Source organism: Salvelinus namaycush, chromosome 27 (assembly GCF_016432855.1).
Source record: "Salvelinus namaycush isolate Seneca chromosome 27, SaNama_1.0, whole genome shotgun sequence".
Classification (NCBI taxonomy): domain Eukaryota; kingdom Metazoa; phylum Chordata; class Actinopteri; order Salmoniformes; family Salmonidae; genus Salvelinus; species Salvelinus namaycush.
In genome coordinates this window covers 39,561,849-39,675,341 of record NC_052333.1, presented here as the reverse complement: position 1 = coordinate 39,675,341, position 113,493 = coordinate 39,561,849, and the positions used below count along the sequence as shown (strand labels likewise).

Sequence of the window (113,493 nt, the reverse complement as noted above, 5' to 3'; positions counted from 1 at the left end):
TGCCTTAGACCACTGCGCCACTCGGGAGGCCCTGTATTGTGATTTAATGATGTGTACGAACGTTTATCTCTTTGGTATGATTGTTTTCTAACTGCAGAATCCATGCTTGCTGTACCCCACTTTCTTATGTATCTGTCTCAAAAACCTCGTCATGTGAAGAAAGCCTTTTTTTAAATTTTGCCCCGATATATTTATATTAGAGAAATAATGATTCCACAAGCTTCATTTTATTATTTTCCATTATGACTAGTCTGCTTGCTGAATTCCCATACAGTTTTTGTGCCGTTTCAAAATAAATGTGTGTAAAGGAGAACTTTACTTCTGTCCAGTCTTTAAACAGTTCTATAACGCTTATTCAGAGTATGGCATGAAATATTTAATTTAGGCAAGTTTACATTATGTACAACAATTTTATACAGAAGTACATTCCTCTGTTCATAATCTTGACACAAACAGTACTACCTTTGCAAGACACTAATCTTATACTACAGTCCTTTGGGATATAACTGTTCAAAATCCCAAATGCCACCATTGGATTCTCCCCTTTCACATGATGGTCCCATTAAGTCTGTCCTTTTAGGGTGTTTTTTTCTTCTTTTCTGGATGTACCCCCTCTAGCTCCACTATATGTTTTTAGAGGTATCTTTACTATTTATATTTGACAACTTTTACTTCACTACATTCCTAAAGAAAATGATGTACTTTTTACTCCATAGATTTTCCCTGACACCCAAAAGTACTCATTACATTTCGAATGCTTAGCAGGATAGGAAAATTGTCCAATTCATGCACTTATCAAGAGAACATCTGGTAATCCCTACTGCCTCTGATCTGACGGACTCACTAAACATGTACGTAGTTTGTAAATTATGTTGGAGTGTACCGCTGGCTATCCTTAAATAATAAAAAAGAAAATGGTGCTGTCTGGTTTGCTTAATATAAGGAATGTGAAATGATTTATACTTTTACTTTTGATACTTAAAGTATATTTAAAACCAAATACATTTAGACTTTTATTCAAGTATTATTTTACTTGGTGACTCACTTTTGAGTGATTTTCTATTAAGGCATCTTTGCTCAGGTATGTCAGTTGGGTACTTTTTCCACTACTAGATTCTAGTATTGTATATTTTGATATTCTACATTTTGTCCTTATTCCCTTACCATAGTAATGCAGGCCGACGGTGGCAGCAGCCATATAGGTAGTATCTGGAAGAAGACATAGAAAGGTAGGCGTCCAAGGATGCCTGCCCAGAGCAGAGGCTGAGAGACACTGCAGGGTTCAGGTGAGCACCTTTGAGAGAACAATACAACCACTATTTGAGCATGTATTAATTATTTTGTACAGTGCATTCAGAAAGTATTCAGACCCCTTGACCTTTTCTACATTTTGTTACACGACAGCCTTATTCTATACCCTATAATGGCAAAGCGAAAACAGGTTTTTACATTTTTGGGGGCAAATTTATAAAACAAAAAACTATACCTTATTTACATAAGTATTCAGACCCTTTGCTATGAGACTAAACATTTTGCTCAGGTGCATACTGTTTCCATTGATCATCCTTGAGATGTTCAACGTTCAAACACCATAGTGCCACAAAGCTCATCACTAAGCTAAGGACCCTGGGACTAAACACTTCCCGCAACTGGATCCTGGACTTCCTGACAGGCTGCCCCCAGGTGGTAACAACACATCTGCCACGCTGATCCTCAACACTGAGGCCCCTCAGGGGTGTGTCCTTAGTCCCCTCCTGTAATCCATGTTCACCCACGACTGCGTGGCCAACCACGACTCCAACACCATCATTAAGTTTGCTGACGACACAACAGTGGTAGGTCTGATCACCGACAACAATGAGACAACCATGTTTTTCTACGAAAGATCAAAAACCCTTAACCCTAATATTTAACCAAGTTGTCACCATCATTGTGAAGCCCTTGCTATATTTTTGCTTTGACAGTCATTTCTGAATATTATTTATTTAATGTGATTAGTGATTAATTTACACCTGTCCCTCATTTTACATCCAACCCTGCTATATGAAATATACTCAAATTTGAATATGGTGAAACTATTCCTTTTAAAATATTTTTTTTAATTAAAGAAACACTGAACATATAATACTCAATCAAATGTATTTATAAAGCCCTGCTGATGTCACAAAGTGCTGTACAGAAACCCAGCCTAAAACCCCAAACAGCAAGCAATGCAGATGTAGAAGCACGGTGGCTAGGAAAAACTCCCTAGAAAGAGAAGAACCTAGGACGAAACCTAGAGAGGAACCAGGCTATGAGGGGTGGCCAGTCCTCTTCTGGCCGTGCCGGGTGGAGATAACAGAACATGGCCAAGATGTTCAAATGTTCATAGCAGGGTCAAATAATAATAATCACAGTGGTTGTCGAGGGTGCAACAGGTCAGCACCTCAGGAGTAAATGTCAATTGGCTTTTCATAGCCGTTCATTCAGAGTATCTCTACCGCTCCTGCTGTCTCTAGAGAGTTAAAAATAGCAGGTCTGGGACAGGTAAACAGGTCAGGGTTCCATAGCCGCAGGCAGAAGATTTTAAACGAGCAGCAGCACGGCCAGGTGGACTGGGGATGGTCCTAGGACTCAGGTCCTCCGAGAGAATTAGAGAGAGCATACTTAAATTCACACAGGACACCGGATAAGACAGGAGAAATACTCCAGATATAACAGACTGACCCTAGCCCCCGACACAAACTACTGCAGCATAAATACTGGAGGCTGAGACAGGAGGGGTCGGGAGACACTGTGGCCCCATCCGACGATACCCTGGGACAGGGCCAAACAGGCAGGATATAACCCCACCCACTTTGCCAAAGCACAGCCGCCACACCACTAGAGGGATATCTTCAACCACCAACTTACCATCCTGAGAAAAGGCCAAGTATAGTCCACAAAGATCTCTGCCACGGCACAACCCAAGGGGGGGCAGACAGGAAGATTACGTCATTGACTCAACCCACTCAAGTGACGCACCGCTCCTAGGGACGGCATGGAAGAGCACCAGTAAGCCAGTGACTCAGCCCCTGTAATAGGGTTAGAGGCAGAGAATCCCAGTGGAGAGAGGGGAACCAGCCAGGCAGAGACAGCAAGGGTGGTTCGTTGCTCCAGTGCCTTTCCGTTCACACCTTCACACTCATGGGCCAGACTACACTCAATCATAGGACCTACTGAAGAGATGAGTCTTCAATAAAGACTTAAAGGTTGAGACAGAGTCTGCGTCTCTCACATGGGTCTCTCACATGCCTCCAGCTGTTTGCTTAGATATTCTAGGGACAGTAAGGAAGCCTGCGTCTTGTGATCGTAGCGTACGTGTAGCTATGTACGGCAGGACCAAATCGGAAAGATAGGAGCAAGCCCATGTAATGCTTTGTAGGTTAGCAGTAAGATCTTGAAATCAGCTCTTGCCTTAACAGGAAGCCAGTGTAGAGAGGCTAGCACTGGAGTAATATGATTAAATGTTTTGGTTCTAGTCTTTAGTTTATTTAGTGCTTTATCCGGGTAGCCGGAAAGTAGAGCATTGCAGTAGTCTAACCTAGAAGTGACAAAAGCATGGATACATTTTTATTTTTGGACAGAAAGTTTTTGATTTTTGCAATGTTACGTAGATGGAAAAAAGCTGTCGTTGAAACAGTCTTGATATGTTCGTCAAAAGAGAGATCAGGGTCCAGAGTAACGCAGAGGTCCTTCACAGTTTTATTCGAGATGACTGTACAACCATCAATATTGTCAGATTCAACAGAAGATCTCTTTGTTTCTTGGGACCTAGAACAAGCATCTCTGTTTTGTCCGAGTTTAAAAGTAGAACATTTGCAGCCACCACTTCCTTATGTCTGAAACCCAGGCTTCCAGGGGAGGGCAATTTTGGAGCTTCACCATGTTTCATCGAAATTTACAGCTGTGTGTCATCTGCATAGCAGTGAAAGTTAACATTATGTTTTTCCGAATGACATCACCAAGAGGTAAAATATATTGTGAAAACAATAGTGGTCCTAAAACGGAACCTTGAGGAACACCGAAATTTACAGTTGATTTGTCAGAGGACAAACCATCCAGAGACAAACTGATATCTTTCCGACAGATAAGATCTAAACCAGGCCAGAACTTGTCCGTGTAGACCAATTTGGGTTTCCAATCTCTCCAAAAGAATGTGGTGATCGATGGTATCAAAAACAGCACTGAGGTCTAGGAGGACGAGGACAGATGCAGATCCTGGGGCTGACGCCATTAAAAGGTCATTTACCACCCTTAGCAAGTGCAGTCTCAGTGCTATGATGGGGTCTAAAACCAGACTGAAGCGTTTCGTATACATTGTTTTTCTTCAGGAAAGCAGTGAGTTGCTGCGCAACAGCTTTTTCAAAAGATTTTGAGAGGAATGGGAGATTCGATATGGGCCGATAGTTTTTTATATTTTTATATTTTCTGGGTCAAGGTTTGGCTTTTTCAAGAGAGGCTTTATTACTGCCACTTTTAGTGCGTTTGGTACACATCGGGTGGATAGAGAGCCGTTTATTATGTTCAACATAGGAGGTCCAAGCACAGGAAGCAGGCTCTTTCAGTAGTTTAGTTGGAATAGGGTTCAGTATGCAGCTTGAAGGTTGAGAGGCCATGATTATTTTAATCAATGTGTCAAGAGATATAGTACTAAAAAACTTTAGTGTCTCCCTTGATCCTAGGTCCTGGCAGAGTTGTGCAGACTCAGGACAACTGAGCTTTGGAGGAATACGCAGATTTAAAGAGGAGTCCGTAATTTGCTTTCTAATGATCATGATCTTTTCCTCAAAGAAGTTCATGAATCTATCACTGCTGAAGTGAGAGCCATCCTCTCTTGGGGAATGCTGCTTTTTAGTTAGCTTTGTGACAGTATCAAAAATATATTTTGGATTGTTCTTATTTTCCTCAATTAAGTTGGAAAAATAGGATGATCGAGCAGCAGTGAGGGCTCTTCGATACTGCACGGTGCTGTCTTTCCAAGCTAGTTGGAAGACTTCCAGTTTGGAGTAGTGCCATTTCCGTTCCAATTTTCTGGAAGCTTGCTTCAGAGCTCGGGTATTTTCTGTATACCAGGGAGATAGTTTCTTATGACAAATGTTTTTGGTTTTTAGGGGTGCGACTGCATCTAGGGTATTGCGCAAGGTTAACTTGAGTTCCTCAGTTTGGTGGTTAACTGATTTTTGTACTCTGAAGTCCTTGGGTAAGTGGAGGGAGTCTGGAAGGGCATCTAGGAATCTTTGGGTTGTCCGAGAATTTATAGCACGACTTTTGATGATCCTTGGTTGGGGTCTGAGCAGATTATTTGTTGCGATTGCAAACGTAATAAAATGGTGGTCCGATAGTCCAGGATTATGAGGAAAAACATTAAGATCCACAACATTTATTTCATGGGACAAAACTAGGTCCAGAGTATGACAGTGGCAGTGAATAGGTCCGGAGACAAGTTGGACAAAACCCACGGAGTCGATGATGGCTCCAAAAGCCTTTTGGAGTGGGTCTGTGGACTTTTCCATGTGAATATTAAAGTCACCAAAAAATGTTATATTATCTGCCATGACTACAAGGTCCGATAGGAATTCAGGGAACCCAGTGAGGAACGCTGTATATGGCCCAGGAGGCCTGTAAACAGTAGCTATAAAAAGTGATTGAGTAAGCTGCATAGATTTCATGACTAAAAGCTCAAAAGAAGAAAGTATTTTTTTTTGTCAATTGCAATTTGCAATGTTAGCAACACCTCCGCGGGATGTGCGGGGGATATGGTCACTAGTGTAACCAGGAGGTGAGGCCTCATTTAACACAGTAAAATTCATCAGGCTTAAGTAAGCTGTTAAGTAAGCTGTAACCATGTTTCAGTCAGGCCAATCACATCAAGATTATGATCAGTGATTAGTTCATTGACTATAACTGCCTTGGAAGTGAGGGATCTAACATTAAGTAGCCCTATTTTGAGATGTGAGGTATCACAATCTATTTCAATAATGTCAGGAATGGAGAGGTCTTTATTCCAGTGAGATTGCTAAAGCGAACACCGCCATGTTCAGTTTTGCCCAACCTAGGTCGAGGCACAGTCTCAATGGGGATAGCTGAGCTGACTACACTGACTGTGCTAGCGGCAGACTCCACTAAGCTGGCAAGCTGGCTAACAGCCTGCTGCCTGGCCTGCACCCTATCTCATTGTGGAGCTAGGGGAGTTAGAGCCCAGTCTATGTTTGTAGATCAGATGAGAGCACCCCTCCAGCTAGGATGGAGTCTGTCACTCAACAGGCCAGGCTTGGTCCTGTTTGTGGGTGAGTCCCAGAAAGAGGGCCAATTATCTACAAATTCTATCTTTTGGGAGGTGGCATAAAACAGTTTCAACCAGCGATTGAGATGTGAGACTCTGCTGTAGAGCTCATCACTCCCCCTAACTGGGAGCAGTGTTGCCAATTTAGCGACTTTGTCGTTATATTTGGCGAGTATTCAGACCCCTCTAGCGACACATTTTCAAAAAAGAGACTAGTGACAAATCTAGCGACTTTTTCTGGTGTTATTGGAGACTCTGACGTGAAAGCACGTATTGTTCTTACTCTTCTCAACGAGCAGCGTATGTTGCCGTGGGCCTCACAGGCGGCCCAGTCCTCGCGCAGCTGTCCCTCCCAGCTGCAGTCAGAGGTGGCCTGCACCTAGTCTGTGTCCCATAGTGCTCTGGTCTATAGTAGTTAGAATTGGTCGGCACCACAGGTCAAAAAGTCTTTATTTTACAGTTGGTTGAAGAGGAACATTAGCTAAAGTCAGGTATTTCCAGTTTAGAATTGATTAATCCGTCACAAACTCAAGACTGCAAATGAATCGCGCATGCGGGAAGCCGCCGCTGGCTGATCCCACCCTGGTTTACATCAAATAAAATAACCTGAATTAGGTCCAGACTAGTTACCATAATTTTCTCACATTGCCATTGACAGTGTTTTTCTATTGTCTCTTTTTGGTCCATTTAGATTGTAAAAAAAATGTTATGGTTAAAAATGTTCATGTTTTACTGTGACTTGTGGGCTCCTAAGTGGACCATAAGGTTAAAAACCACCAAATTAAGAAAACTAAACTTAAAAACAAAACAAAATTATAAAACAAAATGTTTTATCAAAAACTAAGTAACTCCGCCAGAGTGTCTCTTTTTGGTCACTTTTGCCAGTCCCAAGCCCAGATAAAGGAGGAGGGTTGGAATTGTGACATAAAAAAAACAAGAATCGACAGAAGAAAGTTCATTTGTAGTTCTAAACATATTTAGGGTGTTTTTTTACTTACTTTTTGTCTCTCCCACGACGTTATTCCTCTCTCCTACAGCATCCATCACAATTACATGCACATGGCCAATTATGCAAATTAGGTGATGATGTCATTTAACGACTTCTAGTGACTTTTAGGACAGCCAATAGCTACTCTCCTTACTGAGAAGTTGGCAACACTGACTGGGAGGGGGCCATAGACAATTACTCGATGCCGACACATTTTTCTAGCTGATTTACACGCTGAAGCTATGTTGCGCAAGGGGACCTCTGACTGTTTCATCCTAACATCGTTGGTGCCAACGTGAATAACAATATCCCTTTACTCCCCAGTTTTAGCCAGCACCATCTTCAGATTAGCCTTACCGTCGGTAGCCCTGCCCCCTGGTAAACAGTGCATGATCGCTGGATGATTCGTTTTAAGTCTAATAGTGCGGGTAATGGAGTCGCCAATGACTAGGGTTTTCAATATGTCAGAGCTAATGGTGGGAGGCTTCGGCGTCTCAGACCCCGTAACGGGAGGAGTAGAGACCAGAGAAGACTCGGCCTCTGACTCGCTGCTTAACCTTGCCTAACGATTGCGTCTGAAGCTGGGCTTGCAGCAAGACTATCCTCGCCGTAAGGCGATCGTTCTCCTGTATATTATGAGTACAGCGACTGCAATTAGAAGGCATCATGTTAATGTTACTACTTAGTTTCGGCTGGTGGAGGTCCTGACGAACCACGTCCAGATAAAGCGTCCGGAGTGAAAAAGTTGAATGAAAAAAGTCGAGCGAGGGAAAAACAAAATATAAATGGTAATTAAAAAGTAAAAACCGTAAAGTTGGCAGGTAGCAAAGTAAGGTTAGCAACAAAACGCACAGCAGCACGTAAACAAGTCTACAAATACTCAAATTAGTTTAAAAGCAGGTGAGCTGGTTCTACTCTTTGCCATTTCTGGTGTTTTGTGGTGAAAAACTGAGCATGTCACACATAACAAGTCAAAACTGTTACCCATAGATGGGCTAGAAATGTTTTAACAATCACAAATATTTTGTGAAGCTTGAATTCAATTGCCCCTCCCTGTTGCACACAAGCTTCCATTCCCCCTGTCACAAGGGGATTTATGGCTAAAAACCTCAACACTGTTACATTAATGGCACTTACTATATTATTTATTTTTCTTGGTGGGAAAACGTTTTTTTTTAATGAAGTTGAACATGTGCTCTTTATGACAATGTTAAAATTAGATGATTTTTATTTACCAAGTTAACACTACACAAAATGTACTCTATTTGTGAACCGACCCCTGTACGACATCTCATTAGTGCCGGTTGCCAGCTCTATAGTTCATCAATGCAGAAAGGTGAGGGGTGTTCTTTTGTTGTTGTAATCAACAGTATCGTTAAATGGAATGAAGTGATCTATAGATTGCTCAAGATCCATATTTCTGTAAATATATGGCTCTGTATAGTTGATAGAGAACGTCATAAAGCAGTCTGTTACAAGTTCATTGCATGTCCTTTTCATTATTTTTCCAAATATTGTATGAAGTCCCACAGTACCCTTCTATCAACACCAAAGGAAATGTATCTAATATTCTGAACACCATTTCATTTATTCAGATGGTTACTTTGCTCATAAAAAGGCTAAAGAATAGATAAAACGAGTATTTCCTTCATCTGTACCACCAACTATAATCGCATCCACCCAGCCGGCACTCTCTCTGTGTAGCAATTGAGCCTGGGGACAAGGTTATGCCAACTAGAACTTGTGGGCCTTCTCTACAGCATTGTTCTTTTTGATGATTTCCAGCTTTTTATCCATTGTCTTGAACTGCAAGTCATTGGTTTCATTTATCTCAGTGCCATTGGACGAAGACCAGGTAGAGCCCAGAGCCGAGCACTGCCCCCACCATTGGGGCCACGATGGGGACCCAAAACCAGTAGTTATAGCACCTGTAGGGTGAGAGAGAGGTTAGTTAGTGCAGATTAGGGAGGTTTTTCATTGTTATGTTGCGCTCTAGACTGTGCACATAGTATGTATATTATATGTCAAATGTATTTGCACGTAAGATGTGCTGAACCTCCATGTGAGTCCCTTGATCTAATGTTGCATTATCTAAATATGTCTCACTACATCTCCATCTCACTCCCCAAAGACACTCATGTGTAATCTCTTGTGGACAGACGTACATAAATGTGTTACTTAATCGAGAGGCTGACATGAGATTTTGGTTCTGGGTTGCCGAGATTACTCACGTGAAGACCTCTACCCCATCCTGCGGTCAGAGTGAGGAGGCGTGGCCCCAGGTCCCGGGCAGGGTTGATCCCTCCCCCACAGTTTGAAGACATGGACAGGGAGATCCCCATGAGAACCACGGTGGTGAGGGGGGGCACCAGGTCAGCGGGGGCAGGCTTATTCCGCCGGTCATCCAGGGACAGGAAGCACATCATGATCATACCTGTGTCCACCATCTGAAGGAAACAACAGAAAGGTATGGATTAGCTTTTGTGAACTACAAGTTCAATTACATTTTGAAATAGGTTTTATTTCCTGAGAGGGAACTAACTGCGTGGGGAAGGAATGGTAGATACAACAAGACATAACATAGAAAACTAAAAGCATGTACAGTGTAAAGGATTAGTGATGAAGTTAGACGTGCAGATGTAGGATCTTAATTTGATCACTTCTGTTGCTGAGAATTTTCCTGAACCACAGGAAATGCAGATGAGCGTCATGATTGACATGAATTAACTGAAAACACGCAATAACACACGGTTATATTAACAGTATTGCACTTTTCATTTAGCCTACTTTTGGTCAACGAATAACCTAACCACCAATAAAACAACATGGACTGAACATTCAAATCGTGTTGCTGCAGGATAATTTTTTTGGTACAATACTGGTCAAATTAAGATCCTACATCTGTAAAATCTCCTCAAAATCTCCTTGTACAATACCCACAATCCTCAAGAACGCATTACTGTATGCACTGATTATTTTCCCTCCTACCTGGTCAAAGAAGCTGCCCCATAAAGAAAGGTAGTCGGATGGGTAGGTAGCAAAGATGGGGGCTGTTTCATTTGGGCCGTACACAGTCAGGACGCCACCGCTGTAGTCCATAATAGCATCTGGATAGATGGACTGAGAGAGGAAAACCAAGAAAGAGAGTTAGAAATATCTAAGACAACTGTCATTTCAGCAGTGTATTTATGAGGCTACCGGTAGTTGTCTTGAATTACCACTTACCAGAGACGCCCCTGGCAATGTACATGGCACTCATGACACCCACTGAGAAGGCCATATTGACAGAGAGGTACTCACCCTTGGCCCCTCGAGTCAACTTCACCTGGGCCATCGCCGCACAGCCAAACATCTGAGGGAGAGATCGAGGAAGGAGGTACGGAGTAGGGAGAGAGGAGGAAGGGTGGACGAGAAATGGGGAAGAGAGATCAAGGTCAACTTAGTAGTCACCATGCATGCTTGCCAAACGTCTTCAAAAGACACTGATAAAGGAATAACGATGGAAGACAAAAATACGGAAATTGCAACAGGGTTGGCGAGAACTAAAAGCAGCACGTAGACTTTTTGTTTTAATTGAACCTTTGTTTAACTAGGCAAGTCCCTTGCAATGGAGGAGGTGATAGAAGAGTACGTTCTAGAACATTCCGTTTTAACCCAGGGTTGCTCTGTTCAGTTCCACGTTTCTGGATCTGATTCCAACTCAAGTCTTGACCTTGTCAAAACAAATCTTTGAATGGTCAATGGATTCTTGAGGAACAGCTATTCTAGAGCATTTTGAAAATGTTCCTCAATTGTGGTGAGGTAGTTTTTGCTTCCAAGCACATTCAAACACAGAATAAACAAATTCATGAGATTTAAGAATGCATAAAACAGTAACAACCCTTGATCATTGATAACAATACGAAGACATTTTTGATGAAGTACTCACCATAAGGACGAACATAGCCACGGTCTCAGCCATTAACTCCCTAAACAGCATATTCCTCACCCTCAGCCTTCCCTTCAGTACCTCCATCCCCATCTGTCCCAAACTGTCCCAACTAAATCAATTCCCCCAATTGTTCTCTATCATATCACCCTCTTAGGTCAACGATTGTCTCCTGTCCTGGTGGTTCTGTGTTAAAGCAAAAATAATTACAACTAACTCTAGACTGGTAATCTGTGGTTAAACCGGCTGAGTATGCCTCCGTCTGTCTGCAGAGGCTCTGTTCAGATATCTCAGCTTGTCCATTCAATATGTCCCCTCTATGAACACAATAAGTAGGAGTAGGAGTTAGGCTGGGAGTAGGAGAATCTAGCAAATAGTCTGCAACTATGCTAGATAAGTTACTTGCAGTAAGACAATTGACACTACTGTAGCCAAGCACGAGGTCAGAAACAAACTGCATTTTTACATTTTTTATTTCTTAAACCAGTTGCGTCTCTGACCATATAATGGAACAGATTAGGTCAGAGGTGAGCATTTAGCTAAATGATGATAATCCTCCATCATCAATAAGATGACCATCCTATATTTTCTAAACAGACATACTAGCTTACGAGCTCTCTTGCGTCTCAAGAAATAAGTGTATGACATGAAGTACATTTTAAATTTAGAAGCCTTGGACTGTTGTTTAGCAGGCCATTAACACCACACCTACAGAAGTATCTGGCAAAAACATACATCAGATTGTGTGTCTTTTGCAAAGCAAAAATGTGGTAGCAGATGTCATCATGAAGATCACATTAAAGTTAACCCATATTACAGAGTACATGTAGCAATGCTTTTGTTGAAAACTGGTCAACACCCTTCAAAATTACTTCAGTTTGTCCTCAGGCAACAACAAAAAGGTACAAGTTACGCTTGTTTTCTGGAAATACCATTTCATTGTTATAAGAGCCTAGTTCTTTTTAATCTTACTTCATAGAAATGGCAACAAAAAAAATTGTGTGATCTACAAAAAATGCAAATGCTTCTGAGTAGTGTGACCCAAATTGAGGCAAAAGGGTTAGAGGTCCTCATGTGAGTTCTGCGTCCCATATGACACCCTATTCCCTAAATAGTGCACTACTTTTGACCAGGGCCCCCGACAGGTCGTTTTTCAACAGATTTAAACAAGCATCACAATTTTATAAAAAACACTAGGTGTAAATATATTACGCCTCTATTGTTCAGTCATAAATTCACATTGCAGAATTTGAAAAGGACTTCACAAAAATAAAATATGCATATTGACAAGTCAGAATTTTCTTATGCTTGATTTAGGTTGAGCTGTTTCTGCAAACTATTCACAAAAGGGTTATTTGACTCTTCAATTTTGTTCATAATATTTTCTACCTAGCTCTCTTAGTGGGTATTGGTCAATTAAGAATCACACTGCCATGCTACACGTTTTACTGTACAGAAATACTCAGTTTTTTTTATTCTAGCCTGAGTGCCAGTCTGTTGTAACATCATGCCAACTCCTTGTCATGCCAAGTCATTTTTGGCTTGGCAATGGAGTTGGCAAGAGCACAAACAGATCTGGGACCAAGCTTAGTTTATCCAGCCTAACTATAGTTAAGAGAGAGACAATAAACAGGCTTCATTAAATCCTTACTGAAAATATAACCCAACCCTAAACATTACTATACCACAATGCCATACAGTGAAATAATGTCTAGAAATGATTTGACATTTATTCTTCTTCCGAGCTTCCAATCAATAGGTTCACCTCCTGCCTCCAAAGAATTTTGAAAACAAGGAAAGATCATCGTGCATTTCCGAAAAGGGGTGTGTGCCACCTGGGGGGAAAAACGTGTTTTAATATACTGTTAAGTCCGTTGCACAACGTTCTGTTGGAGGTTGATAAGGCATTTTACGTATCATCACAATATACAGTTTTCCCCCATATTCAGTGATAAATACATGGCTTCCAACCTTGACCATGTAAGGTTCTCAGTGTCAAGGTATTTTCACATACAATTGTGTCAAATCATAGGTCTATGTAATTGAATATGATATACCATTTCTGCATCTGCTAAATGACATATTATGATATGATACAGTAAACGGGGCATCAGTTTGGTGACTAGAAACATAAACCCTACTGGAGGACACTGACCTGGTGGTAAGAGCGGTCCGGCTTGATCCTGTACCCCCTCGCGCCCCCCTATATAAGTCACTGTGGTTTCCTCGTTCCCCTGGCCATCTTGGACTGTGCGCCTCTCCTCAACACTCTAAACAAAACACATACAAAACAGAACATCCAAGACTGTCATGGAAACTCAATAAGGGTTCTATAACTTTGCATGGTTCTAAACAGTGGATTGAACATGGTGTGGATTGAACATGGTGTGCATCCCAAATGGCACCCTATTCCCTATGTAGTGCATTACTTTTGACCAGGGCCTATAGGGACGCAGAAATGGAGTGCCTCCATGTTGACCATCTTGGAAAATACAGGGAGCACTTTACTGTAGACCAAGATACAACATTAAAAAATAAGTATGCATATTTCTATTGTCTACCATTGCGAGGTGAACTGTATCTCTTACCCCATCAGGCTTCACCACTTTGGTGACAGTGACCGACTGGAAGTAAGAGCGCATCTTTGGCTGAGTGGAAGACCCAGCAGGTGGCGCTAGAATCTGATCGAGCCCTCCAAGGGACACTTGCGAGTCCAGATCTGAGGAGATGGTGTTTGGGAAATTGAACAAAAAACAAGACAGGTAACTGTAGAGAAGGCTGCAGAAGTCGGATATTTTCATCATCTACCTTTGTTACAGCTTCTTTATCAAACTACAGTGTTAAAAAGTTTGCTATTTGCTAATATGATGAGTGTTATACCAGAACCCAACCCTAAAGCACTTTCAAGGAGCAGGACACTAATCTGGACGCTTATAAGAAATCCCGCTATGCCCTCAAACGAACCATCAAACAGGCAAAGCGTCAATACAGGACTAAGATTGAATCCCAACACACCAGGCTCTGACACTGGTCGGATGTGGCAGGGCTTGCAAACTATTACGGACTACAAAGGTAAACCCAGCCGCGAGCTGCCCAGTGACGCGAGCCTACCAGACAGGCTAAACGCCTTTTATGCTCGCTTCGATGCAAGCAACACTGAAGCATGCATGAGAGCACCAGCTGATCCGGAGATGACACAATCTCAATCCCACTGCCCTTTTCCTACCTAGACAAAAGGAACATCTATGTGAGAATGCTGTTCATTGACTACAGCTCAGTGTTCCAACACCATAGTGCCCACAAAGCCCATCACTTAGCTAAGGACCCTGGGACTAAACACCTCCCTCTGCAACTGCATCCTGGACTTCCTGACGGGCCGCCACCCGTAAGGATGGGCAACAACACATCTGCCACGGGGGCCCCTCAGGGGTGCGTGCTTAGTCCCCTCCTGTAATCCCTGTTCACCAACGTCTGCTTGATCAAGCATGACTCCAACACCATCATTAAGTATGCTGACGACAAGGGTGTTAAGGCCTGATCACCGACAACAATGAAACAGCCTTTAGGGAGGAGGTCAGAGATCTGGCAATGTGGTGCCAGGGCAACTACCTCTCCCTCAACGTGAGCAAGACAAAGGAGATGATCATGGACTACAGGAAAAGGAGGGCTGAACACGCCCCCATTCACATCGACGGGGCTGTAGTGAAGCGGGTCGAGAGTTTCAAGTTCCTTGGTGTCCACATCACCAACGAACTATCATGGTCCAAACTAACCAAGAAAGTCATGAAGAGGGCACGACAACGCCTTTTCCCCCTCAGGAGACTGAAAAGATTTGGCATGGGTCCCCAGATCCTCAAAAAGTTCTACAGCTGCACCATCGAGAGCATCCTGACCGGTTGCATCACCGCCTGGTATGGCAACTGCTCGACACCCGACCATAAGGCTCTATAGAGGGTAGTGCATACAGCCCAGTACATCACTGGGGTCAAGCTTCCTGGCATCCAGGACCTACAGTTGAAGTCGGAAGTTTACATACTCCTGAGCCAAATACATTTAAACTCAGTTTTTCACAATTCCTGACATTTAATCCTAGTAACAATTCCCTGTTTTAGGTCAGTTAGGATCACCACTTTATTTTATGAATGTGAAATGTCAGAATAATAGTAGAGAGAATTATTTATTTCAGCTTTTATTTCTTTCATCACATTCCCAGTGGGTCAGAAGTTTACATACACTCAATTAGTATTTGGTAACATTGCCTTTAAATTGTTTAACTTGGGTCAAACGTTTTGGGTAGCCTTCCACAAGCTTCCCACAAAAAGTTAGGAGGAATAAGCCAAAATTCACCCAAACAGAGCTGGTGTAACTGAGTCAGGTTTGTAGGCCTCCTTGCGCGCACACGCTTTTTCAGTTCTGCCCACAAATGTTCTATGCGATTGAGGTCAGGGCTTTGTGATGGCCACTCCAATACCTTGACTTTGTTGTCCTTAAGCCATTTTGCTACAACTTTGGAAGTATGCTTGGGGTCATTGTCCATTTGCGACCAAGCTTTAACTCCTGACTGATGTCTTGAGATGTTGCTTCAATATATCCACATAATTTCCCCTCATGATGCAATCTATTTTGTGAAGTGCACCAGTCCCTCCCGCAGCAAAGCACCCACACAACATGATGCTGCCCCCCCCCCCGTGCTTCATGATTGGGATGGTGTAATTCGGCTTGCAAGCCTCCCCCTTCTTCCTCCAAACATAAAGATGGTCATTATGGCCAAACAGTTCTATTTTTGTTTCATCAGACCAGAGGACATTTCTCCAAAAAGTACAATCCTTGTCCCCATGTGCAGTTGCAAACCGTAGTCTGGCTTTTTTATGGCGGTTTTGGAGCAGTGGCTTCTTCCTTGCTGAGCGGCCTTTCAGGTTATGTTGATATAGCACTCGTTTTACAGTGGATATACAGTGGGGAGAACAAGTATTTGAAACACTGCCGATTTTGCAGGTTTTCCTACTTACAAAGCATGTAGAGGTCTGTAATTTTTATCATAGGTACACTTCAACTGTGAGAGACGGAATCTAAAACAAAAATCCAGAAAATCATATTGTATGATTTTTAAGTAATTCATTTGCATTTTATTTCATGACATAAGTATTTGATACTTCAGAAAAGCAGAACTTAATATTTGGTACAGAAACCTTTGTTTGCAATTACAGAGATCATACGTTTCCTGTAGTTCTTGACCAGGTTTGCACACACTGCAGCAGGGTTTTGGGCCACTCCTCCATACAGACCTTCTCCAGATCCTTCAGGTTTCGGGGCTGTCGCTGGGCAATACGGACTTTCAGCTCCCTCCAAAGATTTTCTATTGGGTTCAGGTCTGGAGACTGGCTAGGCCACTCCAGGACCTTGAGATGCTTCTTACGGAGCCACTCCTTAGTTGCCCTGGCTGTGTGTTTTGGGTCGTTGTCATGCTGGAAGACCCAGCCACGACCCATCTTCAATGCTCTTACTGAGGGAAGGAGGTTGTTGGCCAAGATCTCACGATACATGGCCCCATCCATCCTCCCCTCAATACGGTGCAGTTGTCCTGTCCCCTTTGCAGAAAAGCATCCCCAAAGAATGATGTTTCCACCTCCATGCTTCACGGTTGGGATGGTGTTCTTGGGGTTGTACTCATCCTTCTTCTTCCTCCAAACACGGCGAGTGGAGTTTAGACCAAAAAGCTCTATTTTTGTCTCATCAGACCACATGACCTTCTCCCATTCCTCCTCTGGATCATCCAGATGGTCATTGGCAAACTTCAGACAGGCCTGGACATGCGCTGGCTTGAGCAGGGGGACCTTGCGTGCGCTGCAGGATTTTAATCCATGACGGCGTAGTGTGTTACTAATGGTTTTCTTTGAGACTGTGATCCCAGCTCTCTTCAGGTCATTGACCAGGTCCTGCCGTGTAGTTCTGGGCTGATCCCTCACCTTCCTCATGATCATTGATGCCCCACGAGGTGAGATCTTGCATGGAGCCCCAGACCGAGGGTGATTGACCGTCATCTTGAACTTCTTCCATTTTCTAATAATTGCGCCAACAGTTGTTGCCTTCTCACCAAGCTGCTTGCCTATTGTCCTGTAGCCCATCCCAGCCTTGTGCAGGTCTACAATTTTATCCCTGATGTCCTTACACAGCTCTCTGGTCTTGGCCAGTGTGGAGAGGTTGGAGTCTGTTTGATTGAGTGTGTGGACAGGTGTCTTTTATACAGGTAACGAGTTCAAACAGGTGCAGTTAATACAGGTAATGAGTGAAGAACAGGAGGGCTTCTTAAAGAAAAACGAACAGGTCTGTGAGAGCCGGAATTCTTACTGGTTGGTAGGTGATCAAATACTTATGTCATGCAATAAAATGCAAATGAATTACTTAAAAATCATACAATGTGATTTTCTGGATTTTTAGATTCCGTCTCTCACAGTTGAAGTGTACCTATGATAAAAATTACAGACCTCTACATGCTTTGTAAGTAGGAAAACCTGCAAAATCGGCAGTGTTTCAAATACTTGTTCTCCCCACTGTAGATACTTTTGTACCCGTTTCCTCCAGCATCTTCACAAGGTCCTTTGCTGTTGTTCTGGGATTGATTTGCACTTTTCGCACCAAAGTACGTTCATCTCTAGGAGACAGAAAGTGTCTCCTTCCTGAGCAGTATGCTGTCTGCGTGGTCCCATGGTGTTTATACTTGCGTACTATTGTTTGTACAGATGAACGTGGTACCTTCAGACATTTGGAAATTGCTCCCAAGGATGAACCAGACTTGTGGAGGTCTACAAATTTTTTTTCTGAGGTCTTGGCTGATTTCTTTTGATTTCCCGATGATGTCAAGTAAAGAGGCACTGAGTTTGAAGGTAGGCCTTGAAGTACACCTCCAATAGGCTAATTGACATAATTTGAGTCAATCAGAAGCTTCTAAAGACATGACATAATCTGGAATTTTCCAAGTTGTTTAAAGGCACAGTCAACTTCCGTATGTAAAGTCTATGTAAACTTCTGACGCACTGGAATTGTGATAGACAGATTATTTCACTTATAATTCACTCGGTCTACAATTGTTGGAAAATGACTTGTGTCATGCACAAAGTAGATGTCCTAACCGACTTGCCAAAACTATAGTTTGTTAACAAGAAATTTGTGGAGTGGTTGAAAAATGAGTTTTAATGACTCCAAACTAAGTTTATGTAAACTTCCGACTTCAACTGTATATACTAGGTGGTGTCAGAGGAAGGTCCAAAAATTTGTCAAAGACTCCAGTCACCCAAGTCATAGACTATTTTCTCTGCTACCGCACAGCAAGCGGTACCAGAACGCCAAGTCTTGGTCCAAAAGGCTCCTTAACAGCTTCTACCCCGAAGCCGTAAGACTGCTGAACAATTAATCAAATGGACACCCGGACTATTTGCATTGACACCCACCCCTTTTGTTTTTACACTGCTGCTACTCGCAGTTCATTATCTATGCATAGTTACTTTACCCCTACCTACACGTACAAATTGCATCGACTAACCTGTAGCCTCGCACATTGACTCGGTATCGGTACCCCCTGTATATAGCCTCATTATTGGTATTTTACTGTGTTACTTTAGTTTATTTATTTATTTTCTTAACTGCATTGTTGGTTAAGGGCTTGTAAATAAGCATTTTTTATTTTAATTTCACCATTATTTAACCAGATAGGCTAGTTGAGAACAAGTTCTCATTTGCAACTGCGACCTGGCCAAGATAAAGCATCCCAATTCGACACATACAACACAGAGTTACACATGGAATAAACAAAACATACAGTCAATAATACAGTAGAAAAATAAGTCTATATACAATGTGAGCAAATAAGCTGAGATAAGGGAGGTAAAGGCAAAAAAAAGGCCATGTTGGCGAGGTAAATACAATATAGCAAGTAAAACACTGGAATGGTAGATTTTCAGTGGAAGAATGTGCAAAGTAGAAATATAAATAATGGGATGCAAAGGAGCAAAATAAATAAATAAATACAGTAGGGGAAGAGGTAGTTGTTTGGGCTAAATTATAGATGGGCTATGTACAGGTGCAGTGATCTGTGAGCTGCTCTGACAGCTGGTCCTTAAAGCTAGTGAGGGAGATAAGTGTTTCCAGCTTCAGATATTTTTGCAGTTCGTTCCAGTCATTGACAGCAGAGAACTGGAAGGAAAGACGACCAAAGGAGGAATTGGCTTTGGGGGTGACCAGTGAGATATACCTGCTGGAGTGCGTGCTACGAGTGGGTGCTGCTATGGTGACCAGTGAGCCGAGATAAGGCGGGGCTTTACCTAGCAGAGACTTGTAGATAACCTGTAGCCAGTGGGTTTGGCGACGAGTATGAAGCGAGGGCCAACCAACGAGAGCGTACAGGTCGCAATGGTGGATAGTGTATGGGGCTTTGGTGACAAAACGGGTGGCACTGTGATAGACTGCATCCAGTGTGTTGAGTAGAGTGTTGGAGGCTATTTTATAGATGACATCACCTAAGTCGAGGATCGGTAGGATGGTCAGTTTTACGAGGGTATGTTTGGCAGCATGAGTGAAGGATGCTTTGTTGCGATATAGGAAGCCGATTCTAGATTTCATTTTGGATTGGAGATGCTTAATGTGAGTCTGGAAGGAGAGTTTACAGTAACCAGACGCCTAGGTATTTGTAGTTGTCCACGTATTCTAAGTCAGAGCCGTCCAGAATAGTGATGCTGGACGGGCGAGCAGGTGCGGGCAGTGATCGGTTGAATAGCATGCATTTCGTTTTACTTGCGTTTAAGAGCAGTTGGAGGCCACGGAAGGAGAGTTGTAAATGGCATTGAAGCTCGTCTGGAGGTTAGTTAACACAGTGTCCAAAGAGGGGCCAGAAGTATACAGAATGGTGTCGTCTGCGTAGAGGTGTATCAGAGAATCACCAGTAGCAAGAGCAACATCATTGATGTATACAGAGAAGAGAGTCGGTAAGGTCAACCTGTTGTATTCGCCACACGTGACAAATAAAATTTGATTTTACAGGACCTTGCGTCTAAATCCAAATAACTTGGCCGTTTGACAATAACATGCCCATACCTCTGTCTGCTTTTGGCTCCTGCTTTTGACCCCTTTGTAGCCTTCCTCTCCAAATATCATTGAACTGGAGAAAATAAAAAATAATCAAAGGACATGATTAATGAAGAGAATAAACTGTACACAAAAAGTAACCACCTGTAGGATGTGTAGCTCATAAAATTATTATTCAGAATGTACTATATTGTAATTTGAGAATGATGACTGGGATAGATCTCTCCTATACCTTAGAAAAGGGTGCGTTGGGGAAACATGGGCCACCAGATGGAGGGTTCTTATCGACCCTGGGCTCTCCTGATGGTCCTGATGGTAGCCCAGTCGACCCGCATGGGCAGTCATTGGGGCCTTTCAACATGAAGTCCCTCAAGGAGTTTCCACTACTGGATCCTCCCCCACCTTTCTCTGACCTGTCCTGGGAAAGGGGCGCCTCAATACTGGGAACACCTGGAATGAGGGAAAGGTCACAGAGATTGATAGTGTTTAGAATATTAAAAAGTAATTGGCGTAATAGTGTTATTAGACCAGTCTATTACAGAGATGATGCTCAGTTGGTTATGGCAATTGGCAAACATTAGTGAACACATATTTCTTAGTTAAATAACTAAACCAGAAGTAACTACATGGCTCATCTATAACCATATATTTTTTAACCAGGGAATTTCATTCACACTACACAGAATCAGCATCCCCCTGTCAATATCAACTTGTTAGAGGTATGTCTGAGGGTTGTCTTGGTTTTGTGTCATACCAAAAAAAATATTGAGACCAGGCCAAGGATGACTGCTCCTACCAAACTGACCATCGTATCGCCCTAGCTGTGATAAGATTTCCATCTCTCTGAAGAACTGGCCAAACATCTCAGGCTCCTGGATCCTCACTCCGTTTGGGCCCATGCTGAACCCAAACCTCCACTGATTATCAAACAGGTCCTGCTGGCCACCACCACCCTGGGAACCATCAAAGTAGAGTCCATCCTCCTCTTCGTCATCATCATCGTCATGGGTCATGCCATCGAAGAAGGGGTCCCTGAGCAAGATTAGGAAAAGTGAGCCAGGAGAAACTTTAAAGACATGTCACTGCATCTAAGCAGCAGTGCTTGTACAAGAAAGTACCATTTAACCTACACTTCAGCCCCACCTCCTGGTCTCTGGAGCAAATGACACGTTTCAAGTTATGTCAAATCCAATACTTCTTTCGTGGTAGAAGACAAGCAAATGAAATACGTAACACTAAATACCTAGCCAAACATATAGCTAGTCAGCTATACTAGTTACAGCGGTGGTTTAATTGGCTTCAAGACACTAATTATGAAGCAAGTTATGCAACGCCATTTATGCTATCTAGTTAGCTAGTAAACCAGCCTGAAGCTAGCTGGCTTTAGGTATCTCACCTTCGGCCCTCACCACGATCATGGCCTCCTCCAGGTACCCAAAAAAATCCACGAAATAGATCAAATAAGCTCATTTGAATCAAACGTTTGATGTAAATTTAGCTACTTCATGCTGAACTACAGTCGAAGGACGATGTCAACACTGCCGTAAAGTCATAGACTTCCCTGAAGAATGACGCAATCGACGGTTTTGGAACACACCGACCAGTTTACCGTAGGGCAATAGTAATGGCGTATTTTTGTAGGCACTAACTCCATGGTTCGCTTGGACAAAGCCTATTGGGGAAATTAAGGGCTTTTTGGGATAAACGCTGAAAATAATGTGGTAAACACAGGTTTAGGATATTTTTATACGTTCTGTTCTGCGACAATCTCCATTAGCAAACGTCACTTAGTTATGCAATAAAATAAAAAAAAGCACAACGGCTTCATAATGGTCATGTTAACCGACTTCTATTATTATCTCAAACCTTATTTTCGGCGTTTATTCCAAAACCATATTCTTTCCCCATTCATCATTTTTTCGCATAGGGATGTTGAACGAACCAAAGGTAACTAATTCCCGGGTTTTAGGACTACAATCTGGCGACATATCTTTTGTTGTACCTAGATCTCCACTTCAAGAGGACCAGCGGCAGCACTGATGTGCGTGATTAGTAGTCCCCTCAAAATAATTGTGTAGCAAGTTAATTTCTTTCAGGTCAAAACTGTAATGAAACAGTCTCGAACCCTCGACCTTCTAGCCCGAAGTCCGGCGCGCTATCGACTGTGCCGCAAAAGCATGCTCGAACGGCAGTGTCGATTTCCGCGCTTATAAACCTAGGGTCGTTACAATACAATAGATTTATTTAACAAATCAGATGTGCTTTGAATTTTAAGTGCAACAGTCTAGTCTGTGAAGGAAATATCGATACACGAATTTGACTCAATGAAATTACTTGAAATGTTACCTTCTAGCTCACCAAAATGCTATTTTTTCTGGAAAAAAAAGACAAGGATGCACCATGCAGAGTTCTACAGAGAAACAATCACTGAGTTGAGTTTTATTTGATACTGCTGGTCGTCCAAACCAACTGTGTAAGAACACAGCCCTGCCCACCCCACCCCCACTTTCTTGGATGACTACAGAGCAGTGATGTCCAAACCTGTTAATGTAAGACTGTCCTTGAGGGTTCCCTTCAATCCAGGTCTTTTGAATGAGGTACTCTATTCAACCAAATGATATCAATATTGTTTTATATAGAAATTAGATAAAGGGAAACTTGCAGAATGACTGCCCCAACCAAGACCAAGACTGGGCACCACTGTGTTTAGCTGACTAAGTTGAAGAAGAAAAAAGACTGCTGTATTTACAAGCCACATGATAGAAAAATAAAGTTTCTTAAAAAAAAGACATTCACATCCAAAATGATGAAAATGTATTTTTCCTGTTATATATACTTAATATTTATATATTTTTTACAAAACAAAATAAACCACGAAACAAAAAAGGTAACAAGTGAGGATCTGAGAAAGGGAAGGGGGGAAGCCATTGAACAAACAAGGACTACAGTACTTGTTTTTTTTTTATATATGTACAAGACAAGTTAAACCATTTAAATATATTTTTTTAACGCACAGTACAAAAAGAAAATCAGACAAAAACATAGTACAATTTTGTCCATTAGTAATCATTGCTGCAGCTTTCCTAATATATTGGGGGGGATTAGAAAAATAACAACTTCAACACATAGGTAGGTAAGGGTGTGCCCCTGGCCTCTAGTACGACTCTTGCAGAATAAGCAACAATCTACAAATGTTACATTTTTAATCAGGGGTAAAGCTATTTTACAACATAGGAAACATGGGAAATCATTTTACATGGTATGAGTGTGTAACTCACTGCGTTTGGGAGTAACGAGAGGACCGGTACACACCCAAGGCCCACCAGTGTACACACAAAAACACTCCGCACATGTGCATACACACATATACATAATGGTAAAAAATACACTTCACAATTCCTCTGCCAATTTAGAAAATCCATTCTTAAAACTAAAATGTTGGACAAACTCAATGGGAAACAAAGGAAAAAGTTAATCAGTTTGGGTTTATGGTGGGAAGGTTACATTTCGCCCAAGTATAAGGGGGAGAGGGTGAGAATAGAAAACCAGCCTGTCTCCCGCCTTCAACATCTTTGTTCCTCCCATCAGTAAAAAAAAACAAAAAACATTTATATTAGAAAACAGCTCAATGTTACATACAACAGAGCGAAAGGGAGGGGGGTTGGACATGATACAAATTCCAGACACTCAATACTCTGGTCTTAATGGTCTGTTACTATAATCATTTAACTCCATCCCGCTCTTACAAGACTGCCTCTCAGCTCAGCGACACCCATGACAGGGGTGAGTACTGCCGGTGTGCTGAACAGAAAGAGTGGGGAGGGGATCTCTAAGAGAGTGGGGGTTACATGGAGACCGTTTGTGGGGAAGGATACCCCCTTTTCTGTCAGACTTTGGGACACATGGGGCCAGGTGTTAGTTGGCCCCCCAGTTGTAGCTGTTGTATGCAGACTTGTTGATCTGGGTTTTCTGTTGAAGTGAAGCATTCTGGCTGCGCTGTCCAGTGCCACTCTGTTAGGAGAGAAAATAGGAAAAGATCATAGGCAAGGTATCCAGTGCTAGCTATTTCTCTCCAAGATACAGTGTGACACATGCACCGTCACAACACACACATGCGCCGTGAAACACACACCGTACCTGTCCGTCCTGCTGCAGATGGTGGTGCAGGATCTGAGAGAGGGGCTGCTGGTGCGGTGCCAGGATGTGCATGAAGGGGGCCGGAGCGTAACCAGCCGCGGCTGGGGGGTTGATGGGACCACCACTGCCCAGGGCCGAGGGCAGGCTGAAGGAAGTTGCCGGTGTGGTTGCATGGAAACCCTGCTGCTTCTCAAAAGACTGCTGCTGGAGGGATAAACACAACAACGTTGGTTGCCCTGTCTTTACTAGTGTGCGGTTTTTACATTTGTTTGCGTACAAACATCCTTTTATACAGACACTGGTTGTAATAAACTTTCCGTATGTCTCAGAACAGATACATTTATTCCAGTGTTTGTACCACTGTAGCATCATTCTCACCTGCTGTGTCTTTGTGTAAACAGACCCTGAAATGTCTGGGACCCCCGTGTTGCTTGACGTGACCGAGACTCCTGCAGAGGAAACAAAGGGGTTCGGACATATTTACTTCACCATGTCTACAGGTCACAACCCCTGCAGGAGAGGTAGGGAAACCCCTGGGAGTCAGATCCACAGAATGGTCCGGGAGTAAGGCAGCAGTTTCCAGATAGAAAGTAAGGCAGTCAAATGTACATCACATTCTAATGACTAGTTTTCATCTATATTATTCGTAGCAGTTTATTTACCACCACAAACCGATGCTGGCACTAATACCACACTCAATGAGCTGTGTAAGGCCATAAGCAAACAAGAAAATGCTCATCCAGAAACAGTGCTGCTAGTGGCCGGGGACTTTAATGCAGGCAAACAAATCAGTTTTAACTCATTTCCACCAGCATGTCACATGTGCAACCAGAGGAAAAAAACCTCTAGACCACCTTTACTCCACACACAGACGCATACAAAGCTCTCCCTCGCCCTACATTTGGCAAATCTGACCATAGTTCTATCCTCCTGATTCCTGCTTACAAGCAAAAACTAAAGCAGGAAGCACCAGTGACTCAATTCGGAAGTGGTCAGATAACACAGATACTACGCTATAGGACTGTGTTGCTAGCAGACTGGAATATGTTCCGGGATTCATCCAATGGCATCATCAATAAGTGCATCGACGACATCGTCCCCACAGTGACCGTACATACATTTCCCAACCAGAAGCCATGAATTACAGGCAACATCCACTCCGAGCTAAAGGCTAGAGCAGCCACTTTCAAGGAGCGGGACACTAATCCGGACGCATATAAGAAATCCCACTGTGCCCTCCGACAAACAATCAGGCAAAGCATCAATACAGGACTAAGACTGAATCCTACTACACCGGCTCTGACACTCGTCAGATGTGGCAGGGCTTGAAAAATATTACGGACTACAAAGTGAAACTCAGCCACAAGCTGCCCAGTGCCTCGAAGCAAGCATGCATGAGAGCACCAGCTGTTCCGGACAACTGTGTGATCACGCTCTCGGTAGCCTATGTGACCTTTGAACAGGTCAACATTCACAAAGCCGCGGAGCCAGATGGATTACTCGGACGTGTACTCACAGAGAAACAAAAAGGCTTGTACATGATTTGCTCCTATACCATTCCTATAATGGCTTGTACATGATTTGCCCCTTTACCATTATGGCTCCTACACCACTTTTAATCAAGACAATGTTTCGAGCCGAGACGGATCGATCGTCAGGTCCCTTACTCCCAAATTGGTATACATTACACTCCATCATTATAGCTGATGTGTGGTGAGCATTCTGGCACAAAATGGTGGGTGTGCCAAATGTGTGCTATACATTGGTGGTGGAAGAGGAGTTGCCCCCCCCCCCCCCCACTATGCAAAGCTCTTTGAGCACCGGAAAAGCACCATTATAAATCCAATCAATTATATACACCTTGTATCAAAACATTCTCAGTACAAGGCTGTAAAGGAGCAATATAGCACTTTCTAGAAGATGGTCACTAGTTGCTAATCTAAAGTATTAGATGCATCAATGTAGGGGAATGAGAGCAAAAAGAGCAGTGAATGAATGATGAGATGGCGCAGAGGAAAACAAAAAGGATTTTAAAAAATCAGTTCCAGTCAGCCACGGCAAAGAAAGTCTGACTGCATCTGGTGGCGGCTACGTATTGTTCTAGCACACAACTGTCCGCCTGCACCCTCAGCGGGTCAGCAGGAACCGGAAGCATCTTGTTCAGGAGAAAAAGAGAGGCGAAGTCTGAAAACCGGAAGCTTTACATTTTTCTTTTGACCCTGCTCAGGCATTTCCTTTATGCCTGCTACGTTTGGTATTTATTAGGATCCCTATTAGCCACTGCAAAAGCATCAGCTACTCTTCCTGGGATCCACATGAAAAGATACATAGTACAGAACATTATTAGTCAAGGATTGAAATACATTTTAAACGTCACACAGCCTATATATCAGTACACACACACTTTCTTGGTCTAATAGATAGTTCAGTGCAAATTACAATACAATAAAATGGCTGTCTCTTCACAGTTCCCTTTATGCAGTAAGGTGATATTTTATTAGGTTAGTCCCCCTGTATAGCCATGATACGATTACATTTTAGGGGACACCACATGATCCCAGACCCCAAGTTTGGGAACCACTGTACTACTAACCTCTCTCCCTGCTTGCTTCAATGATTCCTCTCTCTGTATCTCCTTTGCAGCCTGACTCACTACTCTCTATAAAGAAAAGGTATTTTGTTATGAGAACTTATAGTAGTCCATCTTTTGATTTATAGCTAGCCTAATTTCAGTCAAATGCTCCTGCTGAGGTCAGGCTCCGTTCAACGTTAGAAGCTCACTTCATCTTTCTAGCCAGTTAGTTATAGATAGCTACCTGGCTAATAGCCAGAGCCCTTGAGCTACCTAGCTAGCTAGACATCTGACTGAAATATCTGCGACTATTTACCAGTTGAACACTCAGAGAGTCAGTTTTACTTTGTTTGGGACATGTCTGTTGACACGGCAGTAGTCTAGGGATGTAAAAGAAAATCCACTGCCAGCATAGTCTCTGCTAATTGCCACTGTAGGTCTGGGCTAAGGTAGTTCATTTCACCTCTCGTCCTATGTCGTGGAAACAGGCAAATCCGGGGGAGCAGGCGAACATAACGAGCATACATGACTCATTCAATGTTTCCACTCGTTCGCAAAGGTAGGCACGGTTAGAACTCCAATCAAGAAGCCTTCTGTGCGTTGATTAACGCTGGGAAAGCAATAATAAGTGGGTAAACAATAATTAACTAAATAAAAAGGTGATTAAACACTTTCACAAACAAAAAAGGTGCATAAACAGTGTTTACTCTCCACTAAATCCCTGGTTGGGTCTGGCAAAACCCATTCATAAACAATATCCTGCCAGGTAGGATTTAATCTACATTTGCCCGGCATTTTAGCTATCGATGTGACGTTTGGCGGCGCCTAAGCAGTCAGTTCTATACCTGCCTGGCTGAGTGGCAGTGTTGGTGGAATGCGCAAGCTGTAAAATGCTGTAGTCCGCCTGGAAATGAATTTGCAAGACCAATACGTTTTTCTAATACTTTTCAAATCAACGTATTTGATCATTTTCTGTTCTCCTCTCATTTTACTTCAAGTACTTTACAAGTACCAACTTCAGAAAATGTGATTTAAGGCATTCCAGTACTTGAATTTTAGAGTGCTAAATTAAAGTACCTTAAGCACTTTGTACGAACCCTGTCAACCGCACTCAGGAAATTCACTGTTCATCTACATAAAAAATCCATTCCTTTTTATCTTCTGTAGTTGAGAGAATACATTGAGTTTGAGGGAGCGTGTCACTTTGGAAACATGCTACCTTCACACCCCATAGTCTTAGTATCCCCATTTCAGAGCATGGCAGTTCAACAGGCAGGACCTCCATTTTGTCACTCGTTCCCCACCCTTGGGGTGTGTGTACATCCTGTGTCAACCGCACAGGCCAGCAAGGTACTTCTGGCACACACTGAAGCAAGCACACCATGGGTGGAAAGCTAGCAGCACAGTGTGTGAGGGGAGCATGGACCAGGGCTACTCATCAACTGTTAAATGGTTAGCAGCTACCCTCAACGCTTTAGAAATGTAAGAATTGAACATAAACAATTAGCTAGCCTCTATGGTAGCATTTCCCAAACTTGGTCCTGGAGACCCAATGAGGATCACATTTTGGTTTTTGCCCTAGCATTACGCAGCGGATTGAAATAATCAACTCATCATCAAGCTTAGAATATTTTAATCTGAAATGCTAGAGCAAAAACGTGCACCCCTTGGAGTCCCCAGGACAGTTTTTGGGCAATGCTGTCCTATGGCTAAGGTATACAATTGACAGTGTTAATTCTGAGGACATTTGACCCTTCCTACAGCACCTTGGTGCCTAATGATGAGTAGTCCTGGGGGACAGAACAGATGAGTAACAGAAGAATGGAGGCAGACAGAAGGTGACGGTTGACTGCAAAACGGGTGTCAGGGTCTTCTCTGTGGTGTTGGACGGTAAGCAGCAATGAGGGAGAGGATGGAGGTGATGACGGAGCGAGGGAGGAAGGGAGGGTTGGTGTGTGGCGGCACTCACCGACTCCAGGCCCGCTGACAGAGCTGGCTTGCTTGTTTTGAGCAGAAGCGGCGGCAGCCACGGCAGTGCCATATCCACCCTTACAGAAATCCCCACTCCCCGAAGCCTGGCCCATATCCTCATAGCCTGCAACAGTCAGACACATAGCCACAGCCCACAGCGTTAGACACACCAAGCAGGGTTAGGATGTGGGTATTGGGGCGTCAGGCAGGGGGAGGGAGGGGTGGGCGGTGGAGGCAGGAAGCAGTAGGTGGTGTGGATAATAGATGCTGTGTGACCAGGGGGATAGAGGGAGAGAGAAATAGAGGAAGACTAAAGGATAGAAGTGGATAGATGGAGCGAGAGAGAGAAAGAAACAGGTTTTAAGATGACCTCATGGGATGGAGGGTGTAGCCGGAAACCCAACTCCACTTATTGAATGAGCAGAAGCAAGCAATGATAGGCAGTAGCAACAGAACACCCACCACCTTACTGCCCCGTAATACATGTAGGAGGGCAAAGGAAATATCGATACAGTCCACTTTTCCAGTCCAAAACTACTAAAATAGAACAAATTACTGTACTAACAAAAAGATAAAGGGTAAACTAGATCTCCTTCTCCATTCAAAAGAATGGTGAGAGTTGCAGAATAATAAAACTACCATTTCCACTCCCATTTTAGACAAGTCTTCACATAAACGCAAACCCTGTAAACATTTTTATAAAATAAAGTAAAATCACGAGCCTCAAAACTAATAATCTATATTGGGCCCAGATCACTCTATTCATGGGTTGCGCGTTGTGCCACAATATTGTTTTAAACGTAAGTTTTAAGACTGATGCCCCACTGAGCTTTCTATTCAATGCATCCTCATTGGGCGCTGATGAAGATTGTCTAAAGTGCATTACTGTGGCTTGAAAACACAATGACATTTCTAAAGGCAAATAATTTGTGCAAAAACCTTGTCATCATTTAAGTTGCCAGATTGACATTCGATGCAGTAGGACGTTAGCTAGCTATGTAAGATTGAGGGGAGACCTCCAGATTTTAGCTAGCTACTTCTGACAAACTTTGCTACCTAATAACTGTTAAACTGTTAAATACATGGACAGAGAAAGTGGTATTCCACATACAGCAACCGTTATTGGACGAGCAGGAAAAGCAAAAGGAAAACACCAGAACTGGTACAACTTGCAGTACTCTGAACCAGCTACACTTTCTGGTACAACAGGGTCAGCTGACCTGTCACTTGTAGATAATATCAGAATTGAACCAATAGAAAATCGAGAAAAACAGAATGACATTCAAAATGATGATGTACTTGAAACAAAGGACGTGTCATTTGACTCAGCTAAGCTAGATGAGCTCAGTAATTGGAGGAAAAATTGAGTGTTTGAGGAAGTCAAAGACATTGGCCAAAAATGCATCTCAACAAGTTGGGTGTGTACCCTTAAAGAATCCTTAACTGGAATAGTGCCTAAAGCACGTCTAGTGGAGCTGGCTGCTAAAGAACTCCCAAAAGACTCACCGACAATCACTCAGATTGCTGATGTCAGTGATCTGCCAGAAAAAATGGAAACTTAATGCAGATTTGATGTCTATGGAATTTTTGCAGGGAACAGAGCTGTCAAGGGACATTCACATCCGACCTCCGCCTGAAGCTAAAAGCGAAGGAACACTGTGGAAACTAAAAAAGTGTGTGTATGGACTGGCAGATGCATCACTCTACTGGTACAACAAAGTCAAGGCAACAATGCTGAATACAGGTGGAAAAATGTCACAAGTGGATCCTGCAGTCTTCTATTGGCTTGATCAAGACTGCAATGTGACTGGAGTACTTGCCTGTCATGTCGATGACTTTATCTGGGGTGGCTCACAGACCTTTGCTTCAACTGTGATTCCACACCTCAAAGCTGTTTTCTAGGTTGGCCGTGAGGAGCATGATCATTTTGTTATGTTAGCATAGAGTTTATTACAGTTGATGGAAAAATACTGATGCAACAGGAGAGCTATATCAAGAATCTTCAACCCATTCAACTGGATTCTTCAAGAGCCGTACAAAGGAATTCCCCTCTATGTGGAATTGAAGCTGGTCAATTGAGGTCAAAGATAGGACACATTTTATGGGTTGCTAGACAGAGTAGACCTGATGTAATGTTTGATGGTTGCAACTTGGCATCTAACACAAAACACGCCACTGTACAAACCATTCATGAGGTGAACAAAGTTGTTCGTAAACTGAAATCACAACAAGTGACTTTAACGTTTCAGCATGTTGGAAAAGATGACTCTTTGAAACTAGTTGTCTTCAGTGATGCTTCGCTAGGGAACCTTACAGATGGAGGCACACAAGGTGGACATCTAATCGTGTTAATGGGTGAAGGAGGAAGATTCTCACCCATGTGTTGGCAGTCAAAAAGGATCAGAAGGGTTGTCCGAAGCACACTTGCTGGAGAAACCCTTGCTCTTGCGGATGGAATTGACAATGCTATCTTTCTTGCAACTCTGTTCTCAGAGCTTACCACTGGTGAGACAAAACGGCACTTTCTACCTGTAGTTTGTGTCACTGACAACTACTCATTAGTTGATGCTGTGAAGTCAACCAAGTCTGTCACAGAGAAAAGACTTCGAGATTAGCAGCATCAAGGAACTTATTCAAGCACAGAGAATCCAGCGGATTCTGTGGTCGACCACAAAGGAACAGCTTGCTGACTGTCTGACTAAAAAAAGGAGCATCCGGTCTTGTGCTCCTACAGGCTCTCAGTAATGGAAAGTGGCAGCTTGAGTAATACAAATAAAAACTGTCACACAACCCATTTGTAATGGGGATCTTGAATAATACTTGGACATTTAATTATGTTGTTGATGTTTTATTTGTCTTTAAAGAAAAGGGGGAGATTGTTAAGTTCATGTTTTAAGTATCCCTATATTTCTGTTATTACGGGGCTATCACTCAGTCAAGCGTGTGCCTGCGCAGGGAGTCTTGTTGTTGATGGACCTAGCCTGGAGTGGAATGGCTACCTTGTAGTATGTTCATATAGTATAGTAAACTTTGTTAAACTGGAACCTTGTCGTTGTGTCATTTCGAGTTAACAATAACATTGCCATCTGTCTAAAGTAAATTTGACAACATGATTGCAAAGTTGTTTCCTACTAAATATGTGCCTACTTTAGCAATGTCATCGTATTCCCAAGCTCCTATAGTGTAATTTAGATGACAGTTATTAGTCCCAGTTCTACTTTTGAACATCAATATTGCTGCAGCATCTGTAGAACGTTGATAACAATGCCAACAACGCGACCGAGTGACGGAGATGCAACCCATGAATAGCTGGCCCATATCAGACAGTGCACAGGGTTGGTTGGTTAGAATAGTTTGTTGGTAACAACGGCAGCAGTTTGTCTCCAAGCAACAGAAACCGCTCCATAACAGCTGGTCAACAACATCAGTGGCGTGCCTGATTTAGAAAGGTTGGAGTTAGTGCCATTTCATCTACTAACCATGTTGAAGAGCGGTTGATGTAGACCGGTAATGTGGGCAATGTCAGCCTTTGCCTGCTTAGGCACAGGCAAATGTTAATGTCTCCAACTTGGTGTAACTGAAATTAGTTGCATTCAAACCCAAAAAACCTTTGAATGTGAGAGGCCTATTAAATATAAAAGTGAATGCAGGCAGTGTCGACTAAACTGACTTTCAGTTGCATGCAGTGTTGATAGCCATTCTATCAGTATGTACAGATTTGAACTGAATGACCCCTGAACAGATGCTGTTCCACAGGGTGTGTTTAGTCTTACCAGTGTTGTAACCATGGGAACTGTAGCCGCTGGCCTGCTGGAAGGCTGTTGCCGAGGCGTTGACACCAACGTTCACACCGTGCTGCTTCGACGAGGTAGGAGCAACCTGGAAACACAGACAGGTTAGAGGTGAAACTAATATACTTTAGTTGTCTAAAGTATATAAAATATCAGCTGCTAACACATGCAATTTCAATTCCTTTTACAGCATAGTGGATTCTCTCAATTGAAGCTGCATTAGAGGACATTTTGCCAAAAAACAGTTCGTAATATATTTGTGTCCCCCAATTATAAATGAGGACAGTTTGCATGTCATACTACAAAATCAGTCCCTCCAGGATTCCGTGATCGCATAATTCAATGCAAAATCAAGCAATCAGCGCATATTATGCGAGAGCTCGTAATTTTGACCAATTACTGCACTGTTACCGTGGAAAATGGCTCAATTCAACCACACGTCAACAACGTTTGGTCCCCCGGCCTGTCAGCGTATTCACGTGCGAAGATGGGTGATTGTTGATGGCTGACCGGCAGTACACTGAACCGAAATCAATCTCATTTGCAAACAAAAATAACAGCTAACAACCATGCGAAACAATTTCCAAATGTTTTTGGAAACTAGAGAAAGCCGACAATCAACAGTCACTTCGAATCAGCAAAGAATATGAGAATGTCAGAACAGTTCCCACAGCAGCGGCAGATCACCATGACTGAAGTGGTAGCAGGGAAGACTGTGGCAAGCACTGAAAGAATCAAGGTGAGTGGCGTTTTACTCAAAATTTTACTCCGCTAACCTTGGCTTTAGTAGGGTGGTCGGCACTCTGCTCTCCCCAGTCTGTCTATGGAGAGCACTGCTCAAAGCACTGTGTGCAATTTGTCAGCTTTGCCGCTTTAAACTCTGTAAAACTTCATACGGATCACGAAAGCACAATCTTTCTGGATTTTTTAGCAATGGAATAGTACATTTCAACCACAACTCTATATTTGTACGTTCTGTTCTTTATCTCCCTCACAACCCTTTCAGAAAAAAAAAAATCACAATCTCAAGAATATTGAAGACAATTTATTAGAAAGAAATTGATCCTCAAATTGAAAGTGATTGATCAGCTTTGAATCTATTTGTTTTTTTTTGAGAGTGAGAGAGCGTGAATAGGAATGGGAGGTGCATCTTGTGTTGATGGCAAACCCCAAGCCTGATGGAGAGGAGAGGTATGTGTGAGTGTTCAGGAAAACAAAATTGAGCACTTTAGATGTTTCTAATTGTTTTTGTATTATGTATTCTGCTTAAAATCGACCTAAAACTGAGCACATGACTTTTTAATGCTTTATATGAAATTAACATGAAAAAACATCGCAAAATGTATCACAGAATTTCAGAAAAGCTGCCGCAAAATCAATCATTTTTGGCCGCAGAAATTACACACAAAAAATCTAAATCCTGGCGGGACTGCAAAATGCATGTATACATGCATCACGAGAACATACCCTTGTTAACTTCCTAAAACTTCATATAATTTAAAAAACATCCAAAACAACAATACCCAGACAAATCTTGAGAAACCTCACCGGGAACATGGCGGGACCGTACTGGAAGGTGTTGGGCAGGCCCGGCACACCGGTGTAGTAGGGCAGGCTGGTGTAGCTGTAGCCGGGAGGCAGTGCGGGGTTGAGAAAGGGCTGCTGCGTGGTGTGGTGCGTCTGACTCTGGTTCTGCTGCGTCTGCTGAGCCAATGTGGTGGCCGGAGCCGGGGACGACACGTCACCTCGACCAAACTTTGATAAGTCACCTGCCGGAGGGGAACGGGGGAGAGAGATAAAAGGGAAAGTGTGAAAAAAGTGTGTGAAAGGGGGATGAGTGGGAGAGATGAGCGAAAAAGTGACAGAAAAACTTCCGTTATGTTCAAGCAACAAGCGGGTGATTCTCAGAAATCAGTTACTACACCAGAACAATGGACAATAGCGTTGAAGCAGCGAATCAGTTCAAGTCAGTCACGGCGATGAAGGTCTGACCATCTGGTGGCGGCTGCACATTGTTCTAGCACACCACTGTCCAGTTTTGCCATGGCGACGCAGGACAGGATCAACAGATGTGTTCGTTCCTAACACCAAACCCCTCCCTTCACTGTGTTAGCATTCAGTACACAGTCCATAAAATAGGAAAGTAGACTTAGTTATACACCAGATGGGGGTTAGAATGGTGCTTACCAGAGTAAGGGTTGTTGCTCAAGCTGCCATCTCTGCCAGTCAGTGCTGTGTTGGGGGTGGCAAACGGGATGCTGTAGTAATCCTGAGAAGATAGAAGAGGCTCAGTTTTTACTAGTACGATTATCAGACTATATCCCATTTCATTAACTCGCAACATAGCACAGTTCCTGGAAAGAAATGAGTTCCAAAAACAGTTTGGCGAGACAGCCAGTTCTTCCCTTCTTTAAAAATCAGTTTGCAGCTGTTGTTAGAGTTACTAGTAAATGCCAGAAGTCATATTTGGCCAACCCGCTAAATGGATGGGTTAGATCCAGATAACTTACTCACCAGTGGTATTCTTGCCTGGAGCATCTGTAGGTCATCATAGCCATACACCTGAGGCTGAGAGGCAAAAGGCGGTGAGAAAAGACAATAGAAGGAAAAAATGTTTGCAATTCTTCTCCAATTGCAATATACAGTGGCAAGAAAAAGTATGTGAACCCTTTGGCAATACCTGGATTTCTGCATAAATTGGTCATAAAATTTGATCTGTACCTTCATCTAGATCACAACAATAGACAAACAGTCTGCTTAAACTAATAACACACAAACAATTATAAATGTTCATGTCTTTATTGAACACACTGTGTAAAAATTCACAGTGCAGGGTGGAAAAGTATGTGAACCCTTGGATTTGATAACTGGTTGACCCTCCTTCGGCAGCAATAACCTCAACAACAAAAAATTCTGTAGTTGTGGATCACACCTGCATAACGGTCAGGAGGAATTTGGGACCATTCCTCTTTTCAGTTCAGCAATATTCTTGGGATGTCTGGTGTGAACTGCTCTCTTGTGGTCATGCCACAGCATCTCAATCGGGTTGAGGTCAGGACTCTTACTGGGCCAATCCAGAAGGCGTATTTTCTTCTGTTGAAGCCATTCTGTTGTTGATTTACTTCTGTGTTTTGGGTCGTTGTCCTGTTGCATCACCCGACTTCTGTTGAGCTTCCATTGGTGGACAGATAGCCGAACATTCTCCTGCAAAATGACATGATAAATTTGGGAATTAATTTTTCCGATGATGATAGCAAGCTGTCCAGGTCCTGCGGCAGCAAACCAGCCCCAAACCATGATGCTCCCTCCACCATAATTTACAGTTGGGATGAGGTTTTGCTGCTGGTGTGCTGTGCCTATTTTTGTCCACACATAGTGCTATGTGTTCCTTCCAAACAACTCAACTGTAGTTTCATCGGTCCACAGAATATTTTGCCAGTAGCGCTGTGGAACATCCAGGTGCATTTTTGCAAACTTCAGACGTGCAGCAATGTTTTTTTGGACAGCAGTGCTCCCTCTGCTGTTTCCTGAAGTCCACGATCATCTCCTTTGTTTTGTTGACGTTGAGTGTGAGGTTATTTTCCTGACACCACACTCCGAGGGCCCTCACCTCCTCCCTGTAGGCCGTCTCGTCGTTGTTGGTAATCAAGCCTACCACTGTAGTGTCGTCTGCAAACTTGATTGAGTTGGAGGCGTGCATGGTCACGCAGTCGTGGGTGAACAAGGAGTACAGGAGAGGGCTGAGAACGCACCCTTGTAGGGCCCCAGTGTTGAGGATCAGCGGGGTGGAGATGTTGTTACCTACCCTCACTACCTGGGGGCGGTCCGTCAGGAAGTCCAGGACCCAGTTGCACAGGGCGGTGTCAAGACCCAGGGTCTCGAGCTTGATGATGAGTTTGGAACTATGGTGTTAAATGCTGAGCTGTAGTCAATGAACAGCATTCTCACATAGGTATTCCTCTTGTCCAGATGGGTTAGGGCAGTGTGCAGTGTGATTGCGATTGCGTCGTCTGTGGACCTATTGGAGTGGGTCTAGGGTGTCAGGTAGGGTGGAGGTGATATGGTCCTTGACTAGTCTCTCAAAGCACTTCATGATGACGGAAGTGAGTGCTACGGGGCGGTAGTCATATAGCTCAGTTACCTTAGCTTTCTTGGGAACAGGAACAATGGTGGCCCTCTTGAAGCATGTGGGGACAGCAGACTGGGATAAGGATTGATTGAATATGTCCGTAAACACACCAGCCAGCTGGACGCGGCAGGGGATGCCGTCTGGGCCTGCAGCCTTGCGAGGGTTGACACGTTTAAATGTTTTGCTCACGTCGGCTGCAGTGAAGGAGAGCCCGCAGGTTTTGGTAGCGGACAGTGTCTGTGGCACTGTATTGTCCTCAAAGCGAGCAAAGAAGTTGTTTAGTCTGTCTGGGAGCAAGACATCCTGGTCCGCAACGGGGCTGGTTTTCTTTTTGTAATCCGTGATTGACTGTAGACCCTGCCACATACCTTGTGTCTGACCCGTTGAATTGCGACTCTACTTTGTCTCTATACTGATGCTTAGCTTGTTTGATTGCCTTGCGGAGGGAATAGCTACACTGTTTGTATTCGGTCATGTTTCCGATCACCTTGCCCTGATTAAAAGCAGTGGTTCCCGCTTTCAGTTTTGCGCAAATGCTGCAATCAATCCACGGTTTCTGGTTTGGGAATGTTTTAATAGACGCTGTGGGTACGACATCGCCGATGCACTTGCTAATAAACCCGCTCACCGAATCAGCGTATTCATCAATGTTGTTGTTCGCCGCAATGCGGAACATATCCCAGTCCACGTGATCGAAGCAATCTTGAAGCGTGGAATCTGATTGGTCAGACCAGCGTTGAACAGACCTGAGCGTGGGAGCTTCCTGTTTTAGTTTCTGTCTATAGGCTGGAAGCAACAAAATGGAGTCTTGGTCAGCTGTTCCGAAAGGAGGGCGGGGAGGGCCTTATATGCGTTGCAGAAGTTAGAATAACAATGATCTATGGTTTTGCCAGCCCTGGTTGCGCAATCGATATGCTGATAGAATTTAGGGAGCCTTGTTTTCAGATTAGCCTTGTTAAAATCCCAAGCTACAATAAATGCAGCCTCAGGATATTTGGTTTCCAGTTTACATAGAGTCAAATGAAGTTCGTTCAGGGCCATCGATGTGTCTGCTTGGGGGGGATATATGTGGCTGTGATTATAATCGAAGAGAATTCTCTAGGTAGATAATGCGGTCGGCATTTGATTGTGAGGAATTCAAAGTCAGGTGAACAGAAGGACTTGAGTTCCTGTATGTTGTTATGATCACACCACATCTCGTTAATCATAAGGCATACAACCCCGCCCTTCTTCTTACCAGAAAGATGTTTGTTTCTGTCGGCGCGATGCGTGAAGAAACCAGCTGGCTGTACCGACTCCGATAGAGTGTCTCGAGTGAGCCATGTTTCCGTCAAACAAAGAACATTACAGTCTCTGATGTCTCTCTGGAAGGATACCCTTGCACGGATTTCGTCTACCTTGTTGTCAAGAAACTGGACATTGGCGAATAGTATGCTCGGGAGCGGTGCGCGATGTGCCTGTCTACGGAGCCTGACCAGAAGACCGCTCCGTCTGCCCCTTCTACCGCGTCGTTGTTTTGAGTCTTCGGCTGGGATCCGATCCATTGTCCTGGGTGGTGGGCAAAACAGAGGATCCGCTTCGGGAAAGTCGTATTCCTGGTGAGTTGTAATGTTGGTGAGTTGACGTTGCTCTTATATCCAATAGTTCCTCCCGACTGTATGTAATAAAACCTAAGATTACCTGGGGTAACAATGTAAGAAATAACACGTAAAAAAACCAAAATACTGCATAGTTTCCTAGGAACGCAAAGCTAGGCAGCCATCTCTGTCGGCGCCGGAGGTGTGTGAACTTGAACCCTGTAAGAATCCTGGATCTAGCCGGACAGTTTTTTTCTATAGATTTCAGAAATGCAGTGTAACTACATAACAACTACATAACAACTACATCCCCCAAAATGTATACGATTGCAAAATCGAATGCTTCTAACCTTGGTACTGAAAACCTAAATCAATACTGTCCTTAACGTGGTTCTTCAAAAATGTTGCATAATACTTGTTGGATGCGAATTTGGGGTTGAGCTGTTTAATTACGCTGTGATATTTTCACACATCTGAAAATGTCTTCCTGGACCAGATTAATGACAGTCAAGTGACGAACAGCTGTTGTGATGGCACATGCAATGCAACAGCCCAAGAGCTGGAAAAAAGGTGTTTGTGAGGAATGTCCAGAATATTGGAATCTCATTCATTACGCCGGTGAAGACAGTTGTGCCTGGATCCACGTTGGATCTAATATCTCTAGTGAATTGATGTTAATCATCTGTTGTCTGCTGCTGCTAGGGTCTCGTGAAATTTAACAAAGAAAGAAAGCATCAATGTAATGAGTTCATGTTGTTTTCATATGTTTCTGTATCTCGGATTGGACACAGTCTACTGTGAGTAATTGTATAGGATAGACTATTGCGCGACACCCGACGCTATTCTTATGAATTGATCAGGATATAATGACAAATTACGTAGCCTAGTGGGCTTCTTCACAAAATGATCTGGTAATAAAATAACATGACACATTAATTTCTTTCCATGTTACACCTGCAATTTTAAACAATACAAATGGCTTGAAGACACATACTTGAATTTGGAGCTCAGATGTACTGGAACAGGCAGACATTTCCTCAATTTGGTGCTTGAAAAGTCCTTGTACAGTGGAAGTCGGAAGTTTACATACACTTAGGTTGGAGTCATTAAAACTAGTTTTTCAACCACTCCACAAATTTCTTGTTAACAAACTATAGTTTTGTCAAGTCGGTTAGGACATCTACTTTGTGCATGACAAGTAATTTTCCAACAATTTTTTACAGACAGATTAATTCACTGTATCACAATTCCAGTGGGTCAGAAGTTTACATAAACTAAATTGACTGACTTTACAACAGCTTGGAAAATTCCATAAAATTATGTCATGGCTTTAGAAGCTTCTGATAGGCTAATTGACATAATTTGAGTCAATTGGAGGTGTACTTCAAGGCCTACCTTCAAACTCAGTGTCTCTTTGCTTGACATCATGGGAATATCAAAAGAAATCAGCCAAGACCTCAGAAAAAAAATTGTAGACCTCCACAAGTCTGGTTCATCCTTGGGAGCAATTTCCAACCGCCTGAAGGTACCACATTCATCTGTAAAAACAATAGTACGCAAGTATAAACACCATGGGACCACGCAGCCAGCATACTGCTCAGAAGGAGACGCGTTCTGTCTCGCAGAGATGAATGTACTTTGGTGCGAAAAGTGCAAATCAATCCCAGAACAACAGCAAAGGACCTTGTGAAGATGCTGGAGAAAACAGGTACAAAAGTATCTATATCCACTGTAAAACAAGTCCTATATCGACATAACCTGAAAGGCCGCTCAGCAAGGAAGAAGCCACTGCTCCAAAACCGCCATAAAAAAGCCAGACTACGGTTTGCAACTGCACATGGGGACAAAGTTCGTACTTTTTGGAGAAATTTCCCCTGGTGTGATGATACAAAAATAGAACTGTTTGGCCATAATGACCATCATTATGTTTGGAGGAAAAAGGGGGAGACTTGCAAGCCGAAGAACACCATCCCAACCGTGAAGCACGGGGGTGGCAGCATCATGTTGTGGGGGTGCTTTGCTGCAGGAGGGACTGGTTCACTTCACAAAATAGATGGCATCATGAGGCAGGAAAATAATGTGGATATATTGAAGCAACATCTCAAGACATCAGTCAGGAAGTTAAAGCTTGGTCGCAAATGGGTCTTCCAAATGGACAATGACTTTGGAAGCATACTTCCAAAGTTGTGGAAAAAGGCTTTAGGACAACAAAGTCAAGGTATTGGAGTGAACATCACAAAGCCCTGACCTCAATCCTATAAAAAAATGTGTGTACAGAACTGAAAAAGTGTGTGCGAGCAAGGAGGCCTACAAACCTGACTCAGTTACACCAGCTCTGTCAGGAGGAATGGGCCAAAATTCACACCAACTTATTGTGGGAAGCTTGTGGAAGGCTACCCGAAGCGTTTCACCCAAGTTAAACAATTTAAAGGCAATGCTACCAAATATTAATTGAGTATGTAAACTTCTGACCCACTGGGAATGTGATGAAAGAAATAAAAGCTGAAATAAATCATTCTCTCTACTATTATTCTGACATTTCACATTCATAAAATAAAGTGGTGATCCTAACTGACCTAAAACAGGGGATTTTTACTAGGATTAAATGTCAGGAATTGTGAAAATTGTGAGTTTAAATGTATTTGGATAAGGTGTATGTAAACTTCCGACTTCAACTATAATTATTGTAGCCAATTTATAAGTTCTCCTACATAATTATCCGTGAGAGAGTTGTGGCCACTTTCGCGTGTTTCCCGCAGCTTCAATTGAAGGGTGTTTTACTCTGTTCCGGTAAAACCATGTGCGGTTTTCAATACAAATCCTTCCATTACACATTGGTCGCTTTCTCATTATAAAAACAGCGATGGTGACATTAAAATAGTGAGATTAATGGAACAGCTATTCATGACTTTATTATGTGTGCCTGCCTCGGCAACATAGGCTACAGAAATCACCATGAATGCATCCAATTCATTTAGGCAAGTGCATATTATTCCCACATTTTAGAATGTGATAATTTGAATATCAAATCATTGGCAATGCCTACAATTCATTATTCTTTTCACACTTCTTGCATGTTTTTTTTTAAAGGGGTTCTATATTAGGTCCTTTAGGCCCATGACCATTATATACAGTGCATTCGGAGAGTATTCAGACCCCTTCACTTTTTCCAAATTTTGTTATGTTACAGCCTTATTCTAAAATGGCTTAAATAGTTATTCCCCCCTCAATCTACACACAATAACCCATAGTGACAAAGCAAAACCAAGTTTAGAGCTTTTTGCAAATGTATTAAAAATAAAAAAGACTTTAGTCCAATCAAATCAAATTTTATTTGTCACATGCGCCAAATACAACAGGTATACAACCTTACCGTGAAATGCTTACTTACAAGTCCTTAACCAAAAATGCAGGTAAGAAAATAGAGTTAAGAAAATATTTTGTCCTGGCACCTCCATTGGTGACAAGGCCTGCCACCGTTGAGTCGTCAGCAAACTTAATGATGGTGTTAGAGTCGTGTTTGGCCACGCAGTTCAGTTTGTGCGAACAGGGAGTACAAGTGGGGACTAAAAGCGCGCACCCCTGAGGGGCCCACATGTTGAGGATCAGCGTGGCAGATGTGTTGTTGCCTACCCTTACCACCTGGGGGCGGCACGTCAGGAAGTCCAGGATCCAGTTGCTGAGGGAGGTGTTTAGTCCCAAGGTCCTTAGCTTAGTGTTGAACGTTGAGATGCATTCACAGCATTTACTCAGTACTTTGTTGAAGCACCTTTGGCAGCGATTACAGCCTTGAGTATTGTTGGGTACAAGCTTGGCACACCTGTTTTTGGGGAGTTTATTTCATTCTTCTCTGCAGATCCTCTCAAGGTCTGTCAGGTTGGATGGGGAGTGTCGCCGCAGAGCTATTTACAGGTCTCTCCAGAGATGTTAGATCGGCTTCAAGTCCGGGCTCTGGCTGGGCCACTCAAGGACATTCAGAGACTTGTCCCGAAGCCCATCCTGCATTGTCTTGGCTGTGTGCTTAGGGTCGTTGTCCTGTTGGAAGGTGAACCATGGCCCCAGTCTAAGGTCCTGAGCGCTCTGGAGCAGGTTTTCATCAAAGATCTCTCTGTACTTTGCTCCATTCATCTTTCCCTCGATCCTGACTAGTCTCCCAGTCCCTCCCCCCGGAAAAACATACCCACAGCATGTTGCCACCACCATGCTTCACCCAAGGGATGGTGCCAGGAATCCTCCAGACGTGAATCTTAGCATTCAGGCCAAATAGTTTCATCAGACCAGAGAATCTTGTTTCTCATGGTCTGAGAGTCTCTATTAGGTGACATTTGGCAAACTCCAAATGGGCTGTCATGTGCCTTTTACTGAGGAGTGTCTTCCATCTGACCACTCTACCATAAAGGCCTGATTGGTGGAGTGCTGCAGAGATGGTTGTCCTTCTGGAAGGTTCTCCCTTCGCCACAGGGGAACTCTGGAGCTCTGTCAGAGTGACCATCGGGTTCTTGGTCACCACCCTGACCAAGGCCCTTCTCCTTCGATTGCTCAGTTTGGCCGGGCGGCCAGCTCTAGGGAGAGTCTTGGAGGTTCCAAATTTCTTCCATTTAAGAATGGAGGTCACTGTGGGTCACTGTGTTCTTGGGGACCTTCAGCGCTGCAGAAATGCTTTGGTACCCTTCACTAGATCTGTGCCTCAACAGTCTTGTCTCGGAACTCTACGGACAATTCCTTCAACCTCATGGCTTGGTTTTTGCTCTGACATACACTGTCAACTGTGGGACCTTATATAGACAGGTGTGTGCCATTCTAAATCATGTCCAATCAATTGAATTTACCACAGGTAAATTGAAATCAATTAAAATCAAGTTGTAGAAACATCGAGGATGACGAATGGAAACAGGATGCACCTGAGCTCAATTTCAAGTCTCATAGCAAAGGGTCTGAACACTTATGTAAATTAAGTATTTCTATTTTTTTCTAAAAACCTGTTTCGCTTTGTCATTATGGGGTATTGTGTTTAGATTGATGAGGAATTTTTAAATGTAATCCATTTTAGAATAAGGCTGAAAAGTAACAAAATGTGGAAAAAGTCAAGGGGTCTGAATACTTTCCGAAAGCACTGTAAATTATTATTTGTATTTTTTTAACCTTTATTTAACTAGGCAAGTCAGTTAAGACCAAATTCTTATTTACAGTGACGGCTTACCCCGGCCAAACCCGGACGACGCTGGGCCAATTGTGCGCCGCCCTATGGGACTCCCAATCACAGCCGGATGTGATGCAGCCTGGATTCGAACCAGGGACTGCAGTCACGCCTCTTGCACTGAGATGCAGTGCCTTAAACCGCTGCGCCACTCACATGTTATATTACATTGAGGTTCTTTAAAATTACAATTATGTGCTTGAAATAGTCCCTGAAAGTCTTTGAATTTGACTTGCCAATGTCTGTACGTACTCTGCTTAAAAGATGTACAGTCCTAGGCCTACGTAGGTGGAGTTATGGGCCAATTTTAATATATTCCTATTAGTACACATGTGAAACTCCTTAAAAATAGTGTTTATTTTAGTTATTTTTTTTAAATGTTGATCCCAATGTCATACATTGGCCCCATTATTTATAGAGACCTACTTACAGGGTAAGCATGGAGTAGCCCGGGGGCCATGATGTACGGGTTGGGCAGCAGAGGCGGCACTCCAGGCGGAAGGTTAGGAGGTGCTTTCCCTGTAAAGAGACCAGCAGAAACAAAAGACAAAACATATGAAATAATAGGATGGAATATATAGTATTAGAAAAAGTAAACACATATAAAACACACTTCAAATTTACAACACGCTTACGTCCCACATCTAAAACTGAGACCCCTGTCAGCGTCCCAAATGGCACCCTATTCCTGTGCCTTCAGAAAGTACCCACACCCCTCGACTTTTTCCACATTTTGTTGAGTTACAGCCTGTATTTAAAATGGATTAAATTGAGATTTGTCATCACTTGTCTACACATAATACCAATGTCAATATGTTTTAAAACGTCAATAAGCATTCAACCCCTTTGTTTTGGCAAGCATAAATAAGTTCAGGAGTAAAAATGTGCTTAACAAGTCACATAAGTTCCATGGACTTACTGTGTGTAATAGTGTTCTGCAGACTGCCCTATCCCATCTGGACAAGAGGAATATCTACGTAAGAATGCTGTTCATTGACTATAGCTCAGCCTTCAACACCATAGTACAATCCAAGCTCATCAATAAGCTCGGGGCCCTGGGTCAGAACCCCGCCCTGTGCAACTGGGTCCTGTACTTTCTGACAGGCAGCCCCCCAGGTGGTGAAGGTCGGAAACAACACCTCCACTTCACTGATCCTCAACACAGTGGCCCCACAAGGGTGCATGCTCAGCCCACTGCTGTACTCCCTGTTCACCCATGACTGCGTGGCCACGCTCGCAGTGGAGAAGGTGGAAAGCTTCAAGTTCCGCGGCGTACACATCGCCATGACAATCTGAAATGGTCCAGCCACACAGTCAGTGTGGTGAAGAAGGCGCAACAGCACCTCTTCAACCTCAGGAGGCGTGCCTTAGGCATGCTGCAAGGAGGCATGAGGACTGCAGATGTGGCCAGGGCAACACAGCATCATCGGACTGTGTCACAGCATCATCGGACTGAGCTTGCTGTCATTGCAGGCAATCTCAACACTGTGTGTTACAGGGAAGACATCCTCCTTCCTCATGTGGTACCCTTCCTGCAGGCTCATCCTGAGATGACCCTCCCGCATGACAATGCCACCAGCCATACTGCTCGTTCTGTGCGTGATTTCCTGCAAGACAGGAATGTCAGTGTTCTGCCATGGCCAGCGAAGAGCCCGGATCTCAATCCCATTGAGCACATCTGGGACCTGTTGGATCGGAGGGTGAGGGTTAGGGCCATTCCCCCCAGAAAAGTCCGGGAACTTACAGGTGCCTTGGTGGAATAGTGAGGTAACATCTCACAGCAAGACCTGGCAAATCTGTTGCAGTCCATGAAGAATGCACTGCAGTACTTAATGCAGCTGGTGGCCACACCAGATACTAACTGTTACTTTTGATTTTGACCCTCCCTTTGTTCAGGGACACATTATTCCATTTCTGTTAGTCATGTCTGTGGAACTTGTTCAATTTATGTCTCAGTTGTTGAGTGTTATGTTCATACAAATATTTACACATGTTAAGTTTGCTGAAAATAAACACAGTTGACAGTGAGAGGACGTTTTTTTCCCGCTGAGTTTATATACTGTATTCTATTCTACTGTATTTTAGTCAATGCCACTCTGACATTGCTCATTTCTTAATTCCATTCTTTTACTTTTAGATTTGTGTATTGTTGTGATTTTTAAAAATACTACTACACTGATGGAGCAAGGAACACAAGCATTTCGTTACAGCCGCAATAACATCTACTAAATGGGTGTATGTGAACAATATCATTTGATTTATAATATAATCTTTTTTTTTATGACTACATCTCTGTACTCCACACATACAATTATCTGTAAGGTCCCTCAGTTGAGCAGTGAATTTCAAACAGATTCAACCACAAAGACTAAGAAGGTTTCTCAATGCCTCGCAAAGGACACCTATTGGTAGATGGGTAAAAATAAAATAAGCTGACATTGATTATCCCCTTTGAGCATGGTGAAGTTATTAATTACACTTTGGATGGTGTATCAATACACCCAGTCACTACAAAGATACATGCGTACTTCCTAACTCAGTTGCCGGAGAGGAACTAAACCGCTCAGGGATTTCAGCATGAGGCCAATAGTGACTTTAATGGCTGTGACCGAAACTGAGAAACTGATCCAACACTGTAGTTACATCACAATACTAACCTAATTGACAGAGTGAAACAGAAGCCTGTACAGAATGAAAAAATATTCCAAAACGTGCATCCTGTTTGCAACAATGCACTAAAGTTATACTCAAAAAATGTGGCAAAGCAATTCCCTTTTTGTCCTGAATACAAAGTGATGTTTGGGGCAAATCCAATACATAACACATTACTGAGTACCACCATCCATATTTCCATGTATGGTGGTGGCTGCGTCACGTTATGGGTATGCTTGTAATCTTAAGGACTGGGGAGTTTTTCAGGTAAAAAAAATACATGGAATGGACCTAACCACAGGCAAAATCCTAGAGGAAAACCTGGTTCAGTCTGTTTTCCACCAGCCACTGAATTCGCCTTTCAGCAGGACAATGACCTAAAACACAATGCCAAACCTACACGAGTTGCTTACCAAGAAGTCAGTGAATGTTCCTGAGTTGCCTAGTTACAGTTTAGACTAAAATCTATGGCAAGACCTGAACATGGTTGTCTAGCAATGATCAACAACTAATTTGACAGAGCATGAAGAATTTTGAAAATAATAAATGGCCAAATGTTGCACAATCCATGTGTGGAAAGCTCTTAGATACTTACCCAGAAAGACTCACAGCTGTAATCACTGCCAAAGGTTTTTCAACAAAGTATTCACTCAGGGGTGTGACCTGTATTTTATTTTCAATACACTTGCAAAAATGTTTTTAAAAAATGTCATTATGGTGTATTGTTTTCACTGTCATTATGGTGTATTGTGTGTTGATGGGTGAGATTACCATTTTTTAAACCCAATTTGAATTTGGGCTGTAACAACAAAATCAGGAATAAGTCAAGGGGTGTGAATACTTTCTTTAGGCTCCGGTCAAAAGTAGTGCACTATATATAGGGAATAGGGTGCCATTTGGGACGCACACCCCTTAACCAAAAACCCATGTCTAACCTGAGGAGACTGCAGAGCTGCGTGAGGAGGCGGAGGAAGCGATAGCCTGGGCTTGGGCTGCTGTGGACATGGCTGCAGAGGCTATGGCTGGAGGTCCCATGGAGGCTGCTGTGTGGAGGCCCATAGCTACTAGGCTGCTGACGGGGCCCAGGCCCGAGGGGACCGACTGAGAAACTGTGTTCACTGAAGAGGGCTGAGGGGCCCCCATGGAGACCTGCTGAGCTGCTGCAGTCACCGACGAGGAAGAGGGGACCGAGGACCCCGCCGAGACAGAGGGGAAGGAGGAGGAGTGCAAGCTGGAGTTGTCTACGCTCTGGAGCTGTAAGGATGGATGAAGAGGGGATAGATGGAGAGGAGGTTATCATGATAAACAGGATTAAATCCCCAATAGGTTAAAGGATGCATCAATTACTACTTAATCTATCACAGGAAATTCTTTCTCTTCTCGCTCACACACTCACCATTAGACTGGCGTTGGATATGCAGACTTGTGATAGAGCAAGACTGTTCTGTTGTGTAGAAAGGGAACTGAGAGAGAACAAACAATCATCCATCAATTTAGTTGAATAAATAACCGTTATCCACTTGCACTACTAAAATCCAAACTCTTCAAATGTCACTCAAAATCATGATCACTACAGCATTCTTTGAAACATTCTTCAACCTGTTCAGCTCCAGTGTCCTCGCGCGAATTGACCTACAAATTGTGCACAGGTCAACCACCGTGCAATGTCTACATAAGATTTCTGCGATTCCAACACAAATTACACATAGTGCTCTCGAGGGAAGGGCCATCTGAGCATTGAAAACGCACAGATCCGAATACTTGGTGGAGATTCAGAAGAGAAGCGCCTTCATGGACATAAAGAATTGCTTGTCCTTTGCATTCCAAGGCTGAAGCCGCTGCCTTCCTAGGAGAGAATAACCTTACCAGAAAAGATACCGGGCCAAGGTTAATACTACCGGGCCGTGCCCTATTTATTGAAACGATCATGAATAACAAAACGTACCTATTTTCGTTGTATTATGAAGGCGTTGTAAGTATAGAATGAATATCTTAATTATTCAGCTCTCAATTCTTTTGACCTCATGGCTGTGTGACCTTATATAGACAGGTGTGTGTGCACCCCCCCCTGAACCCACCATAGGATCAGGCCCCACCCTGGACACCTCATTGGCTTTGGGCCTGAGGTGTACATTATGTTCCAAAGCTGTCATCAAGACAAAGGGTGGCTACGTTGAAGAATCTCAAATATATTTTTAATTTGCTTAACACTTTTTTGGTTACTACATGATTCCATGTGTTATTTCATAGTTTTGATGTCTTCACTATTATTCTGCAATGTAGAAAATAGTAAAAATAAAGAAATGCCCTTGAGTAGATGTGTCCAAACTTTTGACTGGTACTATGTATGCGCACACACACCTGGAATTAATTTCAATTAACAAGTGTGCCTTGATAAAAGTTAATTTGCGGAATTTCTTTCTTCTTAACGCGTTTGAGCCAATCAGTTGTGTTGTGACGAGGTAGGGGTGGTATACAGAAGATAGCCCTATTTGGTAAAAGACCAATCTATATTATGGCAAGAACAGTTCAAATAAGCAAAGAGAAACGACTTTCCATGATTACTTTAAGACAGTCAATGCGGAAAATTAAGAACTTTGAAAGTTTCTTCAAGTGCAGTCGCAAAAACCATCAAGCACTATGATGAAACTGTCTCTCATGAGGACCGCCACAGGAAAGAAAGACCCAGAGCCACCTCTGCTGCAGAGGATAAGTTCATTAGAGTTAACTGCACTGCAGATTGCAGCCCAAATAAATCCTTCACAAAGTTCAAGTAAAAGACATCTCAACATCAACTGTTCAGAGGAGACTGCATGAATCAGGCATTCATGGTCGAATTGCTGCAAAGAAACCACTACTAGAGGACAGCAATAATAAGAAGTGACTTGCTTGGGCCAAGAAGACCGGTGGAAATCTGTCCTTTTGTCAATTTGAAATGTCTGGTTCCAACTGCCATGTCTTTGTGAGATGCAGAGTAGGTGAACGGATGATCTCCTCATGTGTGGTTCCCACCATGAAGCACGGAGAAAGAGGTGCGATGGGGTGGTGGTGCTTTGCTGGTGACACTGTCTGTGATTTATTTAGAATTCACAGCACACTTAACCAGCATGGCTACCACAGCATTCTGCAGCGATACGCCATCCCATTTGGTTTGCGCTTAGTGAGACTATCATTCGTTTTTTAACAGGTCAATGACACCTCCAGGCTGTGTAAGGGCTATTTGACCAAGAAGGAGAGTGATGGAGTGCTGCATCAGATGACCTGGCCTCCACAATCACCCGACCTCAAACCAGTTGAGATGGTTTGGGATGAGTCTGACCGCAGAGTGAAGGAAAAGCAGCCAACAAGTGCTCAGCATATGTGGGAAATCCTTCAAGACTGTTGGAAAAGCATTCCAGGTGAAGCTGGTTGAGAGAATGCCAAGTGTGAAAATCTGTCATCAAGGCAAATGGTGGCTACTTTGAAGAATCTCAAATATGACATATATTTGGATTTGTTTATGTGTATATAAGCTCACCAAAAAAAAAAAACGTCCTCACTGTCAACTGCGTTTATTTTCAGCAAATTTAACAGTTCCACAGACATACAGTGACTAACAGAAATTGAATAATGTGTCCCTGAACAAGGGGGGGGGCAAAATCAAAAGTAACAGTCATTATCTGGTGTGGCCACCAGCTGCATTAAGTACTGCTCCTCATGGACTGCACCAGATTTGCCAGGTCTTGCTGTGAGATGTTCTCTCACTCTACCACCAAGGCACCTGCAAGTTCTCAGACATTTCTGGGGGGTATTGGCCTTAGCCCTCATCCTCCGATCCAACAGGTCCCAGACATGCTCAATGGGATTGAGATGCGGGCTCGTCGCTGGCCATGGCAGAACACTGACATTTCTGTCTTGCAGGAAATCAGCCATACTGCTCGATCTGTGTGTGGTGGCATTGTCATGCTGGAGGGTCATGTCAGGGTGAGAGTGCAGGAAGGGTACTACATGAGGGAGAAGGATGTCTTCCCTGAAACGCACAGCGTTGAGATTGCCTGCAATGACAACAAGCTCAGTCCGATGATGCTGTGACACACCACCCCAGACCATGACGGACCCTCCCACTCCAGAGTACAGGCTTCTAACGCTAAATCCTTCGACAATAAACACGAATCCGACCATCACCCCTGGTGAGACAAAACCGCGACTCAACAGCGAAGAGACCTTTTTGCCAGTCCTGTCTGGTCCAGCGACGGTGGGTTTGTGCCCATAGGCGACGTTGTTGCCGGTGATGTCTGGTGAGGACCTGCCTTACAACAGGCCTACAAGCCCTCAGTCCAGCCTCTCTCAGCCTATTGCGGTCTGAGCACTGATGGAGGGATTGTGCATTCCTGGCGTAACTCAGGCAGTTGTTGTTGCCATCCTGTACCTGTCCCGCAGATGTGATGTTCGGATGTACCGATCTTGTGCAGTTGTTGTTACACGTGGTCTGCCACTGCGAGGACGATCAGCTGTCCGTCCTGTCTCCCTGTAGCGCTGTCTTAGGCGTCTCACAGTACGGACATTGCAATTTATTGCCCAGGCCATATCTGCAGTCCTCATGTCTCCTTGTAGCATGCCTAAGGCACGTTCACGCAGATGAGCAGGGACCCTGGGCATCTTTCTTTTGGTGTTCAGAGTCAGTAGAAAGGCCTCTTTAGTGTCCTAAGTTTTCATAACTGTGACCTTAATTGCCTACCGCGTGTAAGCCGTTAGTGTCTTAACGACCGTTCCACAGGTGCATGTTCATTAATTGTTTATTGAACAAGCATGGGAAACAGTGTTTAAACCCTTTACAATGAAGATCTGTTTAGTTATTTGGATTTTTACAAATTATCTTTGAAAGACAGGGTCCTGAAAAAGGGACGTTTCTTTTTTTGCTGAGTTTATATATACACATATACATCTCAGTGAACTAATTAATTGTTGAGGCGGTTGGAGGCTCCATGCCGAGGGTGTGACGCAATTGCCGAGCCTCTAGAGGCATGCAGTGGCCAAATCGAGCTTTTAATGCATTCAATATTATAATTCCAGTCTTAATGTTCTCATTTTCAGAGTGGACACATTGTTTGCTGTGTGCACAACCTGTGCTACACTTGAGTAACACGTTTTGGTTTATTTCATTCCATTTACGAGTTTTGTCAATTTAGTTATTGTCTTTTGTTTGGGGGTCTCCTGTCAATGTTGAGTAAGGACGCGTACGCATAGAAGTAGTCCTATAGGCTACCTGGCCTGCGCACAAATGTAGGCATACAAAATGTGCCCATTTGGGGGATCTGATAGTATTTCTGATTGACTTAACGCACCACCACTAATGACCTGTGGAGCTTCTCAAAGTAATGTTTTCATCACCTCAAACAGCAAGCAGGGTCTGTTTTTACATCCATTACAGTAGTTCCTCAATGTATTTGAAAAATCTTTCCAGCTCTCTTCTTTTCAATAACCACTCAATGTGAAAGGGAAAAAATGTCATGCTCTGATCCAATGGAAACGTCATAAAATAGTGCTTATCAGTGCTTCACTAGACTGAAATAGGTTCCGGTACTCATTTTGGGCTGGTACTGTTTTTATATTTAGGTGGAGGAGCTCCACAATACTTTTGAGCTAATATTATTTAAGAGGAACAGGAGATCAAGCAGTAGAACATTTGAGGTGCCGGTACTCTACTCCGGTGAGCTCCTGCCAAAGGCAAGCACTGCTTCTTATCCCTTGCGCAAATAACCTTCAGCTGTGTCTGTCCCGAGCTCATGGGGGCGGGAAACTCTGAGGGCCCAGATTTTTTTTTACAATGTTGCAAGTTTGCTAGCAAGCTTCAGGCTGGACCAAAGTTAAAAGTTTATACAATGTTTCAAATTCGTTGCAGACAGGCCATGTGATTTGTAAGATATTTATTTTTTAAATCAAGATATTTTCTACCTCCAGGCTGCAGTGTTTTTATTTGTTGACTTTAAGTAGACCTTTTTTTATATAGTTGGCAATGGCAATAGAAGTTACTTTATAGGTTTGTATCATTTTCATCTACATTTTTATAGAATTTTGATTAACCACATGACAATGCATCGGTGACATTGTCCCCACAGTGATACATACCCCAACCAGAAGCCATGGATTACAGGCAACATCCGCACTGAGCTAAAGGGTAGAGCTGCCGCTTTCAAGGAGTTGGACTCTAACCTGGACGCTTATAAGAAATCCTACTACGCCCTAAGACGAACCATCAAACAGGCTAAGATTGAATCCTACTACACCGGCTCCAATGTTCGTCAGATGTGGCAGGTCTTGCAAACTACTAGGGACTACAAAGGGAAACCCAGTGGCAAGCCTACCAGACGAGCTAAATGACTTCCTATCCGCACTTCGAGGCAAGCAACACTGAAGCATGCATGAAAGCACCAGCTGTTCCAGCCCACTGCCGATGTAAGTTCTTTAAACAGGTCAACATTCACAAGGCCGCAGGGTTACCAGGACGTGTACTCTGAGCATCGGCTGACCAACTGGCAAGTGTCTTCACTGACATTTTCAACCTGTCCCTGGCTGAGTCTGTAATACCTACGTTTCAAGCAGACCACCATAGTCCCTGTGCCCAAGAACACCAAGGTAACCTGCCTAAATGACTACCGACCCGTAACACTCACGTTTGTAACCATGAAGTGCTTTGAAAGGGTGGTCATGGCTCACAACATCATCATCCCAGAATCCCTAGACCCACTCCAATTTGCATACCACCCCAACAAAGGGTATATAACAAAGTATTGAGATAAACTTTTGTTATTGACCAAATACTTATTTTCCACCATAATTTGCAAATAAATTCATTCAAATTCCTACAATGTGATTTTCTGGATTTTTTTTTCTCATTTTGTCTGTCATAGTTGAAGTGTACCTATGATGAAAATTACAGGCCTCTCTCATCTTTTTATGTGGGAAAACTTGCACAATTGGTGGCTGACTAACTACTTTTTTGCCCCACTGTATATAAAAATGACACTTAAGCCCTTTGTTCAAACCATCCAGGGTACCCTCTTACTTGCTGTGCTGAGACATGGTATTCGGGGGCAGGTCTTCATTGTGCCCCAGAGCGCTGAGCGACGACTGCTTTGATGTGGTCAACAAGGAGGCGGGCCCTGAGCCACTGTCCGTCAGTGTAGCCATGGAGACTGACGCGGGTGCGACCGAAACAGAGGCTGACTTCACAGACACTGCAGATCCTGCTGCAGCTGGGCAGACTGAACAGAGACAAGATGGAGGGAGAGATGGATTCTGGAATTAGTGCCAACCCAGATGGACGACAGCTCTACAATACACATACTGTCTGATTGGGGAGATTGTCCATAGATTGCCATTCCAAGCTGTTTCCTCTTTAAGGGTTACTTTGAATGAATAGCCATAAAATACTAACAGAGGACCACAAAATAACAGGCCATGGTTCCGGAGTACTTAACCTACATCCAGGAAATGCATAGTAGCGGAGTAACACTTCACACGGTTGCCAGGACGGCCATAACTCCCATATATTCAGACTTCCTTCACTGCAAACCCACACAACTACCAAAATGACTCACCTTCTACAGATTGCGTATGTACTGAACTGAATCCATTCTGAAAAAAAACAAGTTCAAGTGGGCTTGTTAGGGTACAGTAACATAGGGGAGACATTTCCATAGCAACAGTCCATTCAGTAACAGAGGGAGCTGTTCAAAGAAAAGTGAACAGAGCAATTTATTTTGTATTTATCTTGGAATAAACGCAATATGAATGGAGGAATGAATCACAAGGAGGCACAGCGATATGAACAGCGCAATGAATGAATGAATGGAGGCTCACCTCAATGTCTTTCTGCGGGGAGGAGACGGTGGGGTAGCGCCGGGCCTGAGGAGCCCTCTGGTCATACATGTCCATCTGACTGGGGTTGGACAGGGAGGGAGTTGCCTCACTGGAGGAAAAGCAGGGAGATTATATAAAGCCAAAGGCTACTTTGAGAAAGGAGAAGGAGTCCAGTCTCAAAGCTCAAGTGGAGCCAAGTGATAAGAGATGCTTCACATGGGTCTGTTTGTGGTGTTGTACAAGACCCCATCTTACACAAATTGTGCTGTGTCTGGTATGACTGAGATGAGTGCTCACCTGCTGGGGCTTGTGTAGAGGCAGTTCTGAACCTGGCAGCCTGGCGAGGTGGTGGCGGGGATGATGTCGTACTCCTGGAGCACGGGTTCAGAGCCAAACTGCAGCGCTCCAAACTGCAGGTTGAGCCCAGAGATGTCTGCCGAGCCAGGCATCTCCACCGGCGTCGCTGGGATCTGGAATAAAATATAATAAAGATATGGTTGATGTCAGGGAAAGCAAGGAAAATAAGTTATGAAAAAGTAGGGAGAGGTAGGGATACATAGGGGTTTGGCAAAGAGTGCTGAAAGTAAAGTGAATTTGTGCTCACTGTTTTCTGCGAGTGAGCTAGTGTTACCTGAGGAAAATAATTAGAAGCTGGGCGCAGCATGACCGGCCATTCACTCTCTTTACACCGTCCTTGTATGTCTTTGTATCAGTGTTGAGCTGTTACCTTGGTGGTGATGGAGGTCCTCTTCTTCTGCTGCTTGAGCTTGTGCTGCTGCAATGGCAGGGGGCTGGAGTCCTGGGCGTCCGGCGAGCTAGGGGGCACCGCCATTTTGGGGAGGGAGGACACGGGGGGCGCCATGAGGGACGGGGGGGTGCTCTGTGGGGGCAGGGAGGAGGAGACGGCAGGGGGGAGGAAGGTATCCAACACGGAGGTGGATTGGTAGGGCTGGCGCTTTGTGAAGGGGCTATGGGCCGCAGGCTCCGGCTGGGCGTTCATGTCTGGGGGGGTGATTAGAGAAAGGAAGGTAGAGGCTACACCTGATGGCTAATAAACTTAAAACAAATATCTGAATCTGAACCTTGCATAGGGCAATGAAGATGTGTCCTCTTCATTAACATAAATACCAGTGATGTAGGCATTTCTAACTCTCTGCAAACCCAAGTCAGTCTAGCCCATATGTACACCCCCTACTTTACTTGACAACCATCCAAACTGCCTCTATAGTCCCGGTATCTCCCTGAGTGTCCTCTTACCATACTGGCCCAGCGCTGCAGGGCTGGTGTCCCAGGAGGAGGGGGTAGGTTGTCCTGTTTGGGAGTGCTGGGCAGCCAGCTGAGCCAAGGCCTGGGCAGTCTTAAACTGCTCCAAGAACTGGGAGCCGCTGGTCGTCCCTGTGCTGCCTCCTTTAGGGTCCCCTACTTCACCGAAGCCCTTGCTTAGCATGCTCACCTGCATGGGAACAAAAGAGGAGGAACTGACATTCTGCAAGTTTTAGGAACGAGTGTGGAACAGAATAGAACAGCTGTGCTGGTTTATTGCTAGAAAACTTAAAGTGGAACTGACTGGATTTTAGCAACATTAAGTCTTATTTTCCACTTAAATTGTTTTTCCCCCCCTCAATCTACACACAATACCCCATGACATAGAAAAAAAGTTTAGAAATTGTAGCAAATGTATTTTTTTTTATAAATCTACTGAAATAGCACATTTAAATACGTATTCAGACCCTTTACTCAGTACATTGTTGAAGCACCTTTAGCAGCGATTACAGCCTCGAGTCTTCTTGGGTATGACACTACAAGCTTTGCACACCTATATTTGTGAAGTTTCTCCCATTTTTCTCTGCAGATCCACTCAAGCTCTGTCAGGCTGGATGGGGAGCGTCGCTGCACAGCTAAGTCCAGGCTCTGGCTGGGCCACTCAAGGACATTCAGAGACTCCTGCATTGACTTGGCTGTGTGCTTAGGGTTGTTGTCCTGTTGGAAAGTGAAGCTTCACCCCAGTATGAGGTTCTGAGCGCTCTGAAGCAGGTTTTTATTAAGGATCTCTCTGTACTTTGCGCCATTCATCTTTCTCGATCCGTGACCAAGGCCCTTCACCCACAATTGCTCAGTTTGGCCATGCGGCCAGCTGTAGGAAGAGTCTTGGTGGTTCCATACTTCTTCCATTTAAGAATGATGGAGGCCACTGTGTTATTGGGGACCTTCAATGCTGCAGAAATGTGTTGGTACCCAATCTCTACAGACATCTCCTTCGACCACATGGCTTGGAATTTTCTCTGACATGCACGCCAATCAAGTAGAAACATCAAGGATGATCAATGAAAACAGGATGCCCCTGACTTCAATTTTGAATGTCATGGCAAAGGGTCTGAATACTTATGCAAATAAGGTATGTTTTTTTTATTTGTAATACATTTGCAAATTTATTGTGTGTAGATTGATGATCCATTTTTAAATTATCCAGTTTAAAATAAGGCTGTAACGTAACAAAATGTGGACAGTAAAGGGGTCTGAATACTTTCCGAATGCACTGTATATACCCCCAGGAAGAATGACACTTTTTTTTGACAAGCGAGCACTTGGTCATTTTCACGTTTTCAAAAGTTCTTAGAATGTTTGGGAATTACGTATCGTAAGCCATTTGTGAACATTCTAAATTAATATAGAGTGGGAAAGCGGCCGTGCGATTGGACAATTAATAGACACTGCAGTAAATAAAACATTTGTCTCGTCCATGACCGAAGTCTACGCAGACCAGTGCACCATAGCCAAATCAGAGCTACAGTAGGCCTTTATAAAACAAGCCATTTGCCACACGGGCCTGCCATCATTCACTTTGAATGGGACTGTGTCTTTACAGGCAGTTGCAACAGCACAACTTTAGATTAGAACGCATTCGGCAAAAGCCACCAAATACACCTTAACGGATTTCTGCAAATACAGTACCAGTCAAAAGTTTGGACACCTATTAATTCAAAGGTATTTCTTTATTTTCTACATTGTAGAAGACATCAAAACTATGAAACTATAACACATATGTAATCATATAGTAACCAAAAAAGTGTTAAACAAATCAAAATCCATTTTATATTTGAGATTCTTCAAAGTAGCCACCTATTGCCTTGATAACAACTTTTCACACACTTGGAATTCTCTCAACCAGCTTCATGAGATAGTCACTTGGAACGCATTTCAATTAACAGGTGTAACTTGTTAATAATTTGTTTTGTGACAAGGTAGGGGTGGTATACTGAAGATAGCCCTATTTGGTAAAAGCCCAAGTCCATATTATGGCAAGAACAGCTCAAATAAGCAAAGAGAAACGACATTCCATCATTACTTTAAGACATGGTCAGTCGACCTTTGAACGTTTCTTCAAGTGCAGTTGCAAAAACCATCAAGCGCTATGATGAAACTGGCTCTCATGAGAACCACCACAGGAAAGGAAGGCCCAGAATTACCTTTGCTCCAGAGGATAAGTTCAATAGAGTTACCAGCCTCAGAAATCAGCAATTAACTGCACCTCAGATTGCAGCACAAATAAATGATTCACAGAGTTCAAGTAACAGACACATCTCAACATCAACTGTTCAGAGGAGACTGCATGAATCAGGCCATCATGGTCGAATTGCTGGAAAGAAACCACAAAAGGACACAAATAAGAAGCGACTTGCTTGGGCCAAGAAACACGAGCAATGGACATTAGACCGGTGGAAATCTGTCCTTTGGTCTGCTGAGCCCAAATTTGAGATTTTTGTGAGACGCAGAGTAGGTGAACGGATGATCTCCGCATGTGTGGTTCCCACCGTGAAGCATGGAGGAGGTGTGATGGCACTTTGCTGGTGATACTGTCAGTGATTTATTTAGAATTCAAGGCACACTTAACCAGCATGGCTACCACAGCATTCTACAGTGATACGCCATCCCATTTGGTTTGCGCTTAGTGGGAATATAATTAGTTTTTACACACCTCCGGGCTGTGTAAGGCCAATTTGACCAAGGAGAGTGATGGGGTGCTGCTTCAGATGACCTGGCCTCCACACTCACCCGACCTCAACCCAATTGAGATGATTGGGATGAGTTGGACCGCAGAGTGAAAGAAAAGTAGCCAACAAGTGCTTTGCATATGTGGGAACTCCTTCAAGACTGTTGGAAAAGCATTCCAGGTGAAGCTGATTTACTTTGAAGAGTCAAAAATATAAAATATATTTGGATTTGTTTAACACTTTTTTGGTTACTACATGATTCCATATGTGTTAATTCATAGATTTGATGTCTATAATCAAAATAAAGACCCTTGAATGAGTAGTTGTCCAAACATTTGACTGGTACTGTATGTAAATACCACGGGAGTCCTCTTACATTTGGGAACTTTACAGTCCTATTGATCAAACAACCATAAAAAGGCAGGCCAGCAAGATCAACAACTAATGCTAGCCAGAGGAAGATGAGCTAAAATCTAACGAAAGAACATTAGATAAACCCTCAAACTTTTTCTGCTAGTGGGCCGTCACAACTGCACTAATAAACAAATGGGGAATAAATAGTAAGTAGCCTGTTCTTCCTTCTGCAGCTTGCCTGCTAATGCATTCTTATCCCAACCAAGCACCCAAGCTAACTGGCTAAAGTTGGCCAGCTTATTACTTCCAGACACAAATGAGAGAACACCTCACTCTGACCATTTTACTTGCCATAGCAGAGCTGGTTAGGCTGTTTACATGTTATCTGGAGCGTTCGTGACTAACCATAACTTTTTTATTTTGCCTTTTTTTTACTGACACCAGTCATATTCTGCGGGTGTTGCACGTTTGTAAATTCATCAGTTATTCTGCACTCTGGCACACAGATGAGAGTGCTCTGAAATCGGAGTTGATAGCATATCTTGCATTCGCAAACTGACTCTGGCTAACTGGATAACAGTCGTTCAGGTTCAGCATAGTGATTCACATTTCTGGCTAGCTAACCTAGCTCACCAAATGACAAATGTATCTCTAGCTGTGTAGCCAGCGAAAAATGTTATGAGGGGAGAAAGTCAGTCACTCACCAACTGCTCCAATGACATCCATCCTCCTAGAAGCTAGCTATCGTTAGGCTCTGTGTTTGTAGCTTGCTCCATAAATAGATATGCTAGCCTACTAGCCACATTATGACTGACTTGTGATCATTGCCCTTGCTAGTTTGATTGAATTGACATTAGGGCTGGGCGATATGGCCAAAATAGCATATCAGGTATAAAAAAAATAAAAGACAATATGATGTTTTATTAATATTAAGTCATTTCAATGGGTCTTTCTCTATTCCAATTGTTTTATACTGTTCAATTCAACCAACAATTATCAATCTCTGCATTTCCTGCACTCACACTGTCACATAGGGCTGCACGATATGGGCAAACAATCTCAGCCTTATTTTTAACCAAATGTTGCAATTGCGATTTGAGCAAAACACTTGGGTAAACTGTAGGAATCATGGAAATGGAACTACTCTAAATTTATAGTTAGAATTTAAAAGTGGGCACTTTGAATACAGTCTGACATGACAACGAATGAAAATGCCAGTGAATAGTTATTGTGACAGGGTAGCAACCAAACTGTTGACAAGTGTTTCCTAGGGGACCCTGTAATATTTGGCTACATTGAATGTTAGCTATTCATGTAGCTAACATTCATCCTATGCATATTCCTCTTTGATTTAGAAGATACTGTTGCACAAACATGCTGATTTAGGTCTACACCATCACTGGTATTATCAGGCTGTATAGCTAGTTACATTTGCTCTGACTCAGTACATTTATTAGCTAGCTAGATAGCCAGCCGGCTAGCGATTAGCGGCTAACACGATTTAGGCCCATCTTGCTAAGACAAACTAGCCATTTGCAGATATAAGAAACACAAACTAATAGTGTAATTATAGAACGCTAGTGAATTTATATTAAGAAGCAAAGTGAAAACAGCATCGTTGTCATCATTGTTGCATGTGCTGTATTGACCACTGAACGCAAGTGTCTCGTGGTCGAGGAACAACAAATGCGCTCCTTGAGCGACAGGGTGAGGGGCTAGGTCTTTGTGGAAAGCGGCATGGAGAAAGAGAGGACTTAAGTAGTGAAGTAAACTATAAAAATAGACATTACACAAAGCGTATCACATTTAGCAAACCAAACATTCAAATACCAGTATAGAAGGTAAACAAACCAGTTTGTGCATCAATACCGGTATATTGTCATATACGGTATACCTCCCAGCCCTAATTGACATTCCCAGGCTTAGTTACAATCGTCCATTTTTGGCCAGAATATTGAGTCATTGAAACAAACAGTGCATCCTGAATGAAGGCAGCAAACAATGTACCAGGCCAGCTGTGATTTACAACCGGATAGCAATATTCTCTGGACTACAAAGAAATGTATTGGTGAATGATATTAATCATGCACTGAACTGCATCCATCTATTCTGCCAACATTGCCTTACTGTACATCATGGAATGTTGAGTCAAATATAACCTATTTTTAAAACCTAAAGTTGGTTTGGTAGAATAAACTGTGAATTTGATATTTTTGGGCAAAGTAGTTTAAAATGTGGTCAGTTCCACTTCAAGTACAGTCAGTAAAACTGTAGAATTGAGAAGAAGCTGTTGTGTGTGTCCTGTGGGCTCACCACGCTGTGCTGGTTGTAAGGGGTGCTGCTGGAGGGGGGATGTGACAGCGGCACACCCTGCTTGGAGTTGCTGAAGACCAGTGACTGGGGGAGAGAGGGGGGCTGGCTGGCCTTCATGGGGCCCAGGGCCTCTGAGGAGGATGGGGGAGTCTTCCCCAACAGCACAGCCAGGTCAATCCTGCAGGGGACAGAGGTCACAGATCGTAAGTTATTAGCCTTGTCCAAGCCAGAACGGCCCATAGGGCAGTAGCTCATCTCTTGCTTCTGTAGCGTGAGTCAGCTTGATGTACAAGTACACCCCCTGGACAGAATGCTAACCTATTACAGGGTCTGTGCAACAGATGTTGTTCTGATTCATGTTAGCTAACCAATTGTATGTATGAAAGTACGTTTTGGGGTTGATGAAACCTGATACAGAGCTGAAAATCATATCCATAACACAAGTGCTTGAATTACAAAATTGGAATTTCTCAGTAACTCTGGCCATGACTAGACTGCAGTTTGATGATGTTGAAGATGAATGGTTTAAATGGACATGAGTCAAGATACACACCCTAATAAAACAATGCATGGCTTTCAGTGAGTGGTTGAGGAGTTTAGCCAAATACATCTTAGCCAAATACATTTAAACTCAGTTTAACAATTCCTGACATTTAATCCTAGTAAAAATTCCCTGTCTTAGGTCAGTTAGGATCACCACTATTTGAAGAATGTGAAATGTCAGAATAATAGTAGAAAATAAAAAATGTAATAAATATTCCCCCATCACATTCCCAGTGGGTCAGAAGTTTACATACACTCAATTAGTATTTGGTAGCATTGCCTTTACATTGTTTAACTTGGGTCAAACGTTTCGGGTAGCCCTCCACAAGCTTCCCACAATACGTTGGGTGAATTTTGGCCTACCGTATTCCTTCTGACAGAGCTCGTGTAACTGAGTCAGGTGTGTAGGCCAATTGAGGTCAGGGCTTTGTGATGGCCACTCCAATACCTTGACTTTGTTGTCCTTAAGCCATTTTGCCACAACTTTGGAAGTATGCTTTGGGTCATTGTCCATTTGGAAGAGCCATTTGCGACCAAACTTTAAATTCCTGACTGATGTCTTGAGATGTTACTTCAATATATCCACAGAATTTTCCTCCCTCATGATGCTATCTATTTTGTGAAGGGCACCAGTCCCTCCTGCAGCAATGCACCCCCACATCATGATGCTGCCACCCTCGTGCTTCACGGTTGGGATGGTGTTCTTCGGCTTGCAAGCATCCCCCTTTTTCCTCCAAACATAACGATGGTCATTATGGCCAAACAGTTCTATTTTTGTTTCATCAGACCAGAGGACATTTCTTCACTTCTCTTTCTTTGTCCCCATGTGCAGTTGCAAACCGTAGTCTGGCTTTTTTATGGCGGTTTTGGAGCAGTGGCTTCTTCCTTGCTGAGCGGCCTTTCAGCTTATGTCGATATAGGACTCGTTTTACTGTGGATATAGATACTTTTGTACCGGTTTCCTCCAGCATCTTCACAAGGTCCTTTGCTGTTGTTCTGGGATTGATTTGCACTTTTCGCACCAAAGTACATTCGTCTCTAGGAGACAGAACGCGTCTCCTTCCTGAGTGGTATGACGGCTGCGTGGTCCCATGATGTTTATACTTACGTACTATTGTTTGTACAGATGAACGTGGTACCTTCAGGCATTTGGACATTTCTCCCAAGGATGAACAAGACTTGTGGAGGTCTACAATTCTTTTTCTGAGGTCTTGGCTGATTTCTTTTCCCATGATGTCAAGCAAAGAGGCACTGAGTTTGAAGGTAGGCCTTGAAATACATCCACGGGTACACCTGAAATTGACTCAAATTATGTCAAATAGCCTATCAGAAGCTTCTAAAGCCATGACATCATTTTCTGGTATTTTCTAATCTGTTTAAAGGCACAGTCAACTTAGTGTATGTAAACTTTTGACCCACTGGAATTGTGATACAGTGAATTATAAATGAAATAATCTGTCTGTAAACAATTGCTGGAAAATGATTGTGTCATGCACAAAGTAGATGTCCTAACCGACTTGCCAAAACAATAGTTTGTTAACAAGAAATTTGTGGAGTGGTTGAAAAACAAGTTTTAATGACACCAACATAAGTGTATGTAAACTTCCGACTTCAACTGTATATGTGTGATAGCATGACTGTAGATTAGATTAGGCTGTTAGTGTGTCTGCATGCCGCATCAGGCCTGCCCACCGCTGTCCTGCAGTGATGGTGACATTCTCCCGGGGGAGTGGCATGGAGGCCACACTGGAGGCTGTGAAGATCTTGGTCTCTGACAGCTAGAGAGAAGGACAGAGAAATGAAGAAGATCAGCATTAAAGGGGTCAAGCCATAACTAAATGCATTAACCTAAAACTACAAACAGAAGAATAAAGCAGATGGCTGGAGTATTTCAATAGGAGTGTTCCCTATATAACACCAGAGAGCCTCTGTTAGATCTGTAGCTATTGGGCATAAGCAACGCCAAGTTCAGTGTTCAGGCTTTTTTGAACATCTGGGTACATATGCAGAACGTCCATAAAATGTGATTTTGGTGATATATATATTTTTTTAACTGGTCAAAAGAGGATCTGCCAAAATATGGACAGTACATCAAGGCATACAACAAATAGGCATACCACCAAATCAATAAATAGGCATAGTAAAAAGGTACTTACGTCCTCATTCCAGTCCTCAGTACCCCACTCTTCTGTTGCGCTCCTCCAGGCACCTATAGGAATGTAAAGAAAGAAACAAACTGTACTGAGTATTAGGTTTCAAACCAACCAGGCATCAAACAGAAAAGGAGATGTGATGTTTAGGGCCTCAGAAGGTGGTGGTTCAATCTTACTAGGTACAGAGTCAAATTTGGGTTGGTAATTTGTTCCCTCTCCTCCCGCTGTATACTCAATCCCTACAAGAAAAGAGAAGTGAGAGGTGAGACCTGTGGCAAGATTACAGAGGGGTATACTACGTACCGTGTTTGAGGAGTTAGCGAGAACTTCGGTCATCTCTCAGTTCAACTAGGGATAACCGGTAACACGAAAGTAGCTCACCTTTTAGCCAGGCAAATTTCTATAGCAACAAATCCTTCAGAACTAACCGGGCTAACTCCATTTATCCTGAATGACGCGTCTGAGCCGTGAGTTGAGGAGCAATGAAATCAGATTCCCTCCCTCTTGCAAAGACTGCCTCATCATGCCCTTCATTTGACTGATTAAATATTTTATAAAAACATTGTGTAATTAAAAAATAATAATTAAGGTGTAACTGTACACATGTTCATACCGGTTGAACAGACCTCGGGTCGCGCTGAACCCAAATTAATACATACAAATGTTTTTACAAAATAAAAACACTAGACCTATAGGCTATGCCTACGCTGCGTTGTAGGCCTATGCCTCTTGAGTAAATCTGAGCTGAAAATTACGTCAGGCTATTCCGTTAAATCTAGAGCCTATGCAAACATTTATCAAAATTCTAATCTTAATTGGTGCATTTCAAACAGTCCATTAGTTTGGAGCAACGGGGAACTAAACTCAGCAAAAAAAGAAACGGCCCTTTCTCAGGACCCTGTCTTTCAAAGATAATTCGTAAAAATCCAAATAACTTCACAGATCTTCATTGTAAAGGGTTTTAACACTGTTTCCCATGCTTGTTCAATAAACCATAAACGATTAATGAAAATGCAACTGTGGAACGGTCGTTAAGACACTAACAGCTTACACGCAGTATGCAATTGAGGTCACAGTTATGAAAACTTAGGATACTAAAGGCCTTAGGCAAGCAGCAAGGAGGCATGAGGACTGCAGATGTGGCCAGGGCAATAAATTGCAATGTCCGTACTGTGAGACGCCTAAGACAGCGCTACAGGGAGACAGGATGATCGTCCTCGCAGTGGCAGCTGATCGTCCTCGCAGTGGCAGACCACGTGTAACAACACCTGCACAGGATCGGTACATCCGAACATCACACCTGCGGGACAGGTACAGGATGGCAACAAGCGGGATCGACTTGGAGGTGGAGGGTCCATCATGGTCTGGGGCGGTGTGTCACAGCATCATCAGACTGAGCTTGTTGTCATTGCAGGCAATCTCAACGCTGTGCGTTACAGGGAAGACATCCTCCTCCCTCATGTGGTACCCTTCCTGCAGGCTCATCCTGACATGACCCTCCAACATGACAATGCAACCAGCCATACTGCTCGTTCTGTGCGTGATTTCCTGCAAGACAGGAATGTCAGTGTTCTGCCATGGCCAGCAAAGAGCCCAGATCTCAATCCCATTGAGCACATCTGGGACCTGTTGGATCAGAGGGTGAGGGCCAGGGCCATTCCCCCCAGAAATGTCCGGGAACTTGCAGGTGCCTTGGTGGAAGAGTGGGGTAACATCTCACAGCAAGAACTGGCAAATCTGGTGCAGTCCATGAGGAAGAGATGCACTGCAGTACTTAATGCAGCTGGTGGCCACACCAGATACTAACTGTTACTTCTGACCCCCCCTTTGTTCAGGGACACATTATTCCATTTCTGTTAGTCACATGTCTGTGGAACTTGTTCAGTTCATGTCTCAGTTGATGAATCTTATGTTCATACAAATATTTACACATGTTAAGTTTGCTGAAAATAAACGCAGTTGACAGTGAGGACGTTTCTTTTTTTGCTGAGTTTAGTTCTGTACAATGGTGAATGGTAGGGTCGATAAAACAGAATTGGAGGATCCTCCATCATCGTTTAAATCTCCAGTTTGGGAACATTTTGGCTTTCCAGTAGATTACAACGGCAACGGACAGAAAGTTGTGGCTAAAACGTTAACAGTATGTCACCACACTCAATGAGAATAGCCTATGCTGCTGCCAAAACCTCAAGTATGTTGACACATTTACACCGATGTTACCCCAGTGACTGAGAATAAGGGGTTTCATTGCCTCATGAAAGTGCTCGAACCACGTTACGAACTTCACTCTTACACCCAATTCAGCAAAACAGGTACCCACGCTATATAAGCAAACCAATGCTTTCAATGAAATGGCCAATGCACCCGGTGTTTTGCTTTTTGCGCTTACTTAACAGTGACAGCACATCACATTAGAGGGAAATATACAGTGCGCTCCAGACAAACACCCTTCATGAGAGTCACAAGTGCGCATCTGGCACTGAAGGAGGCAGTCTCATGGTGCATTCGTAACCAACAGGGAAGTGGGAATTTACCCCATTTGGCTGGGAAAAAATACACATTTTACAGCCCTAAAACTGCTAATTACTAGTGGGAAACTATCATTCTGAGCACCCACTTCCCACATGGTGACCTCTGACGTCACCTACTAAGGAAACGGTCTCTATAACAGCATTTGTCAGTTAAATGCAACAAAACATAGCTTTTTATAAATCTATTAATATGGTTTTTGAACTTTGAATTTGTTTACAGGCATGATTGCCAGGGCATAAAATGCACACCCGCCACCTGCGGGTAGATTTAGGTATTGGCAGGTAAGAATGTACTGCATATTTCACCAGCCACGTTGGTAGGTGGTCAACTTGCAGGGCTCTACAGTGAGAACATTATATTAGCGAAAAAAAGTCCAAAGTCAAGTATAAGCACACATGCAAGCTAGAAAAATGCTGCAGAAGTATTTCTGCTTTTGTTTCATAGCTGCTAATTGCGCAAAGAAATATAAATCCTATATCGCCCCTCACGCAGAAACATTTCCGGGCAGGAGAGCTCTGTGCAATGAGTGAAGTGGTAATACATTTTTGGGGAAGCTGCGCACAGGTATACAAGTTGGTCTAATTTACTCAAAAGTCTACAAAGTGAGACTGTCCTCGTTTTTTCTTCGCCATTTACATTGTTATGTTCATAAACTCAGTTGTTTTCAACATTCGTTTTAGTCTGCTGCTTCAACTGGCTGGTAAAAAATCTGAGTGGCTGATATATAAAACGTAAAAGTCTGCTGTACTTTTAGTTTATGGTTGACACCATATGGTTTCTCAACGAGTTCAAGTCACATTAATGCATCCAACTGGTATTTACTCCCACATGGTTACACATGCAGCATCAGAGTGGAAACTTGAGGCCAAACATAATAATCCAGTCACAACAGACAATGCAAGGAACATTGTGAATGGCATTTAATTCTCCCGCTGTATCGAAACGTGACCCCAATACGTACCGAACCGTTACACCCCTATCAAAATACCTATCACATTACACATTTAGTAATGAAAAAATACATTTGAAATTTCGCGCACAGTAAAACTTTTCTATGACTTAATGAAATTACTTTAAAATCGATAGTAGCGGAAAAAGGTGCTTGTGCATTAATAAGCACACCAAAGACGGCATTAACAACACAATAAAGACGGCACTTCTAAAAGCCTATTTCACACCATAGCTTGATGAGTTTGCAAGATAGCTTTTATTTCATTTTGATTTTGGCACAAATTAAAATGTGGCATTGAGTCGCCCATGGATTGATGTTTCAGCATTGTCTCAATTAAGACTTTGGCGTTCAACTAGCCACGTGCAACACGCACACGGGGTTACAAGTAGTTAGAAGCAGGCGGACAAGCAATATCCACCGTTGTAGTACGGATGAAGCCTGAGCTGGAATGTGAAGCTAACTGACACTGTCTAGCTTTAGAAAAAACGGAATAGATCTTGCATGCATCCTAGTACACCTCAGATCATTCCCAAGACAAGCAGATTAAGCTCCATCAGACCACAGGAAGTGTCTATTGAGTGTTTTTGATCAAGCAGTAGCTTGGCTCCTTCCTCTGGCTCTAGGTAAGCTAGATGGACTTCCCACCATTTTGCTAACACTCTCTTGCTAAAACACCATCTTGTAGATCTACAGTAAGTGTCTAGGCCTAGGTTGGGGTGAATTTGGACTGGGGCTGAGCAGTAGCTGGGTTCCTTACTGGCTCCTTCCTCTGGCTCCAGGTTGCCTGTGTTGTTCCAGGTGCTTCCCCTGCCGTAGCTCTCCTCTGTCTGGGTCGGCTCAGCGTAGTCTGCCGGGTTGAACGTTCTGCAAGAGAGAAGAAGCCGTGGTATTGAGCACAACCACTTCCTATGGGTCTACCAATAGGAACATTTGACTGTGGGGAGATATACTTTAAAGGAGGAAGTAAGCAAGCAGCGCGATAGGAGAGGAAGTCTTTGAGGAGATCTGATGTGTCGCAGTTAGACAACGTTCATCTGAGAAATGTCAGGTGAACAGATTCAAAGACTGGAGGACAACCAAGGAATGGGAGAAAAATCCAGTCAGTGCTTCGTTTTTCCTCAACTCTTAAAAACATAACATCTTCCACAAGTCTTTCGACGCATCATATCACGTCATGGCTTCAGAGACAATTATAGAGCAAAAGAAAAAAGCACATCCTTAACTTTGTTCTCTTGCTTCTTTCAGGCTCAGGTACAGAGATGGTACGGCGCTACAAGTTGTACAGTGCACTACAACCTAGCGCAGTTTAGTAGACTGAATTCAGAAGTTTCCAGGATCTGACTGGAATGCAGACTACTCATGTTTGACGAGCTCCCGATAAGAACCAACAATAACAGGGGTGCTGTATATTGGCAGGGAGGGACTGTTGAGTGAACCATTGGTCACTCCTGTTCCACACCGTGTATTTAAATACAGTATCCCCAACATTGCTTATTCTAATATTTGCCCTACTGTACATTGCATTTTAGTTACACTGTTTATACACTGCATATTTATTTACAGCACATAGGAAAGTATTCAGACTTCTTGACTTTTTCCACATTTTGTTACATTACAGCATTATTCTAAAATGGATGAAATTGTTTTTTCCCCTTAATCTACACACAATGTCCCATAATGAAAAATAAAAAAAATAAAAAATAAAATCGGTACTTTGTTGGAACTTTTCAGCAATTACAGCCTCGAGTCTTCTTGGATATGACGCTAAAAGCTTGGCACACCTGTATTTGGGGAGTTTCTCCCATTCTTCAGCTCTTCACAAGCTCTGTCGTTTGGGATGGGGAGAGCCGCTGCACAGCTATTGTCAGGTCTCTCCAGAGATGTTCGATCGGGTTCAAGTCCAGGCCATTCAAGGATATTCAGAGACTTGTCCCGAAGCCACTCCTGTGTTGTCTTGGCTGTGTGCTTAGGGTCGTTGTCCTGTTGGAAAGTTAAGCTTTGCCCCAGTCTGAGGTCCTGTGTGCTCTGGAGTAAGTTTTCATTAAGGATCTCTGTACTTTACTCAGTTCATCGTTCCCTCGAACCTGACTAGTCTCCTAGTCCCTGCCACTGAAAAACATCCCCATAGTGTGATGCTGCCACCACCATGCTTCACCGTAGGGATGGTAGCAGTTTCCTCCAGATGTGACCCTTGGCATTCAGGCCAGTGTTCAATCTTGGTTTCATCAGACCAGAGAATTTAGTTTCTCATGGTCTGAGAGCCTTTAGGTGCCTTCTGGCAAACTCCAAGCGGGCTGTCATGGCCACTCTATCATAAAGGCCTGATTGGTGGAATGCTGCAGAGATGGTTGTCCTTCTGGAAGGCTTTCCCGTCTCCACAGAGGAACTATGGAGCTCTGTCAGAGTGACCATCGGGTTCTTGGTCACCTCCCTGAACAAGGCCCTTCTACCCCGATTGCTCAGTTTGGCCGGGTGGCCAGCTCTAGGAAGAGTCGATGGTTCCAAACGGCTTCCATTTAAGAATGGGGGCCACTGTTCTTGGGGACCTTCAATGCTACAGACATTTTTTGGTATCTGTGCCTCGACACTATCGTGTCTCGGGGCTCTACGGACAATTCCTTCGACATCATGGCTTGGTGTTTGTTCTGTGTGTGCCTTTCCAAATCATGTCCAATCAATTGAATTTACCACAGGTGGACTCCAATGAAGTTGTAGAAACATCAAGGATTATCAATGGAAACAGGATAAACCGGAGCTCAATTTCGAGTCTCATAGCAAAGGGTCTGAATACTTAAGTAAATACGGTATCTGTTTTTATTTTTAATACATTTGCAAACATTTCTAAAAACCTGTTTTCACTGTCATTATGAGGTGTTGTGTGTAGATTGTTTTCCTCCTCAATGTATTTCATTCATTTTAGAATAATGCTGTAATGTAACAAAATGTGGAAAAAGTCAAGTATATTGCAATTCCGGAATGCACTGTATACACGAATGCACTGTATATACTGGATTATTGACAAAGCTCACTAATACATCTACTGCTGTACATATTCTTAGTTCAGCTTGTGTAAAGTCCCCCCAGTGTGCTTATGTATAGATTGCATTTTGATAGTGCTACAGTGCTATTTGGGTTAACTGGATTCGTCTTGCCATTCTTTATTTCTTGCTTTCTTTATTTAACATCCTTACATTTTAGTTCTTTGACATTCGACTGCATTGTTAGGAGCTAGTAACATAAGCATTTCACTACAGCGCTATAACACCTGCTAAACTGTGTACACAACCAATACACTTAGATTTCTTATGGGGCTTGTGTGAACAGGTTTACCCTCGATGTTCAAAAGACAGCTGTCCTTGAATTCCATATCGTGTTTACAGGGAGCATGTCATTTTGGTTTAGTCTGCCCTGATACCCTGTTTCCTGTGTGTCTGTCTCCATCCTTCTCTCTCGTGGCATTTGGCAGAATATCCCCCCCCCCCAACAGATAGCAAGATTGACACACCAGTGGCGGTGCACTCACCTCTCTTCTCCTGAAAAATCATATCTGGGCCCCTTATCAATCTGGCTTTAGAGGAAAAACAACAGCAACGATTACAAGCAGCACAACGGGGACAGTGGGGGATGCAGTGTGTGGTTTTAGAGTATTCATTATTTTACAGAGGAATGTAAGGAAATCACATGCATGGATAAGTCACTACACTCACACTTCTGCAACACACATTGTTGGGGCAGTGTCACTTTCTATAGGTGTAGCTGGTAGACTAAAAAAGGGGAAACATGGCTGCCAAACAAACACTCAAACTGAAAACTGTGTTCCATAAGTAACAATAATTGCATTATGATCAGGATAGGAAGCACAGTTAGAACCATCAGAACACACTCATGCAAACTGCAAACACAGGCTCCCAAAGGCCACACAAGAGCAGCTGCGGAAGCGACACACCCTATGAGAGAGAGAGACATGTTGGGGACAACGCAACAAACTGCCTGGCTGTCCATCTATGCAAGCCTATGGCGCTGGCTCACTCACGTGCCAGGTTAGTTGCTATCCGGACCAAGCCAAACTTGCGCACACATACACAAGCCAGCTGACTGGAGCCGTTCTGCCACAGCAAAGGCAGTGCCCCCTCTCCGCTAACATCTCCCTATTAAACCATAGAACATGAAGACATTTTTTACGTTGAAACAAGTTAAGAACTGACGCAGCTGAAGCAAATTATAATAATTTGTTTTGTATTTTATGATCAGCTAATTTTTCTTTCATGTCCCACAAACCAGGTGCCTCGGAAATAAATCAGTGTTAATTATTTCAAAGGGATGAAATTAACATGCAGGTTTGTCTGAGGTAGGGCTGGGCGATATATATAAGTCATTTGAATGTATGTTTCAGCGCAACGTTTCAAATGCCTGTTTCGCAAGAATCAAGGTTAAAAAAAACGAACAGTTTAAATGAGCGTGTCTTTTTGGGCTCATCTCCTTCGCTCCTTCTGTGCAGTGTGCACTGTGCACCTTCCCACTTGCACACAGACTCCAAGTCCCTCCCCCTGCCACCCACAACAACAAAGAAACTAAAGATCACTTCTTCCTCTCTGACAAGCGGTTTCAACTCGCTATTTGCATTTGAGGTTCGGTCCAACAAAATCGGTCATATGGAAACCGAAACACATTGAGACATTAAGAGAACTTAACCTTTGTAACAATACCCTTTTTATGTCTCAACTCCCACATTTTAGAACATAGCAGACCGTACTTAGATGGGAGTAACAATGAACATGAAATATATGCTCAGTTTGTCAAGCGCAGAATTGCAGTACCATGTACGCTAGCAGCATTTTAGCCACAGACTTATGTGCTAGCTGTCTAGGAGTTGGTCCTCCCCTTTGCTCCTATAAACAGCCTCCACTCTTCTGGGAAGGCTGTCCACCAGATGTTGGAGCTTTACTCAGCACTCAGTTGTCCCGTTCCGTGAGCTACCACTTTGCGGCTGAGCCGTTGTTGCTCCTCAATGTTTCCACTTCACAATAACAGCACTTAGTTGACCGGGGCAGCTCTAGCAGGGCAGAAATTTGGCAAACTGACCTGTTCGAAATGTGGCATCCTATGACGGTGCCACGTCGAAAGTCACTGAGCTCTTCAGTAAGGCCATTCTACTGCCAAAGTGTGTCTATGGAGATTGCATGGCTGTGTGATTGATTTTACACACCTGTCAGCAACGGGTGTTGCTGAAATGGTCAAATCCTCTAATTTGAAGGGGTTTACACACACACATATACTCTATCTATACGCACACACCACAATGACACAAAATTGCCCATAAGTTTGAAAAAAATGTAGATATGATTTTTAGGCCATATCGCCCAGCCCTACTTTGAGGAAGCGTTTAAACCTGCTGCACCCCCTGGGAAAGAGCCCAACCTATCATCGCCCACTCATCTAAATCCCACAAAGCCATCTAAACCCCACAAAGCCATCTAAACCCCACAAAGCCAACTAAACCCCACAAAGCCTGGTCTTTGACAACCCTAGAAATAGTAGACTGTCCTAACACCTAGGACGAATTATATCACCAACTAAGTGTTAATTATAATTCAATACAAAGTGACATACAAGATACACTAATAAGTCTTATGTTGAGTGAATTTGATACTACTCATTAAATGCAAAGCAATTGAAAGTATATAGGCCTAAAGCCACTTCCTATGCGATGACATCTAGGGCACTCAATGACCAGGGTTGGGTGAGACGATGCATACTGACAGACAAAACACACAACTCACGCATACAAACCTGTGCCCCATTTAACCCAAAGGGAAGGACAAGGAACTAGAACACACCATATGCCACAGACACAGAGCAGAACCCTATGTGCAACAATCTCAATGCCCACCCATTGAGTTACAGATATGGTGTGGGTCTATCTATATTTTACTTTAATGCAAATCCGTTATTCAGAGACAAAAGAGCTCAGTGGAGTTACATAAGGGTTTATGTACAGCCCCGCATTTCAACTTGCATTTCAACTTGATTTGGCCGATGTATTAAGCCTTAACAATAGGCTGAGGTCCTGCTCTCTGGTGACCATGGCAACAGGTAAACGGGAACATAAATCCCTCTCTGTGAGCAGCACAGGTGTTCACTTACCCCATGCCCTGTGCTGAAAACCTGCCCCCTCGCCTGCCTCGCTCACGCTCTTCCCCTAGAGAGAGGGACAGTCAAGTTACACTATTGAAAAAACCATAACACTACAGAAAATACAATGCATTGTCCTTGTGGAACATTTGCCTGCTTGAATGCACATTCAAATGTTATTGCGCGCCCTACAACAGATGGAGCCCTGCATTCTGCAACGATTTAGTCGCATTTTGTGACCCTTTGACTTGGCTGTAAGAGTAAAATGTTTATTTGGTGGAATCGGTGCAAGCTGCACATTTTACCTAGTCACCGCATTCCAAAGGCTTGTTCTTTGGGCGGCTAAAACCATGATTTGGCGAAACATTAAAGTTCATTATTGTCATACGTCAATATTGAGCTAATAGGGCACGGTTTTACAATCGAGATAAGATATGGCATTGAGCTACGGAGCATGCAAAATGCGCACAGGCCATCGCGAGTGCATATAAGCCTCATTGACTAAATATAACAGGCCTCAAATTTACTGTTAGATTAATACATGGCTACTAGCAGTAGGTATTATATTTAGAGTTTGCAATCTAGCTAATGTGTTTTGAGTTTACTTTCTCAGGTGGTGAATTAGCCCCAAATGAATTAGCCTGTCATATTATTGCACATAAAGATGCATGCTAATTCATCTATAAATATAAATATATATTATTTTTTATTCTGAACATTTTGGAGCCCTATTTTGACATTAAAATGTAAGAACCTAATTGTCAACCCAAAATGTAATGACAATCATGAGATTAGGGTGAACATAAAAATATCTTGACTCATGCGTTCCTGCTTGGACATGTTAGAAAAAAACACGTATTTCTTGAATACCATCTCAGTAGTCTATTTACACGTAATAAAGATCTGGGAGTGACTTTATGAGATGGTAACCAATTATTTATATTGCGTGACAACACAAAAAATGTTTGGTGCTACAAAATCATGGACTGGTGCCACCAAATGAAAAAGTTACCAGGGTAAAAGGTTAGTCTGGAGCCCTGGAATGCTATGATATCTTTGTTTTGACACTCTAGAGGGGGCATTAACCTTAATTTATGTTGAGACCTTAGCTGTGTTCGAATACATATTAACATAATGAGTATACACTACATACTATTAGTTAATTTTAGTATACTGTAAACAAACGGTATCCTTTCAGTTGAGAGTACTAGCGCTTTGCCTGTCTATCGGAAGTTGATGCTGTTGCTATGCAACCTCTTGCTAGCTTGTTAGCATAACAAATTAATAGCTAGACTTCGGGTGTGTCCGTAAATTCAAATCTGGAATGCCAGAGTGCGCTCTGAGCATTCGTAAATTCAGGGCGTTGTCATAGTGTCCGTTCTTAAAATCAGAGCGCACACTTGACACTCTGGCCGTGGAATAGGGTTGATCTGAGCATTCTGAACTCACAACAGCAATCAAGCACCCAAGCTAACTGGCTAACACCTCAAGCTGACCATTTTACTCGTCCTAGCAGAGCTGGTTAGCTTGTCAAATCAAGTTTATTTTATATAGCCCTTCGTACATCAGCTAATATCTCGAAGTGCTGTACAGAAACCCAGCCTAAAACCCCAAACAGCAAGCAATGCAGGTGTAGAAGCACGTGTAGAGCTTGGTGTAGAGCAGGTGTAGAGCGTGTTTTCATGTTATCCAGAGCGTTGGTGACTAACTGTGCTGCTGGCAACAATTTAATAACGTTTTTTTTGCCGATGTTTAATGACACCAGCCACATTCAACAGGTGTTGAGCGTTTGTAAATTCATCAGTTATTCTGCGCTCTGCCTCTGGTAGTCAGAGGAGAGTGCTCTGAAATCTGGGTAGATAGCCAGAGCGAATTTACGACCTGTACGACTACACTATTTAGCTAAGCTATGAATGACGTGAATAATCAAGTAAATAAACATTGGGTAGTTAGATAGCATAAAGTAAATATACTGGCAAGTTTGTTGTACTAGCAGCCTACTAACGTTACAGTAGGTAACTAACATACCTGGTACATACTGTTGTAATGATATGCTGTGCGGTTCGCAAGGATAGCGTAGCTAACAAATTGTCAGCCAACATAACGCGTAACGTAACTTATTTGAAAAGACATTACTTTATTACATTGCTCAACATTTTCTTAACATTTGTCATAATTAGTTAAAGCAACGAATTTGTATCCGCTCGTCGGCTGCATATTTTCCAACAATTTCTTCAAATCTGAAAATGTTGTGAAGCAATGCCCATTTTCTGAAGAATTACATTATACGCCCAAAAAGCACGGATAGTGTTCACTGTGTGTATACTTCATATTTTGGCAAATTTAGTACGATATCCGGGAACATTTGGCATACTAACTATATCCATACTATGGCCAATAAGCATACTATATACTCAATTTACATCACAAATAGTACGGTTAGTGTGAGTATTTGAACACAGCTCGTTTCAGGAGTCCAACCAACATGCTCTTCACACCGAAACCCATGGGCCATATTACGGTGCATTCGGAAAGTATTCAGACCCATTCCCCTTTTCCACATTTTGTTACGTTACAGCCTTAATCTAAAATGGATTAAATAAATAAAAATCCTCATCAATCTACACACAATATCACGCAATGAAAGCAAAAACAGGTTAAGAAATTTTTGCAAATGTATTAGAAATAAGACTGAAATATCTTATTTACGTAAGTATTCAGAGCCTTTGCTATGAGACTCGAAATTGAGCTCAGGTACATCCTGTTTCCATTGATCATCCTTGAGATGTTTCTACAACTTGATTGGAGTCCACCTTTGGCTAATTCAATTGATTGGACATGATTTGCAAAGGCACACACCTGTCTATATAAGGTCCCACAGTTGACAGTGCACGTGAGAGCAAAAACCAAGCCATGAGGTTGAAGAAATTGCCAGTAGAGCTCCGAGACAGGATTTTGTCGAGGCACAGATCTAGGGAAGGGTACCAAAACATGTCTGCAGCATTGAAGGTCCCCAAGAACACACTGGCCTCCATTCTTAAATGGAAGAAGTTTGAAACCACCGACTCCTCCTAGAGCTGGCCGCTTGGGCCAAACTGAGCTATCTGGGGAGAAGGGCTTTGGTCGGGTAGGTGACCAAGAACCCGATGGTCACTCCGACAGAGCTCCAGAGATCTTCTGTGGAGACGGGAGAGCCAGAACCCTCAAGAAGGACAATCATCTCTGCAGCACTCCACCAATCAGGCCTTTATGGTAGAGTGGCCAGACAGAAGCCACTCTTCAGTAAAAGGCACATTACAGCCCACGTGGACTCTCAGACCATGAGAAACAAGATTCTCTGGTCTGATGAAACCAAGGTTAAACTCTTTCGCCTGAATGACAAGCGTCACGTCTGGAAGATACCTTGCACCATCCCTACGGCGAAGCATGGTGGTGGCAGCATCATGCTGTGGGGATGTTTTTCCAGCAGCAGGGACTGAGAGACAAGCCAACCTGACAGAGCTTGAGAGGATCTGCAGAGAAGAATAGGGGAAACTCCCCAAATACAGGTGTGCAAAGCTTGTAGTGTCATACCCAATAATACTCAAGTCTGTAATTGCTACCAAAGGTGCTTCAACAAAGTACTGAGTAAAGGGTTCGAATACTTCTGTAAATGTAATATTTCATTTTTTTATACATTTGCAAACATTTCTAAAAACCTGTTTTTGCCTTGTCATTATGGGATAGTGTGTGTAGATTGATGAGGGGAAAAAACGATTTAATCAATTTTAGAATAAGGCTGTAACATAACAAATTGTGGAAAAAGTCAAGGGGTCTGAATACTTTCCGAATGCAATCTATGTAGTGGAGAAACTTACCTCTTCCTCTGCCTCTCCCCCTGTGGCCTCGCTCTGTGCCCCTGCCTGCTATCCCAGCAGCCTTTCCTCCATCCAGACCATTCTCCTGTCCACGGACTGAGAGGAGAGGGAACACGCATGAGGTAGTGAGGGAAAACAGATGCGTGTGAAGTCAGAAATTAGGTTTGAAGTTAGAATGTCTATTAAGTCACTACAATGAGGGAATGTTTTTTCTTCAGAAATCTAAGGTGAGAATGTTTGTGGCACACACTGCCCCTCAATGACAACGACAGGAGCTACAAAGGGTCTACACTTGGGTGCCAGTGTCACTTCCCATGACAATGCAAAGGTATGTGATCTCTACTCACACTCTCGTCCCCTGCTGGCCCCCCGGCCCCTGCGTGGGGCCCCACCTCTACGACGTGCCACGTCCCTCTCTGCTCCCCTCTCCCTGTTATCCTTTCCTTCCTCTCCGGTCTCGGCATGGCCAGGCTCCTTCTGACCAGACACTCCTTTCTTCTTTCCCACCATCTCCCAAGAGTCCTAAGGAGACCGATGAGGTGACCAACAGGGTTCAGTTTGATTATGTTAGGCAAAACCTAACTTCCACTTAAGACAAATTTTTACATAGTCTCCCACTGACATGAATGCAAGACTAAATGAAAATTGACTTAAGTGGAAGTTAGGATTCGCCCTGTAGTGAGCTAGATGGGTAACCTTGTTAACTCCCTCCCTTTGGTCCAACTACTAAGCCCTGACAAAGGCCAAACTCACAGTATCTGGGCTACCCTCCAGCAACACATTGATGGCTCTGTTGACATCTCCGTTGCAGTCGTGCAGCGCGATCATGGACTCATCCTGGTCCTTGCCTGTGATGTCAATCAGCTGGACGGGGGAAACGGATGAGAATCTTCAGTGAGTATATTGCCATGTAGCCCTATACACTCGTACCGATATATGGGTTGAAAATGGCAGATTTGGGCACTGATAAGCACCTAAATTGGAACGCAGCGACTGTACAGTAACATGCTATAAATGACGTCAAAGCTCAGGCTCTGCGCTTCACAGTGCTATATGAGTTTTGATTGACAGCCGTTCTGAACTTGAACACCGCACGTGACAAGAAGTTGCCCACATCCCTCCTCCTAATTGGGCAACTTCTGCAAAAAAAAAATGTCCGGGAAATGAGGGAAATGCTGTAAATTAAGAGGACTCAATGTATTTTGAAAGATGAGACTATTTTAACAAATACCACTTTGATGTCATACAAACAAGCCAAACACCTGTCCAAATGTGCACTTCACATTTCCATATCATTAAACTCATGTCATATACAGTGTCAACATTTATCATTACAATGGCTGATGTAGTTACAAGATGACATGGCATCATACCCTGGGTTGATCTGAACAGAATGAGCCTGTTTGTCTATTGTGAAGGAAACACGCACCTGAAAGCACTCATGACTCCTATGCACACCAAAGTTACAAATAAGTATCTCTGAATTGCTTTGTGAAAGCCTAACCCTAAGATTGTATTTTATAACTGAGCTAGTCATGTTGGCAATAGAACAAGCTTTGAAATTACGCCCACCTGACCCAGTTTGTGATTTAAAATGGTCAGTTTTTGGATTGCGTAAAAAGTAATAGGTGCGATGGCGAGGATGTAGGGTTGTAATTCCGAACAAAACTACAAGTGTGCCTGCTCTAGTTCCTAAACCACACAGCTAGGTCAGCTCAAAAAAAAGCACCTTAAAGTTTAACACTCTTCTTCGAGTCATAAAAGTACATTGAAATTACTTAGGAACTGTGCACACTTTGGAGAGGTGTGTTGCCACTTGGGAGACACCAGTTAGTCCTCTGTCAAACCCTTGTCATTTTTTGGTCTTATGTTGCACCTACCCCATATTTTCCAGGAATATTGTTATGTTACTGAATAAATTGAATATTTTCAGATTTCGTAAATCAACAAATGCGGCAAAAAGTACAGTAAATGTAAAATCCACATAAAACAGTATAATGTTTGGATTCAGTCTTGTGGTAGGTGAACCTGTTGTGTCCTCAACTTGTCTAATAAATTGTCCCATAATCTCAGAACTGTTCCCTTTCATTTGCTACCATGCTTATGCCTTTCATATTTATTCTGTAAGAAAGATTTCAATATAGCCCTATCCACATAGGCCAATTGCCAACTGTTAAGGAACGCCTCTTTGATTAATTTATACTTCAAGAAGTGAAGTAAAGCTAAGCTCTAGTTAGCAGACCAGAGCAAAAGATGCTAAAGGTGGTTTGATGCTGCAAGTGAGGACACTACAGAGTTTCCGTTAGTTGGCAATTGGCGACTTTTGGCCAATAAAATATATGCAAAGTCGATAAATTAAACAGTTGCCAGCCAAAATGGCCGCGAGAAAAAATATCCCAATGCTTTTTTCATTGATAGAAATACCAGTTGAAGGAAATACAGTTGACCATCATGCTTATAGGTCTATAGGTCAATTTGCATAATTTAGTGTGATTAAAAATTGTCCTGTGTATTTTCGTTAGTCATAATGCATCTTATTTATTCAACAACTATCACACGCGAAAAGCATACAGAGCCTATTTTGAGAAGGATTTCTTTTGCAGCTCTTCAGCTGGTTGCTGCTAAAGTAAAATGTGTGCTTTTATAAGCCCATTCATTGCGCAACAATTCTAAATACAATTGCGTGTTAAAAACAGTTTTGGTGCATGATTAAAGCGTTACTATTTTTTATTTCTCAACTGGTAATTGAAGAGCGCCTCCCATTCACAATTCAAGTGCAAGCAACAGGCTATCAGCACATCACCCACCACTTTACAATGTGAGCTGGAGACATACTTAATTGTTTGAAACCTGAATTTTGATTTAATATTATGAGGCATGTCTTACCTGGCATCAAGGTAGCCAGTAGGAAAAATCCAACCATGGAAATGTGGAGGCAATTCTTTTATAAAAGACTTCATAGGTGCGCGTGAGTTTCCTACCATTTCTACAGTTCAGTGTGCCAGTTATGATTTTCATATGCGCATTTTCGTGGAACAGTTTCATTTCAATAATAACGTTTTATTTTCTCAAAATCATTGCCACGTGGTTAATCATAAAAATCTGAATCAAAATGATAAAAATCTAAAAGTCAACTAATGCGAGATCACCAGCCTCTGCCATATAGACACATTGAGACATTGTCAATGACAATGAAATAATTGACAAATCTCGTAGATTATGGTTATGAAATAAACCCAAACTGGTTTATCACAAGTGCAGCAGGTTGTGAACTCTGCAAACAACATTGCACTCAGAATAATAACTGTAATTGGCTAATTAACATGCATTACATAAATGTTACGTAACCAAATGATGGGGATTAACGGCATATTTACTACTGGTGAAATATGTAAATAGGGAATTGACAAAAACAAAACAAAGGGCTAACAATTCACACAATGAAACAATTCCAGGCTGTATCACTACTGGCCGTGATTGGGAGTCCCATAGGGTGACGCACAATTGGCCCAGTGTCGTCCGGGTTAGGCCATCATTGTAAATAAGAACTTGTACGTGACTTGCCTAGTTAAATATAGCTTAAATTTAACAAAAAGAATCAATTAAAGCGCACCAATTGGCGGAAGAAGAGCCATTCTGCCACACCACTCCCCTTCTTGTCTTAACATTTTAAATGATACTCAAGACATTATCAACACACATATTTTAGATGCTTTTCACTGACAGTCGCAACTCAACCAGCCAGGCCTATTGCCACGTGCGCTGCTTAAAGTGTGGGCTTGCCAAACAGGCATAGGCCTACGCGCTTGTGATTTTAAACAATCCACAGCTATTTTTTTTAAAGAAGCTAATGCTACTCGATTCCTCTGTGGCTAAGACATGCTTTCTGGTGAAGTATTTTTTATGATTATTTCTGTATAGACTGGAGAATTACATAATTTTGGCAAATATATTTCCATTTACTTCCCTATTGGACTCATAGCTATGCCATTTCTCTCCTGTTCTATTGGTTCTTATCAACTTTTTTTTCATTGTCTAGAAACCAAAGACACAAGCCTAGTCGTATTAGCAACCCATCCTAGTTGTTGCATCTTTAGATTCCCCCTCTATCTAGGTTTCTAACAGCGATTTTCATCGGTCACATATGGAACGCTATCAGATGCGCTGTTTCGAATGGTGTTTTCCCAGGTGAGCTGTTCTCCCCCGCAAATTGGAATTTCGCAAATGTTTGAAAGTTACGTTTTATTGGCTGCTTCATTACATGAGTTGCATGTTCTGTTAAGATGCATTACCATAATCTAAATGTGATTTCTGTCATTCTAAGCACAGTGGGCGGACTCATTAATGGGCTATGCACCAAATCAAATAACATTTTATTGGTCACATACACATGGTTAACAGATGTTAATGCAAGTGTAGCGAATTGCTTGTGTCTCTAGTTCCGACAGTGCAGTAATATCTAACGCGTAATCTAACAAATTCACGACTACCTTATACACACAAATGTAAAGGGATGAATAAGAATATGCACATATAAATATATGTATTAGCGATGGCCGTGCAGCATAGGCAAGATGCAGTAGACTGTATAGAATACAGTATATACACAGAGATGAGTAATGAAGGGGTCCGGTAAATTTCTCAAATGGTTAGTAAATGGTTAGTAAATTCAAATCTTCCCGGACATGTTGGCTGGCGCCACATTTTCCTAAAGGGAAACCCTGGAACAATACTAGATCTCTTTGAATGTACACCAATGTAAGGGACCTCCCTTCAGGCAGCAAAAAGGGTCTAAAAGTGCATTGGGATGCTACAAAAGATGAAGGGAAGGCTAAGTTCTCACCTGCTTGACTTTCTCTTCAAAGTCAGCATCATTGTGGTCCGAAATCATCTGCGCGAGTCGGATCTGCTCAGCAGTGGCCTGTGTGGAGAAAGGGTGGAACATCAACTTCTAAGTCACCACAAAGTTGTTTAAAGGGGTCTCTTATGTAATCTCAATGACAATCGTTTATCCACCCATTAAGAATTGGTTCGGTACTACGTGTAGCTTTTCCATCACTATCAAACAAACAATTAAAGGTTCTATTCAATCCAGCAAATGCTGCATGACTGCTCAATCGGAAATGACCTTTACATTTCTATTGCGCAATCTAACGCTTCAGCAATACAGATTGGATAGAGCCCCAAGTCCAAAAAATGCACAGGTGGGTGATCCTGACAACATAAAATCATCCAGAACTCAGTGTTTTCCACTTAAATTAATATAGGTCATTTTTCAATTCGCTAGTCAGAAAAAAAGTTGTCCGAACCCTCTCCACTAGAAGGAACGATATGCATCTCCTAGCTATCTATTGATAGGACAGGTGTCGCCCTGTCAGTCACCAAGCAAGTGATGACAGGAAAACACTGCTGGTTTGACAGTCTGCCCTGCCTCACGGTACCTGTGGGCAGTGTTATTTGTGCACTGGGGTTGGTTGTAGTCCAATTTCATTACACAGAGTGAGGAGAGCAAAATGCTTCATCGTTAGTGAGAGAATTTCAGGGTTCTTTTGTGCTACCATTTTACTCACATACAGTGCATTCGCAAAGTATTCAGACCCCTTGACATTTTTCACTTTGTTACGTGACAGTCTTATTCTAAATAATTGTTTTTTCTCAATCAAACACACAATCCCCCTTAATGACAGAGCAAAAACTGTATTTTTTTTTTTTTTTTTGCAAATTTACTCAAAATAAAAAAAACAGAAAAACCTTTACATAAGTACTCAGACCCTTTGCTATGAGACTTGAAATTGAGATCAGGTGCATTGTGTTTCCATTTATCATCCTTGAGATGTTTCCACAACTTGATTGATGTCCAACTCTGGTATATTCAATTGACTGGACATAATTTGGAAAGGCACACACCTGTCTATATAAAGGTCAGGTAGGTGACCAAGAACCCGAGCTCTAGAGTTCCTCTGTGGATATAGGAGTACCTTCCAGGAGGACAACCATCTCTGCAGAACTCCACCAAATCAAGCCTTCGTGAAAGAGTGGCCAAACGGAAGCCACTACTCAGTAAAAGGCACAGGATAGCCCTCTTGGAGTATGCCAAAAGGAACATAAAAGGACTCTCACTCCTGTAGCATCATACCCAAGAAGACTCGAGAATGTAATCGCTGCGAAAAGTGCTTCAACAAAGTACTGAGTAAAGGTTCTGAATACTTACAGTTGAAGTCAGAAGTGTACATACACTTAGGTTGGAGTCATTAAAACGCATTTTTCAACCACTCCACAAATTTCTTGTTAACAAACTATAGTTTAGGCAAGTTGGTTAGGACATCTACTTTGTGCATGACACAAATCATTTTTCCAACAATTGTTTACAGACAGATCATTTCACTTATAAATCAATGTATCATAATTCCAGTGGGTCAGAAATTTACATTCACTAAATTGACTGTGCCTTTAAAAAGCTTGTAAAATGTAATAGCTTTAGAAGCTTCTGAAAGCCAAATTGACATCATTTGAGTCAATTGGAGGTGTACCTGTGGATGTATTTCAAAGCCTACCTTCAAATTCAGTGCCTCTGTGCTTGACATCATGGGAAACTTCCGTCATCATGAAGTGCTTTGAGAGATTAGTCAAGGATCATATCGCCTTCACCCTACCTGACACCCTAGACCCACTCCAATTTGCTTACTGCCCCAATAGGTCCAGAGACGACGCAATCACACTGCACACTGCCCTAACCCATCTGGACAAGAGGAATACCTACGTAAGACTGCTGTTAATTGACTACAGCTCAGCATTTAACACCATAGTACCCTCCAAACTTGTCATTAAGCTCGAGACCCTGGGTCTCGACCCCGCCCTGTGCAACTGGGTCCTGGACTTGACGCCTCCAGGTGGTGAGGGTAGGAAACAACATCTCCACCCCGCTGATCCTCAAAACTGGGGTGCCAAGGAGCACGTGATGCCGCGGAGCTGAGCAGACGTTGACAAACCGAGCTCTTCAAAGTTATTCTATTATTACCTAAATAACAACGTTGAAACAATATTCTAACATCGGCTGATAAATTGTCAAGTACTTACCTTCCCAAAGAGCCATGGACCGCCGAAAGAGAGGCAAGAAGGACGACCAAAACGTTGTTGATTCCCAAGATAACGATAACGCTAGCAAGATTAGCATTAGCCCTCATAACTCAAACGACAGTTCCAGACTGTTGCTCTTGGCCTCTTGCGAGCCTGCCGACATGCTGGCTACTCTCCTCCGGGAAATTCAGGATGGTAACAAAGGTCTTTCTATGAAAATCGATAAGAGAACGGCTGAACTCCATTCTTCCATTGACGACCTGAAATCCTCCATGAATGATCTCCTTTTGAGAACGACTGAGGCAGAGTTGCGCATTAGCACAGTTGAAGACACCATCGCTCGACATGACCAGGTCTTGATACAACTGCAAAAGGACAATGCCTACCTCAAAAACAAGGTAGATCAGATGGAGAACCAGAGCAGACGTAGTAATATCCGTGTGGTGGGATTGAAAGAGGACAGCGAGGGCCGTTTCTTCACTCAATGGATCCCGGATGTCCTAGGCACAATCAACTTCACCAAGTCACTGGAAATCGAACGCGCCCACAGAACATCAGCGCCGAAACCCCGGCCAGATGAGCCCCCACGGGCCGTCCTGATCAGGTTCCTCCGTTTCCAAGACAGAGAGAAGGTACTGCAACTCGCAAGAGCCAAAGGGGACATAACCATTGATGGCAAGAGGGTCAGCCTTTTCCCGGATATGAGCGCGGATCTCGCAAGACGTCGCAAGCAGTTCAGACCTGCCGCCAAAGCACTGAAGGAGAAGAACATCATCGGCTACCTCATCCACCCTGCGCGGATGAAAGTTCAGTACAAAGGCCGAAGCCATCTCTTCAACACGCCGGGAGAAGTGTACACTTTTCTCAAAGAACTGAGCAACGTCTGAGCCAGGACGGTCTCTTTGGGGGATAAGATGCAGTTTGTTTGTTTTCTCTTATCCGGACTGAACCGCTGATATCCTCCGGTCGCTATAATTGATTTGTACATTTTCAACTAACCGTATCTTTCCGGGGTGAGTTCTATTACATTTACAGGAGAGTATATTTTGGTTTAGTACATATCACTGGGCGAAGCAAATAAGTGGGTTTAGGCCCACTGCTTTCCCCCTCATTTATGTTAATCTTTCGAAAAGAGACTCAAGCAGCCCTTACCGTGGGCAGTAAATATTCAGCCATAAATATCTATTCACAACGTTTGTTTTCAATTTAGAGAGCTCGCAGGTTTTAGTTTACGCCAAGGTTTAGCTAGTAAGAGCAAGATGGAAAGCGAGCAGCAACGTATCTCTACAAGTGTATTCATGTTTGATTGTTGGGATTGTGGTTTTAGTCTAACAATCGGGGTGGGTGGGATTCTTTATTTTTTTCCCCTTTTTTCTATGTTTATTGTTTCCTTCCTAAAGAGACACATAGGTCACTTCTGTGTTCAAACCAAAGTTGAAACATTTCCTAACTATCTACATATGATAGATTTCCATTCAGTTACATATTTGAAACCCTACTATGCTTAATCCACTAAAATATGTCACATTCAACGTAAAAGGTCTTAACAGCCCGATTAAAAGGAAGAGAGTCTATACATACCTTAAGAAATTAAAGGCTGACATTGTGTTTTTACAAGAAACACATCTTACAGCCAGTGAACACAAGAAATTGAAGAGGGAATGGGTAGGACAAGTTTTTGCGTCCTCTTTTAACTCCAAAGCAAGAGGAACTGCAATTTTGATAAGTAGACACATCCCCTTCTGCGTCAGCAACACCATCTCTGATCCCTCTGGCAGGTTTGTTTTGGTGCAGGGGCATATGTTTTCAGAGTCTTGGACCCTATTGAATATCTATGCTCCTAACTTCGATGACCATATGTTTATTCAGAATGTCTTCCTTCAGGTCGCTCAAGCACCACCAGGATGGTTACTGGTTGGAGGAGATTTTAATTTTTGTTTAGATACAGTTCTTGATAGGTCCTCTGATAAACCCTCACTTCTTACCAAAGCCAGCAAGCTCACCATGTCATTCATGAAAGATCTCAATTTACTAGACATCTGGAGACAGTTGCACCCACAGGATAGGGACTACTCTTTTTATTCACACCCACACAAGACACACACACGCATAGATAACTTTTTAATATCGACACAACTGTTTCATAGAGTGTTAGATGTCGAGTATCTCCCCAGATTGCTTAGTGACCATTCTCCCCTGGTATTATCAATCTCCATTCCTACCAAGGTAAATGGAGCATATAGATGGAGACTAAATTCTACACTCCTAAAGCAACCTGAATTTTGTGCATTCATCAAAGAGCAGATCAATATTTTCACTTTGACAAACAAACCCTCCGCTCCTGACAGTTTCATTCTTTGGGACACATTGAAGGCCTATCTGAGGGGACAGATCATTTCCTACACTAAAGGGCTGAAGAGAAAACACGGTGCGGAACTGAGTGCCCTTGAATCTGAAATCTCAGAGCTAGAGAAAACCTACCAAAGAGGCCCAACTAAAGATCTATACAGGCTTTTGGTAAATAAAAAACTGAAATATAATATTCTGAACACATATCAAGCTGAGAGGGCCATCACTAAATCAAAACAGCGTTATTACGAGCTTGGAGAGAAAGCACACAAAGTATTGGCATGGCAACTGAAAGCAGAGGAAAGTAAGAGGACAATTAATGCTATAGAAACTCTTACTAATGAGATATCTTTCGACCCTACTGAAATTAATCATACTTTTAAGAAATACTATGAAGACCTCTACACTTCCCAATCAAGCGATGATCTATCAGAGATCGACTCCTTTCTCTCCTCTCTCAACCTCCCATGCCTGTCAGGGGAAGACAGCGAGCGCCTGAGTGAACACTTCTCAGTTCCTGAATTGTTGGAGGCCATTAAATCCTTACCTTCTAATAAATCTCCTGGGGAGGATGGCTTCCCTCCAGAGTTCTATAAAGAATTTAGGGAGCTGTTGGTCCCCTACCTTATGGAGGTACTTAAAAAAGCCAGGGAAGACAACTGCTTTCCAGAGTCTTTCTCTCAAGCAGTGATTACTGTAATCCACAAGAAAGGGAAAAATCCACTAAAGTGCGCCTCATATAGACCAATCTCTCTCCTTAACACAGATTGTAAACTGGTCACCAAGATGCTATCTAAGAGACTGGAGTCATGTCTTCCCCTGTTGGTCAACCCAGATCAGACTGGCTTCATAATTAATAGATTGTCCTCCAATAATCTCAGAAGGTTCTTTGATATAATTCACCTTGCTAACAAAAACAAAATACCTAGTGTCGCAGTCTCCCTCGACGCTGAAAAGGCCTTTGATAGGGTTGAATGGCCATACCTCTTTCGCGTCTTGGAAAAGTTTGGTTTAGGTACCGGGTTTGTAAATTTGATAAAATCACTCTACAAATCTCCTAAAGCTAGGATTGCTACCAACGGGATTACTTCCTCCTCTTTCCCTCTCTATAGGGGGAACAGACAAGGTTGCCCAATTAGCCCCCACCTCTTTGCCCTCGCCATCGAACCGTTGGCTGAGGCTATTAGAACGTGCCCTGACATACATGGCTTTGAGGTGGGCCCCCATACCCATAAATTATCACTCTTTGCGGACGACCTTATCTTATTTCTAACAAACCCAGAACACTCCCTCTCTCACTTGCAGATCCTACTACAGTGTTATAGTTCTTTCTCTGGATATAAGGTCAATTTAGATAAAAGCGAAATCTTACCGTTGTCTGTCTTTGACCATCATACCATCAAGCACAAGTTTCCTTTTAGATGGTCGCCTATGGGCTTCACATATTTGGGCATAATGGTGGATGGTAACCTGAACAACCTCTATAAACTCAATCTGGCCAATTTGTTGCAAAAGGTGGAGGGTGACCTTTGTAAATGGATGGACTTACCTCTCACTCTACTGGGTAGAATCAATGTAATTAAAATGAATGTCCTGCCCAGATTTCTATATCTGTTTCAATCTCTCCCTATCCCTGTTCCCGCAGCATTCTTTTCCTCTCTCGACAAGATGACCAGACGGTTTATCTGGCACGGCAAAACCCCTAGGGTTGGCCTGGATAAACTGACCCTGGATTACAGTCAAGGGGGCTTAAACCTCCCCAATTTTAGAATGTACTACTGGGCAGCACAGTCTAGGTTTCTGGCTCAGAGGTTTGACAAGGGTCCCTCTCCCTCATGGTTGAACATTGAAAAGCTTGAGGTAAATGATGACACTGGGGCAGAATTGTTTTACAAATGGGACAGAAAATCTATAAAAACCATCACAGACAACCCTTTAATCATACATTCTGTCCTGGCATGGTGCAAACTGCATGAGCTGTTCGGACGAGGGGGATTCCTTTCCCCTAAAACCCCTTTATGGAACAATAGATTGATTCCTATGTTTTTCCAGAATAGTAACTTTAGACCATGGTCTGATAAGGGGATCACTCTTCTGGAACATTGTTACGAGGAGGGAGTTCTTATGTCTTTTGATCAGCTGAAACAGAAATACCACTTGCCAAACAGGGACTTCTTTAGCTACCTACAACTACGAAACTTTATTAGGGTGTCTCTCAAGGGACAATGGAACCTACCTAAGATGTCACCTATTGAACAACTCTGCCACGCAGACCAACCACTGTTCAAGACCATTTCCCGTGTTTACGATGCTCTTATGTCAGGACTAACACTGCCTGGGCTAGATAAACCCCGACTTAGATGGGAAAAAGATCTGGGTATTGATCTTGATGAGGGTCTATGGAGTGACCTATGCAGGGATGGTGTTACATCCACATTGAACTCCAGATACAGACTGATCCAGTTTAATTTCCTCCATCAGCTCTATATCACCCCATCTAGACTGCACAAGTTCAACCCTGATATCTCCTCCCTATGTTTTAGATGTGGCTCAGATGAAGGAACATTCCTCCATTCCACTTGGCAGTGTTCAAAACTACACGGTTTCTGGCAGGGGGTATGCGATACCATATCCTCAATTCATGGGGTTGCATTCCCTTTAGACCCGGAGGTCTGTCTACTGGGCAACTTCACTAACACCAATCTTAGGCAAAGCCATACTATAAAGCTAACAGAAATATTGCTAGCGATTGCCAAGAAATGTATCGCCTTGAAATGGAAATTGGATTCCCCCCTGCCAGTTGCAATGTGGCTATCAGAAGTTAATAGTTGTATCCCACTGGAGAAAATTACTTACCGCTTGAGGAATAAGTTAAATACATTTTACAGAATTTGGCAACCTTTTATTGACTATATGGAGAATCTCCCCCCACATCACATTGAATGAATCTCTATATTATCCTTATATAATGTTTCACACGTAACGTATAATATGTAGCCTACGGCAGGTGACCATATGATCCAATGTCTCATTAAAAAAAATTTTTTTTTATTGTATGTCTGTATATATAATTATAATTTGTTTTCTTTTTTCTTTGTTTGTTACGCTCATCTGTTATTGTCACTTTGTCCTATTGTTGTCTAATATCTTTTCACGTTTGTCTTGAATGTTGTTAATTGGAAAATGCAAAAATAAAATATTTAAAAAAAAAAAAACTGGGGTGCCAAAAGGGTGCGTACTCAGCCCTCTCCTGTACTCCCTGTTCACCGATGACTGCGTGGCCATGCACGCCTCCAACTCAATCATCAAGTTTGCAGACGACACTACAGTGGTAGGCTTGATTACCAACAACGCAGAGACGGCCTACAAGGAGGAGGTGAGGGCCCTCGGAGTGTGGTTTCAGGAAAATAACCTCACCCTCAACGTCAACAAAACAAAGGAGATGATCGTGGACTTCAGGAAACAGCAGAGGGAGCACCCCCCTATCCACATTGACAGGAGAGTAGTGTAGAAGGTGGAAAGTTTTAAGTTCCTCGGCGTACACATCACGGACAAACTGAAATGGTCCACCCACACAGACAGCGTGGTGAAGAAGGCGCAACAGCGCCTCTGAAGGATCCGAGCAAGGAGGCCTACAAACCTGACTCAGTTACACCAGCTCTCTCAGGAATGGGCCAAAAATCACCCAACTTATTGTGGGAAGTTTGTGGAAAGGCTACCCGAAACATTTGACCCAAGTTAAACAATTTAAAGGCAATGCTACCAAATACTAATTGAGTGTATGTAAACTTCTGACCCACTGGGAATGTGATGAAAGAAATAAAAGCTGAAAAATCATTCTCTCTGGTATTATTCTGACTTTTCACATTATTAAAATAAAGTGGTGATCCTAACAGACCTAATGCATTTATACTCCTGACATTTAATCCTAGTAAAAATTCCCTGACAGGGAATTTTTACTAGGATTAAATGTCAGAAGTATAAATGCATTTGGCTAAGGTGTATGTAAACTTCCGACTTCAACTGTATGTATGCATGCATGTATGTACACACACACACATATATACACACACATACATAACAAAAAATAAACTTCAGGACCCTGTCTTAATAATTCATAAAAATCCAAATAACTTCACAGATCTTCATTGTAAAGGGTTTAAACATGCTTGTTCAATGAACAATAAACAATTAATATACATGCACCTGTGGAATGGTCGTTAAGACACAGCTTACAGACATTAGGCAATTAAGGTCACAGTTATGAAAACCTAGGACAATAAAGAGACCTTTCTACAGACTCTGAAAAACACCAAAAGAAAGATGCCCAGGGTGCATGCTAAACGCAGTTGACGTTTCTTTTTTTGCTATATAAACTCAGCAAAAAACTGTCAACTGTGTTTATTTTCAGCAAACTTAATGTGTAAATATTTGTATGAACATAAGATTCAACAACAAAAAAACTGAACAAGTTCCACAGACATGTGACTAACAGAAATGTAATAATGTGTCCCTGAACAAGGAAGGGGGGGGGGGGGGGGGGGGGTCAAAATCAAAAGTAACAGTCAGTATCTGGTGTGGCCACCAGCTGCATTAAGTACTGCAGTGCATATCCTCCTCATGGACTGCACCAGATTTGCCAGTTCTTGCTGTGAGATGTTACCCCACTCTTCCACCAAGGCACCTGCAAGTTCCCGGACATTTCTGGGGTGAATGGCCCTAGGCCTCACCCTCCGATCCAACAGGTCCCAGACATGCTTAATTGGATTGAGTTCCAGGCTCTTCGCTGGCCATGGCAGAACACTGACATTCCTGTCTTCAGGAAATCACGCACAGAACGAGCAGTATGGCTGGTGGCATTATCATGCAGGAGGGACATGTCAGGATGAGCCTGCAGGAAGGGTACCACACGAGGGAGGAGGATGTCTTCCCTGTAACACACAGTGTTGAGATTGCCTGCAATGACAACAAGCTCAGTCTGATGATGCTGTGACACAGCGCCCCAGACCATGACGGACCCTTCACCTACAAATCGATCCCGCTCCAGAGTACAGGCCTTGGTGTAATGCTCAGTCCTTCGACGATAAACACGAATCCGACCATCAACTCTGGTGAGACAAAACCGCGACTCGTCAGTGAAGAGACCTTTTGCCAAAGCTGTCTGGTCGAGCGATGGTGGGTTTGTGCCCATAGGCGACGTTGTTGGCGGTGATGTCTGGTGAGGACCTGCTTTAAAACAACCTAGAAGCACTCAGTTCAGGATCTCTCAGCCTTTTGCGGACAGTCTGAGCACTCATGGAGGGATTGTGCGTTCCTGGTGTAACTCGGGCAGTTGTTGTTGCCATCCTATACCTGTCCCGCAGGTGTGATGTTCGGATGTACCGATCCTGTGCAGGTGTGGTTACACGTGGTCTGCCACTGCGAGGACGATCAGCTGTCCGTCCTGTCTCCCTGTAGCGCTGTCTTAGGCGTCTCACAGTACGGACATTGCAATTTATTGCCCTGGCCACATCTGCAGTCCTTATGCCTCCTTGCTGCATGCCTAAGGCACGTTCAAGCAGATGAGCAGGGACCCTGGACAACTTTCTATTGGTGTTTTTCAGAGTCCGTAGAAAGGCCTCTTTAGTGTCCTAAGTTTTCATAACTGTGACCTTAATTGCCTACCGTGTGTAAGCTGTTAGTGTCTTAACTGTTTGGGATAGGGGGCAGCATTTTCACTTTTGGATGAATAGCATGCCCAGAGTGAACTGCCTCCTACTCAGTCCCAGATGCTAATATATGCATATTATTATTAGTATTGGATAGAAAACACTAAAGTTTCTAAAACTGTTTGAATGATGTCTGTGAGTATAACATAACTCATATGGCAGGCAAAAACCTGAGAAAAAATCCAAACAGGAAGTGGGAAATCTGAGGTTTGTAGTTTTTGAACTCACCCCTATCGAATACACAGTGGGATATGGGTTATTTTTCAATACCTAAGGCTTCCGCTAGATGTCAACCATCTTTAGAACGTGGTTTCAGGCTGCTCATGTGAAGGGGAGCCGGATGGGAGATGTTTTACTAAGGGGTCTGCCTACAACCTCGTTCTCAGTCACGCGCTTTCACTTGAGAGGTCGCTCTCGTTCCAGTGCATTTCTACAGAAAATGGAATTCTCCGGTTGGAACATTATTGAACTTTTATGATAAAAACATCCTAAAGATTGATTCTATACTTAGTTTGACAAGTTTCTTCGACCTGTAATATAACTTTTTGAACGTTTCGTCCGAATGGACCAGATCGCGCTTTTGGATTGTTTACCAAATGCCCTAACAAAAGAAGCTATTTGACATAAATGGACATAAATTATGGACATTATCGAACAAAACAAGCATTTATTGTGGAACTGCGATTCCTGGGAGTGCATTCTGATGAAGATCATCAAAGGTAAGTGAATAATTATATATGAATAATGTTGACTACCCAACATGGCGGATATTTCTCTGGCTGGTTTGGGCTCTGAGCACCGTTCTTAGATTATGCTTTTTCCGTAAAGTTTTTGGGAAATCTGACACAGCGGTTGCATTAAGGAGAAGTGTATCTAAAGTTTCATGTATAATAGCTGTATTTTCATCAACATTTATTATGAGTATTTCTATGAATTCATGTGGCTCTCTGCAATATCACTGCATGTTTTGGAACTACTGAATCTAACACGCCAATGTAAAATACGATTTTTGGATATAAATATGAACTTTACCAAACAAAATATACATGTATTGTGTAACGTGAAGTCCTATGAGTGTCATCTGATGAAGATCAAAGGTTAGTGATTAATTCTATCTCTATTTGTGCCTCTCCTTGGCGGGGAAAATGGCTGGGTTTATCTGTGACTTGGTGGTGACCTAACATAATCGTTTGTGGAGCTTTCGCTGTAAAGAATTTTTGAAATCAGACACTGTGGCTGGATTAACGAGAATGTTATCTTTAAAATGGTGCCTAATACCTGTATGTTTGAGAAATTTGATTTATGAGATTTCTGTTGATTTGTATTTGGCGCCCTGCAATTTTATTGGCTGTTGGTGAGGGGTTCCCCAGTCCTAGACAGGTTAACGACCGTTCCACAGGTGCATGTTCATTAATTGTTTATGGTTCATTGAACAAGCATGGGAACAGTGTTTAAACCCTTTACAATGAAGATCTGTGAAGTTTTGGATTTTAAAGAATTATCTTTCAAAGACAGGGTCCTGAAAAAGGGACGTTTCTTTTTTATATATATATATATATATATACAGTGGGGAGAACAAGTATTTGATACACTGCCGATTTTGCAGGTTTTCCTACTTACAAAGCATGTAGAAGGATCTGGAGAAGGTCTGTATGGAGGAGTGGGCCAAAATCCCTGCTGCAGTGTGTGCAAACCTGGTCAAGAACTACAGGAAACGTATGATCTCTGTAATTGCAAACAAAGGTTTCTGTACCAAATATTAAGTTCAAATTTTCTGATGTATCAAATACTTATGTCATGCAATAAAATGCAAATGAATTACTTAAAAATCATACAATGTGATTTTCTGGATTTTTTTAGATTCCGTCTCTCACAGTTGAAGTGTACCTATGATAAAAATTACAGACCTCTACATGCTTTGTAAGTAGGAAAACCTGCAAAATCGGCAGTGTTTCAAATACTTGTTCTCCCCACTGTATATATAACACACACACACAGTATTCTAGTCAATGCTACGCCGACATTGCATGTCCTAACATTTATATATTTCTTCATTTCATTATTTTACTTTGAGATGTGTGCATTGTTAATTTAGATATTACTGCACTGTTGGAGCTAGCAACATAAGCATTTCGTTAAATATGTGTAGGACCAATAAAATTTGATTTAACATTTGTTTCACCCAACTGACTCAAATATTTGAGGGTACATTGCACTAAACTTGGTCAATTCTTAATATAAAAACACTCAAATACTTTGTCTGCTCCTAAATCGGCTTGTTGTAAAAAAACATTTTTTTTTTTTTTTAAGTCAGCTGAGAGCCCCGAATTTGCATATCCCAGGTAATGTAACAAAGAGTCCAAATCCACTTATATTCTGACCACACCGCTCACGTCACGTGCGCTAGCATTGCAAAATAAATGTACACATACAGTACCAGTCGAGTGTTGACACTCACTCATTCAAGGTTTTTTCTTTATTTTTTACTATTTTCTACATTGTAGAATTCATTTAAAGTAAATTCTTCAAAGTAGCTTTGATGACAGCTTTGAACACCATTGGCATTCTCTCAACCAGCTTCATGAGGAATGCTTTTCCAACAGTCTTGAAAGAAATCCCACATATGCTGATCACTTGTTGGCTGCTTTTCCTTCACAGTCCAACTCATCCCAGAAATCTAAATTCAGTTGAGGTCGGTGATCTTCCTGTCTGGGTTGGCGCCCCCCCTTGGGTTGTGACGTGGCGGAGATCTTTGTGGGCTATACTCGGCCCTGTCTCAGGATGGTAAGTTGGTGGTTGAAGATATCCCTCTAGTGGTGTGGGGGCTGTGCTTTGGCAAAGTGGGTGGGCTTATATTCTTCCTGTTTGGCCCTGTCCGGGGGTATCATCGGATGGGGCCACAGTGTCTCCTGACCCCTCCTGTCTCAGCCATTTATGCTGCACTAGTTTATGTGTCGGGGGGCTAGGATCAGTTTGTTATATCTGGAGTACTTCTGCTGTCTTATCCGGTGTCCTGTGTGAATTTAAGTATGGTCTCTCTAATTCTCTCTCTCGGAGGACCTGAGCCCTAGGACCATGCCTCAGGACTACCTGGCATGATGACTCCTTGCTGTCCCCAGTCCACCTGGCCGCGTTGCTGCTCCAGTTTCAACTGTTCTGCCTGCGGCCCTGGAACCCTGACCTGTTCACCGGACGTGCTACCTGTCCCAGACCTGCTGTGTTCAACTCTCTTGAGACAGCAGGAGTGGTAGAGATACTCTTAATGATCGGCTATGAAAAGCCAACTGACATTTACTCCTGAGGTGCTGACTTGCTGCACCCTCGACAACTACTGTGATTATTATTATTTGACCATGCTGGTCATTTATGAACATTTGAACATCTTGGCCATGTTCTGTTATAATCTCCACCCGGCACAGCCAGAAGAGGACTGGCCACCCCTCATAGCCTGGTTCCTCTCTAGGTTTCTTCCTAGGTTTTGGCCTTTCTAGGGAGTTTTTCCTAGCCACCGTGCTTCTACACCTGCATTGCTTGCTGTTTGGGGTTTTAGGCTGGGTTTCTGTACAGCACTTTGAGATATCAGCTGATGTAAGAAGGGCTATATAAATACATTTGATTTGATTGTGGAGGTCAGGTCATCAGAAGCAACACTCCATCACTCTCCTTCTTGATCAAATAGCCCTTACACAGCCTGGAGCTGTGTCGGGTCATTGTCCTATTGAAAAACAAATGACAGTCCCACTAAGCGCAAAGCAGATGGGATGGCGTATCACTACAGAATGCTGTGGTAGCCATGCTGGTTAAGTGTGCCTTGAATTCTAATTAAATCACTGACAGGGTCACCAGCAAAGTGCACCCCCCACATCATCACACCTCCTCCTCCATGGTGGGAACCACACATGCAGAGACCACCCGCCTCTCCCATCTCGTCATTGGTTTTTAGGAGCATATACCCACGTGGGTGATTGAAAGCTGAACTGAGGTCCACTTTCTAGTCGGTGGTGATAATGCACCTTAAAGTTGGTTGCCAACCACCATATCAAGTCCAATGAAGAACAACTGAAGGAGAGATTACTAGAAACTAACTAGGATCACCCTTTTTTCAGTGGATGAGTTGTTGGAGTAGAGGACCTTGTGCATTTCAGGTAAAATAACAACCCATTGTTTATATCCCAGGACAAATTAGCTAGCAACTGCAAGCTAGCTAAATAGCCATGAATGTTTTCTGCGTTTTGACTTGTCCCCAAATTAATATAGTTGGTTCAGAGTTCGTTTTTGCTTTCAACCTGCGTGTCCTGATCGCGTCTGGTGTGGATTGGGGAAAAAAATTAAAAATAAACATGCGCGCGATTGCGGACGCATGTGCATCCCCGGTCTAGTCAGCATGTTAGCCTTACTGTTCTGGCACATTCATTTATTTTCTTTGACATCTTTCATATAGCAGCCACCTTTAATTTATCCAGGCTGTATCACATCCGGGCATGATTGGGAGTCCCATACGGCGGCGCACAAATGGCCCAGCGTCGTCCGGGTTTGTCCGGGGTAGGCCGTCATTGTAAATAAGAAGTTGTTCTTAACTGACTTGCCTAGTTAAATAAAGGCAAACAAAATAAGTACAAATTTGTCAAGCTAATGTGGGCAACTGTTTAGTTACATAATTTTACAAAAAACATAATTTGAAGAACAAACATCACTGTGGCAATTCATATCTTGCAGTAAAACTAATAATATCAAGAGAAGATCGGTTAAAAAAAAATTAAAAATAAGCTGTAATGTGGTCACTAAAGATCCCATGGCACTTATCGTAAAAGAGTGTTTAGCCTGGTGTCCTGGCTAAATTCCCAATCTGGAACGCGTATCATCATGGCCACCTAATCATCCCCAGCTTCCAATTGACTCATTCATCCCCTCTCCTCCCCCTTCTAACTCTTCCCCATGTCATTGCTGTAAAACCAGTCAGTATCTGGTGTGAACACCGTTAGCATCATGCAGCGCAACATCTCCTTCACATGGAGTTGATCAGGCTATTGATTGTGGCCTGTGGAATGTTGTCACACTCCTCTTCAATGGCTGTGTGAAGTTGCTGGATATCGTCGGGAACTGGAACATGCTGTCGTACACATCGATCCAGAGCATCCCAAACATGCTCAACGGGTGACATCTGGTGAGTATGCAGTCCTAGTCATGGTATCTCTGCATTCAAATTGTGTTGTCCATAGCTTATGCCTTCCCATACCATAACCCCGCCACCACCCTGGGGCACTCAGCAAACCACCGCCACCGTTGACATCAGCAAACCGCTCACGCACACGATGCCATGTCTGCCATCCGCCCGGTACAGTTCAAACCGGGATTCATCCATGAAAAGCACACTTCTCCAACGTGCCATTGGCCATCAAAGGTGAGCATTTGTCCACTGAAGACAGGTATGACGCCAAACTGCAGTCAAGACAAGACTTTGATGAGAACGACGAGCATGCACGTGTCCCCGAGACGGTTTCTGACAGTTTGTACAGAAATTCTGTTGTGCAAACCTACAGTTTCATCATATGTCCGGGTGGCTGTCTCAAGCGATCCCGCAGATGAAGAAGCCGGATGTAAAGGTCCTGGGCTGGCGTGGTTACACTTGGTCTGCGGTTGTGAGGCCGGTTGAACGTACTGCCAAATTCTCTAACCAAGTTGGGGGCGGCATATGGTAGAGAAATTAACTAAATTCTCTGGAATGACAAAACTGCACATGATCATGCCGTTTAATCAGCTTCTTTATGGATGGATTATTTTGGCAAAGGAGAAATGCTCACTAACAGGTCTGTAAACAAATGAAAGAAATAAGCTTTTGTGAGTATGGAACATTTCTGGGATCTTTTATTTCAGCTCATGAAACATGGGACCAACACTTTAAATGTTCCGTTTTTATATTTGTTCAGTATACTTATAAAATAGTCCTGATCATATAGGTCTAGGCGATATCCAAAACTACTTAAGACTCTGAATTCATACACTTTCAGTAATAAAAAATGGTAAAGTCATGTCCTTCTACAAAAGGCAATGTGGTTTGGCATAAAGAATGCCCCTCTCCACACAGGTGTGATTACTTCCTCAGAGTTTAGAGCTTGAGGTGGTCACCTCATACAAGTACTTGGGAGTATGGCTAGATGGTACACTGTCCTTCTCTCAGCACATATCAAAGCTGCAGGTTTGTTAAATCTAGACTTGGTTTCCTCTATCGTAATTGCTCCCTTCACCCCAGCTGCCAAACTAACCCCGATTCAAATGACCATCCTACCCATGCTAGATTATGGAGACAATTTATAGATCGACAGGTAAGGGTGCTCTCGAGCGGACAGATGTTCTTTACCATTCGGCCATCAAATTTTCCACCAATGCTCCTTATAGGACACATCACTGCACTCTATACTCCTCTGGAAACTGGTCCATATCTGTATACCAGTCGCAAGACCCACTAGTTGATGCTTATTTATTTAAGCCTCTTAGGCCTCACTCAACCCATCTGAGATATCTACTGCAGCCCTCATCCTCCACCCGTTCTGCCAGTCACATTATGTTAAAGGTCCCCAAAGCACACATTTCTGGGTCGCTCGTCTTTTCAGTTCGCTGCAGCTAGCGAACTGGAACAAGCTGCAACAAACACTCAAACCGGACAGTGCTCAATCTCTTCATTCAAAGACTCAATCATGGACACTCTTACCGACAGGTATGGCTGCTTTGCGTGATGTATTGTTGTCTCTACCTTCTTGCCCTTCGGCATGTTGTCTGAGCCCAATAATGTTTGTACCATGATTTGTTCTGCTACCACCATGTTATGTTGCTACTATGTTGTGTTGCTACCATGATGTGTTGCTACCATGCTGTGTTGTTGTGTTGCTGCCTTGCCATGTTGTCTTAGGTCTCTCTTTATGTAGCGTGTGGTCTCCCTTGTCGTGATGTGTGTTTAGTCCTATATTTATTCATTCTTATTCCCAGCCCCCGTCCCCGCAGGAGGCCTTTTGGTAGGCCGTCATTGTAAATAAGAATTTTTTCTTAACTGACTTGCCAAGTTAAATAAAGGTTAAATAAAATATCACAACACATTTCTTAATCTGGGAGGTAAATTTGATAAAGTACTCATTCATTTTGCTGTGTATTTCAGATAGAACCAAGGCATTAGAATGTACCAGAGGCCACCAAAATATAGGTCAGGTGGCAAAAAATGTTTTTGCTCAGGGGAGGCCTGGCTGGTTACTTTTTCTATTTGGCTGGCTACTCCAGATACCTGTGGAAAACACTGAGAACTACTTCCAACTAAGGCATTGCACCATGAAAACTAAGCATCTGCTGTTGGGTCAGTGTGTGCTCCCCGAAATGGCACCCTATTCCTTAAAATGGTGCACTAATTTTGACTAGGGCTGTATTGCAATGTTTTTTGCATGGCAAAAATGAACACACGAAGCAGACCAGTCTCTTCGTTCTTTTAAAAACCTGCTGTATGTAAAATATTGTGTGCTATAGTTTGGATGACATGTTTGTTTCAAACTTTAGGGCTGTTTTCCTTAAGAAGTTCAATCTGCTTTGTGGTGTGTTTCCTTGCCATGATACTAATGCGTATCGCAATACTGGTTTTGTCTTGGCCCTACTTTTGACCATAGGGCTCTGGTCAAAAGTAGTGCACTTTAGGAAATAGGGTGCCATGTGGGACACACCCCAATGTAAAATCGTCCAGACCCACTTCCAATGTGTTTCACCATGAAAACTAATGCATCAGCTGTTGGGTCAGTGTGTGAGGTGACTAAGTGCATGACATCCTGTGTGGGCAGCAGGGTCGAGGGCCGGGTACCAACCTGAGGCCTCTGCTTGTGCTGTGTCTGGCTCTGTGTCTGGCCTGTCTGCGTCTGGCCTGTCTGCGTCTGCTGCTCCCAGCTGCCGCGGGCTCGGTTTCCGCCCACTGATGTCATAATTTACAGTATATACAAATAAGAGTATTTACAAAGGAATAACACCTGCGAAAGAAAAGTGAGAGTGAGGTTCTGTGGAAAATAGTAGGGGTCCAGGGTCCTCCCAGACTAGAAGCTCAGTTCTGGTGACTTTAAAAGGACATTCCACAACCTAAATGAATGAAACATGATTTCTACAATAAGATTGGCAAAATTCTTAATATACAGGACCATGCATATAGCTTATACTATCAGGTATGCTATTAGCAATAAACATTATCACATGTAGTCCAAATGATGCAGCATAGTGGCTATAAATAATTAGGCTGAAGCATTGGGTTGCATTTACACTATTGGGCTAATCATTAGCTAGATCCCAAAAGTAAATATTTTAACTAATCAGCATCCTATTGATTCATTTTATCTCCCAAAAAACTTGCATAAACACAGGAATATAATGTAGGCCTAACTCTTAGGGTAACTTGGGGTAATCAGCCACAGGGTAATGCTGTACTTCTCACACAAACAACTTCATGTCACACACCCCCCCCCCCCCACACACACACACACACAGTTTGAAAAACTCAGTAAATACTGTCCAGCATCAACGTAAGTTAGAAACAGTCTGAAGCAGGCGCAGCATGCAACGTGGGGTTTGTTTTGTGTGAAAACATGGCGGAAGGCAGTGACAGCGCTTAAGAGATTTTTCAGCCTTCTAAGAGGACCAAATCTGAAGTGTGGTCGCATTTAGGGTTTACAAGAGAGCTGATGGGAAACTTATCGAAGATGGTCACCTTCTCCACAGAACATGCAAATAAACGTATTAATAATAATAATAATCGCTGCGAAAGGGGGCAACACTTCAAATCTCTTGAGCCATCTTTCTGACCACCACCCACTACTTTATAGCATATGCTAGGTAAGTTAACTTTTACCTCAATGCATGATGTGGGGACTTGGGAATGGGGGAAAATGTCATGGTCTGTCTGGCTAACAGCTTGTCAATAATGTAAACTGAAGCTTTCAGTGTTACCTATTCTTGTAAAAACACTACACGTTGTGCTGCTGCTGTATGCGTTGTGTGTCTGCAGACTATTAGCCCATTGCACACAATAACGCGTTATGTAGTTCAGTCACCCAACCAACATATTTTGTTGATTTAAAATCCGGCAAACGTCGACTTAGTTGTAAGTCGACTTAGTGTTCCAACAGGAGAAACACTATAGACTCCTATATAAGACTTGTATTTATGTAAATTGTTGGGCTCATTGCAATTATTATCACTGTCTTAAGACTCATTTGTATTTATGTCAATTGTGCATGGGGTCATTGCATACTCAAATGCAACACAGAAGATAGACTGTGTGAATAATAATTATAATGTAACACCAATAATAATACATTTGCTATTCCCTTAGGGCGTGCAGCAGGCAAACCCATTGATGCTACTGGTCCCTCATCTACAGCTGTGACAGACACTCGAGCAAGCATTTAAAAGGCAGACTCCTTTTGCACCCACATCAAAAAAATGCTCAAGACCTCACTGCAGCCCTTTCATATTACATTGCAAAAGACATGATGCCATTTCAAATTGTTGAGAGGCCTGGCTTTGAGTCTGATGAAGGTTGCCGTGTCTCACTACAAAGTGAGTGCTGCTAATTTTATGTTGTTTGTTTATTTGATTTGCTTACTTAAGGTTGTCTTCATTTAAACGTGCACTAGGGAAACTTTTACTTCATGGCGCCTTCTTTAATGCTAATGTTATTATTTTAGATGTAGTTTGCACACAAAAAAGTGCAGTGCTGCTAATTGTATTTGTTGTTTGTTGGTTTTCAATATAAAACTTGGTGAAATGATTTCAGTGTGTGTGTGTATCAGTACTTTTTGAACATTTCCAGCACATTTTAACAATACCCTCGATAATACTGATAACCGTATTCATTTTGGTCACTATAATCGTGATATGAAATTTTCATCCCGTTTCATCTCTACTACCCACTCAATTTAAATCACTTGAGGTAGGAAATCAGACAACCCCAAGTTACCCTACAATTGACCCGTGTTGCATTTAGCCTCACTCTCCTCTATGCACTCACAGCTTCTTACAGAGTGGTAAGGTGCTCAACACTCCGGTTTTAAAATTCTGCAGTTTCCGTAATATTTTAGGACTTGAGAAATGAAGTAGGAAAATAAACCTAGGATCAACCTCTTTTTAACAACGCCCATTAAAACTGCAGTTTTCCCCACGATTGCAAGAATTGTTGTGCACTGACTGCTTGTCAGAATGCAGGTTTCCCTCCCTTTGGTACTCATATGCCCCTCGAGAGGAATATTTATCTCGCATAGAACAAGCCAATTAGATAAATAGATTAACCATTATACTATGTGGTTGACTGACTTTTCTATTCTTAACTTTTGTTTGTAGAGAAAAAGTAAATGTGGACAGTTCTAGCATCTTCAGTACGCTTTGACAAAAAAAAAATTGGGGCGTGGCAGCTATGATTTTGCTTTGGCGCAGTGCCAAGTGCAAAGAATTTTGTCTCAAAATGCATCAAATGCTATGATGAAACTGGCTCTTATGAGGACTGCCACCGGAAAGGAAGACAGTTACCTCTGATGCAGAGGATAAGTTCATTAGAGTTAACCTTACCTCAGATTGCAGCCCAAATAAATCCTTCATAGAGTTCAAGTAACAGACATCTCAACCTCAACTGTTCAGAGGAGACTGCATGAATCAGGCCTTCATGGTCAAATTGTTGCAAAGAAACCACTGCTAAAAAGGACAAAAATAAGAAGAGACTTGCTTGGGCAACGAAACACGAGCAATGGACATTAGACCGGTGTAAAAATCTGTCCTTTGGTCTGATGAGTCCAAATTATATTTTTGGTTCTAACCGCCGTGTCTTTGTGAGGCGCAGAGTAGGTGAACGGATGATCTCCACATGTGTGGTTCCCACCGTGAAGCATGGAGGAGATGGGGTGAAGGTGCTTTGCTGGTGACACTGATTTATTTAGAATTCAAGGCACACTTAATCAGCATGGCTAACAACATTCTGCAGTGATACACCATCCATCTGATTTGCGCTTAGTGGGACTATCATTTGTTTTTCAACAGGTCAATGACCCAAAACACACCTTCAGACTGTGTAAGGGCTATTTGACCAAGGAGAGTGTGGAGGCCAGGTTATCTAAAGCAGCACTCCATCAATAACCCGACGTCCTATGGGACTTACGGTCGGTTATGATACACCCTGGGATCGAACCTGGGTCTGTAGTGATGAGGTTTTTTTTACAGTTCAGCTTAAGGTTAGCAGTGTGGGTTATATGAAGGTTTCAAATCACATTTTAAGTAGTAATGGGGAGAGAAATCGATAGTTATATATCGGGATACTATTTGAATATATATCGTATAATTTTTGTAATATCACAACAAAAAATTTGCACACGTTTCCTGTATCAATAACCTTTATTTTTCCTTCATAGCTTGTCCACCATCCTTTGAAATAGGAAGCCGATTTGTTTTCATGACAGTTCAAAACTTATTCTCATGGCTCACTTTACCCTCTGCTGCATATGGTGAGCAATCTGTTTGGAACATCAAATAGCCATAAATATACTGTTCAAAAATATAAAAATGCAACATGTAAAGTGTTGGTCCAATGTTTCATGAGCTGAAATAAAATATCCCAGAAATGTTTCCTATGCACAAGAAGTGTATTTATCTCAAATGTTGTGCACAAATTTGTTTACACCCCTTTTAGTGAGCATTTCTTCTTTGCCAAAATAATCCATCCACCTGACTGGTGTGGCATATCAAAAAGCTGATTAAACAGCATGATCATGACACAGGTGCACCTTGTGCTGGGGACAATAAAAGGCCACTAAAATGTGCAGTTGTCACAATACAATGCCACAGATGTCTTAAGTTGAGGTAGTGTGCAATTGGAATGCAGACTGCAGGAAAGTCCAACAGAGCTGTTGCCAGAGAATTTTATGTTAATTTCTCTACCATAAGCCACCTTTACTATTATTTTCGAGACTTTAGCAGTATGTCCAACCAAACACACAACCTCTACCACGTGTAACCACACCAACCCAGGACCTCCACATCCGGCTTCTTCACCTGCGGGATAGTCGGAATGAGGTGCTGAGGAGTATTTATGTCTGTATAAAGTCCTTTTGTGGGGGAAAACTCATTCTGATTGGCTGGGCCGAGCTCCCCAGTGGGTGGGCCTATGCATTCCCAAGTCACCATGGCTGCGCCCCTTCCCAGTCATGTGAAATCCATAAATTAGAACCTAATGAATTTAATTCAATTGACTGATTTCCTTCTATGAACTGTATCTCAGTAAAATCGTTGAATTTTACATTTATATTTCTGTTCAGTATAGAATCGTGAGAATAGCAATACATATCGTTCAGGCAAATAAATAAAAAACGCACAACCTATCCGGAAGGCCAAAGTTAGTTACTTTAATGACCCATGGCTCGTATTTCTGTGTGTTATGTTATAATTAAGTCTATGATTTGATAGAGCAGTCTGAGCGATGGTGGGCACCAGCAGGCTCGTAAGCATTCATTCAAACAGCACTTTTGTGCGTTTTGCCAGCAGCTCTGCTGTTTATGAATTCAAGCCTATCAACTCCCGATGTGAAATGGCTAGCTAGTTAGCAGGGTGCGCGCTAATAGCGTTTCAAACATCACTCGCTCTGAGACTTGGAGTAGTTGTTCCCCTTGCTCTGCATGGGTAATGCTGCTTCGAGGGTGGCTGTTGTCGATGTGTTCCTGGTTCGAGCCCAGGTAGCGGCGAGGAGAGGGATGGAAGCTATACTGTTACACTGGCAATACTAAAGTGCCTATAAGAACATCCAATAGTCAAAGGTACAGTGGGGAGAACAAGTATTAGATAACCTGCAAAATCGGCAGTGTTGCCTACTTACAAAGCATGTAGAGGTCTGTAATTTTTATCATAGGTACACTTCAACTGTGAGACGGAATCTAAAACAAAAATCCAGAAAATCATATTGTATGATTTTTAAGTAATTCATTTGCATTTTATTGCATGACAGAAGTATTTGATACATCAGAAAAGCAGAACTTAATATTTGGTACAGAAACTTTTGTTTGCAATTACAGAGATCATACATTTCCTGTAGTTCTTGACCAGGTTTGCACACACTGCAGCAGGAATTTTGGCCCACTCCTCCATACAGACCTTCTCCAGATCCTTCAGGTTTCGGGGCTGTCGCTGGGCAATACGGCCTTTCAGCTCCCTCCAAAGATTTTCTATTGGGTTCAGGTCTGGAGACTGGCTAGGCCACTCCAGGACCTTGAGATGCTTCTTACGGAGCCACTCCTTAGTTGCCCTGGCTGTGTGTTTCGGGTCGTTGTCATGCTGGAAGACCCAGCCACGACCCATCTTCAATGCTCTTACTGAGGGAAGGAGGTTGTTGGCCAAGATCTCGCGATAACATGGCCCCATCCATCCTCCCCTCAATACGGTGCAGTCGTCCTGTCCCCTTTGCAGAAAAGCATCTCCAAAGAATGATGTTTCCACCTCCATGCTTCACGGTTGGGAGGGTGTTCTTGGGGTTGTACTCATCCTTCTTCTTCCTCCAAACACGGCAAGTGGAGTTTAGACCAAAAAGCTCTATTTTTTGTCTCATCAGACCACATGACCTTCTCCCATTCCTCCTCTGGATCATCCAGATGGTCATTGGCAAACTTCAGACGGGCCTGGACATGCGCTGGCTTGAGCAGGGGGACCTTGCGTGCGCTGCAGGATTTTAATCCATGACAGCGTAGTGTGTTACTAATGGTTTTCTTTGAGACTGTGGTCCCAGCTCTCTTCAGGTCATTGACCAGGTCCTGCCGTGTAGTTCTGGGCTGATCCCTCACCTTCCTCATGATCATTGATGCCCCACGAGGTGAGATCTTGCATGGAGCCCCAGACCGAGGGTGATTGACCGTCATCTTGAACTTCTTCCATTTTCTAATAATTGCGCCAACAGTTGTTGCCTTCTCACCAAGCTGCTTGCCTATTGTCCTGTAGCCCATCCCAGCCTTGTGCAGGTCTACAATTTTATCCCTGATGTCCTTACACAGCTCTCTGGTCTTGGCCAGTGTGGAGAGGTTGGAGTCTGTTTGAGTGTGTGGACAGGTGTCTTTTATACAGGTAACGAGTTCAAACAGGTGCAGTTAATACAGGTAATGAGTGAAGAACAGGAGGGCTTCTTAAAGAAAAACTAACAGGTCTGTGAGAGCCAGAATTCTTACTGGTTGGTAGGTGATCAAATACTTATGTCATGCAATAAAATGCAAATTAATTACTTAAAAATCATACAATGTGATTTTCTGGATTTTTGTTTTAGATTCCGTCTCTCACAGTTGAAGTGTACCTATGATAAAAATTACAGACCTCTACATGCTTTGTAAGTAGGAAAACATGCAAAATCGGCAGTGTATCAAATACTTGTTCTCCCCACTGTATATTAAATACAAATCGTATAGAGAGAAATAGTCCTATAATAACTACAACCTAAAACTTCTTACCTGGGAATATTGAAGACTCATGTTAAAAGGAACCACCAGCTTTCATATGTTCTCATGTTCTGAGCAAGGAACTTAAACGTTAGCTTTCTTACATGGCACATATTGCACTTTTACTTTCTTCTCCAAACACTTTGTTTTTACATTATTTAAACACGTTTCATTATTTGAGGCTAAATTGACTTTATTGATGTATTATATTAAGTTAAAATAAGTGTTCATTCAGTATTGTTGTAATTGTCATTATTACAAATACATTTTAAAAAACGGCCGATTAATCAGTATCGGCTTTTTTTGGTCCTCCAATAATCGGTATCGGCGTTGAAAAATCATTATCGGTCGACCTCTACTTTAGTATTCTCTCTGGTATGCAATCTGGTTTCCGCTCAGGTTATGATGTGTCACTGCCACCGTAAAGGTCCTGAATGATGTCACCATTGCCCTTGATTCTAAGCAATGTTGTGCTGCTATTTTTATTGACTTGGTCAAAGCTTTTGATACGGTAGACCATTCCATTCTTGTGGGCCGGCAAATGAGTATTGGTGTCTCAGGGGGGTCTTTGGCCTGGTTTGCTAACTACCTCTCTCAAAGAGTGCAGTGTATAAAGTCAGAAAGTCTCAGAAAGTCTCAGCCACTGCCTGTCAACAGGGGAGTACCCAAAGGCTCAATCCTAGGCCCCATGCTCTTCACAATTTATATCAAAATAGCTCAGGCAGTAGGAAGCGCTCACCCATTCATATGCAAATAATAGTCTTATACTCAGCAGGCCCCTCCCCGGGCTTTGAGTTAAATGCTCTACAACAAAGCTTTCTTAGTGTCCAACAAGCTCTCTCTACCCTTAACCTTGTTTTTAACACCTCCAAAACAAAGGTCATATGGTTTGGCATAAAGAATGCCCCTCCCCACAGGTGTGATTACTACCTGAGGGTTTAGCGCTTGAGGTAGTCACCTCATACAAGTACTTGGGAGTATGGCTAGATGGTACACTGTCCTTCTCTCATCACATATCAAAGCTGCATGCTAAAATTAAATCTAAACTTGGTTTCCTCTATCGTAAATGCACCTCTTTCACCCCAGCTGCCAAACTAAGCCTGATTCAAATGACCATCCTACCCATGCTAGATTACGGAGACAATTTATAGATCGGCAGGTAAAGGTTCTCTCGAGCGGACAGATGTTCTTTACCATTCGGACATCAGATTTGCCACCAATGCTCCTTATAGGACACATCACTGCACTCTATACTCCTCTGGAAGCTGGTCCTCTCTGTATACCTATCGTAAGACAGACACACTGGTTGATGCTCATTTCTAAAACCCTCAGAGTCCTCACTCACCCCTATTTGAGATACCTACTGCAGCCCTCATCCTCTACATACAACACCCGTTCTGCCAGTCACATTCCGTTAAAGGTCCCCAAAGCACACATCCCTGGGTCGCTCCTCTTCTCAGTTTGCTGCAGCTAGCGACTGGAACAAGCTGCAACAAACACTCAAACTGGACAGTTTTATCCCATATCTCTTCATTCAAAGACTCAATCATCAACACTTACTGGACAGTTCCGTGGCTGCTTTACGTGATGTATTGTTGTCTCTACCTTCTTGCCCTTTGTGCTGTTGTCTGTGCCCAATAATGTTTGTACCATGTTTTGTGCTGCTACCATGTTATCGTCATGTGTTGCTACCATACTGTGATGTCATGTGATATGTTGTTGACTTAGGTCTCGCTTTATGTAGTGTCTCGTGATGTGTGTTTTGTCCTATATTTATATTTTATTTTTAATCCTAGCCCCCATCCCAGAATGAGGCCGTCATTGTAAATAAGAATGTTTTCTTAACTGACCTGCCTAGTTAAATAAAAGGTTAAATTAAAAATCGTAGTAGCACTGAAGAATCACTTAAGAATGCACTTAAGAATGATAATATATCATGAGACCCCTGGCAATTCCCAGCCCTAATTTTCATTAGTGAACTTGTGGAAATAAACAGGGTTTATGACTTTGTGGTTGTGGTAACGACCCATCCAAAGTGATGGTTAACTAGCTAACGTTAACTATTTGGTTGTAACTAAGTGAGCTAATTGGACAATTAACTGCATCTACCTAGCTAGCTAACGTTAACTAATTAAATTTAATTGGGTAACATTAGATAATAACTCGCTTTAGTATATGCAAATACGGCCCGATGAAATGGGAGTTCGTTTACTAATTGAGACCAGGCAGATTAAGTTTGTCCTACATTTGCTGGGAAGTTAGCTAGCAAACGTCAACTAAAAATAACTACTAGGTAGCTTGCTAGCATGTTTTAACGGTGTCTACTAGCGAACGATGCAACATCACAATGGATATATTCTCAACATGTTTTTATTTAGCTGACGTTAGCGCGCTAACTAGCTATTAGTGTCTTTGGCTTAACTAGGCTAGCTAACGTTACATAAACTCCATGAATATTATTAAACTAAAACCATTAGTTAGCTAGTCAACATCAGGTATTTCAAGAAATATAATTGTTTCGAAAACATTGGACTAACATTTAGCTAGCTAAGATGCTATGTCATTTTTTAGGGGACATCCAGATAACGTTAGCTTTATCTAAGTTGTCGATGAGATTCCGTTTTTCTCAGCCTCGACGATGGCGAAGAGAAGACTTACTAACAGTCAGCATTGCAGCTAGCAAACTACATTGTTGTTCTCAACAACTCAAATCATCACCGTTAGCCTAACTTATCAACATGTTCATTCGTACCGCATGCTATTGAGCCCACAGACGCATAGGCCGCACATTAACGTGGTAATTAATGCACAAATTGCACTATGCAGAAACAAGGCACTTCTTTGGAAACGCTACCGATGTGTTCTTGTATACACAAACACCGAGGCTCTAGGTAGGCCCGTAGGCCCAAAATAATGAAAATAAATGATATACTGACCAGAAACCCAGTTGAAGTCTGATATTTTGCAACACAACCGACCAAGCGGTCTCTGTCGACCTCCTAGTAGGAATTCAACTATATAAAACCCCGAGAATAATACACGTATCTATGTGAGGAATTATGCCGAACCGACTCGCGCAGACAATAAGCTAGGGACTTAGAATGTACCTTTTTCTTTTCCACTCTGACGCTGCATATAGCTCCGTCATGTGGTTGACTGGGCGCTTCAAGGAAGCTAGACATTCGACACGTGGTCACCCACCCCTAAGAACTGCAATAAAATAGATAAACTAAAATATTTAGTGATTTCCTATCCTAGACTGTCCGATTTTTCTTATTGATTGGGTGTTTAGCGGGATCACTATAAGGCTAAGAATATACAGCACCAGTCAAAAGTTGACACCTACTTATTCAAGGGGTTTTCTTTATTGTATAATAGCGGAGACATCAAAACCATGAAATAACATATGGAATCATGTGGTAACAAAGTGTTAAAGCAAAATATATTGTATATTTTAGATTCTTCAAAGTAGCTACCCTTTGCCTTGACAGCTTTGCACACTTGGCAAGTGTGTGCAAAGTTGATTTGTTGAACACTTTTTTGGTCACTACATGATTCCATATGTGTTATTTCATAGTTGGTCTTCACTATTATTCTACAATGTTGAAAATAGTAAAAATAAAAACCCTTGAATGAGTAGGTGTCCAACATTTTGACTGGTACTGTACATGGAGTATGAACAGATCATTCAAAGGAGCGGCAACAAGCACTGGGGCAAAACACAAGTGTCTTCACATTCTCGAATGCAACTTGACATCTGTCCAACCAAATTTACTGCACCTAAGCCTTAATAGGGATAGTTCCCTTTTTTTCCCCCCAATTTTTGCCTAAAATGACATACCCAAATAAACTGCCTGTAGCTCAGGCCCTGAAGCAAGGATATGCATATTCTTGGTACCATTTGAAAGGAAACATTGAAGTTTGTGGAAATGTAAATTGAATGTAGGAGAATATATCACTATAGATCTGGTGAAGAAAATCAAAAATTATATTTTTTGCCACCATCTTTGAAATGCAACAGAAAGGTCCCAAATCTAGCCATCACTCTGGTTGTAATTCTGATTGTGTCCAGAAGATGGGATCAGTGCATGCGCAAAGTTTCAGGCGGATAACTTGAAGTATGAGCAAACTACATGACATTTAGTGTGAAATCACCCAGGTACATTTAGGCAAATCGTGAAGGAGACATTTACGTTCACATTATATTTTTCTGCAAGAATATCGTCAAATCTGTTTACTTGGACTTTGATTTTGCTTTTCCAGTATTAGTAGCCATATTATAAGTTCAACATTTGAAAAAACACCCAGTTTTCATAACTATCCATATTCTTACAATTTTTGTCCAAAAGGAAAAGTCTTGCTGTCGCACAAGGTTAGCAGCAACATTTTGCAACAGATACAGGGTTTCCTTTATTCCCGTAAAGCCCAGCTCATTGGCTATCTAGCTAGCTTTGTTTGACCCCGATTGGTGGAGTTAGTCAAGTTTAGACCGCCCGCGTCATCGGCGTGCCATGAAGTCTTCGCTCTGACCAAATTTGGTGTCCTATAAGATATACTACACTCCTAATGATATAGTGAAGTCTGGTTACGTTCTAGGATCTGAGGAATAAATATAAAAGGGGTTTGACTGGTTGAAACATTTAGGGTTAGATTTTCACAAATTCCTTTCTTTGCAAAATGAACGCGTGGAAATACAAAAATCGATCGTGCATGCTATATGGACCTTTTCAGGATATGAAAAAAGGATTTTATCTAACAAAACACTTCATGTCATCTCTGGGACCCTTTGGATGATAAATCAGAGCAAGATTATTATGTAAGTACACATTTCACCTTGGGGTGAATTTATCAAACCTATCGCAGTGAAAAGAAGTGTTTTGTTCGGGGCTATCAAACAATAGCATGGCATTTTTTCTCAGTAATAGCTACAGTAAATTGGACAGTGCAGTTATATTAAGAATTTAAGCATTCAGCCGATATAAGGCACTTATATGTACTGACATTTGTTATTTCTCTCAAATCTGCGATCGTGACACACGGCGCTGCATGATTTACAACTGCCCTGTTGATGGGACGCCTATACCTATTAAGCAAGTCGGTCAGGGGAGCTGCCACTGAGGAGAAGTTCTTACAGAAGCTTCGATAATAACCAACCATAATCGAGAAAACGCATAAGCTCCTTCATAGTCATGGGATGGGACACTGCTCAACAGCTTCCACTTTGGCATGCACTGGGCGAACCACGTTCTGAGAGACCACTTTGCCCAGATAAGTGCAAACTCACATTTGGCCAGATTAACGATCAAACAGCGCTTGTATACGTTGGACATGCAGAGACCAGGTATCACTATAAAATGACCACATCATCCAAATAACATCCGTCCAGACCAGAGACAACACGGTTCATGAGGCCCTGAAATGTTGCAGGTGCATTACGCAACCAAAAGGCATAACTGTGTATAAGAACACAGTCCAGAGGTTGTGATGAAAGCATACTTCTCCCTTGCTCTCAGAAACTAGGGGACCTGCCAGTACCCTTTTAGAAGATCGAACTTGCTCACCCTGCACTTAGGAGTTACAATCAGTTCTGTTCAGACACATTGCACACCACCATGGAAGGACCAGTAAACGTCACCTGAAAAGGATAACCTACAATAGGTAACAGCTAAAACCTGGAAACCAGGGCTAAATTGTCTATGTTCAGACCAACATTCATAAATATGCTTAATCTTTACTTGTGCACTTTAGTTTCTCTTTTGCCATTTTACCAGCAGAGAACAGTCTATTACCAGTCTAAACCACTGACATAAAGAGTACATTTAGTGGTGGCTCTGTTCCCCACCTGTCCTGCAACACAGCCAGAGGGTCACACACTGAATTACCAAAAACCAGATCAGTCAGACTAAATCTTATACTCTCCTAGACAACTTCTCTAGCTGCCAACAGTAACCATGGCAATCCTTCCCAATCACAATCTAGCTCTGTATGGTATGCACAGGAGAGACTTCAGGGTTTGATGAAAACGTTCTAATGCACCCTGAGACTGTGCATGATAGGCAGAGGACTGTTACACTTGACAAAGCTGCTGTAGCACTTGTGCAAACATGTGAGAGGTAAAATTAGAGCCTTTGTCACTGAATGAATACCAAATACAGAGATGAACTGAGATAGCCTTCACAACAGACTTGGTAGTTAGTGCGTAGCAGATAAGCAGCAGGGTACCTGGTTGCAAGGCACGTCACTAAGCAATTTTTTTTATTATTTTTTATTTTTTCACCTTTATTTAACCAGGTAGGCTAGTTGAGAACAAGTTCTCATTTGCAACTGCGACCTGGCCAAGATAAAGCATAGATAAAACATAGCAGTGTGAACAGACAACACAGAGTTACACATGGAGTAAACAATAAACAAGTCAATAACATAGTAGGGGAAAAAGAAAAAAAAGAGAATCTATGTACAATGTGTGCAAAAGGCATGAGGTAGGCAATAAATAGGCCATAGGAGCGAATAATTACAATTTAGCAGATTAACACTGGGGTGATAAATCATCAGATGATCATGTGCAAGTAGAGATACTGGTGTGCAAAAGAGCAGAAAAGTAAATAAATAAAAACAGTATGGGGATGAGGTAGGTAAATTGGGTGGGCTATATACCGATGGACTATGTACAGCTGCAACGATCGGTTAGCTGCTCAGATAGCAGATGTTTAAAGTTGTTGAGGGAGATAAGTCTCCAACTTCAGAGATTTTTGCAATTCGTTCCAGTCGCAGGCAGCAGAGAACTGGAAGGAAAGGCGGCCAAATGAGGTTTTGGCTTTAGGGATGATCAGTGAGCTACACCTGCTGGAGCGCGTGCTACGGGTGGGTGTTGCCATCGTGACCAGTGAACTGAGA

At 42.7% G+C, this 113,493-nt stretch overlaps 2 protein-coding genes and 1 pseudogene across 12 annotated transcripts; all 3 read right to left on the bottom strand.

Moving 5' to 3' along the window:
• Positions 1-8,457: 8,457 nt before the first annotated feature.
• Positions 8,458-11,592, bottom strand: LOC120022265 (annotated as a pseudogene).
• An 85-nt stretch (positions 11,593-11,677) lies between these two features.
• hax1 (HCLS1 associated protein X-1) lies at positions 11,678-21,905 on the bottom strand. 3 transcript variants are annotated; one of them, XM_038966155.1, is made up of 7 exons: positions 21,695-21,905; positions 21,053-21,330; positions 20,531-20,748; positions 20,308-20,371; positions 13,809-13,939; positions 13,376-13,490; positions 11,678-13,055 (listed from the first exon to the last, which is right to left on the bottom strand). In XM_038966155.1, the coding sequence occupies exons 1-7, from the start codon at positions 21,766-21,768 to the stop codon at positions 12,982-12,984; spliced, it is 954 nt and encodes a 317-aa protein (XP_038822083.1). In that variant the 5' UTR covers positions 21,769-21,905; the 3' UTR covers positions 11,678-12,981. The 3 variants fall into 3 exon arrangements, with proteins under 3 accessions (XP_038822083.1, XP_038822084.1, XP_038822085.1); XM_038966156.1 differs by having other exon boundaries at positions 21,095-21,330; positions 21,695-21,903; XM_038966157.1 differs by having other exon boundaries at positions 21,104-21,330; positions 21,695-21,896.
• A 1,180-nt stretch (positions 21,906-23,085) lies between these two features.
• On the bottom strand, positions 23,086-109,736 carry LOC120022842 (ubiquitin-associated protein 2-like). Of its 9 annotated transcripts, none has more exons than XM_038966872.1 (30): positions 109,536-109,736; positions 99,967-100,125; positions 81,838-81,915; positions 77,748-77,858; positions 77,342-77,516; positions 76,995-77,090; positions 73,150-73,204; positions 70,529-70,573; positions 67,763-67,869; positions 63,698-63,760; positions 63,525-63,577; positions 63,061-63,146; positions 60,826-61,003; positions 55,424-55,619; positions 54,894-55,168; positions 54,464-54,636; positions 54,167-54,275; positions 53,905-53,941; positions 53,370-53,568; positions 47,721-47,787; positions 47,260-47,578; positions 44,103-44,203; positions 35,284-35,337; positions 34,957-35,038; positions 34,318-34,538; positions 32,752-32,857; positions 28,977-29,102; positions 24,814-24,884; positions 24,436-24,639; positions 23,086-24,309 (listed from the first exon to the last, which is right to left on the bottom strand). In XM_038966872.1, exons 2-30 carry the CDS (start codon positions 100,078-100,080, stop codon positions 24,214-24,216), a joined length of 3,597 nt encoding a protein of 1,198 aa, XP_038822800.1. In that variant the 5' UTR covers positions 100,081-100,125; positions 109,536-109,736; the 3' UTR covers positions 23,086-24,213. The 9 variants fall into 9 exon arrangements, with proteins under 9 accessions (XP_038822800.1, XP_038822801.1, XP_038822802.1 ...); XM_038966873.1 differs by having other exon boundaries at positions 24,436-24,636; XM_038966874.1 differs by having other exon boundaries at positions 44,103-44,191.
• Positions 109,737-113,493: the final 3,757 nt, after the last annotated feature.

What these genes read in the sequence shown, in the direction of transcription:
- hax1 (XM_038966155.1), bottom strand. Translation starts at nt 21,768, where the DNA reads ATGAGCTTATTTGATCTATTTCGTGGATTTTTTTGGGTACCTGGAGGA. An exon ending in GATCGTGGTGAGGGCCGAAG is followed by an intron (nt 21,331 to 21,694) that starts GTGAGATACCTA and finishes AATCTTGCTCAG; the next exon opens with GGACCCCTTCTTCGATGGCA. An exon ending in TGGTCTCAATATTTTTTTTG is followed by an intron (nt 20,749 to 21,052) that starts GTATGACACAAA and finishes CCCTCATTCCAG; the next exon opens with GTGTTCCCAGTATTGAGGCG.
- LOC120022842 (XM_038966872.1), bottom strand. Translation starts at nt 100,080, where the DNA reads ATGACATCAGTGGGCGGAAACCGAGCCCGCGGCAGCTGGGAGCAGCAG. An exon ending in ACCATGTCTCAGCACAGCAA is followed by an intron (nt 47,788 to 53,369) that starts GTAAGAGGGTAC and finishes GTTCTCTCTCAG; the next exon opens with TTCCCTTTCTACACAACAGA. An exon ending in TATCCAACGCCAGTCTAATG is followed by an intron (nt 47,579 to 47,720) that starts GTGAGTGTGTGA and finishes CCATCCTTACAG; the next exon opens with CTCCAGAGCGTAGACAACTC.